The sequence below is a fragment of the Saccoglossus kowalevskii genome, chromosome 16 (assembly GCF_978046115.1).
Source record: "Saccoglossus kowalevskii chromosome 16, keSacKowa6.1, whole genome shotgun sequence".
In the NCBI taxonomy this organism is placed as follows: domain Eukaryota; kingdom Metazoa; phylum Hemichordata; class Enteropneusta; family Harrimaniidae; genus Saccoglossus; species Saccoglossus kowalevskii.
This window is the reverse complement of record NC_140656.1, coordinates 8,304,955-8,415,285: the sequence shown is the minus strand read 5'-3', so window position 1 is coordinate 8,415,285 and position 110,331 is coordinate 8,304,955. Positions and strand designations below refer to the sequence as shown.

The following is a 110,331-nucleotide window of genomic DNA, read 5'->3' as shown; positions in this document are numbered from 1 at the left end:
AAATGTTTGTCACTAGTAACAACCGGTGTCCTGTAGCGGCGTTCGAATTCTAGCTGACAACATTGCAGTGAAATTGCCCACGGGTAATTGCCATCTGTTTCAAAGAACACGGGACAACGCAGAATTCGACGACGATATATGGTATTGTAATTCTCCACTGTGAGTAAATAAATGACAGGAGATGATTAAGGTAATTTCGAAAGCTGCAGATTTTAGACGAGTGTACACCAACTACTATATATAGCGACGGCGTGTCTTTCAACTCCGCCGGAGTTGAGACAATGCATATCATGTACGGAGTTGGGACAAGGCATATCACGTACATGTCACAAAAACGATGCAAGAATCCGATCTTACACCAACAAACTTACCCCAGAACAACGTCAAAACTTGTCAGACATACTGTCACAAAATGTTGATTATACCAAGGATGGATCCAGGTCAGATATTGGGACTGAGGTCGCCGTGCATGATACACCGTGTCTCAAACTTCGGTCGAACCAAGTACCGCCGAACGCCAAATATCCACAGTTACAAGTACTATGATGAGTTTATTTTACAGCTGTACTTTCAATGGGCCAATTACAGTCCAAATTGTACAAAAATCGGAATGAAAGCGTGGAAAATCCGTTGTTTTAATGATTCAAACTGTACACGACCCTGTATTTCAAATGGCGTTGACACAGTCAGTAAAAGGTCATCTTTTGTTATGCTAATATTTGTGTTTACGCTACTCTCTTCACTGTGGATACGTTTCGTTTTCACACGGAATAAAAAAATAGTTTGTATTCAATTTGAACTGTGTTGCGTTTGTAATTGTTCATGCATTCAGTGTACAACTACATAGTATTCTTATAAATATTCATGTCAAAGGGTCATAATCATAATCTTATAGTAGATGCAAGTAAACTACTAGTCAATATACTGGTATAATATAATAGCAATAACCCCCGCCATACCGTATTCAGTAATTTAAACATTGTTCCGTAATAACATTTTTAAGTAACGTTAACTAACAAAGCGTAATATATAACAATTTCGTGATGATGGTACCCACAATATGTATCAATGTGAAATATTGCAAGTTTAGTTCATGCTGTTTTGATGTTGACTGGATGGTACAATGGTTAGCATTTGAGACCTATAGGAGGTTGTGGCTTTGAAACCTACAGTAAGCGACTTGTTAATTTCCATTGCTTGTGTATTACACCTGTTGCCTTTCAATTTGAGTGTCCACTAGACTAATACAGTATTGAATAATCTTATTATTCAGGACTGTCCGCAGATGGTTTGGAGGATTATGTAATCGTAACAGAGCAGGGAATGTGGATGCGGCAACAGTACAAGGTAACAATTTTAAGAACACATCACTCGGACAAATTATTTTGTTTGGTGTGTCTAGCGATACGCAAGACCAGCTTTGTTAACATTTAACATTGTATGTTCTATCTCTGATAGTAACTTCATGAAATGAAACGTTTGTTAAACATATTAGCACATATATCACAACACAATTTATTTATTTAATGTGTTATTACTATTTTATTTTGTAGCAAAAGCATTTGACAATGAAATGTACCGTGTAGGTGATGAAGAATTGGGACAATCATCGTAATACATATAGTACACATCAGAATGTTTTTGAGGAGTAAGTGGTTAATATGGTGTGTTGCTTAACTAACCTCTTGGAAATAAACTTGTTGGACACCGATATATGCGCTAATAGTTGTACAATATTGCTATTTAACACGTACTCGAACTTGGTTTCTCTTATGAGAGTAGTTTAAAGCGAATTTACAGAGTGACTATATGTTATGTTAATATTTAGGATTTTTATTTTGAGTTAAAAAGGGAGGTCAAGCCAAACAACATAATGCTTCCTAAATTTAGGAGAATGCAATTTACAGTTTTTGTATATCACTTTTCGTTCTCTAAATATTTGACTCTTCACCAATATTATGTAGTCAGCCATCTTGATTCATCATATCCTCTGTTTGAGAACATGCTTTCATTTATAAGGTGAGAAATACTGATGCGAATTTGTTCAAATTTTCGGTGTGCATTTGACTCATATATATCACTATAGTAATGAAAATTAGAATGTTACAAATACAAATAAAGTGAAAATATTGCCACAAACGTAAACAAAATAAAAATCATTATTTTAGTTGTTAAAATAGAATGACACAGGTTATATATCACCTATATGACCTACTCACATCGATAAATTGTATACAATATTAGGAAATTTGAGCATTTGGCAGAAAAACACAAAAAATAATGATTTCAAAACTGTTGCTATGACAACTATCTTATATGCATGTGTGGCACCGGTACAGGCATGCTACCATGTTCTAAACTTTCTGCCATTTTGAAGTTCAACTTTTAAAGTTATAATTGAAATCATTTTCTCAATTTCTGACAACAGTGGATATGATGTCATACTTTACCCTTAATCCTTTGCTGAAGAACCAAGATGGTGGACTACATAATACAGGTTGAATAAAGTTGAATATCTAGAGAATGAAATGTTATATAAACAAACTGTAAAATGCATGTTCTTACATTTGCCGAGCTCTTTCATCTAGGAGTATTATGTTGTTAGCTTTGACTTTTCCTTAAATAATTACCCTGTAAATATTGAATATCTAATATGCATATTAGAATATGATTTATGAACAATGCTCATTAATGCTGCAATATGGACACACTTTTAGATCCAGAATGTCATTTCCATGACATATTGGGATACTGTTTATTTACTGAAATGCTAACTGTCATTTATTTATTTTTTTATTCTGTTTTATACGTTTTTACCCTTTTATATACAGTTAATAATTTCTTTTAAAACTTCATTCTGTTTTTAAAGTTAAGATATAACTCGTCCACAAAGTATCTTTGAATATTCCATTGTTTAATTATTAGTGCCTTGTATATTGCAAAAGGAGCAACTGATATTATAAGATTAAATAGATCGGACTCCACGGTGTATTTAGTTTTTACAATATGGTTCAGCAATACTACAATTGAATACCAAAAATGTTTTACTATGTTACAATAAAAAAAAATGTTCACAATTGTCTGCTTCACACGTTGCTGTACTAGAGATTTTCGACTTTTGCAGGTTATGGGAATGTAGAATCTTGTTGTACATCCATATGTAATTAATTTTTTTGCATGGAATCTGTTTTACTTTTATATTCCAAGTTCTTGTACTAAATATTTCATGTTTGTCCCAGATCACAGGAGCATAGGATTTCTCTGCGTATATCACAATAAATCATTACTATTTAATTTGTGTTACTTATTTTTTTTTATTCATAATGTCAAACCATTGCAGGGGCATTGCACTTTTTAATTCACTGTATTGTGTAATCCATTCCCTTTTATTTGCAAGTGTATTTAATAGTGAATCCACTTGTATAAAGTCACCATCTTGGAATATTTCATTAATACAAATGAGTCCAGAACTGATCCACTCTTTATAAAATAACGACTCCCCCCTACTTTTTATGTATTTATTACCTCACAGTATTTGTTTGCCGGTCGTTTCAGAGCTTTGTTCTAAATGTTCATTTTTCTCCTTAAATTCATACCAACTATTAAATATTTCCCGATAAAATTCTGGTAGAGTTTGTGTTATGTAATTCAGACCCGCCCTGTCTAAATCGTATTTGAAAACCAGATTACAGCCCCCAAAGTCATGGAAATAGCACTCAGCGATAGTTGCTCACGTTTCGTTTCTCCCTTTACTAAACTTATCTATCCAGGAGCAATGCAATGCCTGTATCGCTGCCTCAACATCCACCACTTGTAGTCCCCCGTTTTCAGAATTGCTAATTACTATTTGTCTTTTTACTTTTTCTTGTTTTCCACCCCACAAGAATTCATAAAATAAATGTTGAACTTTTTTTGAAATGTGTTTGAAATGCGAAACTATCATTGGTGCAGTATATATAATTAATGGCATTATGAAACTTTTTAGCACTTTTTTATTTTACCAAAGACTGACAAGAAAGGCTTTTTCCAACAGTTCATTTTTTCTCTAGTTTTTTTTTATTATTTTCATTTTCCATACAGCCCTACGACATTACTCCTCGGCAACGAGGCCTTTGCACTTCTCTCCTTAAAATTCACTTTAATTTAATCTTACTGAAATAATTTTGTATTTTGGCCTTATCCACTTCTTTAGAAGTATATAATTCCTGGTAAAATTCCAATTCCTCTTGCAATATTTGATTTGTTATTATTTTACCATTTTTCATCAACTTGTTTAGATGCTTGTCTCTCTATATATTTTTTTCTAATCACAAAACATACTTGGTATTTCTTTCCCTTTCTTCATACCACTTCACTCTAGAACGAATTTGAACTCCACGTAATTTATTCACATACCACTTCTCCAATTTCCTTTTTTGTTCCAAATACTTCTTTTCCAGATTCCCATTGTTATCCCACTGCTTATCCAATTTTGTTTCAGTTTCTCTTAATTGATTTTCTAGATTTTCCTGCCGATTTTGCCTTTTTTTTCAATATTTTATTGAAACTTTTCGAATTTGTTTTTATATGTAACTTACTGCATCTTTTATTGTTTTATTACATCTTTATAATTGTCATCATCTAATAAGCCAGTATTTAATTTCCAATACCCCGGGCCTCTCTTAAATCTGTTCATACTAAATTTTATTGATATGCCATTTTGATCGGCTTTAATAGCGGGTCTGATGACTGTGGATTGGATGACTGACAATAAATCGATATTAACCAGACGCAATCCCCAGTGTAACCAGTCTCCACGTAAATTGTGTTTTTGTTGGGTTCAATTCCCGCCATATATCATTCAGCTTCAAGGTATTGATCAAAGTGAAAAGCTTTTTTGTTTTGACAATCCTAGAACTGGTGATTCGCCTATCTAAACTGGGGCTAGCACACAATTATCATCCCCTATAACTTTTTAGCGTAAAGTGATTAACAGGTGTTAATATATTCTCTTTATATTCCATATTTTTAAGTAACTTTCCAGCATCATTGCTACGTTTTGTGCTTATAATTTCCCTGTCTAATTTGTCGTTAATTAATATTGACACCCATCTACTATGACATGTGCCAAACGAGTGGAATATCTTTCCCTTCCATTCTCTATTAATAGTATCTACTATTTTCTCATCCCAATACGTTTCTTGGAGGTATATTACATTCGCTTTCTGGTCATTGCACCATCACAATATTTGACTTCGTTTATCTTTACCTCTTAGACCTCTACAATTCAGAGATATAATTTACGTTTCTACCTTCTACGCTGTCTCCCCTTTTTACTTCTTTTCCTTTCTCTACCTGTTGTTTTACTGGCCTTTCGTGTTCTGCTGTCTTTCTTGATGACGTCACCTCTGTCATCTGATGCAACACTTTCATTATCTGATAGATGGCTTGAGATGTCTGTTGATGTACTTATGTGTTTTCGCTTCATATCTATAGTTGGTGCTTGTTCTGTGTTATCTTTGCGAGTGCACGTGGAAGCTGGAGTAAAGTCCGTGATCTTGGGTTGGACTACGTTGGCATTGTTTATTATACTTGTATTAATACGATGTACTGCTTATGTATCAGTATATATTCTTGTTTTACGTTCTATTTCATTGTTTGTAGTTGTATAATTCTGTGTGTTTTCGCTTTCCAGTTCAGAACACGCTAGTTTTCTGGGGCACATTTTTTTAGTGCTGATTTTAGACAGTTGGTGCAGGTTGGATCGTTGTTAACCATGTTTGTATTTTGTCTTTTTTGTCTATATGGTTTCTTTTTGGGACACAGATTAGTGGGCGTGAGGATAATTGGTTTGTTGGGCTCAGCTACTACGCTCATCACATGTACTGATTGAGTGGTGATTACAAAGAAGAATTCAAAGGCAGCTGCCATGTTGGAGAATAACGCCACCGTAATTAATATATCTCGGGTTTCTCAGATTTTCCAAGACAAATTTGGTGTTACGTCCTGGGCTCCCTAGATAGGCGCAAATTGATGTTTTATTGTCCCATTTGCTGATGTTGCAATATTATGTTTGGCAGGATGTGAAGTCAGATTTGCCAGAATTGCTAACTTGGATGTTAACTGTACCAAGAAATTCATGAGTAGTGGCAGGTGCCTTTAACAATAATGGTCGGTTACATACACTTTCGGATTCACAAATGAAATTGGAATGGTGGCTGAATTACAAGCAATTTTCAATGATCTAGAAGAGGCGGTTATCTTTTCTGACTCAGAAGAGTTGTTCTAATGTGCTTTCCACTGAGCTACATGATATGTACCTTAGTTACAGGACCTGCATGTTTTGATTGACTAAATGCATTTTGGGGCATTATGCCACGTAGCAATTGGGTAAGCATGATGCATCAGGAGTGGTTACGAATTCCCACCCAAAAAATGGTGACTTTGACACATGCCCAGGCCCAGGCCCAGTAAGAGTGGTGGAACAAAATAAGAGATATTGCGGTCATGTTACACTCCAAACCAATAATGCAATTCCAACCGTATCATTTGGTTAAGGATCCCTTGATTTCAAAGTAGAATTAGGAGGTAATTAACATTCTGCTCATCTAGCTATCAAGCTTTCTGTTTTCAATTGTGGTTTGAATTCATGAAGTTCTAGTCTGGTGCAACAATGTGAATGTTGTGACATACATATCATGAAACAACTCGTAGAGAAGATGATTCTCTGGCGCAATGAGATTAAAATATGGTTAGAGAACCATCCCTCGTAGGGGCCGAGCATATTTGAAAAATAGGCAAGGCTCCCAGGGTCAAGTAAACTGCTCCTAGTAGAGCAGTTTGACCATCACATGACTAATATCGTGGGCGAATCTAGATGTGTATGCGATCACACCATTCTTGATTGTTCATGTTACAATGACTGTGGTTTCCCCTCAATACTCATGTTATTTTAATAATATATGCTACCATTTTGGTGTCATTCCTATATTGATTATTATCAGTTTCATTGAACTAATTGATTGTCTGATTGTCATAATTTCTTGTATAGGAGGGTTGCAGGTGAAGCGATTCATTGTAGGCCATTCTATTCACCTGTCTAATAATGTATGCAATTGTTTTAGACTATTACAATTGAGCTAAGTGGACATTTTTGAATTGACACTAAGCTAGGTGGTAAATTGCATTACGCATATTAGATTGCACCTTTCTGAACTAAGGTAAGTAGTTATGTGAGTTGCTGCATATATACACAGATATGTGTAACCAAACAATTGATTTCTTTTGCATACGACGTCATTATGTCAAACACAAAAACTAACGAAGGGAATGGCGCGGTATGGCATCATTTAAAAGTACTACGTTTAAATGTTATCAGAATAGACGCAAACACACATTGTAAGGTGACTTCACTTCACAAGTGTTTGTGTAACCTAGGTGATACAGTTACAAATATTTATTTACCCTTTCTGTATTTTGTAAACCTATCTCGTTGTATGTACCGCAGTCGTTCTTATCACTTCCTGTTACGTACTGTTTGTTCACATACTTGTTGCAACATGTCGGCGTGTTATTTTCATGGGTAGAACGTCCACCAAATATTATGGCAGTGACATGAGCAGTGTTTTACCTTGTCTTCTGTCAGATCGATGCACGAATCGTAGATTATTTTCGTAAACTAGACACGTGAATAAATGGGATAAAACGAGAATTATGGATTTAGATTATGTCATGTATTTCAGGTAGAGTAATTGTGTTGAATTCTAAGTGATCAATTAACTGACAACTAAACTTCAGTCATGCGTATTCCTGGAAAGAGTTTTGCATTATCGAAGACAGTGACATGGGACACGTGGTGTGGTTTAATTTACAAGGTCGTATGGTTTGCTGCATTTCTAACCTTGGTTTTGTAAGTTGCACATTGTTATTATCGAAATCTATAAATGTGTTATTATACTGTTATGTTACTTACGCAAGCAAGAAGTACGTGATACAATTAACAAAAGCTTTCCGTAGTCTTTTAAATACAAACAAATTAACGTAGTGTATGACGAATGTTTTATTCGTGGAATGTTTTATAATTGAATAAGATTCTAAAGATGCTTTATCATTAATAAGCTGTCTCCCTTGCATAAACTGTGAAACAAACAAACTAATGGCGCCGCCCATTGACCAGCATGTTATTTATAGAGCTCGCTATTATACAAACAAAAGAAATCAAACCTCAAGAAAGCATAGAGTTGTGGAATATTTTTCGTTCCTGCATTACAAACTTTATTTTGCATTTGTTCAAATAAAATGTGCATGTCAACATACTTTAGATTCGCACTGATAGCCAACAAAGCCCATCAAGCGAAAGATTATGTAGTAAGCACGACATTAACAAAGGTCAAGGGTGTATCGTATACCAACCTGTCTACTGTTGATCCGAGCAATATCGCAGTAGAGGATATATCGCCGTATAACAGAGTCTGGGACGAGGCTGACTATGTCATTCCACCACAGGTACTATATTGATTGATGATTGTATTGAAGATAGAATATGCTTTTTTGACACGCGCCATCTATTAACAATTTAGATAGATGTAAAGCCTGTAATCTATTCAAATAAGGTTAGACTATAATTAAAAAGGTACGTTCAGTTGAGTATCTGACAATCTGATTAAAATCTGATGTAGTGTACGGGCTTTAATTATTTTGGCTATAAACTTATTTTAATTTTATTTTTTATTACTTTTGTTATTAATGCCCTTTTATTTTATTTTATTTTATTTTATTTTATTTTATTATTTTACTTTGATTTTGATTTTGTGATTTTTTTAATTCCGCCCTACCTACATCTGAGCCGATGCCTATGTAACGAGATTTCAACGAGACCCACTATCTACGATTTTAGTCAACGAATCACATACCTCCTTCTATAGCGCACATGATGACGTCACCGGGCGGAGTCGGGTGGCAAACACACTCAAATAAAATGGCGGATTATACCGACGTTAGTGTAACGTTAGTGTCTCGTATACATTGCCCCTTGTATTGCAAGAGCTACGGCTCCTCCTTATGTAATGGTATGTTCCATTACGCATGCGTGGGCATTAAAGATTACTACTGTCGGGCATTGCTCGAGGTCATCCTTGTGTACAATCTTTATTCTTTTGAATACAAAGTCAAGTAGACTTTACATGGTGTCAGAAGTGGTCTTGTTGCTAAATGAATGCACAAGGAAACGTTTTGTAACCCAGAAATCCATAGCGAACTGAAATTGAATCGCCGAGTTGAGTTTTAAACTGATCAGACCAACTTTCCCTGTTCGAAGTTGAATTACACACGTGACTTTGCAATCGCCGTTACTGCTCAGTGAATGCAGACAAGTTTACCGAGTTTATACCTCATAAATTTCAAGTATGGCGGATGATCAAGCACAAGGAAATGTCCCCCATCCATCGAACTTTACATCAAATGTTCCACTGCCTCCAAAACTTGAATTGAAGGGTAATCTTGCCAAAAATTGGAAGAAATGGAAACAGATTTGGGATGCATACGAAATTGTAACCAACCTTGATAAGAAAGATGACAAGTGCAGAGTTGCTACGTTCATCACATGTATAGGACTAGACGCGTTAGAAATACATAATAGTCTGCCTTATGAAAATGAAGGTGAAAAGGAGAACATAGCTAGAATTATTGAACTGTGGACAACCTATTGCATAGGAAAAACAAATGTGATATATGAACGCTATGTGTTCAACAATCATACTCAACAGCCAGATGAAGGTATTGATGCATATGTTACAAAATTACGAACCTTGGTAACTACTTGTAACTATGGTACACTGGCAGAAGAGATGGTACGTGACAGAATTGTGTGTGGTATCCAAAGTAATACGGTTAGACGCAAACTACTACAAGAATCGAATTTAACACTGTCAAAATGTATAGACATTTGTAGAGCCTCAGAAGCTACAACGGTTCAAGTGAAAGCCATGGGTGGGACAACTGAGCAAGATCAATTAAACTTTGTGAAGAAGAGAAATAAGCCTAATAAACAAATGACTCAAAGTTCTAACATTGTCAATAACTGTAAATTCTGTGGACGAAGACACGAGAAGAATAAATACAAGTGTCCAGCATATGGAAAAGTTTGTTCAGCATGTAAAAAAAAGAATCACTTTGCCGAGAAATGTGAAGGTGACAGGTTTGAGCCAAGGAAAAACAAAAAGAAAGTACATGTAGTCAGCACAGGCAATGACTCTGAGTACAGCGACACATCTGAGTTTGATGAACAGATCTTAACTCTAGAACACAACTATGAAGTGAACGTAATAAACAAATCACCGTATGTAACCAAAATAAAGGCTACAATGGAAATAAAAGGTAAACCAGTCCAGATGCAAATTGATAGCGGAGCTACTTGCAATGTACTACCTGAGAAATATGTACCAAAAGGGACTGGAATACAGACATCCAACCATAATCTCACAATGTATAGCAAGACGAACATGCCAGTTATAGGTACATGTAAACTGAATATACGTAACCCAAAAACTGACAGGAAATATCAAATAGAGTTTGTAGTCGTCAAAGGTGACTATATACCACTGCTAGGGTCTCGTGCATCACAGCAAATAAAGCTAATCACAGTCCAGTTTGAGAATATACTCCAAATTGAAGAGACAACAAGGAATAGTGGACTAAGCAAGGATCAAATAATGGAATCCTATGGTGATGTATTTGAAGGATTAGGCAGGATGGATGGTAAATTACACTTAGAATTAGACAAGTCTATTACTCCAGTTGTAATGCCTCCTCGTCGAGTACCTATAGCCATTAAGGAAAAACTCAAAGATGAACTAAGTCTCGTCTTGAAAACCTTGGTGTCATTAGGAAAGTTACAGAGCCAACAGATTGGGTATCAAATTTAGTCATTGTCAAGAAGTCAAATGGATCGCTTCGACTTTGTGTTGACCCAGAGCATCTTAACAAAGCATTGAAAAGAAGTCACTATCCACTACCAGTGATCGAAGACATTCTCCCAGATCTAGCAAATACTAAAGTCTTCAGTAAAGCTGATCTCAAAGATGGATTCCTACAGTTAGAACTAGATGATGAGTCAAGTTTACTCACTACATTTCAGACGCCATGGGGCAGATACTGTTACTTAAGAATGCCATTCGGAATTACTCCAGCACCAGAGAACTTTGAAATGAAACTAGATCAGAACCTAGAAGATCTACCTGGTGTATATAAGATAGCCGACGACTTACTAATAACAGGACGTGGTGAAACTGCTGAGGAAGCAAACGTGGATCATGATAGAAATATGATAAACCTACTTGAAAGATGCAGAGAAAAGAACATTAAGTTAAACAAAGAGAAATTTCAACTTAAGAGTGATGAGATAACCTTTATCGGACATTCTTTGACAAAAGAAGGTTTAAAACCAGATCCAAATAAAGTAAAGGCCATACAGGAAATGGAGAAACCAACAGATGTTGCAGGAGTGCAAAGAATCATCGGTATGATTAAATACTTGACCAAATTCCTCAAAGACTTGTCAGACATCTGTGAACCAATGAGAAGACTAACACACAAAGATGTGGAGTGGAATTGGTCTCAAGAACAAGATGAAGCATTTGAGAAAATGAAGGAAACAGTCTCTACTGCTCCTGTCCTAAAGTACTTCAATTCAGATGAGCCAACGGAAGGACAAGGTGATGCATCTTCAAAAGGCCTAGGATTTGTATTAATGCAAAATGGTCAGCCAGTAACTTACGCGAGCAGAGCTTTAACCAGTACCGAGCAGAAATATTTGCAGATTGAAAAGGAACTATTAGCTCAAGTATTTGGAATGGAGCGAAACCACCAGTATGTGTATGGATGGAAAATACTTCTGTGGACTGATCATAAACCACTAGTATCCATATATAACAAACCGTTAGCTTCAGCTCCGAAGCGCTTACAAAGATTGCTTCTAAGACTTCACGCTTATGATGTAGAGATTCGTTACAGATGTGGTGGGGAAATGTACCTCGCAGACACACTCACGGGAATCACTACAGGACATAGATAGATCAGAAGTTGAAGAAGAAATTGAAAGCATTCATGTAGTTGACTTTCTTCCTATCTCAGAGCCACAGCTCAGACAGATTCAACAAGAGACTAGCAAAGATATAACTTTACAGTCATTGAAGGAAGTTATACTGAAGGGATGGCTTGATGACAAACACCATTTGCCAGCTGAACTACATGTCTACTATGACTGCCGTTCTGAATTAGCCATGCAAGATGGTGTAGTGTTCAAAGGTCTCAGATGTGTAATACCAACTAGTTTGAGACCAAAGATTAGAGAGAAACTACACAGCTCTCATAATGGAATTCAGAGTTGCCTAAGAAGAGCAAGAGAAGTCGTATATTGGCCAGGGATGAACAAAGACCTCACCGATTTCATCTCAAAGTGTGAAACATGCAATACATACCAAAATAATCAACAGAAGGAACCAATGATAAGTCATGGTATCCCAGAACGTCCTTGGGAAAAGATCGCCTCAGACATTCTAACAATCAACAAAAGAGATTATCTCATAACTGTGGATTATTACTCCAATTACTTTGAGATTGATCGCTTGTATGAGAAAACTGCATCTGAAATCATCAAGAGAACCAAACGTCATTTCTCAGTACACAGTATACCAGGTCAGTACTACAGTGATAATATACCATACAACTCTAAAGAATTTCGTGATTTCGCCAAAGACTATGAATTTGAACTTATTACCAGCTCCCCGGAATATCCACAAAGTAATGGTAAAGTAGAGAATGCCGTAAAAACAGCCAAATTGTTAATGAAGAAGTCAAAAGATGCAGAAACTGATTTTTACCTCGCACTACTTAATTGGAGAAACACACCAAGTGAAGGAATGGGAACATCTCCTATACAACGTTTATGTGGTAGACGCACAAAAACACTGCTACCAACAGCTCGTCTACTGCTAAGACCAGAAATACCTGAGAAAGTACCCTCCAAATTACATGAAAGAAAACAAGTAGAATGTCAGTACTACAATCGTGGGGTGAAAGAACTACCTAGTTTGAAGGAAGGAGAAATAGTACGTATGAGGCCAAAAGCGCATGATCGGTCTGGCCAATGGGTGAAAGCTCGTGTAGAACAACAAGTCGATGTAAGATCATATGACATTAGAACAGAAAATGGAAGAGTCTACAGACGTAATAGAAGACATCTCAGAAATTCAAGAGAACCATTTAATTCTAACCAAACAGATACAGACATGAGTGTGCCAACTCCACCTCAACCAACCGAGGTAGACATAGGAATGCCAACGAGAGCTACGAGATCACCAGTGAAAAATACTGCACCGCAGCAACAAACACCAGAGATAAGTAACCCAGCATCAACCAGTATCAACAGAGCGTCTCCGGGAACAATTGACTATCCAGTAACGCGTAGTGGTAGAACATCAAGACCACCAAAGTACCTGAGGGACTATGTTGCCACTTGATGGACTTTTACAGAAAGTTTGTGTTATAAATTTTACGTCCATATCATGTGAAAATTTATCGTTCACACTTTGTGTTACATTTGTTAGAGTTAGTTCTCGAATTAATATAAGTTTATTCGTTCATATTCGCATTTATTGATGAACACTATTTGAACTCTTTACTGAACACTTTGTTTGTCTATTAAGACCAAACACTTGAAAAAAGGAAAGGTGTAACGTTAGTGTCTCGTATACATTGCCCCTTGTATTGCAAGAGCTACGGCTCCTCCTTATGTAATGGTATGTTCCATTACGCATGCGTGGGCATTAAAGATTACTACTGTCGGGCATTGCTCGAGGTCATCCTTGTGTACAATCTTTATTCTTTTGAATACAAAGTCAAGTAGACTTTACAGTTAGTGACCGAGAATAACACGGCTTTTCGGTAAGTTTATCAGTGTCAAATGCAATGAAAGTCATTTTTATGTTAATATTGTGGCTCGAATGGTTCGACTTTAGATCGTTATTTTGCATAGTTATTCTGGGAGTGACGATTTTGTTTCCGCCAGTGTCTTTTTCCAGTCGCCTGCCCCTGGAGACGGGTGAGGTTTTGTTGAAGATCGGGCCAACATCGTCTACGGTATTGAAACCGTAGCTGTAAATATTCATCAAATTGTATCATCATTTTGTACATTATACAATAACTCTTTATTAAAGTAATTGAGCTGATTTGGACTGGAATAAAATATTTTTTATTGGAACACATCGCAATTGATCAGGAAATATTTTTTTGCTCCAATTTTCTGCGTCGATGCCGTGGGCCGGTGACAGTTATACAATTTAAAATCAGTTTGCATTGTTTACTATAGCTGTTTACAGTGTTCTAATCATTACGATTTACTTATTGTTTTTGCTTCCATTCTAGATAATTATGCTCAGTGATGTAAAATTGAAGCGATGACTGAATGAACGAACCTTGGTTGGCGAAGATGTATCTGGAAGTGTACACATTTGTTGGAAGTGAAAAATATGTTCAATGTAATGACAAAAATTGTAAAATGCTGTGGAATTTCTTTTGCAAATAAAAATATACTAGCAATTTTCTATTAATGGTTTATTCAAGTGGGCAAAATATAATGTACAGAAAGATTGCCCGTAGAGTATCGCTACACTGAAAAGTAAGCAACCGGCAGCCTGTATAAAAGGGGGGCTGTGATTGGCTGTTACTTATGCGAGATTTGAACGGGACTTACATAGGCGTCGGATCAGATGTAGGTAGGGCAGAATTAAAAAAAATCACAAAATCAAAGTAAAATAATAAAATAAAAGGGCATTAATAACAAAAGTAATACAAAATAATATTAAAATAAGTTCATAGCCACAATAATTAAAGCCCGTACACTACATCAGATTTTAATCACATTGAGTATCTGACAGATGCAGGTTTTAATAATTTAATATTTGATATGTGAATTCTCTAAAATAGTGTAATTTGTTTATAACGCATTCAAGTGATGGCAGCTTACACCCCTATGATACAAAATAGCTTCCCTGTAGTTGCTGGTTCTGTGCACTTTGTTGTGATATATAATAAAGCACGTTGTTGCTTATTGGTGAGAGCCTGATATTAGTTTGCCCATAGTAATTATAAGTGTGTTAAGCCACTATTGAGATGCTAAAATGTGGGAACATTGTTTAAGATTTTCTCGTGGACTTATACATGTGGAACATTTCATTGTAATGTTCGTTGGTGTGCAAGCCAGTTCTGTTTCTTTTTTTATTTATGTTTATATATATTGAATGTTGGTTGTATGAATTTGTTTAATACTTTATTATTTATTAACTTTGTAAGCATCTCTTAGTCGTTCATGATAAAATTGAAAATATGGGATTGCATTTAAATCAAGCAGTTTGTGTGCAGAATCAACAGACATGTATTTTCATCTCTTCATCAGATGCAAAACTCATTTTTTGTGATGACCAACATGGTAATTACAGAGGACCAGACACAGGGCGAATGCGCTGAGGTGGGTTGGTGGGTTATTCATATGTGTAAACAATGTTTATTACGTAATTACTTGATTAGAACTCAAAACATCTTTTTTGTTGTACATTCGTAAATGTTATATAATATTAAGAAGCAGAAAATACTACAGTGATTTGATTTACATCTCATTCAATGAACAACAACCTATGTATGTTTATGCATTGTTTATATAATTTGGTTGTTCATTTTCTCTAATTGACTTTCGGTTAATGATCTGTAGTTTTTGTTTTGCCACCTTATTGTTGTTACACAAATAAATATATAAGTATGTCCTGCATTGAAAGGTTTGTGATAGTTATATTTAAACAAATTTGAAATTATACTATTAATGAAATAATTTCTTTTTTAAGGACCCCAGCATTAGTTCTGCAATATGTGTGAATGACAGTGATTGTTCAATTCCATCACCTGTCAGAGGGCATGGTGAGTAATCTTAATGATGTTTCACCACAGCATGTATATATTTATGCAGTAATTGCTTATCATGTGTTATCAAACTATCATTTACACAAATATACGTGCTCAATTTGTAATCTTGATTAATTATAATGATCGTTATTGCCAGGGCCACGTACTGGTAGATGCATAGACCACCCTGGCACCACCCTGGAGTATCCTGGCAACAAAACATGTGAAGTTAGGACATGGTGTCCGGTTGAAAAGGACCAACTACCGAGGTATTGAAATGATACAGTTTGAGAATATAAGCCTATATGGGATTTCTTAACTCAATGTATTGCCAATCAGATTTCACTGAAAAGAACACATGTAGCAGAGACAATATCCTATTTCTAACTAGCTTTCTTTATTCTGTTACATTGTTTAGGACAGACAGGGCAGTATTGTACGAAGCAGCTAATTTCACCGTACTGATAAAAAACGCTATAACATTTCCTAAGTTTGATTTTAGAAAGTAAGTATTAAACTTGGATGAGCAGTGCACACGCTGAAAAATTAATGACACATTTTTTGTATTTGACCGACGAGGCCATTTACCAATACAAAGAACAATAGCAGGTAAATTAACAACAAATATGGCTATAACCATATGAGTTCATAATGACAGGCGAAAACAAGTCCAAGAACACATATTATATTATAAATCCAGGAAAAATAAAACAGTTCATCGGTAGGGGAAACACACGTATTAGTTTAAGATGAGCCCTATTCGTGTCTGTGTAACATTTTTTCTTAGTATTCGTGTGTTATTATGTGTGAAAGTCTATATAGGCTCTAGTAATCCGCTATTGCTAGTCAAAACATGGTTGTTAGATTGCATACACTCACAAGTACACATCTAATAGTGTTTATATTCCTGTAGGCGTAACATTTTGCAAACTGATAATTCCACGTTTCTGGAAAAATGCCTGTACAACGAGGAAGACGAAAGCTATTCTATGTGCCCTATATTCAGACTTGGTGATATTGTTGAGTATGCTGGCCATGATTTTGAGAAAATTGCATATACGGTAACAAGTGCACATCTCCAATAAGCCAATGAGCACTATGGTTTACTCTAAGTTATAATATTTATATTTGTGGGAATACAGTATAACCCACACGCCATCTAGAGGTCGGTTATAGATATGACGTGAAGAAATACATGACCCTGTTGGACACATCTCGTGATATCTTTCAGTGCTTGAAAAGTAGTCATTTCACATACAAGCGTTATATTTTTCTAATTTATAGGTTTCACTTAGTTTAATAAGTCATGTGCATTATGGTCACATTCATTTATTCTAATACCATTTAGGGCGGTTCGATTGGTATAGTTATAGACTGGACGTGTAATTTAGATATATCACATGACAAATGCAAACCCAAATACAAATTTCTTCGTATATATAGAGAAGACGCGAAAATCGCTCCTGGATTTAATTTCAGGTAATGTGTTGCATCAATATTTATATAAATCGAAATTACACGCACACATGAAACATAAGATTCAAACTCGCATCTCGGCAAGAGCGCTACCACTATAACCACAAGGAGACGTTATGCTACAAAGCCATTTTCTAAAACTAAGCAAAAAAAACATTTTACTATTAATAGTTGTACTAGTCTCCCTGTTTGTATCAGTTGATCATACACCCGCAGATACTATGAAATGTTAACTTGTGTTTAAAAGAACGTTAGATGTGTATTATATAATGTTTTAATTTCTGGTAATAACTCCCCAAAAGTTAATTTTATGAACAGGCTTGTGTTAAAAACACTGTTAAAGTGCTTTTTTGTCTATAAAAACACCAACAACATAATGTGCAAATGTCACAGAAATTCTATAGGGTGTATAAGTTTGAACCTCCCTGATCAACTGAAAACACGATTAACATAATTTGCATAATAATTTACCCAGTTATAATTATGAACAGCACATTTATTTATGTTTTTTATAACGTTGCGGGTAGATTCTTTCCTTGCATTTACCAATTAAATTGTACTATGTCAGAACCCCACATCCTTCCCATGGCTTTGTTTTCGTATGGAAGTTATTTTCAAGAGTGATGCGGTGTATCCTGCGGCCGTACTCTCACGAGCGAAGCGAGAATACACCACATCTGTCTGTGTTAAAATAAAATAATCATACGTCTAATCTGAATCACTGTCCGAATAATTACCCGTGGACGTTTAGTCGGGGCCACGACAAAACCAGAGCTTGAACTGGACTATGATACACAGTTTAAAAGTTCCTTCACAGAATTGTGCTTTGGCAAACATGCCGTTCAACTGCGGTACTCCACTGACAGTATGACTTTCGTCTACAGCGGTCGTCGCTGAGCTGCACGCTACAACTTCATTTGTGATGTTGCTTGCTGGTCGTGGATTGAATAAGTCTTGGTTACCGGTTAAAATGTTACTCATTTGGCGTTAATAATCTTTATTTAGAACTGAGTAACACCGCAACGTCGCCAGCAGAAACCTCCTGGTATCTCGATGTTGACGTTTACTGCTACATAGTAATCGCTGATTTTACTGCGGGTGGATATTTCGAGAGCCCTTCAAGGTTTATAGAACTCAGTTTCCTGTAATGAACATACATTCAGTTCTCCCAATCGTAGTATTCCATGTGATGTATACCTGATATGCCAAAAATGTTCAAAAACGATTTGAATCGGATAACAATGGCAGACGAAAATGTGTTTACAAAATAGAAATACTTCGGTAGCCAATGGAAATACCATGTTCATTTGCATATCAACCGTGAAAATACTGAAAACATTATTGCATGGGGGATATGCAAATTAGTTTTAGTCAAAGTGACTGCCTAAAAGTACCATTACTGTTCAAATTTCATTTCACTTTCAATACCGATTTTGATTTCAGCGACGAATCAAAATAAACTGCAGTACATATATAATAATTTATGTACAACCTTGCTAATTATGCACAACGTATTCTTTTCATAATTCAAGCATTTTCTTAGCATGTTCTTCTTGCTATGGCCCAAACGTTAATAATGTAAAGTTAAGCTTATTTATTAGTTGTGTTTCTCTATCATAGATTTTCCTACAAATATCGAAATAACGGCATTACATATCGAACCCTGACTAAAGCTTATGGTATCTTATTTGAAATAGTGGTCGAAGGTGAAGCTGGAAAATGTAGTGCAACTAAGATTTTGTTACTTATTGGTGCAACTATTGGAGCAATTAGCATAGTAAGTGACTTTGAATTTCGTTGTCAGCGCTAAGCTAACATACCTTCATTGTGATTATTAAACAATGCAACTATGCTAAAGACGGAAAATACAGTTGGTAATGGCATAATCACAAACACACTGACATACTGAATTTGGAAGCCTCAAAATCATATTATTTGTGGTTTTCTTCTTTACTTTTCTTCAGGTTTCTGGAATTTTCACATGTATTATGAGGGCATCTAACAAACAGTTCGACAATGCATCAAATGAAATATTTGAAGACAAAAAATGGTAATGCATGGGTAATGTTATGCAACTGGTGACCAGTGCCGCATTTGTAAAGAAAAATGTTGGCTTTTTACTAATTTGGTAAAAAGTGTTAGCAGGTTTTTTTTACTATGGTTTAAAGAATCCTCAGTTGTTCCATATAGCATAGTCTCTAAAATATTAGTGATCACAATATAGACGAAAGTTATTTGGAAAATTACAGCTACTGGGCATTATCGACTGATTTCTTTGTATCAGTCTTGTATCAGTAATTTGTTTTATTTACACTAGTTTCATGATAATTTGTTCGATTATGTAGGTAATTTTTTTGCAATAATTCAAGGCAATTAACATACCATGTAAGACGCAATACTGGGTTAACTGTTTCAATGAGCATTATATAATCAATACGTTAAAACAGAATATGAAAAACAAAACGACGTGCATCAAGATTTCATGTTCAATGAACGTAAAACGTTTGAATGAAATCCATCCGCGCACGACCAAGACACAGTTCAGAAATGTTTGATATTCAAGCAAATTTTTATCTATCTTGAATTAGATCATGAAACAAATGATTTTGAATATGTGTGAAGTTTGAATGTAATCGGTCAAGACATATCAGAACCCATACATCCCATTCGTTAAACCCAAATGGCCTTTATTCGGCCATTTTGAATAAAATTGGCATACATGTTCAAATCTGTTTTTTATTTACATCTTGAAAGCTATCATTAATCACTCACGCGATATATATAAATAACTAAAACTTACCATCCAAATTGGTGTTATAAAAGCCAATAAATGTAGTTACTTTAATCAGAGTAAATTTCTTCATTGAAATGATACAGTATACTAATATGGTATTAATTTAACGTATACATTCAGGTCTTGCAGAAATAGGTTTGATGAAATACGTCAATCTTTCAAAGAAGGATTTGTCAAATTGAAGTCTTGTAAATGTTTCAGCGGTGAAGCACGTGGTGATGACAGCAACAGTGGTGAAGCAAGTGGTGATGACAATAAAAGAAAAGGTAACAATTAATCGAGTATTTAAGACGCAATGTTGCCTAATATATATATAAACCGGTATTATTTGATTTTTAGGGAAATATAGTGGTTGAATTTTGGAAGAATATTGAACAAAATACTGAATTAAAAACATCTGAAAAGTTATATAACTATAATATTGTTTTTTGTTAATGGTGGGATCCAAGTTGTGAGCGTTGGTCGTTGGGTGATTGTCGTTCGCCACACAAACCTAAACCACCGTCCCTCAACACTGTGAGGTGCCTACACGAACGCCAGAACGCTATGTTCTCAGTGTTGTTACTTTGAGATGGATTGCGAACTTCCAACAAAGAAAACATGATCTTTAAGTACAAGATATAATTGAGGGATTTAATGACATAAAAATGCAAAAAACTATAAGTCACAGGCAAAAATGTATTCCACCAATAACAACCGGTGTCCGGTAGTGGCAGCTGACAAAATTGCAGTGCACCCGGGTAATTGCCATCTGTTTCAAAAAACACGGGACAACGCAGGATTCGACGACGATATATGGTATTGTAATTCTCGACTATGGGTAAATAAATTACAGGAGATGATGAAGGTAATTTCGAAAGCTGCAGATTTGTGACGAGTGTTCAACAACCACTGTATTAGAGCGACGGCGTGCAAAGTCTTTCGGCCGGAGTTGGGACAAGGCATATCATGTACGTGTCACAAAAACGATGCGAAAATCCGATCTTACACCATCAAACTTACCCCAGAACAAGACAAAACTTGTCAGTCATACTGTCACAAAAGGTATCCAGGTCAGATGTTGGAACTGAGGTCGCTGTGCCGGTCGCCGTACATGATACACCGCGTCCCGCCGCGTCTCAAATTTCGGTCGAACCAAGTACCGCTGAACGTCAAATATCCACAGTTACAAGTAGTATGATGCGTCACAAAACCGGTTTATTTCACAACTGTACTTTCAATGGGCAAATTACAGTCCAAACTGTACAAAAACCGGAATGAAAACGTGGAAAATCCGTTGTTTAAATGATCCAAACTGTACACGAAACCTGTATTTCAAATCGCGTTGTGCGTCAGTAAAAGGTCAGAAAGGTCATCCTTTGTTATGCTAATTTGTGTGTTTACGCTGCTCTATTCAACGTGGATATGTTTCTTTTTCATGTGGAATAAAAATTAGTCTGTATTCAATTTGAACTGTGTTGCGCATGTAATTTTTGTATGCATTCAGCGTACAACTACATACTATTCTTATAAATATTCATGTTCAAGGGCCATAATCATGATCTTTTAGTAGATGAAAGTAAACTCTTTTTTTACTAGTTTTATCGAATTGTCAATATACTGGTATAATATAATAGCAATAACCCCCGCCGAAGTTGGGTATACCACTTGATATTGCACAATTCATTCGATATATGCACTCGCCTGCGGCTCGTGCATATATGTCGTGAATTGTGCAATATCTCGTGGTATACCCCGCCTTCGGCGGGGGTTATTGCTTAATTGTACAATCACCGCACACTTGTATTGAAGAATTTCATTAAATGAATACGTGCTGCAAAAACAACGTATTCACGTGACAATTCAATGTATTACTTAACATACATTATCAAACAGCAATATTAAAAAACGTTATAGTACAAATAATAGTTTACTAAATCACATCATTTATTACATATTTAACTTTACAGAGTTTGGAGTGCATCCATCAACACGCTGGTTCATGTGAAATAACCCCATACATTTTCCAAATCCACATACGAATTTAGATTTGAATTGTGCATTAGAATATTATGTTATAGCATATACTGAATGCAATTATTGTCTGACAATTCTATTTTAATTTGTAGGACAAGAATTTGCTAACGCTGCATACGAACATGCATAAAGTTTGGATAATCATCGTTATGGTGTGAATGCGTTCACTAATCCCAATTCACGTGTTGTATACGTTTAAAATTGTACTTATGTATGTAATATCCAGTGTAGATGCAATTATGGCAAATCACATGTAATTATTATTGATATATTCACAAAGAAGATGGATGTCTTTTATAGCCTATAGTCAATAAAAGCTTGATCGAATGCGGTTTCATTCTTTTTTCATAACTGTAAATGAACAGTTTCTGTTTATCTTCAGTCGTCCATGTTTCAGTAGTTATATGCTATTATTTGGTGTAATAATTACAATTAAAATATATTTGACGAACAATATACATGTCAAAATCGATTTTATCAACACGAACGAAGCTGGGTTCTCACGTTCTATCTTACACTCGTTCTGAGAGCTCTCTGTATAACTCCCATCCAATGGGATATTATCAACTACCATCTTACTGGTCCGGATCTGGACCAATGATTCCATGGTGTCAAAATTTCCCCTGTAAGAAGGCTGAGGTGAATTATTTTTCAACATTATTGCCTTATTTTCAAAATTAATGTAGATTGCTGGTGAGTTGTTCTAAGTACACCTATTCAATTGTATCAAGTGATTGTGTCCTGATTTGTCTTGCAATTTTGCGAAGTCCAATTTTGAGATTATTTCTATTTTGGGGAGAGAGGAGTTTTGATTTGGAGAACCGAGTAAAAATAACCAAACAAATTTCTAATACTTTAAAGATTAATTTGATAAAGATTAAACTTAAAGATTAATTGCTGCTTCATAAAAAGAAATATGTACGGTTGCTTTTGAAGATTCTTCATACAGTTCTGTAGGAGTTTTGCAATAGTGTACAAAATGGCAAGAGTATGCCCGAATTGCTAGAGGATTGGCTGTTCAAATATACTGCTACTAATTTCCACGGGCACTCTTTGTGAGTCACTGCCACCCATCAAATCCACTACTCAAAATCGTTGAAACAAATTAATAAAATAATTTCTGATAAGTGAACATCTTTACATACTTTTACATACAAGTATTGCTATCTTTCAAATCACTGGAAGTACGTGGACCGCAAAGACTACAGTAAATTCATCCGCAAGCAAGGAAAATAGCTATACAATTGTGGACCACTTTGCGAGAACGAGAATTCATTCCAGGACAATTTTTGTTATGGCGAAGAATTTTTGAAGATATTTCACAGTAATGTTTTCAGTTCATAAGGAGTTACGGAATAATAGCGTTGATATATTAATTTCTGTTTTGTGGATTGTTATAAAACTGTTCACTTATTTCTACAATGTTTATTTCGGATTTAGCAGTTTTTCCTTTAAAAAAACGAATACGAAAAATCATGAATTGTGAATAATGTGGGGCCCTTTGTTCTGAATTATTCCCGAAATCTGGGGTTTAAAAAGTGTCACAAAATCCTTTTTTTTTAACATTGTATTCCATGTACTTGAAAATGGCGATTTTTGAAACACAATCTGAAAATACGTCACTGTAACACACAAAGAATGCTATTTCATGGTGCTATGGGATAATAGTTCCTAAACTGATTTTTACAATATTGAACTGGTGCAGATTATTTCATGAAATTCTTTGAACCGTGACTCCACAATCCCCGGTACTGTGTGTCTTGCGTTGTGTAATTTGAATGTTCCGCACATCATTTACTAGGTATAAAACATTGCTGAATATGTTAGTCTTAGCATCTTAATTACGTAATTGTAATTAACAGTAACAAATTGGAGCTAAAAAAAGTGGCGACAGTGACAGAATGTGGTCGCCATTTTAACATTTATAGACCCAGAGCTTAGTTTAAGTTGAGGAATCAATGATTCTTTACTGCAATTAAAATGCGCTTCCTTAGTGTCAGTCATGTTGATTGTTGGAACAGCCTTCCTGTATCTGGTAGATGCACCTTCCATACATTCTTTAAAAGTGGAAAATTGGATACAAGGAGTGTGGAGTATAAATATATATCCAATAAAACTTTGTACATAAATAATAAAACACATTATGACATATGTTTCCAGTTTAGATGTGCTTCTTAGTTAGTTACCAGATGTTACAGAATTTTGATAATCTGAGGTAGTCCACAGATGTGATTAGTTTAATATTTGCATAATACGCATACAAAATTTATTCCACTTGCTTTAATAAGAGTTTTCTGTTAGTTTTATATCATATATATCATATTGCTTTCACATTGTGCATATCTAAGATTGGAGCTATATTAATTGCAAAGCTTCTCCTTCTTTCCAGATGACCATATATGGTTATGTGACTCCATTATTAATGAATTATAACTGTAATATCTGGAGTACTGATACAAAAATGACATTCAGCGAAATGAATTATATAATTGAGGTATAACATATCAAATGATCATATAGGGTCATGTGATCTCATTAATCTAGAACATTATTGTAGTCATTGCAATAATAGTATAATTGAGACTAGCATCAGATGACGATATGTAAGCTCATTATTGTGCATAACTAGTACTCTTGTTACAGAGAGATATGCAACCACTGCAGCATTATATATTGAAGGTCTCAGACAAGACACACGACTAACATATCAGATGACTATTTGATCGTGTGACCTCATTAAATATGTCACCATATCAAATTCACAGAAATATGTACATGTGCAAACTGACATTATACAATATGGTATAATGTATAGCAAATACATCATATATCATTAGCGATGCAACTCAGCCATTGCTGCTATCCAGCTTCATTTAGTTGTTTAATTTACAGAAGTGAGTGTATTTTTAAGTTTTTCAATGATATGTTGATAACAAATTCAATGAAACTTGATACATTGATGTACTGGGGTATACACAATTATGATTAGATGTATTCCAGTGTTGATTATCTTTAGGCAAAAATGTACGCACATTTGATTATGTGATTTGCTTTCAGGATGTTTGTTTTTGTTTGCACAAATGCGTTGAATCTTGTACATACATACTGTGTAGTTGCATGACTGATAATTACTTGTCGCCATTTCAATCAGCTGTTTTAGCATATTATTTGTGTATCTTTGCAGAAAAATGTGAAGGAACTTTGTATAAGGCTTTATCAATGTGAATATGGGATATCAGTTTCTTCTTTTTATTTAATATTCAACATGTGTAATCAATATTATAATATTTTATTCAAGTAATTTTACAAATGCACACTGTATGTATAGTTGAATATCTGAAGCTATCTGTGAATATTAATTAACTAGTTTCATTTTGAATTCCAACAAAATGTTGGTCAAATTGAATCACAGTGTATTATTAGTTTCTTAATCATTCTGTGAAGCATCGCAAACAATAATGTGGCAGAAATGATTGCAAGTTATTGAGAAAACATCAACGATTATAACAATTTTCAGTGTTGTCTAATTTTATTCAGAATAGCCAACTGGCGGCACCAACTTGGCATTTTACCAAAAATAATATCACATGCATATCTGAGCAAATTTTATTCAATTTCAATGTAAACATATTTTGTATACTGATATGAGATTTTAATCAATTATTTAGCGAAGTGAATACTCCAGCCAATCAAGTATGTTCCATGTGTTTTTATAACCTTGCCACAGTTATTCTGAAATCAAAATGCTTACACAAATAGTCTTGAATACACCTACAAAATAACATAATGTTTACAGAAAATGTATGTCTTTTATTCACACAAATATAATGCATTCAATCACAGTCCCTCTATCCCCAGCATGGAAACGCAATGCAATTCATTCTCCCAAAAGCAGTAAACAGGCTGTTGACACCTTCTGATAGGTATTCAATAGTGTTCGAATACTGTCGTTTATGTTATATTTGTCTCTTTGTTTCCAAGTACACTTAATTAATTACGGTATTACATCAAAACATGTTCAAGACATCCTTGAGCAGAAATGAAAACAAAGTAATCTTGAACAATCGGTTGATTTTTGCTATAGCATTAAAGAGTCATGAGTCATCATGAGTCGTTTATTTACTCTTTAACGTTCGATGTATTTTAAGAATTTAAGAAGGAAATTCTCATATATGTTTCATCAATCTAATATTCCATTAAGTTATCCATATGTTACGTAATACCCATAAAATGTACGTTGTTGCCCCGGTTAGAATAAGTTAAAGTACAAAACATGTCTCTTTGATATAAATACGAATACACTATCTTTATGGAAACAATTTATTGTGATATTTTTTTATTGATAGAAATGTCGCTTTCCAAGGGTTGAGTGAAATGTATGTCATATACACCTAAACACCACGCTGATGAATTACGTTATGCTCTATGAATATTGCCAATGTTCGAAGTCATATTTTGGTTATTAAACATTGTATTGCAAATGATAAATGGTACTAACGTTATTTAAAGAGATCTGAATGGGCGTATGTTGTTTGTGGTGAAATTTAGTTACCCTACAAATATGTTTGCAAATAGCAAATGCTTTCTGTATGTCTTTACATTTCTAAAGAGAGAACACGAGCACAAATACACAAAAGAAAGAACATTATCGTCAAACATTTTGTTGGCTTTTGGGCGACAGTTACGTGGATGGGACAAAATGTACGTTACTGAATTGTGTGTTACCGAGAAATAGAGAAATTTTTGTTCAAGCTTACTGTGATTACCCAGTCTCCTGTCATTAACAAAAGCAACTAAATGAAGTAGTTTGATTTTGAAAACCGTTAATGACGCTAGTTTGGTTTGCAAAGTGGGTATAACATTATCTTACTCAATTTAAACTGCTGTGCAAGTACTGATTTATATGCCGTGTTGGTAAGAGAGTGGTAAACGCACAATCTATGTGTATGTCGTGTATTTCTTCGGGAGATGCACTTGGTTCAGCTTGAACGACAGTGAGCTAATATTAAGGTATGGTTTATTTAGTACAAACAAAACAAAGACAAAAATCTTACATTTCTTCTTCATGTGTTTTCAGCCAGTGGAAGGAAATGAACAGATTGGAGCACGTTTGAAACAACCCCAGTGCAATAGAAGCACTCGGTGGCGTCTAATAGCAAGCTTCAGAATCCAATCATGGACAAGAAACTAGTGGATTTGAGAGTTGTCTAAATTATGCACGTACATTATGCCCCTAACACAAGGTGAAAAAGCATTGTGCTTAGGTGTACATTGGCATTCCTATTCGACTGTGGGTATTTAACATGAAGCATTACCAAAGACATAATGGCTGGCAACGTTACAGTTATGCATTTATATGCCACGTTTTTTTTTTCGTCTGTTGAAATGAACCGTACCCAACAGACTAGAAAACATGACATTTACTTGTTTACTACTATTTTCAGAATAGCAATAAAGAAGTCTAACGACAAGTTTAAAGAAGAGACAAGTGCCACATTTGAACGCATCACAAAACAATGGCATAATCATCAATCATTAAAGTACAATACATGTAGAAAATAGTAGTCGTCATGCCACGCATGCGAGAGATAAATGAGTCTCAAGTAACAAGCTCAACAAACTGAGACGTTACCAAGTTTTAATTAGGTATTTTTTAGGTGATTGGAAGGTATCGAAGAAGTCATCGTCAGTAATTAGTGCAAGTCGCGCACATACTCGTTTATCAACAAAAATGACGACTGCCTTTAATAATTAGGATTCACTAACAACTATATCAAATTGATTTTGATTAGTCACATGGTTTGGCTGTAGTTTTTTTTATTTTTGACAAAACTTTGGTAATTAGTTTTTCATGAGTACTTTAACCGTATAACTTGATATTTTGCATATATCCTGTACGGCTAAAGCTTATTATGAAAAAAATAGGTAACTTTTGATCAGTCGTACAGTTTTAGCTGCCATCTTGGATTGTCATTATGAAGATGCGTTCTTGGTGAAACTGTATTGATCAACTTGGAATGATTGATTGCTTCTGTATCTAAAAGTTCTACAAAGACCATATTTTCTACAGTTACAGACAGAAGTATTGTACTTTTATACTGTTATAGAAGATGATTTGTTGCACAGGTCGGTGAAACACTTCAAGTGAAAACTAGTGATACATGTACGTACAGTTGAATAAATTAGGGGAGGGTGGTGCAGCAATTAGCATATCGGTTCTGCAAACTGAATATCGTGAGCTCAAATCCCGCACTAGCCAACTTGCAATTGTTCACTTAGTATTGATCTGATGTTATTGAGTGATGTGTGTAAACAAACAATGAACCTTTTATAAGAATTGCATGTGACCCATGTCAGTTACGATGAAACATCCAGCTATGTCAAAAGAATCATCACATGAAAACATAAAAAAGTTGATGGTGAGAATCATTTCTATGCAAAACAATCGTAACACACCAGAGTAACAAGTTTATAAAACTCCAATCAAAATCTTTAACAGGCATATACATATACATATTTAACTAAAACTGCAATTCTGCTCATCAGTGTGTTTGAGGTGTGAAACAACTATTAATCAGTCTTGTCATTTCTGCATCAGTTACAGAGATTTCTTCATACTTCTTCATAGCAGCACTCAAGTGCATGGCCAAGACATGTTTACACTAGGGAGAGATAGAGATAGGTTTGAAGACGCATTGAATTGAGAATTATAATAATGTTGTTGTTGTTATTTTATTTGCATATACATTTAGGAAATTGGTTTATGTGTGGTATTTATATGAAAGCAAGTTCACAGTTTGATCTAAATTACTATGACTTTTAGTCATATTCAGTGTAGCATTCTAATGCAAACTGTTAATCATGCACAAAAAAACGCTCAAATATTCCAGTTTGTTAAATCTACCTACACTCAACATAAAATATCCTCCACAAAATGAATACACTCATTCAGTAATATAAATAAACCACAACTCAGTTGTTGTGACTGTGAGTAACATTCAAATTTCCATCATTGTGATGCAGCTAGGGTGGGAAATTAATCACACCTATAGGCCTAACACAAAACATCGGAAAATATGCGTCCTTAAAACTATATATACAAACAATGGCACACAGTATGCAATGTAAAACTTACCATTGAAATGTCTCTTCTCTTTAAAACTATAATAAAAGAATAAATTTACCTAGCAAAGATGTTTTAATGGCTGAAACATTGTTATCTATTACAGTATTGTATTCACTGGAACTATGTTACTTGGTAAAGCTATTTCAATGACTGAAACAGGTTTATCTTTCATCCAAAGACGAAAACTCATGATTGAGCCAAACGTGCTACCCGAAAATAGACATTTACAATGGCCTGAGACATTTGGATGATCAAATTGGGGGCAATTACATATGTACATATAAATACGCCATATACTATTGGGTAGCAAAAGCAAACAACTGCCTGTCCATCTCCAGAGAATTAATTAGAGTATTAAATAATATGGTGCAAGAAAGACCTACATGAAGAGCCACTAATGTGCAAGCTACAAAACAACACAATTCATCATAGTAGTTAAAAGCTGAGATTGTAGAACAAATAATAATTACCTGAGAATGTAAATGATAAACAGGAACAATAGTTTGAAGATGGAAAACATGTGTATGGTTTACCAGAACTACCAATTACCTAAAAGTTAAACAAATATGATATAAATATATCATGTTGTTTTCACGTTGTACATCTCAAATAGCAGACGAATATTAGTTACCAAGCGTCTTATTTGAAAGGCTAATTATTTTTTAATATGTCTCTAATACTCTCAGCACATGGGAGTTCTTTCTAAGCTTTCTTTGATTTCAAACTTATACTCATTCGCACAAGTGATCTCAGAATGACAGTCGCTATGATTGATCAAATGGTTTTGGAAATTTATTAGTTTATAAATGTTATTCAAATTTTTATAAATTAATCTGTTGAACCACAACCATTGGGAATCCAAAAATAGTGTATACCGAAAATTATGAAATATTGAATCATATAACATATCAGCCAACAATTGACATTCATAGTACTATGCATCTTTCATATAAATCTGATAAGTCATACGCAAGATTCAATTAAAAAAAGAGTGATTTCTCTAGAATGGTGGGCTTTTTGAATTTAAGCTCACTTTAATACTACAGAAATGTTAAAATAGTCATTAAAAAAGTTTTGATTAAAGTTTTTCATTAAACAAGTATCTCTTCCATTAGACTTGGGTGGTGCTATATGGACTGCATTTGCATTGTATACAAAATAGACTGTCAATGGTTTGTTTCCTTATTTATTTCACTATCTGGTTAAAAAATTTGAATTTCCATTAAAGATTTGATTTAAATATAATAACACATAACATATTGTATTGTAATGAAAAATGTATTAAAACAAAAATATTATGAAAACATTAAATAATATCAATATTCAGAATTTTGTTATTTTCGTCTGACCATGCAAGTTGTTTTGAATCTGTTCACGGACATCCACTGTACAGTAGCATTTCAGTTGGGTTTACGTTTTCAACCTATGATCGGCTGCCAGTTTTATGAATTCCATATTTTCTCTTTTAATATGGCAAATTCTTTACATTTAAGCAAATTATCTATGAAGCTCTTTTTCATTTTATTGACGAATGTGTGCATAAGTATGTTGTCATCCACCAATGGCACCAATTAGTAGCCACACATTGGATGAGATATTACTAGCATCATATAACTAGGCATTCATGAGTATAATGCCATATAGATTCTGAAGTAAAACGAATCAATTCTCTCTTATACCTGACCTGAAATATAATCCTACCACTGGTACATTTCATCTTTGTGACCTCATTATGATCCAATATATCTAGAGCAGGCAGTAATGGACCTTGGAATGTAAAATGTAATCTGAAACAGAATGAAGAACTGCATGAAAGCATTTATTTTACTTTACATAGTCTGCAACTTAAAAGAAAAAAGAAAAATCTGTAGTAGAAGCTGCAACTTCTATTAAAATGTTACAATACAACAGAGGGAATGCGGCTTCTAATAGAGCATCTACACATATGAGAAATGGTTAAATTGTTGGTTCTCAATTGTTCAAAAAGGAAGGGAAGTGGCTTATATTAATAATGCAGCTTCTAATACTGATTTTACAGAAATACACAATAATTATTACACATCTGTTATTTCCATCACACATAGTGTGCAGCAAAAAGGAGGTACCTGCATCTCACCATATTAGAAACTGTGACTTCCAAATAAGCACCTATATAAACCAACTAAATATATTAGTTGATAACCTCACAGTATGTACTTGATTGGTATACAGTCAAGCCAATTCTGTTACAATTTGTCTACTCTCACTGTAACTATCTATAGACTTACTTCGGAATAACTTGACATTATGAATAATGCATATGATTGTATGTTGTAATTGAAATTCTAAGGTAAGAATCAAAGAAACACAAGAAACATTGTTGTAAGTATTGTGGGTATGTGCTAAACATTAAACTGAATTTATTAAGTGTAGGCAGAAGTTATGGCTTTTAAGTAAAATATATGCATGTAGCTGAATCAATTCATTTGATTTACAAACCACCTGTTGCTACATTTAATACATTTAATATTTTTGGAAAACTGAAGACAAATACAATTGAGAACTTACGCTGACAATAGATCATCTGACACTGCAATAAAAAAGAAAAAAACAATATATAATTCTTGTTGATATCATTAACACTATATATTTATGTATCACAATTGTCACTGCAAATCATGTTCAATATGTTTCTTATCTTATGTATACAAAACATTAATATTCACTGTTTACACATAATTTTAATGCTGGCTACACTACATTACTATTATGCACAGTAATTATATTTATCGTAGGCCAAGAGAAAAAAAAAAGTGTGTAGTTCCTATACTCAAATGTACCTTATTTTTCTAACCATATTTGCAGTCACAAAAATGTGCAACATTTTGAATGAGATTTTATGGAAATTTAAAATTTTGCAAAACTGGGTTATGTAACAACTTTAAACATGATTTAAGACACTCATATTTGTAAAAACAGTCTTTATATGCAAGGAAAACAAAATGAAACAATTATAACCAAGAACAAATATAAAGAAAAAAATGCCTACCTACCTATTTTTGAAAAGCATGATATAGGAAACACATTTTTTTTATTTGGCCTTATTAATAAGATGTGCATCTCTCAGAAGTGATGTGTTTGAGTTGTTGGAAGCTTGAATCATAATTGTTGCTGAGATGTATAGACATCTTAGCCTTTGGTGGCAAAAGTGACCTAATTTATCGAAGCCATATCTAAAATATAGTATGCCATTGCCATTGTCGCAAACAGTATGAGATATATTAATGACTGATGAGTCAAGTTCCAATATTTCAATTTCAAAAAATAAGTAATCTACACTTTTACTTTTACAGTTGCATTCCCACTTTACAAATCTGTGAATTACCATCCCCTGGCCAATGTTGATGAAATATTAATATTGTGGATTAGTAATGGGTAAATTAGCTGCAGAATATAAATTTAAGTGATTCTCTTAAATTTAGCTATATTGGTAAACATTGGACATTCACAGACTTAGAAAGCTTTGCTTGTTCTTGAAGTACATTGTAGCTATGTTTGTCTAGGGGGAATAATATCCTCCAGTACCCTCAAAATAAAACACCTAATACAGCATTATTAGACCATATATTAAGTTTTTAGCTCATTCTAAGAGTAAAATTTCACATATCTGCAAAGTGGAAATTAACGCAAATTAATTAAATTTTGGTTGAAACCCATTCAGCCAATCAACTATGATTTCAATGTCAAATAGAATATCGATAAAACATTAGCATTGTACAATCAGAAACCATATATAATTTTGATAATATCGATGGTGCACCATATTTTGGTAGGGACAATAATGGCATTCAAATAAATAAATATTAAAGGTTGACCAGTATTGTATGCATACTTACAATGCCCTTTAACTGAGTATAGACTTTTCACTTGAAGAAACAGATTACTTTGTACGTCATTTACTGCAGCCATAGTGTAGATAACTTTTAATCTAGGGGTAAATTGAAGCTTTAATTAGAATGTGGAAAGGTGGAGAAATGCTAGCCTGAGGAGGTTGCGTGAGTTGCGCCCTTCGCGGTGCTCCAACCCCAAGGTCTGAAAGACAACTTTAGTGAAGTAGCGAGATTGGGGTGCAAAAATACTCCTGCTTTGTCATGGCTTAAAATACAAACATGTCAGTTTGCTGACAGCAGATAGAAGGGAATTTTATTTTTGTGACGTTGATTGGTACACCCAGAAGCACAATATCACGTGTGTAAGTTTATGTTAGGGACTGGACATAAAGTACATGGAGGGTAGGTCAGTGTTTTTTGGAGGGGGTCACTGATTTTCATGCAAATGTTGAGGGGAGGTTACAGTAATCTGTGGAGTCATAGGGGGGAAGGGTCGCAATATTTCGTGCAATGCAAGCCTCATGACACCATAGTAAAACTAGCCAAGATTTTATGCACAGTCTGGTTGACTGTATTGCCTCAACAAACACCAAAAGCATAGTTAGTAATTTAGAGTGAGCAAATGCCTAGTATCAACAGAAATTAGATGTATTAAAGTACTCTTACAAAATCGAAATATATGGTCAGATAAACAGGATATGCATTTTTTGTATTGTTTTTAATCTGATTGTGCAAATAATTGTCATGGACATGTATCATAACATGTATAATTTAAAGAGAAAAAAAACATGTCAACAATACATTTTGAAACAAGAAGGCTGCCAGTTGGTCATTTTGGATCACGGACATGTATCTCAACATAAACAATGTTTGTATCAAATTTGAACAAAAACTGACAAATCCTGTCAAAGAAACCACTTTTTTCAAAAAACAAGATGGATGCCAGATGGCCATCTTAGATCTTATTATGGAACAAACTGGTATGAACCTGTATTCCTATATTTATGATGTATGTGCCAAACATGAATTGTCTAAAAACCTTGGTGATATAGTAGTATGGTCAAAAAAGCAAGATGGCCACCAGTCGACCGTCTTTGATCCAATTGTAAAACAATTTTTGTGGACATGTAATCTAAAACATACAATGCGTGTACCAAAAAACTGAAAAAGCATGCATAAGATACCACAAAGTGGCTGCCAGTCGGCCATCTTTGATCCAATCCTGAAACAAATCGATGTAGACATGTATCATAACATGTACAATGTACAAATTTGAACAAAAACTGACTAAGCATGCAGAAGATACCGCATTTTTAAAAAACAAAATGGCTGCCAGTCAGCCATCTTTGGTCCGATCAGAAAACAAATCATTATAGACATGTATCTTAAGATGTATAATGTATATATATGTACAAAATTTAAAGAAAAAAAAATGACAAAGGATGCATAAGATACCATATTTTCAAAAAAAACAAAATGGCTGCAAGTCAGACATATTGGATTGAATCAGTAAACCACTGCATGTGCATATGTCCCGGGTAAAGTACTAGGCACATACAAAGAATGAACAGATTTTGTCCACAAGGTTCTGAAATATGACTCTGGACAGACAGAAGTACAGAGACCCAATTATAAGTCTATATATAGGGACTAATAAAGCTGGCAGTCCATGATTGCTCAAACTTATATCTTGGTATTGTATGCATTTTTATAGGTTTATTGTTTAAGTTAGCTTTGAATCTTATATACCTTGTATTGCCCGGCCTCGTAACGCTATGAGAATCCTGATGCGCGAGCCATGCAATAATTTTTCATATCACGCCCGGGCCACGTTTACCATATTTGATAAATGCGTCTATTTCCTGAAACTACTTTCTGTTTACAAACAACGCACGTACTTTGAGTCTGCGCATCGATAACGGCTGACGATATTATTCAGTGAATGGGAAATATACCGAAAGACCAGTTGGACTCATTATTACCCTGACGAAAGCCGGCATTCCACCACAACCAATATAACTGGTCACAAAAACGTGTCAAGTTTACAGTACTACGATACTGGCAGTCAGCTGGCATCGGTGTCGCTAGATACACCCAGCGACACCGATACTAGCTGACTGTGACGATACTGTCTCCTCGGAAGATCATCGGCGCATTTCAGATATTCTTCGTTGAGATACGCCAGAATCTGGAACTGTAAACCAAACTGCTTCTTGTCAAGCAATTGTTTCTCGTTCACCGACTACAGTTTTTAGCAACTGTGAAATCAACGTGTCTCTACCTGTGGCTACAACATCAGCTCCAAGAAAACGTCCGTCGCGGACGGTCAGTTAATGACAAACTTAGCTGGACTGTAGTGTTCATTCTTAAGAAAGAAAGTTTTTAACGAGTTCATATTTACTATCGTTAAAATATTGTTATAAATTGGCGTTCATTTGCTGTTTCATTAAAACGTAATTTTGATATATTTGGTGACATTCGTTTGTCTATTGTGCGAGAGTTGTTGGCGCGTTTGCGTCGTTTAGAATCCCCCGTATAAATCGGCGCCAGTAAAACATCCCGTATCAAAACCCGGATTAAATCGAATAGGTTTTCTTTTGGGCCAGACGAGCGAAAAATAACATAACTAAAAACTTTTGTTCATATAAGGTATATGATAAAACCTTTATGGACTGGATACGGCTTTTGCTGCCCTTGATCGTACGGCTTACGCGCCCTCGCAAGATCGGGCGCTTCCGCCGCACAACCTTGGGCTGCAAAAGCCGTATCCAGTCCATAAAGAATAATATGTCTTATTTCATTCAACATCACACAGATTCAAGAGAGAAATACACTGAAGATGACAAGGTGAATATGATTCTTTTTCTCATTCACATATTTATACTGTGTGGTGGGCACGTCTTCTAACAAGCTTTGGATAATAGACTTCTAGTTACTTTTGCAATTATTGCTAGAATTCGTTAGACCAGTAAAATTTAGCTGAATCTCAGTGTTGTTATCAACAAAGTGTATATCTAGAGTATGTAATAAGAATATAGAATGGTAGTATTGAACATGTGTATCTCATAAAGAATGCACACACAACACTAATAAAGGTGCCAGTACAATTGTGTATGTATCACCCTTAAGTGGTATATCAATGAGTATGTATATATAGTTTTAATCAGAGGTACATTACTTGGGGTTTGCAACTATGGTGACATGATACCGAGATATTTTGTGCAATCAGGAATAATTTGTCCCTATGGTGACTGTAAGCTGGACATTTCATTACAAAATGTTGCTCATCCTCAACTATATTTTGGCTGCACATATCACATGTTCTTTTATCCAGCGGCACATTATTATGTCTGCCTTTCTCAATTTTAAGGTCATGGTTGCTTGTCCTGAATTTTGCAATTAACCTTCTAAGACCATGGTTGTGCATATTAATTAGGTAATTTTCAATTTTTAAATCTTGTTTGAAAAGTCTGTATGTTCTTAGTTTGTTTTTAGCCAAGGTTTGTTTTCTATTATCATTATGCATGTCTAAGATCCATTGGTTCTCAAATGATTTGTTTATTTTTTTATGAATAAATTCTAAATTTTTCTTAATTATTTTTTCACTTGAGTTTACAATGGTGACAACATCTATATCTTGCATGAGGGTTTCTACACTTGTAAACCATTAACTTTTTACATTCTTATTTACTAAGTAGGCTTCTCTTAGTAATGTGTTATCAGAGTTTGTTACCCGGTTGAAATATTTAAGTTGTTGTTTCTTGATAAAACAGTCAATGGGGTACCTTCCTAGCTCACCATAAACAGCCATTTTTGGTGTGAATTTTGAGAGACCAAGAATGAACCAACAAAATGAAAGATGGACATCCTCAATTGCAGACTTAGTTGTGCTTTCATCACCCCAAACATCACTACCATATACAATAATTGGTCTTATCAGTTTGTCAAATAAAGATAGTTGGAGGGGTATGTTTAGTGAGTTGTCATAACCGAGTTTGCATTTCAAAGCAAAGAGAGCTTTCATCCCTTTATTTTTTAAATTATTGATACTCTCTTTATGTATGATGGATTACGATAACTATATTTTCTGTACATTTCCGATGTATTACATTTTTAAACTATGAATGTGGTAATACATGTTTTATTATTTTATAACAAACTGCCTATGTCATGTCAGAAGGTCGTAGCATCAGTCTCGCTATCTACGAAAGAGACTTGAGTGGGATCTTGACATGATGTCACCGGCCTACCCCCCTGTACTTTTTGTCCAGTGCCTTACACCCCAAAACGACATGTGCGCGCATGCGAAACGCTATATCTTCGACTTCCAGGAAAGTCGTCTATGCCGTTTGGCCGGAGAGGGCGCTACTCACGCCTGCATGTCAGGCTTAAAAACTTCAGATTGTGTCAATGCACTGTTTCTGTCGGACATTATTTTTCCACACGTCGCGATTTTCGTTCGACCGTGATTGACATGTAAAATGCCCGACAGTGGTTCACTTAGTACAAGCTCAAGAAGTTGGTAATAAATTAAATAGTTACTCACTATTATTACTGCACGAAACACAACACTACATGTATTCACATGGCTGCAACTTGCGTCAAATACAATTCTGGTGTTTGTAGGTCCGCGCACAAGACGACGACGGCGGCGTCAAGTGCGTGGTGGCGCCCTTGTGTGGTCACCTAAGGTTATGACCTCATTATTTGCTTGCTGTGCAGCTCACTTCAACATGGCGGAAAGCAAAGCGGAGGAGTTTGAGAGTTTGGATCAGATACTTAATAAGCACATTCCTTCTGACGATTTACAACATGTAAACAGACTGCTTTATGGAAACATGCCGAGGTAAGGGAGTGTTTAGCAGTACAACCAGTGATGCAAACACGCAAACACAACCCTGCCATGCATTTGTGGACGATACCTACGACAGTCATGACCGGTGACATTGTCTGTGGGGCAATAAACCATTATAGTTGTCCTAGCACAGTCACAGTATTAAATGGCAACGTAATTATGTAGAATAGATCGATTCAATGAAATCAAGGCAACTTCCCGTCACAATCATTTTTTCCTCGTTACAACCACGCCATAATGTTATCGTAAATCAATGAAGATGAATGAGTGATCTTTGTTGCAGTAGAACACGCCCACTTTCTCTGTCGTGGATACGCTGCCATTTGATCTACGCGAATATATTTATGTTAATAAGCGGGTAAAAAAAATGCTGGTATCATTGCGTCCAGTGATTGGCCATTTATTGAACAGCTTCTCTTCCACATTATACTCCCCTCACAACTGATAATCAATTCCTGTCATTTTTATTACATACGTAATGATATGATCTTCTATTTTGAACAAACTCAATAAACTCCATTAAGACACAAAATACAGTGATAAAACAAGAAGAGTTTTTTTTTTTTTTTTTTTTTTTTTTTGTAACAATAACAAATCTAGGAATTGGAAAATAAAATATACCAATATGTTATGGAATACATTTTAATTAATATTCCATGAAATTTCTATGCAAAAATATTTCTATTTGTTTTCTGATTCTGAGATCATCTTGCAATTTGCATGGAGAATATTCTTTGTGTTTTAGTTTAGTACACTGAATTTCACATAAGCATGAACATTTTTTTATAAAACATTTAAGCGATGATTGAAAATAAGTCTATCAATCACAATGCTGAATTATCTAGGTGTAAGTAATAAATAAATAAATTATTTTCAGAATTGACCTGATATATTTGACTCACTTTCTGCTAATTTTATTGCACAGTAAGCTGGAAATACCAGCAGAAGCACTCAAGATAAGTCAAGAGAAAGATTTTGAAATTCAAGGTTATTGTATTTCTGCTGCCAGAGAACAATTACGTACTCCTCGAATTGTGCGCATTGGACTCGTACAGAATAAAATAGTTTTGCCGACCACAGCACCAGTGGCGGAACAGGTAATAAAGAATTATTTGAAGTTCAAGCTGAACTGAGGAGTTCATTGTCATTTATTTTATCATACTTTAATTGGTAATGGGACACCATCAATAAAAAAACAACAATTCGGGTCATCTGACATTTTTTTTGAGAAACAAGAGTCATAAATGTTATGTTAAATTTTGCATGTTTGCACTGGTTTCCATGGTAAATTTTTTTTCATATAACTTATGCTTGATGACGTAGAAAGAGAAAATCATTCATTATTATTGATATGAATCCTAATATTGCAAAAACATTTTTAAAAAAATCACATATAATTTAGTGAGTTTTCAGGGTGGTAATAGTTTTCCATTGTACAATGGGAGGTTCTCTCCCATAATGCATTGCATATATAAATATATGTATGATCAGTTGTAAAAAATTGGCACACTGATGTACTGATACTAAATTGAGCAAACACTTTATGCTTATTCAAAGTGGATATTCTATTATTGGATACTTTATTGGGGTTTTTGTTTTTAAAACTATTTTAAGTACAGCCAAACTATTCTATTTATATACATGTTCTATTCATGTTGAAACATAACAGATTGTCAGTATCATTATTGTACACTGTGGGCAAGGTAAAATAGTTTTTCTATGTTATTTACTACTGTACTTTTTTTCCCTCAGAAGTCTAGTTTTGAGTTCTGTGGTTGCCATGTTAAATAATATGTAAAATGTGTATGTATCTACTTCTAGGTAGAATCTCTTCATCGTCGTATCGGTGACATTATAGAGGCTGCAGCACTGTGTGGTGTTAATATTGTCTGTTTTCAAGAAGCGTGGAGTAGGTTTATACATAATTATTTCATAAAAAACACTGTTAAAGATTTTTATTGAATGAGGGTCAGATTTTTAAGAATTTTTTTTTTTTTCACAATACATTTCTGTACACTGGTGAGAATTTCGCCTGGCTTTGTCAAAGGTGCTAGAGAAAACTGCATTTTGAAGGTCAAATTTGATAAAATTGTCTAATGGGAATATTATTTGTCTGTGAAATTCAAGTCCTGAAATTTGAGTTTATTGCATGTTTTGCAGTGATCATGAAGTTCAATCCTCTCATATTCAACCAAATTGACAGCCATACAATTTTGCTTTATGTGCACCAGTAGTCATTTGTATACCTGACCAAAAAAACCTGGTATTTTGCCTTAATATTATGACAGGCTGTTACAAAGATATTATCGAGTAAGTTACTCAACATTATGTTGTATAGATTGTATGGGACTCACATCAGAGTTGACACAGCTTGACAACTGTGCCACTTAAGATATCAAAGATTATTTTAGTCATATCATTTGACATAGGACAAATTGCAAAATCTGGAAAAGTAATTGCTCTTTCCTCATAAAGTTGAGAGAATCAGAGTTGATGATAGAATTCTGTAAAACAATTGGTTGTCACAAAATCACATATATATATATATATATTACAACCATCTTGTATTTTTTTTAGCTATGCCATTTGCTTTTTGCACCAGAGAAAAACAGCCATGGTGTGAATTTGCTGAGTCAGCAGAAGATGGCCCCACAACAAAATTTTGCCAGGAGGTGGGTTATAAAAATATGCTGAATTTGATTCATTTCTGTCTGTGTGTCTGTTCTATATCTCAGACATGACTGTCCATATTGTGATCACTAGTACACATAAATCTCAAAAATAATTTTTGGTGTTAATTTTTGGTGTTAAAAAACAATCACAATCAATTCAAGGTGGCGGTCAGGAAGCCATTTCAGTTGGAAAAAAATTACCAAACTCAAGCTTAGGTAAGAGGTATGAAAAAAACAATCATTTCTAAACACAATCGATTCAAAGTGGCTGACTGGTGGCCATTTTTTTGGAAAAATTGACCAAACTCGAGCATTCTTAAGATTAGGAATCAACTGCATGCATGGATGGATGTTTGTTTTTTTGAAACCTAGTATGTAATTTCCTGAATCTTATTCAGCTGCTACTTGCCTGGAGTGATCATATTCCCATTACTTTGTACATATTTAGTACGCACATTTGATTGTGATAATTTTACAATGAAATCATACAAGGACTTGTGTCAATTTATGATCAGAATAAGATTATTTTATTTTTTTATCATACTGGTAGATAGCAAAGAGATACAATATGGTGGTTATTTCTCCTATATTGGAAAGAGACCTGAATCATGGCGAGATCCTTGCTAATACTGCTGGTAGGTTTTTACTTTTAATATTAGTGTCACAGGGCTTACTATGAGGTCTGGGCAATTTCTGTGAAGTCACAGGGATTACTGTGAGGTTAAAGGGATCACTGAGGTTACAGAAAGTGTTTCAAGGACATAGAGAGTAATATGAGGTCCCAGGGATTACTGTGAGGTTAAAGGGATCACTGAGGTTACAGAAAGTGTTTCAAAAATATAGGGAGTGATATGAGCGTACAGGGTGTGTTGTGAGGTAACTGGGATTACTGTGGGGTCCAGGGAACTACTGTTAAGTCACAGGGATTACTGTGTGGTTAAAGGGATTACTGTTGGGTTACAGAAAATGTTTCAAGGACATAGGGAGTAATATGAGGTCACAGGGATTACTGTGAGGTTAAAGGGATCACTGGGGTTACAGAAAATGTTTTAAGGACATAGGGAGTAATATCAGGGTACATGGTGTGTTGTGAGGTCACAGGGAGAATTGTAAAGTCACATGCAAAGATTATGTGAGGTCATATGTAATGATGGGCTGTGAGGTCATGGAGAGTTGCCAAAGTCACAGGTAGTGCTGTAAGATCACAAGAGTAAGGTCAGAGAGTTTTGTTAGGTCATAGAAAAGGTTATGCAGTCAAATTTTCCATCAATGATATAAAAAGTTATTTTGATAAAATCACCTCACTGGGTTAATAATTCCACATCAATTTTGTGTCCTGCATCTTGAATACGTAGATAATTGGTACCATAGAGTGTAATCTGTTATTTGTACTTTCACCTGACTGGTGAATTGCACATATTTTTTTCAGCTTTGAATTCCGCTGGTGTCAAAACAATCCAATTTCATCTACATAGAGTGTTGTTTTCATCACATAAATATTTGCTAGCTTATCAGAATGCTGGGGACCAGGGAAACCTGTGTGTACGATCTAGATTTCTAAATCACCCTCCCTCCATTCTGGCACAAATCTGACTGATGTTGCTGTAACTTATCTCTTATATTTCAGTTATCATATCGAATACTGGCAAAGTTCTTGGCAAGAGTAGAAAGAATCACATCCCCAGAGTTGGCGACTTTAATGAGGTACATTGTAATACATTATTCATGCTTGAATAATAACACCATTGACCATATATGGGCATTGTTTACAATCCCCCCAGTCTACAGAATGTATTGCATTATGACTGATATTTGGCTTGTGATCATATTATTTGCTGCACTTTCATCAAAGATAACAGAACAGAGCTGTTTATATATGGGATTGTTTGTCATCGTTCCCATCAGCAATTTGATTTGAGACTTCTTCTTAAAAACTATCAGTCAGATTGCTTTAATGCTTTGATTTAGGTACCCTGAGGGGCCTCTGTTTCTAAATACCAACTTATGCATATTAATCAATTCATTAACATATTAACTAACACATTCTTCTGTATAAATGTATTGTAATTTATAGTTTACTTTTTATTAGTTTGACCGTTGAATTATTTCACGTATGATCTGTTTATGTGAAGCATTTGTGGAGATAATTTATGCGTAACCACTATGAAAAGTAAGTAATGATATACATTTTGTTATATTTTTAATAGTCTACATACTATATGGAAGGTAATACTGGACATAGAGTTTTTGAAACGCAGTTTGGTAAGTGAAATACCAAGTGTTGTGTGTGTGGGGGGGGGGCAATGTTTGACAACTGTGATGAGCTGCCCATTGAGTAAGTTTATAGCAGAATTTCTGCTCTTACATGTATAACAGACTCATGGTTTTTCAGGATATGGTGTTACCCTAATTTCTCATACAGAAACGGGACTACATGGGTGATCATAAGTAGATTGTCGGATGAAACAGTTTTTGTCTTTAAATCAACTATTTTAAGTATGCTACTTGTGGTTTTTTTCAGGTAAAATTGCTATTAATATTTGCTATGGTCGTCATATACCTATTAATTGGATGATGTATGGTTTAAATGGAGCAGAGATTATTTTCTGTCCCGCAGCGACTGTTGGTGCTTTGAGGTGAATACATAGTTGAATACTTTAAAATGGTTTCAAGGGAGACATTACACCTTTCCCTGAAATAACACATGCTAGTTGCTAAAGCGCTTCTGTGATATCAAATTAGTGATGATGGATGAAACTCAGTTTAGTTGTGTAGTCATTCGTCATCATATTCTAATATATTAGTAAATTTCTAATTTTTATTAATGGATGTTCTTAGATTGAAACATTATCAGTGGTAACTACATCCCTTACTTGTGCCCATACTGTGACTGAATCATTTTGTTGCTAGGATACAACCTTATAGCAACAAATTGTATTAGAAACTCATCTCCTAAAAAATTGTATGTTCATTTTTGTGAGATTTTAAATACACTAAACTCACACTGAAGATTCATGCTAAATTTAGACCATGTTATGGTCATAATGAAAGCACATGTGCTTGAAATAGAATGTAAAGCATCACAATAAAGGCCATTTCATTCTCACAATATATCATTTTCTGTTCTATATACCTGCATGCATCGAACGTAAAAAACATGATGGTCATAGCGTTGTGGTTGCATCAAAACAACCCGTGAAATCAACAATCAACAAACAAGAAAGTAGTTTTTGAGTATTTTCAAGCTTTATAATGTGCTGTACATATTTGATGATGGTTAAGTGAGGGTATCTCAACGCTATGTTTCTCTCTGAAGGTTTGATATTTTAACATTGAACCACAAAAAATTAAATTCAAATTCAAAATCAGATTACTTAATTTCAGCGACAGACGTTTGTTTCACACATTTTGCACATTACAAAACATCTTACAGTGAATGGAAAATCCACTATTGCATTGATACTATTTCAATGCCAACATATACAGAAATATATTTGAAAAGAATACAATATGCAAAGGGAATTGTTTAAATGTATCTTATTTTACAGTGAAAAGTCATATAACAAGCTTGTAAAATAAAGCGACTTACATGTTTTTGTCTTCCATTTTTTTTTTTTTTAATTTCTTCTTTCTCACAGTGAACCAATGTGGCCGATAGAGGGTAGATGTGCAGCCATTGCAAATCATTGTTTTACAGCCTCAATCAACAGAATCGGAACTGTGAGTCAATCATACATCAATATATATTGTTTCCATCATCTGTGCTAAATTCCCACAAACATTAGACTGAGACAACACCACTAACATTTATTCAGATCAAGTTTTCTGTATATTGATCAAATTTCTTTAAAACCAGCATATATGCAATCAATCAGCTCTTTTTTTCTAAACTGAAATGTGAAATTCAAGAAATCCTATTAATTTTTGACTCCCATGTGCGAAGCACAAAATGGGAGTCTTTGCAGTTAGTGTGTCTGTATGTGTGTATGTGTGTATGTGTGTATGTGTGTGTGTGTGTATGTGTGTATGTGTGTGTGTATGTGTGTATGTGTGTCCGACTGTTCCACTGCTATCTCAAGAACCATACATCGGTTTTTGATGAAACTTGGTGCATAGATGCTCTGGGCCAATGCGCAGATTTGATTAGGTTTTGGTAAAAATCCATGCTCGTTAATTACCTAATTTGCATGATAATTAGCTAATTTTTAGCTGTTCTATGACTGTTCCACTGATATCTAAAGAACCACTCATTGGATTTTGATGAAACTTGGTGCATAGATGCTCTGAACATATGCGCAGATTTGATTAGGTTTTGGTAAAAATCCATGCTCGTTAATTACCTAATTTGCATGATAATTAGCTAATTTTTAGCTGTTCTATGACTGTTCCACTGATATCTAAAGAACCACTCATTGGATTTTGATGAAACTTGGTACATAGATGCTCTGAACATATGCGCAGATTTGATTAATTTTTGGTAAAAATTCGTGCATATTAATTACCTAATTTGCATGATAATTAGCTATTTTTTAGTGGTTCCATGACTGTTCCACTGATATCTAAACAACCACTCATTGGATTTTGATGAAACTTGGTACATAGATGCTCTGAACTAATGCTAGGTTTTGATTAGTTTTTGGTAATAATCCGTGGATACTAATTACCAAATTTGCATAATGATTAGTCAATTTTCGGTTTTTCCACTGATATCTCAAGTACTAATCATCACATTTCAATGAAACTTGGTACATAGATGTCATACGACACTGCACAGTCCTGATAGTTTTTATGGTAATATCAGTACATATTAATTACCTAATTTGCATAATTAAATAATTTTCAGCATTTGATATAAGTAGTTAGCATTACATTTCAATGAAACTTGGTACTTACATACTCAAGGATTATGCAGAGATTGATTGTTTTCGATAAATATTTGTGCATATTAATCACCTAATTTGCATAATTAGTTAATTTTCAGCTTTTCCACGGGTATCTCAAGTACTAATCATCGCATTTCAATGAAACTTGGTACATAGATCCTTTAGGACTATGCAGAGACCTGATTAGTTTTTAGGGTAAATAATTGTGCATATTAATTACCTAATTTGCATAATTAATTTTCAGCTTTTCTACTGATATCTAAAGTACTAATCATAACATTTCAATGAATCTAGAATTATGCAGTCCCAATTACTTTCCGGTAAATATTTGTGCATATTAATCACCTAATTTGCATAATTAACCAACTTTCACACTGATATCTCAGGTACTATACATCACATATCAATGAATGTACATGGATGCTGTAGGACAATAGACAGACCTGAATAATTGTGGGTTAAAATCTGTACATATTAATTACCTAATTTGCATAATTAACCAATTTTAAGCTTTCACACTGATATCTAAAGTACCGTAAAAACTCCGAAATTTCGACCGGTTTTAAATAATTGGTGTTAGAAATGTGACGTGTTTTTAGAGTCAAAATTAAGGTGCATTTTCGGACGGTCGAATTTTTCTGAATAGAAATCAGCAAATGAAAAAATGGGGATGATAGACAGTGTGCTTCATTAGTTTTTAAAAAATGCAATGTCCGTCAATTGACGTAAACTTCCTCATGTTTCACGGTAAAAGCAAAGATCGTGGCCGAGTTGTAACTCAAAATCTAAACAAAGTCATCAATCAGTATTATGACAAGCAAAACAAAACATCAAGACGCGGAGAAGAGGTCAGCACAAAACTAATAGGTCAAAAGACAAAGCTGTCTCGCACTACCTAGGAAAACTTGCGAATGTTCGAAGTACATGTACCCATTGGACAAAAGATACATGGACGTTTAGCAAACGATCTCCCCGACCCAGTGCAATGTATCCGGTTAGAATCAAAGCTCACGTGTCCCTTATTTGAGGGACCAAATTCTGCCGTAAATTCGCCCCTGGATTAAAAAATAAAATGGGATTTAAGAAAATAAAATGGGACTTTTAAGGTGTATTTTGGCGTCATTTTTCGGACATTTCAATCAATCCTGCCGGCTAAAATAGAGTCTAAGTTTTACCGTAGTCATTGACGTCTGTCTATTCAAGAGTACACGTGTATGATTTTTATCGTGACTAGCGTGAGCGGGTAAGCTTCCTTTCGAGAATGAGCTGTTATCACTGTGAACAATGTTAAATTATTCTTCAGATGACCAGTTTATTTTTTAAAAACAACTAATTTTTTTATTTAAAAAAAATCATGCCGTTTTCGCATCAAAATCCAAGCCAAAATATCGTACTACAACATCAATCTCTTCCGCATTGCGTTCAATAACATTAACATATTTAAATAAGCTATGGTAATTTGAACACGTTGGCATCATCCAGCTTTTTGATTGGTTAATTAGCGATTTGACCTATTTGACCTAAGAGAACATGGCGGATATCCTACAGCATCAAACGTTTATACGAGACCGGAATCATTCGCTTACGATGAAACTAAGTTGACTTTTATTTGTATTTCATAACCATTCAACAAATTTATTTTGTGTACATTATTATAATCACTACTGAGTACAGTAATAATCAACAATTCAGAAACGCAGCATGCCGAGATTTTTGTGTTCGTTTTTATTTGAAACTTCGTTTATTTAGAATATATTTTCGTTACCAATAAAATAAAAATCTCTCAGTCAATCAGAAACCCGGATTCATGCCTTCGAGGAAGGTCCCGTTTGAACGCTCACATCGGGTTTTTTTTCGTTTGAGGGAAAACTAAAACTGGTCGCAATTTTCGAATAAGAATGAGTCGGCAATTTTTAGTGGAGTCGAAAATTTGGAGGCAAATAAAACACCGAAACCCGGCAAATAAATAGGTGGTCGAATTTTTAGAGGGGTCGAAATTTTGGAGTTTTCACGGTGCTAATTATTCCATTTCAATGAAACTTAGTACAAAGATGCTCTAGGACAATGTACAAACCTAATTAGTTTGGGGTAAAAATCTGTTCATATTAATTCCCTAATAAGCATAATAATTCATAATTTTTTGGTTCTAATCACATTTCAATTAAACTTGGAGACATAGATTTTCTGTTACATTGCGCAGACCTCATTAGTTTTACACTCAAATCTGGTCATATTAATTTTCTGATTTGCATAATTAGTTTTCAGCTAAGTAATTTCGAATTATATTTAATGTGTCTCCAATACTCTCAGCACATGGGAGTTCTTTCTAAGCTTTCTTTGATTAAATATACAGAAAGATACAGGAAGGTTACTACTTGTCTTTGAGCTTGTATTGATGAGGAAAATGTTTGTTCAACTACTCGTTGTGTACATGATAGCATTTTATTCATTTTATTTTGTAGGAAGTATTTGCGAGTGAGTTCACCTCTGCTGATGGAAAGAAAGGTAAGAATTATATTTTCCAAAATAGTGATGAAGATGATGTTGAGGATAATGATGACAATCAATATTTGTTTTACAGTTTTTGCATTCTTATTTGAAATCCTACAACTAGTGACCTGCCTTGTAGTATCTTGCATTTAGTGCTCAAAATGAGAATGGAAAATATGTGTAATGTAATGCACTCAAAAATGTGTGTATTCTCCTGAAATTGGGCAAAGTATCCTAAAAATGGGTGTTTTCTCTTGAAATCAGTAAAGTAGCCTAAAATGGGTGTATTCTCCTGAAATCGGGCAAAGTATCCTAAAATTGGGTGTATTCTCCTGAAATTGGGTAAAGTAGCCTAAAATGGATGTATTCTCCTGAAATTGGGTAAAGTGTCCTAAAATGGGTGTATTCTCTTGAAATCAGTAAAGTAGCCTAAAATGGGTGTATTCTCCTGAAATTGGGTAAAGTAGCCTAAAATGGATGTATTCTCCTGAAATTGGGTAAAGTGTCCTAAAATGGGTGTATTCTCTTGAAATTGGGTAAAGTAGCCTAAAATGAGTGTATTCTCCTGAAATTGGGGGAAGTAGCCTAAAATGGGTGTATTCTCCTGAAATTGGGCAAAGTATCCTAAAATGGGTGTATTCTCCTGAAATTGGGTAAAGTAGCCTAAAATGAATGTATTCTCCTGAAATTGGGTGAAGTAGCCTAAAATGGGTGTATTCTCCTGAAATTGGGTGAAGTAACCTAAAATGGGTGTATTCTCCTGAAATTGGGTGAAGTAACCTAAAATGGGTGTATTCTTCTGAAATTGGGTGAAGTAGCCTAAAATGGGTGTATTCTCCTGAAATTGGGTGAAGTAGCCTAAAATGAGTGTATTCTTCTGAAATTGGGTGAAGTAGCCTAAAATGGGTGTATTCTCCTGAAATTGGGTGAAGTAGCCTAAAATGAGTGTATTCTTCTGAAATTGGGTGAAGTATCCTAAAATGGGTGTATTCTCCTGAAATTGGGTAAAGTAGCCTAAAATGGATGTATTCTCCTGAAATTGGGTAAAGTGTCCTAAAATGGGTGTATTCTCCTGAAATTGGGTGAAGTAGCCTAAAATGAGTGTATTCTTCTGAAATTGGGTGAAGTAGCCAAAAATGGGTGTATTCTCCTGAAATTGGATGAAATAACCTAAAAGGGTGTATTCTCCTGAAATTGGGCAAAGTATCCTAAAAATGGGTATATTCTCCTGAAATTGGGTAAAGTAGCCTAAAATGGATGTATTCTCCTGAAATTGGGTAAAGTGTCCTAAAATGGTTGTATTCTCTTGAAATTGGGTAAAGTGTCCTAAAATGGGTGTATTCTCTTGAAATTGGGTAAAGTAGCCTAAAATGAGTGTATTCTTCTGAAATTGGGGGAAGTAGCCTAAAATGGGTGTATTCTCCTGAAATTGGGCAAAGTATCCTAAAATGGGTGTATTCTCCTGAAATTGGGTAAAGTAGCCTAAAATGGATGTATTCTCCTGAAATTGGGTGAAGTAGCCTAAAATGGGTGTATTCTCCTGAAGTTGGGTGAAGTAACCTAAAATGGGCGTATTCTCCTGAAATTTGGTGAAGTAACCTAAAATGGGTGTATTCTTCTGAAATTGGGTGAAGTAGCCTAAAATGGGTATATTCTCCTGAAATTGGGTGAAGTAGCCTAAAATGAGTGTATTCTTCTGAAATTGGGTGAAGTAGCCTAAAATGGGTGTATTCTCCTGAAATTGGGTGAAGTAGCCTAAAATGAGTGTATTCTTCTGAAATTGGGTGAAGTAGCCTAAAATGGGTGTATTCTCCTGAAATTGGGCAAAGTATCCTAAAATGGGTGTATTCTCCTGAAATTGGGTGAAGTAGCCTAAAGTGGGTGTATTCTCCTGAAATTGGGTGAAGTAACCTAAAATGGGTGTATTCTCCTGAAATTGGGCAAAATAGCCTAAATAGGTGTATGCTCCTGAAAATGGGAAAAATATACTAAAATTTGTGTATTTTCCAGAAATTGGGCAAAGTAGCCTAAAATGGATGTATTCTTCTGAAATTGGGTAAAGCATCCTAAAATTAGTGTATTCTCTTGAAATTGGGTAAAGCATCCTAAAATGAGTGTATTCTCTTGAAATTGGGTAAAGCATCCTAAAATGAGTGTATTCTCTTGAAATTGGGTAAAGCATCCTAAAATGAGTGTATTCTCCTGAAATTGGTGTATGCTCATGGAATAAGTGTAGTCTTCTGAAATAAGTATAGTCCCTTAAAATGGGGGTAGTCTCCTGAAATTGGATAAGTTTCCTGAAATGAATGTAGTTTCCTAAAATTGTGTTGAAAACAGGTATGGTCTTCTATAATGGGGGCAGTTTCCTGAAATGGGTATACTTTTTTAACATTTGGTGTAATCTACTAAAATGGGCATAGTCTCTTGAATGGCAGTTTGGTGTCTAATGTGCATGAATTAATAGAGAACCCACAACATTGATGAGTTTCTGGCTTAGAATGCCTGAGGTGATTCTAAACCCAGAAATTTTGAGGGGAGGGAGTTCTGTAGCCTAAACCACACACACCAACCAAAGAATGGACTACTTATGTGATATTCAGCCCATCTTATTTATAACATCACAAATTGTGAAGTACATTATCGGTAGGTTTTAAGACCATTTTTATTTATCATGAGTCACTTGCTGCATTCTCTCTGTCGTGTTAGGATGGCTGAAACACGAGTCAATACTAGACAGATAACTGGACGAACAATATTTATTACAAATCGGGCGCCATATTACCAGTAACCAAACTGAGCATGCTCAAAGCAATGCCTTATGGGAAAACTATAGGGCTTACACCACACTCTCTCCAATCACCTACACAGCTCAGCAAGTAGAGCTTTGGCTGATTCAAAGCAAACAGGGTCAGTGTCCCGGGTATTTCCAATCAAAACAAATTTGAGGAGGAAGTTACACAACTTCCATCATGGGAGATACACATCACAAGTGTGGTTCACCTAAGATTCCCAACACTTGTACTTAAATTTTAGCTTAAAGCGGGAGGGTCGTCACCTGCGGATACGTCGGAATTGGGTCCCAAGCGGTGATAACAACACCCCCTAAAAACGCAAAGACTCATGGGTAGACGCTTGTTTGTAAACAATGACACGCTATGGCCATCTGACACATGCGCAGATGATGACTCCCCCGTTTAATGTGTGTAATTTATCATATATGAGAATCAAATTTAATTTGATCTTTCTGTTTCCTCTGTAGCCCATAAGGATTTTGGACATTTCTATGGTATGTGGTTTCTTTCCTCATAGTACAGACTGTACTGTATTCATTCACACTTGAGTTTTTCTCAAATTTTGTATAGATATTTAAACATGGATGGTAGTAATATTGTTGTTTTAAATGTAATTTTACAGGATCCAGTTATGTGGCTGCACCCGATGGTAGCAGGACCCCGGTATGTGTAACACTTGAACACATTGTACTACTGTAAAAGGGTTAATTATTCACTGGGTTTTAATTTGGCTTATTTCGCTGACTGGAAAATGCGCTAAATTAAAACCCAGTGAATATGTAAAATTTAGCATAAAACATATTATCTAAATGATAAAACCGTGAATTTAAGACCCACTGAATATGCCTGAAATGGTAAATCAGTGAAATTTAAACCCAGTGAAAATTAGTCATTTTACAGTATAATTATGAAAAGAACTTTATTGTTTAAAAATGAATATCTGAAGAAGTCAAAAACTGCCGTATTAGTAGTGACAATAACTTCAATCCCTGTTATCAACATAGTAGCTATTTTTGCAGGTCATGTTTTCTAAATATTTGAAAGGATAGTATAAATATATATTCAAGAATCACAGACTATACAAGGTTCCATTTGTGTCTATTTGAGATGATTTTGGCCTAAAAATTTCAAAAAATGTTAACTTGTGCTGATTTATAAAAAAACAAACATGTATGACTATCACACATGCAGTGTATTCCAGTTTGTTTTCTGAAATCTTTTTGGTTCCTGTGTCAGAAGCACATGATGAGTCTTTGCGACACCTAACTTTGAACTTCAAATATTCAGCATTTGAATACTTCCTACACTAGTTCTGATGCAGAATCTGACACTGCATTGCATGACAAGATTTTAAGGTTGTAGTAGAGATAACAAAAAATGAATTCGCTGCTGAGTAAAAATGCATAACCTGTGAATGACGTACGTGTCTACTAATTTGGATTCATGACTCGCATATGTAAAAGACTTCAACTATAAGTTAAGCAAATAACACAACTTTAAGCTAATTATAATTTTGTTATTAATTTTGAGTATTACCCATTTCTACTCGAGGAAGGGAGCTCTTTCTTAGGTTTCTTTGATTATTTCCTTGACAGTCATTGAGTCGAACTCGTGATGGATTACTAGTAACTGAGATGGATTTAAATCTTAGTCGTCAAGTTAAAGACAAGTGGTGCTTTGTGGTACGTACATGATACACGATACAACATTTTTTTTCAAATTGCTCACAATTTCTGCTCACTTTAAGCATCATTATGGTTATAGCCACCATTTTGTTTTGTTTGATAAAAATTAATGAAAGGCAAGGTGGTGGAGTTGATGCTTCCAATCTTATCATTAGTATTAATTTGACTGGTAATTATCAAATACACCACATCTTGAAAATATTTAGTGTCATGATGATACTATTTTCAGAAGTGTTTTGAATAAATTTGATGAGATCTATGTCTCATGCGAATCAGCTATGCCCAATGGAAAGACGTAGAGACTCCTTGGTAATATGCGGTTATTACGAGGATACCAAAAAGCATGCACGAAGACGGTACAGCAGAAGTATCTACTGAAAAGCAGCGGAGCTTGATGCGATGACGTACTGTCTGAGTCCATACTTCGTAATAACCTTATTATTATACATCTTTTTCTCCCAATGATACATCATGGGAATACCGAAATCCAAAAAGTTTGGAACAGAATCAGCGAAATTCTTTGTGTAGAGTCCGGTCAAACCCTTGTGGCAGCCATGTTTGTAAAAACAATTATTAGAGAACACTTACGTGCATAATTATTCCATATTTGGAATTTGCATTTCGAAATATGGTAGGATGAAAATACCCCGTAAAATACTGCAAATTTACGGCACGCTGTAACTTATGGCGCTACGGTGACAGATGTATAATAATGAGTGTTACTAATACCAATGCAAACATCTTCTCTGAACTTGAACATGAAGGTTGTCCAGGGTAAATGTTTAATAAATACTTCCACTGCTATCTGAAAAGTAATTCACTAATATGAACCTACAAACTTGTAATTGTAACTTTATTTTTTATTTTTACACAGATGAATGGTAGATTAGACATGTATGCAAAAGAGTTGTCTGACGTGACCAAAGATGATTATAAACCCCCTGTAATCAAAGAATAATAACAAATTATTATTAATTAACAAATTATTATAAATATTAATATTATCATGGGTGTATTGGAGTTTACCATTAGAATCTGCGTGATGGTTGAAAAACTCTGCATATTGCATATATGATATCGCTGTAAATTGTTTTGGGCTTTCCATATGTGAGAGGTTTTTAGTTCAAGGCATTTTCCTCAAATTTGGCCCCAATTTGCTGTAGTCAACTTTGAATAGGACAATTCCGATAACTGCATAATGACTTGAAGACGATACTAAAAGCTATTAAACCAAAACGTTGCTTGATCATATTTACTTGCATGTACTCATATCTATTGCCTATACGCAGTGACAAATAGCGACAACCAAAAAAAGTTATGTCTTCCAGTTCAGCAAACGTGTGCATTTTTTTGTATTACTGGTTCAAGTGACGATTTAGGATTTATTTTTTTAATGAAAATAGTAGTCTTGCTATTTCCTGGTAAGTGACCTCCATTTGCAGCTATTTTGAGTGACAAATTTTATGAGATACAATTTGTAAAGTGTTGAAAATATTTGCCACTATGCATGGTTTTTCAATATTTAACTATACCCACAATGCATCACTGATTGTACCCAGTAACTACTGGTGATCTGCTTTCATAGGTCATTTGACACAGCGTCCTTTATTTGTGAGTGTGAATTTGTAATTTGCTTTGTATCAATAATTAAAAAAGCTAATGTGGTGATGCAAGAAAAATTATAATAAACATAGCAATAGTTACTATGGGAACAATGTACATGAATCACATTGTGTAAGTGATAAAAATGTGTCATGGTATCTTTGGTGCTAAGTGATTATGTGAAATGTACAAGTATATCATGCAATAAATGACTATAAACCATGTGTGTTATCTTGATATTTAAATTACTATGATCATGCCTACTTCAAAATTATCATGCTTCTGTAATATTTAATTATGTGTTGTCAGGCAGATGTAGATATAAACAGGGACTTAATGTTGTTACTAAGATAAGATATAATTTGGTGCTTGTGAATAAAATAGGGTATTGTGGGACTGTAGTGCCTGGTAAAATGTAACCTTGGGGTATTGCAGGACTGTAGTGCCTGGTAAAATGTAACCTTGGGGTATTGCGGGACTGTAGTGCCTGGTAAAATGTAACCTTGGGGTATGGTGGGATTGTAGTGCCTGGTAAAATGTAACCTTGGGGTATTGCGGGACTGTAGTGCCTGGTAAAATGTATCCTTGGGGTATGGTGGGACTGTAGTGCCTGGTAAAATTAACCTTGGGGTATGGTAGGACTGTAGTGCCTGGTAAAATGTAACCTTGGGGTATGGTAGGACTGTAGTGCCTGGTAAAATGTAACCTTGGGATATGGTGGGACTGTAGTGCCTGGTAAAATGTAACCTTGGGGTATGGTGGGATTGTAGTGCCTGGTAAAATGTAACCTTGGGGTATGGTGGGATTGTAGTGCCTGGTAAAATGTAACCTTGGGATATGGTGGGATTGTAGTGCCTGGTAAAATGTAACCTTGGGGTATGGTGGGATTGTAGTGCCTGGTAAAATGTAACTTTGTGATATTGCGGGACTGTAGTGCCTGGTAAAATGTAACCTTGGGGTAAGGTGGGACTGTAGTGCCTGGTAAAATGTAACCTTGGGGTATGGTGGGATTGTAGTGCCTGGTAAAATGTAACCTTGGGGTATTGCGGGACTGTAGTGCCTGGTAAAATGTATCCTTGGGGTATGGTGGGACTGTAGTGCCTGGTAAAATTAACCTTGGGGTATGGTAGGACTGTAGTGCCTGGTAAAATGTAACCTTGGGATATGGTGGGACTGTAGTGCCTGGTAAAATGTAATCTTGAGATATTGCGGGACTGTAGTGCCTGGTAAAATGTAACCTTGGGGTATGGTGGGATTGTAGTGCTTTGTAAAATGTAACCTTGGGGTATGGTGGGATTGTAGTGCCTGTGAAATGGGACCTGGGGCTATGGTGGGACTGTAGTGCCTGGTAAAATGTAACCTTGGGGTATTGCGGGACTGTAGTGCCTGGTAAAATGTAACCTTGGGATATTGGGGGACTGTAGTGCCTGGTAAAATGTATCCTTGGGGTATGGTGGGACTGTAGTGCCTGGTAAAATTAACCTTGGGGTATGGTAGGACTGTAGTGCCTGGTAAAATGTAACCTTGGGATATGGTGGGACTGTAGTGCCTGGTAAAATTAACCTTGGGGTATGGTAGGACTGTAGTGCCTGGTAAAATGTAATCTTGGGATATTGTGGGACTGTAGTGCCTGGTAAAATGTAACCTTGGGGTATGGTGGGATTGTAGTGCTTTGTAAAATGTAACCTTGGGGTATGGTGGGATTGTAGTGCCTGGTAAAATGTAACCTTGGGGTATGGTGGGACTGTAGTGCTTGGTAAAATTAACCTTGGGGTATGGTGGGACTGTAGTGCCTGGTAAAATTAACCTTGGGGTATGGTAGGATTGTAGTGCCTGAAAAAATGTAACTTTGGGGTATGGTAGGACTGTAGTGCCTGGTAAAATGTAACCTTGGGGTATGGTGGGATTGTAGTGCCTGGTAAAATGTAACCTTGGGGTATGGTGGGATTGTAGTGCCTGGTAAAATGTAACCTTGGGATATGGTGGGATTGTAGTGCCTGGTAAAATGTAACCTTGGGGTATGGTGGGATTGTAGTGCCTGGTAAAATGTAACTTTGTGATATTGCGGGACTGTAGTGCCTGGTAAAATGTAACCTTGGGGTAAGGTGGGACTGTAGTGCCTGGTAAAATGTAACCTTGGGGTATGGTGGGATTGTAGTGCCTGGTAAAATGTAACCTTGGGGTATGGTGGGACTGTAGTGCCTGGTAAAATGTAACCTTGGGATATGGTGGGACTGTAGTGCCTGGTAAAATGTAATCTTGGGATATTGTGGGACTGTAGTGCCTGGTAAAATGTAACCTTGGGGTATGGTGGGATTGTAGTGCTTTGTAAAATGTAACCTTGGGGTATGGTGGGATTGTAGTGCCTGTGAAATGGGACCTGGGGCTATGGTGGGACTGTAGTGCCTGGTAAAATGTAACCTTGGGGTATGGTGGGACTGTACTGCCTGGTAAAATGTAACCTTGGGGTATGGTGGGACTGTAGTGCTTGGTAAAATTAACCTTGGGGTATGGTGGGACTGTAGTGCCTGGTAAAATTAACCTTGGGGTATGGTAGGATTGTAGTGCCTGAAAAAATGTAACTTTGGGGTATGGTAGGACTGTAGTGCCTGGTAAAATGTAACCTTGGGGTATGGTGGGATTGTAGTGCCTGGTAAAATGTAACCTTGGGATATGGTGGACTGTAGTGCCTTGTAAAATGTAACCTTGGAATATGGTGGGACTGTAGTTCCTGGTAAAATGTAACCTTGGGATATGGTGGAATTGTAGTGCCTGGTAAAATGTATCCTTGGGATATGATGGGACTGTAGTGCCTGGTCAAATGTAACCTTGGGATATGGTGGGACTGTATTTCCTGGTAAAATGGGACCTGGGATATGGTGGGACTGTAGTGCCTGGTAAAATGTAACCTTGGCCATATGGTGGGATTGTAGTGCCTGGTAAAATGTATCCTTGGGATATGATGGGACTGTAGTGCCTGGTAAAATGTATCCTTGGGATATGGTGGGACTGTTGTGCCTGGTAAAATGTAACCTTGGGATATGGTGGAACTGTAGTGCCTGGTAAAATGTAACCTTGGAATATGGTGGGACTGTAGTGCCTGGTAAAATGTAACCTTGGGATATGGTGGGACTGTTGTGCCTGGTAAAATGTAACCTTGGGATATGGTGAGACTGTAGTTCCTGGTAAAATGGAACCTGGGATATGGTGGGACTGTAGTGCCTGGTAAAATGTAACCTTGGGCATATGGTGGGATTGGAAAACTGGAAAACTCAACCTAGAAAACTTCAACCTAAAACCTAGAACTCAACCTAAAATTTCACCTAGCTAAGGGTCCTCAGGGTAAAAGTACTGTAAAACACGTTGAAAAAGCGACATGCAATTTTAGCGAATTGTGGTAAAATGACGTAATAGCAAAATGTTGATTTAGCGAATCTCTCTTGTCATTGTTGATTTCTTTGTTTGGCGGCCATTTTGAATAGATAATAAAGTCATTAGCGACATCTTGAATTAGCGAATCAGTTCTCTCGCTAAATTCGCGAAAAAGACATGTTTTACAGTAAGCTACTGGTAAGTGTCCTGGTAAATTCCTAAGCAACAGAAAGAATAGAAAAGAATAGAAAGTCCACTAGCGACTCACTGTGTGTGTATGTTTGTCACCCTAAATCGAACCTAGTCTGTGATAACCAATACTCTCAGGGGAGCAGACTCATGGGTTATGAGAAATGAATATACTGTGTGACTTTCAGTATACCATCAGAGCGTGAGGAACTCTGAATGCCTGAAAGTATGGAGCTCATAACTCTGTGCATCTCTTTCCAAAGCAGCCATAATAGTGTCTTCCTTTACCAATTGGCAAATGATGCATCATATTGTAGCTCATAGGAAGCTTATGAAGAATTTTTTAACACCATAATGGCATGGACCACCGTCGTGTAGCAAGCTTCAACATTGGCATTGCACATGTGCAAGACAGCCCCTTCATGGCGTGTTCGTCAATGATGTTCCAAACTGATAGACAACATGGTGTTGATTGCAGACCTGAAGTTTCCCCCCTGATATCTGTCTACAAGCTGGGGCATGGAGGAATAGAAAGGTTGTGTTTGGTGTTGTAAACACTAAGACCGATGTATACTGCTAATGGCTCAGATATAACCTGATGGTGCTATCTGATCATGGTTGACCCTCAACACCCGCTCAAAGGCATATGTTAAATGACAACGTTGATAGAGGTTCCACAAAGGACATTCCGACCACCAGGTTGATGGAAATAGTCTACCTAACTAGCACCTCCATGAACCTGACTGACAGGTAGAATTATATGTCTTAATACCAAGTTCTCTTGGAATACCTTGCCTGAGTCAAGCAGAAAGTGCTGTATTGCTCTGATGTGCAATGTGGCTCAAGGAACCAGAGGGCTCATCAATGTCATCATTGGTCCCCCAATAGTTTATGAAATGCGTTCATTGGCTGAGAAAACATATGGGCTATGTTCACTCTTTTGCAGTATTTGACTGAGGAACAGAATATACGCATAGCGCGCAGTGCTGTGATTACCTCCATCTCAGAGTACATCAAGTTTTGGATTGTTTCTAACACTGACCTGCCCATATTGACTACAAATCCCAACAATCTCAGAAATGCTAGAGTGTACTTTAAATATTCATCTATAGTCTCACTCAGATGATGGTAGAGACACTATTCGTCTATTTCTAACATCAATGATACTGAGCAGCAGCCATAAAATACTCAAAACTGGTATGCCATTATTTCTACTACAGACCTCAACAGAGGTTAACTTTGCGTTTGAGGTACTGCCTGATAGTTTATGCAGTGACCATCTTTAACGACTTTAGATCAACCGAGGAGGTCAAAGGTGACAAATCTACTACTGGTATCACCTGAAACTTTTAGTGTTAGAAACAGGTTTGTGTAAAAACCAGGCTTGTTTACCTGGCAAGGGAATATTGCCCCTTGGCTAGTATGGATGACACATCTCTCTGTATTGCCTTTGCGTCCTATGAGGGGGCATCATAGTTAAGGGTGGGGTGATCAAAGGGTCATACTTCCCACAATGCAGTGTGTTGTTTATTTACTGTCACTTCTCATCCAGCATAGCGCCGTGGGTGTAACAAACTATGTGACTGATTGTTCAGACCCCTGAAAGATTGGCATTGATTCAGAAAATGTACGGGACCTTGAGAAGGCCCACACAGATTTCATGGGTGATTCTGTACATGCAGTTGGTTTGGAAAAACAATATTTTGTAGCCCTGCTAAACAGGTGTTAACAGTTGTATTATTAACTCCCTCCACTGATGCTGACTTGCCAGGAGATTTAATGTTACTGGCATGTCTGGTGGCGAAACAGACATGTAATCAGAGGAACTTGCCTACGGTGCCAAGATCCCTGCATAGGGTTTGTGGTTGTGATAATGTCAGGTTGAAGTCCACATTTTGTGGTGGAAGCCCACAATACAGTGTTTATATCGGTGATGCCTACTGTCACCTCTCTTCCAGTATAGGGCAGAGGGTGTAGCAACATGTTTAACAAACTGTACAAACCCCGCACAGAACTGCACCAATTCCGTGTGTGATTTCCACGCCGGTATGTACTCCTTACACACTGTCTTTGAAAACATTATAAAGAGTAAGCTCCAAACTGTATGGAACATGAGCAGAGGTGAAGCACAGACAGATTACATTTTAATTCTATTGGACATAACATTACACATGTCTATTTCTGGTATATGTGTTGTCAATGGCAACGAGAATCATCTCAGGCATGTTGAGGAGGAAACTATATCCCGGCTTGACTGAGGAACCTCATGGAGTGAACACACTGTTTAACTCGTTCCTTGAGCTTACTACTTAATGCATGTAACATGTTCTATTATGGAATCATTTAGCGATTCTATTTTATAGTTGTTGTGCATGTTCTTACGTTCTACCTACAATTAAATATTAACTTCTATGCTGTCGATAAAGAGCCATTGTTCGTACGTCTAGCTATTTTTAACAGTTACTTAGAACACTGATTATCTATTGAGGTTCAAAAATACTGCTAACAACTTAGTACTTGTATATTCAGTGGATGTTGGGGAGTATGTTTTCTGATACAGCATAATACAAGCCTGCATCTACGCTAAACATGCATCAGGTTTGCTTTCTCTGTTTAACAATTTATTTTGATGTCATGTGAGAAAAAGGAAACCTACACACCAAGGCCCTGGGATGAGATTTCTCCCACTCAGTGTAAATTTTTTGTCTGCGGCTCTCGGGACACAAACAAATCCTCAACTCGTGTGAGAAATCTCATTCCAGGCCCTCGTTGGCTGTGGTTTTATATTAGCCACACCTTACCCCAGGCGGAGAGTCCACACCTCACCAAGAAGAAAACTTACCCTACCTTGCTGAATATGGTGATTCCATCTTAGCCAACAAAAGACAAAGCACCCTGGCATAATGATCATTAATATCATTACAAAGATTCATTCAGATTTCTTACAACATACATTCCAATAAAAAACTCAACTGCAGTCACCAAACAATGTATTGTCAAAAACAATATTGCCTTATACAATATATTTACAATTCAACTGAGTAATTGGAAACAAAATGAAATTATAATCATCATGATGCTAGTTTTATTTGGCAATTCCAAACATATCTCTTGTATATTCCATTTTCCACGGAAACACTAACCATAAATAAGTAGATGGTGTCATAAATACGAGTTTCTTTTAAAAAAACACTTATTTTACAATTTTGAGTATTTAAGAAATTCAATTCATTATCTCCATTTTTCCTATAAATTGGAAACAAATCGGCTGCTTTTGCGTAGAAAGCATTTTTTTCATAATTTCAAAGATTTTTTTTCTCGGAATGTCTGACCACAAGGGCATGTATTTTAACTATAATCATCAAGATCGTGTAGTACCAGATTACACTGGTTTCCACAAGATAGCAACATTGTTATCTCATAGGCCAACATTTTATGGGAAACATTTAACTTGTGAGGAGTTGAAATGGACAGTGTTGTTATTTTTGAGAATCTTAGGGTTGCTGAGAAAGTGTTCCACAGGGATGTTTGCAAATAAAAAAAGGCGAGTGATCTAATCTAAAACATACTACATTCTTGGCTTTCGCTCATCAACAAATTCAGCACCTGATTAAAGTGCACTATACAATGACTGTCTCTGTGTGAACCTGTTCCTGTATCCATGTAAAGTGACTACTTGCTTATGATCTTCAAAAAAGTAAGTTCGTCGTCATAAGACTTTGAAATTAAAACACTGAATTTTTACACACACTAGTCCCAGAGCACACTTAGTACAAATGTATAACATGAATTTTAGATCTTGTCCACTATTGTCCGGAATTCTGAAGACCTATCACAAAGACAGGAGGAAGGTCCACTCATTAATTGATACCTTGGAATAAAAAGACCTATCAAAGCAATCGAACAGACCCACTCAATCTTTGCAACTCTAGACTCAAATGACCTATCAGAGCAAGGGAATAGATCCACTTAATCCTGGCATCCCGAGACTCACACAACCTATCAGAGCAAGGGAACATATCTACTCAATCCTGGCATCCCTAGACTCAAATGACCTATCAGAGCAAGGGAACTGATCTACTCAATCCTGGCATCCCTAGACTCAAATGAACTATCGGAGAAAAGCAACAGATCTCCTAATTTATTGCAACCCTAGACTCAAATGACCTATCAGAGCAAGGGAACAGATCTACTCAATCCTGGCATCCCTCGACTCACACGACCTATCAGAGCAAGGGAACGGATCTACTCAATCCTGGAATCCCTAGACTCACATGACCTATCAGAGCAAGGGACCAGATCTACTCAATCCTGGCATCCCTCGACTCACACGACCTATCAGAGCAAGGGAACGGATCTACTCAATCCTGGAATCCCTAGACTCACATGACCTATCAGAGCAAGGGATCAGATCTACTCAATCCTGGCATCTCTAGACTCACATGACCTATCAGAGCAAGGGATCAGATCTACTCAATCCTGGCATCCCTAGACTCAAATGACCTATCAGAGCAAGGGAACAGATCTACTTAATCCTGGAATCCCGAGACTCACATGACCGATCAGAGCAAGGGAACAGATCTACTCAATCCTGGCATCCCTAGACTCACATGACCTATCAGAGCAAGGGATCAGATCTACTCAATCCTGGCATCCCTCGACTCACACGACATATCAGAGCAAGGGAACGGATCTACTCAATCCTGGAATCCCTAGACTCACATGACCTATCAGAGCAAGGGATCAGATCTACTCAATCCTGGCATCTCTAGACTCACATGACCTATCAGAGCAAGGGATCAGATCTACTCAATCCTGGCATCCCTAGACTCAAATGACCTATCAGAGCAAGGGAACAGATCTACTTAATCCTGGAATCCGGAGACTCACATGACCGATCAGAGCAAGGGAACAGATCTACTCAATCCTGGCATCTCTAGACTCACATGACCTATCAGAGCAAGGGAACAGATCTACTAATTCCTTGCAACCCTAGATTCAAAAGATTTGTTTATTGTAAAAAAACAAGAAACAGAGCAACACACATATGTGACCAGAACTGTTACTTCCAAGAGTGTACCTTTTTCAGGAATATCTTTTTAAATTATGTTAAACGAATCACAATGCAATGTATAGTAAAAGGGTCTGGTAAATGTCACAGCAACATACTTTTCATAGGGCTCCCTGGGACCATGAAAAACATCTCCAAATTCTAGTATTAAATATTAGGATGGGAAAAAGAACACCATAGAACCCATAAATGACAGCTCAAGGCATATACATACTATTTACAATAAAAGATACCTTAAATAACATACAATTGGATAGAGTAGTTGGAACATGGTTCTTAATTAGTCGCTAGTGACTGTGATATATTCTACACTGCATAGCAAGTAACGTCTGAGAATTTAGCGTTTAATATGACATGTTAAATGATCTTGATCTACAAGACCTTCGCTGTTTTTTTATAACAAGCTATTTACAGTTTGCAGTTAAACTTATACATCCCCAGCTAGGTAGAGTTTTTCGTTTCAGTCTCTAGCTAGGTAGGTAGACTTTGTGGTATCAGCCACATGTAGTTTCAATCACCAACCAGATAGACTATGTAATCTTGGTCACCAGCTCGGTAGAGTTTTTAATGTGTCACCAGCTAGGTGGACATTGCAGTTTGCACACCAGCTAGATAGACTTCATAGTCACTAGCTAGGTATACCATTTTTTTGTAATTTTCTTAAGTGGGCCTCTGTTATCATAAACATTAAGTTTGTCTTTTTTTCCCATTATGTAGCATATCCGAGGCATCAGCATGGAGGTAGAACAGATTTTGTGCGACTCTAAGCCAGGGCTTCACTTATGTTGTTGAAGACAATGCCAGAAAATTATTCAGGCATACATCCAGTATCATAAAGTTCTCTGTGACTTCTCATCACCTTTGTACACTGTTGTGTAAATGTTGCTGAAAACGAGGCACAAAAGCTGTAATCAACAGCTGGAACGTTGTATGCAAATGTTCTTTTGATCAAGTCAACAGGTATTTCCTCTCCAATTATAAAACAGACTCTGCTGATCTGGAAAGATGCAGTGGATGAGACGGACTACGTGCTAGTCGTTTCTTTGGTAACCTGAGTCGATCTAGTGCCTTCATCAACTCCCCAAATGTGGGTCTTGATTCGGGATGATACGACCAACACATCATGAGTATTTCCTGAAAGGAAGTGAAGTCCATTAATGTTTATTTATATTTCCATAATTTCGGCTAATTGTAAACAAAAGTAGAGATAGTACCTGTTTTCCCACTGCACTATTTTAATAGAACAATTCAAAATGGAGGAATGTTTTTGACACATACTGTCTGATGAAACCTCACCTTTACATCTCTTGAAGCTTGCAGATGGCCTAGTGACTGTTTGATACCCTTCCCCACCTGCCAAATAATGGACTGTGCTGGTTGGTTATTGAAGGTCCATTCACCAGCTAACAACTCGTACCATACAGTCCTAAAAAGAGGAATCAACAGATAAGTCAATGTGACTGCCTGGCGTAGAAAAGATCAAATGACTGGCTTTGTCACTGTCAACAACACTGAGATTCAGATTCAATGAAAATTACTTTTGTTATTCATAGCGGCAGTTGAATCTCGCTATTGACTTTATTTACTTATTTGTGCTGATGGTACAGTCAAAACTGTCTATAGTGACCAAAATAATAATTTTGATATCGATTAAACTCAAATAAATGTGTTTTTTGTTGCAACCATATAGTCATATTATTTCAAGGACTAATTTTATGTCAAATGTACGAATTGGCAATCCATGAAAGTGTCAAATGTACGAGTTGGCGATCAATGAAAGCGACAAATGTAAGAGTTGGTGATCCAAGAATGAGCCAAGTCTACAATTGGCGATCCATGAAAGCGTCAAATGTACGATTTGGCGATCCATGAAAGCATCAAATGTACAAGTTGGCGATCAATGAAAGCGACAAATGTACAAGTTGACGTTCAATGAAAACGACAAGTGTACGAGTGATTAATGAAAGCGTCAAATATAGGAATTGGCAATCCATGAAAGCACCAAATGTACAAGTTGGTGATCAATGAAAGCGTCAAATGTAGGAATTGGCAATCCATGAAAGCATCAAATGTACAAGTTGGTGATCAATGAACTCCTATCTACCAATCATAAGTCCAATGCCAAAACTAGTCTAATGCTTTATTATTAACAACAAGTCAATAACTACATTGTATGTCAGGTGTACTCAGTCATATGAAACAGATCTTTACTTCAAAGGTACTAAATTGAAATCACTTACCCAAACGAATAAACATCTGATGATTTTGAAAATGGTAATTCATTATCAAGGCCAAGGTTGGTGATCTTGAGGGATGTAATTAATTCTGGTGCCAAGTAGCATAGCCAACCTTCTGGTATACGAATACAGTTACCTCGCCTACAAGAAATACAAGTTGAATAACACTAAGCAATAAATATACACTTGTTGACCAATATAAATACAACTATGTATTTGTTCATACTAATTTTTAAATATTGAAGTTCAAAATAAACTGCTTTCTAACCACATTCAGTGGATGCTTTGTGGTGCAGCATAATACATGCTCTAGACATGTCAAAGTCAACTGTCTCTGAAAATACACATGTGTATGAGATGTACAAAACCTCCAAAAGTTAATACCTGTTTATAGAGATCTACTAAAAGACTGACAAAATTGACAAAACTATTTGTTGTATTTCAAGGATATCTGCGATGTAAAATACACATTATGACTTTGAGCCATGCTTCTCACATTACAGTCATAATGCATTTCAACAAACAACATAAATGATAATATGCGATGTTGGTGATGAACAATAAATACAAGAACAGGAGAATCCGTACATATTCAGAATTGATAACCTGTGTCAAAGTCAACTTTTGACACCAGCAGAAAATGCATGCATAGTGAAAACCTTTAAATAACTTACCTATCAGCTTCACATAGTTTTGTAACGCTAAACAAACCAAAATCTGTAATAACGGCTTTATCTCTGTTTTCTAAAAAGATATTCTTAGATTTCAAATCTTTATGAACTATTCCTCGTGCGTGGAGATAACCCATACCCTTGAAATAAAAACAAATCAACAGTCAGACATAATTGAGGGATGCGGGTTCAAAACATGTGATGTGATTGGCCGATAAGCGGTACAGGAATAAGAAAAGCCGATCCAAGGAACATGTGCTGACTTTCCCAGGTTTTTGGTACAATCACAAAATATTGTAGCCGTGATGATCAATTTTAGAGTTATACTCCCACTTGGCAAATCAGTTGGATACCAATTCCTGACGAATACATATACCATCATTATTAAGATGATGAATGGGTAATGAGCAAGTCACAAAATATGAAATTAAGCTAGCCTTTTAAATTAGGCTATAGTTGTAAACAATAGACACTCACTTAGTTCGGTGAGTTTACTTGCCTTGGGAGGTTAGTTACATTTAAAGTATATTTGTGTAACGGATGAGACCCTCTAGTACTCTTGAAATTAAATGCGCAGTAAAGGCAGAACAGAATATTTACATTTTACTGTGGACGTGTGAATGAAAGGAACACGTAATCACCAACATCATCTGCAAACTTGCTAATGAATCAACTGTGTTGATGTCTTTGGGCCACCTCATTCTCAAAAGGAGGCAATGGTATTTACTGAGAGGGATGCATTGTCGAGTCTCTACTTTATACTAAATTTTCATATTTTTTTTCTCGTTTTGCGCAATTTAAATGTTAAAAATTATAAAGTATGATTACAATAATGATAAAATTATTATGGAATATTCATATACCGATCATACCAGTATCTTGGCCTCCAATTAAAAATGGAATGGCCTAATCTGATAACATTTCCAGACGCCAGTTTGAATTAGCACAGGCGATTCGCAAGTTTACTGACAATGTTGGCAATTAGGTGTTCCCTTCATTCAAGCATCCACAGAAATATTATACCATATTTTTTTAGCATTTTAACACATTATGTTTTTTAGCTTGTTCAGGGAATCACATATTTCCAAAGTAGGAATGGAAATTTAAGACAGGAAGTTACAGTGACTTTTGCAAAATCTTTTGCTCAAAGATGCTTACAAATCATAACATTGCAAATATTTCTAGAGGCGAAAATTTGACTGCTTTTATTGTTTGTTTACTGCTTAAAGTCACAGATTTCAGAAAAACTCAAAACTCCTGGCATACTTAAATATCTGTTCTACAATTTTCTACATTATAGAACATAAATATGTGTTCAGACTTTAAAGCTCAGAGCATCAGAAATTAGAATCAAACTTGTTGGCAACTCTGAAATCAGTCATCCGCTCAATTTACTTCTTTCCAGCTAGACAAACCAAAACAGTGATTGGTCTTCTTGAATGTCACATTACCTCATTCTGACCAATCAGCATGGTTATATTAACCCAAGGTGGATATTATATTTACCTGTGCTATTTGTGTAGCTATAAGAACACTCTTCTGTAAATTGAATGTTTCTTTCCACACATGGATTGGTGAATATAAAGTGCTTCCTTTACATAAACTTTTGAGAAAAATAGAATATTAATCACTTGGTCTGTGTTAAACAGGAAATGAGTCTGCGTCAAACAAGCAGTCCATGTGTTAAAAAGCAATGGGTCAAAATCTTTATATCAACAAGCAACTGGTCAATCAGCCTTTGTTTTAAAAAACATCCGATCAATCAACGGTTTGCATCAATGAGCATGGTAGTGGTCAATGTTTATGTGTCAACAAACAACTGGCTCACCAGCTTGGTGTCAAAAAAACAGCTTGTCAATCAGTCTTTGTGCCAGCAATAAGTCAATCGCTCTGTGTCTACAGCCAATGGTAAATCGGTCTGTGTCCACAGCCAATGGTCAATCGGCCTGTGTCTATAGCCAATGGTCAATCGGTCTTTGTGTCAATAGGTCAATCAACCTGTGTCAACAACCAATGGTCAATCAACCTGTGTCAACAACCAACGGTCAATCGGTATGTGTCTACAGCCAATGGTCAATCGGTCTTTGTGTCAGCAATAGGTCAATCAACCTGCGTCAACAACCAATGGTCAATCAACCTGTGTCAACAACCAATGGTCAATCAACTTGTGTCAACAACCAATGGTCAATTGGTCTGTGTCAATAACCAATGGTCAATTAGTCTTTGTGTCAGCAACAGGTCAATCAACCTGTTTCAACAACCAACAGTCAATCGATCTGGGTCAACAACCAATGGTCAATCAGTCTGGGTCAACAACAAATGGTCGATCAGTCTGTGTCAACAACCAATTAATGTTATATTTCAAAAGCAATGGGTCGCTAACAAGCAATAACTACACAGTAGAATAGTAGTGTAAAATACTCACCTTGTTACAATTGCTAAATGAGGAGGATTCATACAGGCTCCCATAAATAACACAACATTTTCATGTCGTGTTTTTCTAAAAGTTTGAACCTTCAAAAAAAAAAGTTAAAAATTGATGATATGCATATTATGGTTTTAGAATCATTGTTTTGGCTAGGAATACAAGACCCTACAAGGATGTGAAGAGGTAATTGATAATAACAGTTTCCAAATAAATTTTAAAAGATCTGCTGTTGCTACCCTTGGCCGTGTTAACTGTTTGCTGACGTGATTAACCCAGATAATGACCCCCTTGGCTGTGATCACAGTCTGCTGAGGTGGTTTAACCCAGATAATGACCATCTTGACATGACAGCAAATTACTGAGGTGGTTAACCCAAATAATGATCCCTTGGTTGTGATCACAATCTGTTGAGGTAGTTAACCCAGATAATGATTTCCTTGGCATGACAGCAAATTACTGAGGTGGTTAACCCAGATAATGACCCCTTGGCTGTGATCACAGTCTGCTGAGGTGGTTTAACCCAAATAATGACCGCCTTGGCATGACAGCAAATTACTGAGGTGGTTAACCCAGATAATGACCCCCTTGGCTGTGATCACAGTCTGCTGAGGTGGTTTAACCCAAATAATGACCGCCTTGGCATGACAGAAAATTATTGAGGTGGTTAACCTAGATAATGAACTCTTGGCTGTGATCGCAGTCTGCTGAGGTAGTTAACCCAGATAATGACCGCTTTGGCATGACAGCAAATTACTGAGGTGGTTAACCTAGTGGCTGTGACAGCAGACTTACCTCTTGTTTAAAAGAATGTAATTGTAATTCATTATCTGTATCTATATTAAATTGTTTAATTGCAACATCACCATGCCAATATCCTCTAAAAAAATAAAACACATAAATTATGAGCAATAATCTTGTAATTGGATGTTTCCTAAAAATTATCATATACCTTCTAATGTGCAGCTTTGCAATGCTATGAAACAACATACTTCAGCATGAAACAATTCATTTTAATTACTGTAAAGGATTAATTATTTACTGGGTTTTAATTTTGCTTATTTCGCTGACTGCAAAATGCGCTAAAATAAAACCCAGTGAATATGTAAAATTTAGCATAGAACACATTATCTAAATGATAAAACTGTGAATTTTAAAACCCACTGAATATGCCTGAAATACTAAATCAGCGAAATTTAAACCCAGTGAATATTAGTCAATTATTATGAATATTAGTGAATATTATTTACAGTATTCTTATTCAAACCCCTCACTTTCAAAGTGACTTTCATAAAATATTTAACCTGCAAATTTACCTAAACTATGAAAACACAAACATTTGTAAAGACAAAAATGTTACAATGGACAGTAGTTTGAAGGCGATGCAAATTGTTCGCCAGTAAAGAGTTGTTAATCTTTCATTTTTCGTCAGCTATACATGGTACAACTGTTTCCATATTTTTTTCATTATTGTTAACTTGTAGCCAATGAAAAATTGTATTGAATTGTGGTCTAGAACTAACAAAGAAATTACAGAAAAAAACACAAGAATGTGAAGTCAAAATTATGGTCGAAATAATTATGGTGTTCTTAATATGTGAGGACCTGTACATGTACTTACTTAAAAACTTTTCCCAATCGTCCACGACCTATTAATTCTAGTATATGCATGTCTTCATATGGAATGTCCCACTCAGAAAAAACACTAGTTTTCTGTAATGGAAAAAAGAGCATTACAAATGACAGATGTGTTGAGTTTTTAATGAAGCAAGCAAAAACCAGTTAATATAATGAGCAATGCATTGTGGTCAGGAATCAGGTTTGAGTTCATGAAAGCTGTTAGTGTATCTTAGAAAATACTGAGATTTTAGTTACCAAATTTTCTTTTTGATAGTGTATGCAATAACGTAAATTACAAAGATGCTTCTATGGTCAAAATAAGTAACATTTGAGCACCACAGTCTCTTTTGGCACCATCAACAAAATAATTTTGTAGTCTGCTTCTCCCCACATGAAATGTTGATTAGAATTGACAAACCTAAACAAAAACTAAAAGCAATATCTGAAACAATTTTACAACATGTGAAAATATTCGCACTGAACTTTGGGCTGGAAATAATATCTGTATTTATAACAATTGTGGCTTTAAAATTAATTTCTTAAAATTTACAAAAGATCACTGTAAAGTAATGAACTTGGGGTTGAAAATGTGTTGTCTTCTTTTTCATAATTTACAAGAAGCTTTACTAACCAAGAAAAAAAATATAATAGGTCATTGTGTACTGAATCGGCCATTTTTATCTTTGTCAAAAATAACATGTTTTTGAGCAAATATAAAGATTTACATGCTATATTTACAACACCTATATAATTTTTTTTTTGATTGTATAAAAATTCGCATATCGACAATTTGAAATTAAGATTGGCCTACATATCGCGATGACAATGAGACAATTTGGCCCTGCCTTGAGACCATAAATTGCACTTTGCTAAACGGTTGTAATTCACCAGATGCCTCCTTTTGTCATAGAAATAGTATAATGCATAACTTACTACATGTTACAAAACAAGTTTTTGGTGACTCAAAATTTACTGACACTTAAGTATCAAGAACTGGAAGCATATGATTTACTTACACTTTTTCTTGACCAACTTTGGTCTAGAGGATCAAAATCAGAAGCCTGGCTGTCTATAGAGTCGACTTTACTTGGTAAAGTCCTCTCAGAATCAGTCTGGAAAGTTTAACAAGAAAACATCATAAATTTAAAACAACAGTGAACCGATTGCAGTGAGTGACTGGAGACTTTTGGATATTGTTTTATTTGGGGTGAAAAATCACTGGATTGTGTCTGGAACAGTATTGTTTAATTTATGTGGATTTTCGGGATGAAAAGTGAAAAAAAAATTAGCACTCAAATAATTAGAATATTGTTTGCTGAAAGTCCCCGCAGATAGCAGGAGCTCTGATGTGCTACAAAACGTGACTTCCCTTGACCCAAACATTTGTGAAAACTTGTCTCTCGCACATTTCACAGCAGATTTGAGGGGAGCATGCAAACAAGAAGACAATGTAATAGGTTTCAACCAAAGTGAGACCGTGGAAAACCAGTGTTCGTGTCTCTTAGCATTACAGTTCAGTGTATACTTACATCTAACTCATTTTGATCAACACATCGCGACTCTACTGGAATACTGAAATAAAAAGATAAATAGTCAGCATTTTAGTCATTGTCGAATTCTGCTTCCCGGACCCACAATATTACAGGAGGAATTTTATCTCACAACAAGAAAGAGTGCCATTTGTGACAGAATAAGAAAGACTACTGTGGAATACTTTATTTTCGCTTGGAATTAATTTTCAATATTTTCGCTGAAGGAATGATTCATATACCTTTAAAATAATATACCTTTTTTCCTATCTTTTACATTCAACTCGCCAAAAATCAGTGAAAATAAGTTCCATATAACACACCTAAAAGTCTTCTCAGTGAAAATTAATTCCAGTGAAAATAAAGTATTTTACAGTATATTTTCAGTGTTTCAATGCTTTCTTATCCACACTCACTGCGTGAAAATAATAACACGATAAAATGTATATTATTGACATTATGATCTGTCATTACCAATGGCTGATTATTGATATTTCAAATCTCCGTCCTCACAAATTTACATTCATTGATTTTTCATCAAAGCTAACAGTCCACAAGATTTGTAGGAGGTGAATAAAATCAACAAATTTGAAAACTGCTTTTTGTCTGGAAGATTGTATCACTGAAAATCTACATGTACATAAAGACGAAATAATTACTTACTGTATTGGAGTTGGTGTTAATAAAATTTCACTATCTATTGTAGTTGATGAAATTATAGTCAACTTATTATTGGGTTCTGTAAATAAAAATATAAATTTATACTAAAGATGAAAATTTGAGTTGCTTGTTAATAACCTGTTGTCATAGAAACTAATGTCTGGGAGCACATTATCTTCGCTATTCCTATTATTACATGAAACTGCAGCTTAATCAGGAATTTCTGTAATGCAGAGCACACAGAACATGCCATGTAATGATGTTATTAAGAGGTGGGGTTTGCTAAGTAGTGTGTCTTCTCTGCATATGATGTAGGAAGTGAAAATGTAAAAATACCAACAGTTTCATTTCGAATATTTCTAATATTTGTATATACACCAAATGTGACATTATTGGAATTTCTATTCAAAAGAAAATAAAAATTTGTCTTCTTGTTATCGAACATGCACAAGAGTATAAAACCTGCGCTGTTTACATCATTTTTAGTTTTCCCGGGACAAGAAGCAAAAAAATTTTTCGGGTGCCTAAATGAAACTTAATCTAACATGCATACTGAGTGTAAACGCCTTTCATAAAACAATAATGATGCCTTAAAATGGCTAGCATCATGATATTCAACTTTACACTGCAGTATTTTATCAAAACAAATCTAATAATCTTTCAACCAATTAACAGGAGATAATTTTAGTGTGTTTACACGAGCGTGGTTGAATGTAGTTCAAACTTTGGCCTATTTTGACCGAGCCAAACCAGGGGCTCGGTTCTATTAGAGTTCAATACTGAAGGTATATTGGAGCCAAACTTGGCGTGAACTGAATGCGTTTGTAATATTATTTTTGAGGGCTTGACCCTGCTCAAGCTGTTGGGCTCTGATAAAATGCTGTCATGGAAACAAGTCAATAAAAATGTGACACTCACCTGGGAAATCAAAGTGTGTTTGTCTAGTTAGAGGTGAAGGCTGCGCGGGACTTGATATACTTGACGTTGTTGAAGACGTTGCAAAATGTGCAGGACTAGAAGGAGTGGAGGATGTCGTGGATGATGGATTTGAACTGGATTCCATATGATATAAGTAGTTACCATTGTCATTAGGACTTAAACTAACTTTAACTGAAGGGTTATTGTTTATTCCGTGTCCGCTTTGAGCTGTAGCCTCTGCTGCTGCTTGCCTCATAGCTACATACAAGAAATGGAACATTTGTAAGCATTTATTGTTATATTTCTAAGTAAAACTATTTAAAATACCATGTGTTATATAATAATTAATTTTTACTGTGTAAGTGAAAGAAAAGTGACCAATCAAAAAAAATTGTTTGAAAGAATTGAAAAATTGTAGGCAATAAAATAAATAGTACTTTTTTTTTTATATAAAAATGATTGATTTTTTACATAAAATTAGGTGTAACTATTCAATAACTCAATAGTATGTTTCCAAAAAGCATTGTAATAGTTTATTATGATCTATTTATCAGTATGCATTGATCACAAATGATGATATTTATAGTTATGTATCATTTAAATTCAATATTCAAATTGTGAAGAAGTACTTGTTACAACGTTCTCCAGTAGATGGCGGTGATGAAGGAAAGCCTACGGTGCTCCAACTACGGTATTGAAAACATCCTTGCAATACCCACACAAACCCCTTCCCTTTTTCTATTTGCAGAAACTCTCAGACCACAACTCTGGCCCATTAATGTTTAAAAAAATCCAGTTTACTTAAAATGAAAGTAGACTGATGTCAGCTGAAAAAATTCCTGCTACATGTGAGAACATGTTGAAACAAAATAGTTAAATCTTGTGATTCACAGGATGCTTTAATCTAAATCTAGTAGTTTTCATGAATCCACAGCAAATCAACTGTGATCTACAGAGTAAAATAACCTCTTTACTTATTCATGTGTATTACAGAGTATAGTGCATGTGGAATGGGTTTAAATCCTTTTAAAATATCATGGCCATGTCAAGAAAGCATTGACAGGTGGATGTTTAGGCTAAAGGTTCTAATGTATAGCACAAAACAAAACAACATATTTGAGTAACAAGTACAGTAGAAAAGAAAAAAAATACCTGCTATTCTGTCTATCATTGGTGACGAATTTCCTAAATTTTAGAAAATAAAAAGAAAACAGAAAACACACAACACTTAAAACAAGACAATAAAGAGGTGTGATTGTCGATATACAATTTGGAGATGAATACAGGATATTGGGATAGATACTGTCAGCATCAGCCAAGAACGAGGGGGCATCAACAACAAAGGAATGGAGGCACAAGCGACAGCAAGCCAAAGAAATGGAAGCACCAGCGACAGCAAGCCTAAGGAATGGAGGCACTAGTGACAGCAAGCCAAAGGTATGGAGGCACCAGTGACACCATGCCAGAGAAATGGAGGCACCAGTGACACCATGCCAGAGGAATGGAGGCACCCGTGACAGCAAGCCAAAGGAATGGAGGCACCCGTGACAGCAAGCCAAAGGAATGGAGGCATCAGCGACAGCAAGCCAAAGGAATGGAGGCACCAGTGACAGCAAGCCAAAGCAATGGAGGCACCAGCGACAGCAAGACAAAAGAATGGAGGCATTAGCGACAGCAAGACAAAGGAATGGAGGCACCAGCGACAGCAAGCAAAAGTAATGGAGGCACCAGCGACAGCAAGCCAAAGGAATGGAGGCACCAGCGACAGCAAGCCAAGGCAATGGAGGCACCAGTGACAGCAAGCCAAGGCAATGGAGGCACCAGCGACAGCAAGCCAAGGCAATGGAGGCACCAGCGACAGCAAGCCAAGGCAATGGAGGCACCAGCGACAGCAAGCCAAGGCAATGGAGGCACCAGCTACAGCAAGCCAAGGCAATGGAGGCACCAGCGACAGCAAGCCAAGGCAATGGAGGCACCAGCAACAGCAAGCCAAGGCAATGGAGGCATCAGCGACAGCAAGCCAATGGAATGGAGGAACCGGCGACAGCAAGCCAAAGGAATGAAGGCACCACTGACAGTAAGCCAAAGGAATAGAGGCACCCATGACAGCAAGTCAAAGCAATGGAGGCATCAGCGACAGCAAGCCAAAGGAATGAAGGGACCACCGACAGCAAGCCAAAGGAATAGAGGCACCAGTGACAGCAATCCAAAGCAATGGAGGCACCAGTGACAGCAAGCCAAAGGAATGGAGGCACCAGCGACAGTAAGCCAAAGGAATTGCGGCACCAGCGACAGCAAGCCAACAGGATGAAGAAGAATTGGCATTAGCAACAGAAAGTCAAAGGAATGCAGGCATCGTCAACAGAAGGCAAAGGAAGATTGGTACCAGCAACAGAAGCTAAAGGAATGTATACATTAACAACAGAAGGCAGAGGACGAGTTGGCATTAGCAACAGAAAGCTTAAGGAATGCAGGCATCATCAACAGAAAGCCAAGAAAGAGTTGGCATTGGCAACAGTAAGCTAAAGGAATGCAGGCATCGTCAACAGAAGGTAAAGGGAGAGTTGGCATTAGCAACAAAAAGCCAAAAGAATGCAGGCATCATCAACAGAAGGCAAAGGAAGAGTTGGCATTAGCAACAGAAAGTGAAAGGAATGCTGGGATCATCAACAGAAAGCCAAGGAAGAGTTGGCATTGGCAACAGTAAGCTAAAGGAATGCAGGCATCAACAACAGGAGGCAAAAGAAGAATTGGCATTAGCAAAAGAAAGTCAAAGAAATGCAGGCATCGTCAACAGAAGGCAAAGGGAGAGTTGGCATTAACAACAGAAAGTAAAAGGAATGCAGGCATCAACAACAGAAAGTCAAAGAAGAGTTGGCATCTATGATAGAAAGCTAAAGGAATGCAGACATCGACAACAGGAAGTCAAGGAAGAGTTGGCATTGGCAACAGTAAGCTAAAGGAATGCAGGCATCAACAACAGAAGACAAAGGAAGAGTTGGCATTAGCAACAGAAAGTAAAAGGAATGCTGGGATCATCAACAGAAAGCCAAGGAAGAGTTGGCATTGGCAACAGTAAGCTAAAGGAATGCAGGCATCAACAACAGGAGGCAAAAGAAGAATTGGCATTAGCAAAAGAAAGTCAAAGAAATGCAGGCATCGTCAACAGAAGGCAAAGGGAGAGTTGGCATTAACAACAGAAAGTAAAAGGAATGCAGGCATCAACAACAGAAAGTCAAAGAAGAGTTGGCATCTATGATAGAAAGCTAAAGGAATGCAGACATCGACAACAGGAAGTCAAGGAAGAGTTGGCATTGGCAACAGTAAGCTAAAGGAATGCAGGCATCAACAACAGAAGACAAAGGAAGAGTTGGCATTAGCAACAGAAAGTAAAAGGAATGCTGGGATCATCAACAGAAAGCCAAGGAAGAGTTGGCATTGGCAACAGTAAGCTAAAGGAATGCAGGCATCAACAACAGGAGGCAAAAGAAGAATTGGCATTAGCAAAAGAAAGTCAAAGGAATGTAGGCATCGTCAACAGAAGGCAAAGGGAAAGTTGGCATTAACAACAGAAAGTAAAAGGAATGCAGGCATCAACAACAGAAAGTCAAAGAAAAGTTGGCATCTATGATAGAAAGCTAAAGGAATGCAGACATCGACAACAGGAAGTCAAGGAAGAGTTGGCATCAGCAAGGCAAAGGGAGAGTTAACATTAACAACAGAAAGTAAAAAGGAATGCAGGCATCAACAACAGAAAGTCAAAGAAGAGTTGGCATCTATGATAGAAAGCTAAAGGAATGCAGACATCGACAACAGGAAGTCAAGGAAGAGTTGGCATCAGCAACAGAAAGTCAAGGATGAGATGGCATCAAAAACAGAAAGCCAAGGAAAAGATGCCATCTGAAATGAAAAGCCAAAGTAATGTAGGCATCAACAACAGAAAGCCAAGTGAACAAACATCAAACTGCATACTGTAAATGTAGATGTGTCATAAGAGCTTGGGCAAAAGCACTATCTAACAGAAAACAAGACACATGCACAGGTCATATTGCAGAAGAATAATTCATGCATACAAGGCAAGAAAAAAGTTATCATTTATCCCACTGATAGTGATCAAAAGTAATGACAAGAGGATTCAGTAAAAGTGCAAACATTGTCAGTAATAATCAGGAATTACATGTTTACAGTAACGAACATCCTTAGGTTACAGACACTGGGATTGTACACACTCCATATAATATATACACTCATGTATTTATACGTTTTTTCAAAACTTGTGCAGGGTTCTCATCCAAGACTACAGTATTATGGGATATTTTACACCTGGAATTTATCACCAGAGAAGATTTTTGAATTGGTGTCTCAATCAAATAATGCTTCTTGTGGAGTTCATTAATACCGATTATATACAAATCTTTCTCATAATATTTTCAATTTTAACCATTTTTAGAGATTGATTTTTACCGTATTTGCTCAAAGTTGTTCTGTAAATATCATATATGTATGTATGAATTGCATGTGAAAGGCTGAACAACTCACAGGTTCTGGGCACGTGTGAGATCTATTTCTGACTTATTTTGAAGTTTTATAAATAAATTAATAATAAGTACCATAACCTATTAAACATTTTAACAATCACCATAGCAGTGAATGCAATTTAGATGATTAACTGATATGTAAATTTGACATAACACCAGCCATGGTCATAGTTATGGGTATGAATTAATACATGATATTTAGATTTTAACGCCACACAATAATTTTTTTCGTTAAAACAGTAAAACTTAATTCTGCATGATAGTTAGTTAAAATGCAATTGTGAATTGCTCTTGAAAATAATAAATCCTAGCCATTAATTAACTTCCAAGCAGTAATCAATATTTTAACACACATACAACACTACTAATATCTCTAGATGCACATACACTAACAACCCAACTCTTAAAACCATACCAATAACTTACCCACCTACATGTACATAAGTATGGGAATTAATAATAGAAGAATAAATAGACTAAATAGTGTTGACATACCAGGATTGGTCATTTCGTTCCTGAATTCTTTCTCAAGTTCATCCGGCAGCCCACAGGAAGGGAGCTTTCTGGCTTCAATTTCACATTTCGCATGACATACGTATCTGGGAAATGAAGAAATAAGAGCGAGATATTTTTTTGTAACTTTTTTATCAGTTTTTCATCACAATTTTGTTCATTTTCCAGGAATTCATCACCTAACTTTTAATTCTGGTAGTCTCCCATAAAGTTGAGACGAAACTGTCCCAATATCAGTTTTATTTCAAGATGAACTTTCTAGGACTCCCAAGGCATTTTTTTCTTGAATTCCATGATTTTCCAGTATTTTCCAGGAATATTACAAAATCCTGCCAGCCATTTTACTGGTGACTAATCACAAGATAATTTGCTATATTTTGTTAAGAGGTGCTTAGATTCATTCTTGGACTGTACATATATTTTTGGTTTAAAATAATATAAACAAAACAAAAAAAATATATGGTTTAAAAAAAAAACTCACTTGCACTCTTTACATCGGTATCCTTTTTTAAACATGACATTTTCACCGCAGTAATCACAGTTCTGAGGTATAAGAAAAGTCTTCTTTGTAAACCTGAAAACAAGCAAGAGGTTCCAAGATTGGCAAATTGTATAAACCATATAATAAGTTTTAACCAACAATATCAGCTACAAATCAATGAAGTTAACCTACCTGTGATTAATAGAATGTATCATACTTTTTGTAGGTGTCCTAGGGGATCTCGGTCGGCCTGGCAGTGCATCTACCGAGAAATTAAAATAAACGTTTAACCTTTCCAAAAATATCATTTTACACAGCAAAATGTTGGTACAAGAGTTTACCATATTTTTGTAAATTATTAAAAACAAACAATTTTGCCATTTTAAATCTGAAAAAAAAACATAACATGCACCTATAACACAATACATACTGACATCATACCAATATTGATTTAAAAAGAAAGCTAGTCATTTATGGAAACAGACTGGAGACACATTTGATCAAATCTTGAAAACAATTGACATGCATATATAGAACATTATTTGTTCCAAGTATGAAAATTAGTCAATCGTGTCCGAAAAATGGCTCTGAACACATTCCAAGCAGGTAGTGAACAATTTAGACCACCCAACAATTTTAAAGTCATTCAAGTGACAGTGCCCTCAGTAGTAAATTGCTGAACTTACTCTGTGATCTGGCCAGCAGATCATGTTTATCGTGAATAAAATGGTGCGGGGTTGGTGGCGTCCTTGCCGGAGAATTCTTCCTGGGAGACGACTGACCACTACTTGCTCCTGCATCAGAATCGGATTCAACCGAACGGCGCCTTTTTGACAAGACTTCGTGACTACCGCCAACAATTCCAGGCATCTTTAAGTTAGTGGGCTTCTTAAAATTTCTAGAACTAAGTTTGGGAAAAAATATAAATCTTTTCAACAAAACAAAACCATACATGATAATTCATCAAAAAAATATAGTTGTTTGTGACCACCTCTCCACAGCAACCATCTTTGACCAGTTAAAGTTAAAGGGCAGTGGTCGTCGCACTGCGCATACGCGACATTTGTGTTGATAACATTGATTTACCCACAACCCAATGCGCTCTTCTAATGGAAGTATGAGAGGTTTGACCTGGGCGCGACTTGCACCATCAGTGACTCCTTCGATACCTTCCAATCACCTAAAAAATACTTAATTTAAGCTTGGTAACATCTCAGTTTGTACTCGTTGATCTGCGCAACAGTCAAAGTTGCCGTCTTTGTTTATATGAGACCCATATATCTTGCGCATGCGTGGCGCAACGTCTACTGCCATTTAAGCGATCTGTTTAAAAGACCATGTGTAAGTATACATAAAGTGACCACCCTTTTGTAATTTACCGAGGTGTAAATAATTTATTCTAGAAAAGTATTTTTTTTTTTAAATTGAGCACTGAGCTGAACTCTCTACAATGAAACATAGATATTTTGCGTGTATTACAATCTGCTGTATTACTTGTATTATAAGTCCAATAGAAATATATGTACACTGAAATATTTTGACCATAGAAACCACTTTATGTAAGCGCAATTTATGTAAGTGCATGTACTACTGATATTGTATATTATTGTTATGTTAATAATTTTTAATATATTAATATATTAACCATTAAGCACAAAAGTCAATTTTTTTCACCATTTCAGATTAGACCAGAATAATTTTGTTTATACTATTTTTAAAATTGTAATTAAAACCTGCGGACAGTAAGAAATTATGTTTAGTTATGCTCCAAAATTATCGTCAGAATTACTAAATGTCAGCGTGAATAAATTATGGCAAACAAATGGTTAACTGTTATATTGCATTAAAAATACCGGTAAGTAAATAGGTTTGTAAAAGCTGATAGAGCAATTTATTGAATTCCGTCATAAATTATAGGATGATCCGTTCACTGCTGTTGCCAACGCATCCTTCCTCTGTTAGTTGTATACACAGGAAGCAGAAATCATAACAACAATAGCATGATTGGATTTTAGATATTCAGATAACACCTAAGTCAGTCATTTAGCGGCAAATCGGTCAGGATGTGACCGAGATAACTTGTGAATACCGCAGCTACTGTAATTTGATTTTTAATTTTTGGTGTCAGGAATTTCAATGAATTGATAATTTTATAGATTTCATGACAAAATTCTCTAAAAATATAAGATATTCCTTTTCATATGATGTGATTTTTTTTGTTGCAAATAGTGGTTCCTTGCAAAATTAAAGCAGTTTACCATATTTAATTAATGTTACAGGTTGTCAACAATATATTACTATAAGGTTATTATGAGGATACCTCAAAGTATGCATGAAGACAGTACTGACGTGGAGTCTGGTGGCAGCCATGTTTGTGTTTATTATTAGAGGACGCTTACGCACGTAATCATTCCATATTTTGATATATCATATCATTTCCTTGTATGATATGATGAAAATACCCCGTAAAATACTGCAAAATTATGGCACACTGTAACTTATGGCGTTACGATGACTGATGTATAATAATAGTATATAGTAGATATTACAATTGGGAATGAATTGATGACTTACTTTGCATCTGAGTTAACTTTATAAAGTAGCGACGTCTCATCAGATTTACTTCTTTTTAAGTTATTTTCTGGAACCACAAGTTTCTTTTTTGGTGGAGGCGTCCCTTTGCTGGGCATCTTGCCCTTTTTCACCATACTGCTCGGTGTTGGAGGTGGTGAAATTTTCCAAATTGCATTGGGATGGTTTTCGTTTGACGTAGCAGGTGGCGTGGGCGGGGGAATGAATTGTTCAAAGGGATTGAATGTAGTTGATAACCTATGTTGTTTGGGAGAGCCTGTCAAGTTCACAGGACAGCTTTCTAGATCTCCGTTCCAGTGGTCCACATGTAAATCACTCACGCTTTCACCTTCAGCTATGCCTGGAATAATAATAATAACATAGGGTGAAGCTTAAATCACGGGGAAGGCTGCCATTAAACACAATAGCATATGTGCTCTTCTTTTTCACTCCCTGAAACATACAGATTTTTTTTATTTAGCAGGATAGTGTTCCTGTAAAAAAAAAATGTTCTTGCCTGTATCAAATTTGTGCATTTTTTTGCCTTACATGTATAAATAACATTGTTATTTACTGTCATTTTTCATGTGGAATTCTTTTTCAAATTTCATTGTGTTAAGATTTGGTTTTCTAAATCCACCATCTCTTCCTCTCTGAAGTTTCCAATGGCCAATTCCTTAGTTTGGTCATCTACCACATAAACTAACAAGCAGCCTATCGGCTGAGATAGCTCCGCTGTTAGCAATGCACATTTCAATTAAAGAACTGAAGACATCATTAGAAAATGAACAATATGAATAGTATCAAAGCAATCGGACTTACAGTTTTTAACAAGAAGTCGAAAATATCACTTTTTACCAAAAATTACAAAAATATTCACCAAAATAAATAGAGAATTGAAGATATCATCACAAAACAAACAAATCTGAGAGAGGTCCACATGTAGTACCTATATATGTAATATCAAAGCAATCGGACTTACAGTTTTCAACAAGAAGTCGAAAATATCACTTTTTACCAAAAATGACAAAAATATTCACCAAAATTAGAGAACTGAAGATATCATCACAAAATGAACAAATCTGAGAAAGGTCTACATGTAGTATCTATATATGTAATATCAAAGCAATTGAACTTTTGGTTTTTAACAAGAAGTCGAAAATATCACTTTTTACCAAAAATGACAAAAATATTCACCAAAATTAGAGAATTGAAGATATCAACATGAAATGAACAAACCTAAGAGAGGTCTACCCAAGGTACATATACACCAAGTATCAAAGCATTCAGGCTTGTAGTTTTCAAGAAGAAGTCGAAAAAGTAAAACATTGACACGGACGACGACGGACAATCACTCATATGATAAGCTCCGCTCGACAAAGTCGACAGCGGAGCTAAAAATGCAAATGGAAGAACTGGGCTGAGCAATGAGTAGTGTTACCATGAATACAGATGGGTAAAAGGAATGTTATTGGGACTGACAACTAGAACTGCATAACATCTGTTGATGTCAGACTTAATTTAGAAAAATAATACACAGTTTGCAAACTGTTGTCTGTCATGATAAACAACATGCACATGTCAAATCGAGCAGTAGAATTGTTTGCAATCACATACAATGTTCGAAAAAATGGATGTTAACTTTCAAAACAGAAATAAATTATGGAATCAGCGAAAATAAAAACTTACCAGAAATAGCTTTTTTAAGTAATTTTCGTGCATTAACAAGACGACGGGCTTCCCTTTCTGCAGCTCCATATTGACTTAATAATTTATTAATATCTGTGTCAGGTAAATCTATTAAACTTTCTAATTTTTTAAGACGACTACAAACATCCTGTAATAGATAGAAAAATATTATTGATTACGAGATCTGGTCAAATCACAACCTTATTAATTCACGATCTAGACAAATCATGATCTAGAGAAATCCATCAAGTCAAATCACAATCTGGTCAAATCACAATCTGGTCAAATCACAATTTGGTCAGATCACAATCTGGTCAGATCACAATCTAGTCAAAACACAATCTGGTCAAATCACAATCTGGTCAAATCACAATCTGGTCAGATCACAATCTAGTCAGATCACAATCTGGTCAGATCACAATCTAGTCAGATCACAATCTAGTCAAATCACAATCTAGTCAAATCACAATCTAGTCAAATCACAATCTAGTGAAATCATGATCTGGTCAAATCACAATCTGGTCAAATCACAATCTGGTCAGATCACAATCTAGTCAGATCACAATCTGGTCAGATCACAATCTAGTCAGATCACAATCTAGTCAAATCACAATCTAGTCAAATCACAATCTAGTGAAATCATGATCTGGACCAATCAGTCAGGTAAAATAATGACCTGGTCAAATCACCATCAGGTCAAAATACAATCAATTAAATAAAACTACAAGCTAGTTAAATTATGATCTAGAAAAATTCTGATGATCACCAATGTTTGTGAGAAATTGAGCTGGATGTATGAGATTTTAAAATATGTCTTTGAGTGCACGAGACTGGCGCCTGGTACACAAGAACTGGGAAGCATAAATAAAACCAACATGGAATTATAAGCCATATGGCTGAGTGCATGTACCAGGGAAGCCTCCCTGGAGAGTCATGGCATAAATTAATACAACATATGATATACACATACACAGGTGCTTTCTCAAATAATATTTGATGTCACCAGTGAAAGAATAATTTAATTTCAGTCAATCAATTAAATGCATTAATTTATCACCACAGAGTGACATACATTGCAAGACAATGCAAATCAAAAACCCATATCACCCCAGTGTGACGCAAAACAGGGCAGATCAAAAACTCATATCACCACAGTATGACGCAAGACAGGGTAGATCAAAAACCCTTATCACCCCAGTATGACGCAAGACAGGGCAGATCAAAAACCCATATCACCCCAGTATGACGCAAGACAGGGCAGATCAAAAACCCATATCACCCCAGTATAACGCAAGACAGGGCAGATCAAAAACCCATATCACCCCAGTATGACGCAAGACAGGGCAGATCAAAAACCCATATCACCCCAGTATGACGCAAGACAGGGTAGATCAAAAACCCTTATCACCCCAGTGTGGGGCAAGACAGGGCAAATCAAAAACCCATATCACCCCAGTATAACGCAAGACAGGGCAGATCAAAAACCCATATCACCCCAGTATGACGCAAGACAGGGTAGATCAAAAACCCTTATCACCCCAGTGTGGGGCAAGACAGGGCAAATCAAAAACCCATATCACCCCAGTGTGAAGCAAGACAGGGTAGATCAGAAACCCTTATCAACCCAGTGTGGCACAAGACACGGCAAATCAAAAACCCATATCATCCCAGTATGACCCAAGACAGGGTAGATCAAAAACCCATATCACCCCAGTGTGATGCAAAACAGGGTAGATCAGAAACCCATATCACCCCAGTGTGGGGCAAGACAGAGCAGATCAAAAACCCATATCACCCCAGTGTGGCACAAGACAGGGCAAATTAAAAACCCATATCATCACAGTGTGATGCAAGACAGGGGAGATCAAAAACCCATATCACCCAAGTGTGGCACAAGACAGGGCAGATAAAAAATCCTTTATAACCCCAGTGTGAAGCAAAACAGGAAGGATCAAAAACCCATATCATCCCAGTAACATGCCACACACTGGCAAACTTTTTTTATTGTATACGATGCCTGAACATTGTTCTGAGCTTCTGGTGCTATATATGCGCCGTAAACTACAGATGTTGTCAAGTTCACATGTGTGTTTTCGGAATTATTATTCAGTCCCTCTCAAAAAAAAAACGGTTGAAATTTAAAAACGAATTTGAGGAAATACCACAAACGAACAGAATCCTGTGTAAGCCAGACGCTTGTGTGAAATAGAACACTGTGAAATCAACAAAATTAGCATACAGGGTGTGCGCTATGATATATTTGTATTCGGTGTTGTTTCAGCAATAGTTCCAATGTCAACACTCTGTCATCTTACTATGTTGCACTATGGAAATATGCATGTGATGAATATATAATCCAATGATATTTTTTTGTTGGCTGATATCAGCAGACACTCATCACTCATGATTACCACCAGAGTCACATCAATCTTGCTAGTGGCTCAGATTGATACAAACCTCTGGCAGTAATCACTCATGTCTGCTGAAGTCATGGGAATATATATAAATATCATCTCAAGCTAAGGCGAACAAGACTGTATTTATTATGCCACCTTTATGACAGTAGACAGACATAGTTACCTTGGCTGTAGTTTTATTGATATCTACTACTTCAAGCCACTGTTCCAATTTGGGATAACTCTCCAGGGCTCGTATATCTGCACTCGGAACGCCATTGTGCTGCGCTTCCGTCTTGATTGCCAGCTGCTTACAAAACAATGACAACAGCTTGCTCTGCAATAAATGGAAAAATAAATTGTTTTTATTTATTTGCATTATGTCACAAAGTGAATACATATGGAACGTAAATCACCCCTTACAAGGCAAGGGTCTTCGTTGTCAATTTTTGAAAATTACGCTGGTATCAATTTGTCCATACACCTGTGATATTCATTCTGGTTCAAAGGTCACAACGAAATAACAGAAAATACATCTAAATGTTTCACAACAAATGGCGGGAAAATGTATAGCATTGAAATGATTAATTACTGCAAACTGAGGTGTGGAGGGGGAGGGGGTTTGTCCCTGTATTATTATAGAGAGGGGGAGAGCTTAATTATCAATATAGACACAATATAGGTGATTAACATATTTTATTGGTATGTAAATTAGTAAATATGTGATGCTATTTTTTGGGGGGGAGAACACTGAGACGACATTGTACAATGATACACATACATATACATGTATACACATGTCACACTTATTTTATTGTATTGACAGTAGGTATATGTACATGTATCTAACAACAAATACTGTAAAATACTTTATTTTCGCTATTTTCGCTGAAGGAATGATTCATTGAAAATAAAATCCAGCGAATATATACCCTTTTTACTATATTTTACATTCAACCTGTCAAAAATCAGTGAAAATAAATTCCATACAAAACACCAAAAAAGTTTTTTCAGCGAAAATTAATTCCAGCTAAAAAAATGTTTTATAGTGGTTGGTTTGAAATTCTTTTCGTTACTTTATGGTAGCCAAATCTAAATTAACGTTCTAATTTTGTCAACATTTATTTCGCCACATAAACGTTCGATAGCTCATCAGAACACCGGGAAGCAAAGAAACCATCGAACAAAATGTGCGAGCTAATAATCAAACCTCCATTCTCGCACAGAAACCAATCAGTGGTGCTACGACTCAAAACTCATCTATTGATCATTGGTGACAGCCGAGGAATTAGCGAAAACCCAACAAACACTTTCACATTATAAAATATATTACAGCAATAATACCACAAAAAAACAGAAGTTAGAAAATTCATGACTGTGTCGTACATGTCTGATGCATTATAATTAATGATGCAAAATATTACTTGACAGCCGCATTACATAAAAACACACAGCTAGGGAGCCATAAATCAAGAATTTCTCCTTCACTAGTGTTTTCATTCATATCCAATATTAAATGATGCCGCAATATAGAAAACTCAAAAGAGAATTGTACAGGTACTCTCATGAGGGAATACTACGTTGAAATAATCACTGGCCTTACAAAATATTCTGATCTCCAATTTGTGGAGTAAATACAAATTCAATCGAAGGTATATACTAAACAAGTATCTACATTGTACTCTAGTAGAAATGCACCAAATATTGCATTTATTTTCAGGGTTCTGCCCAGCCTGATTTGAGTGCCGGTCGCTAATTAATATTCATGAGTTCATTAATATTTATGAGCTAATTAATATCCATTTTTCCATTCTACTAGCTACGATTTAACTACTTTAATTATTTTAACTTTTATTTTAAATATTTCAATGTAAAATTAATCTGCTTTGATAAAAGTGAAAAAATATATACACTTTATTTTCGCATCACGTCTAAAATACGTATTTTGAGACATTGACCTCTGACCTGGCAGCCATTTTTTTTGGCAAAGCATGTCGTTCATTTGTTACGGCCAAAGTGGAAACAAGAATTTAATTGTTTTCTTTCCCAATGGAATTCTGGTAAATCACATTAATAGTGAGAAATAAGTATTCCTTGTATCGCTGACTGAATATAGCTTATGAATTTAATTTTATGAACGAGTCATGAAGCCAAAAACATCAATGAAGTTTCCTACACTCGAGTGCAAGTGCAGATTAAACGAATGACAGCCTGACGCATCGCTGCCAGTGAAGTGAGCAAGTTATTGTTCAACTCGACAAATCCTACACACGACTAAACTTGTAATGGTAATCCTTCCTTCTGTTTATTTATCGTTGTCTCCCCTTCCATTATCTTGATGTACGACTTATTCCAATCTGGTTCGTTTGTTAAAACTAACAGAATGTCAATCGGAGAAGGTTAAAACAAAAACACATTAGGCCGATGTCACACGTGTACGTTGATTTTGAACAGCGGTGTCTTCTTTCATTAAAGTTTTGTTGTGTGTTAATTTTTTGCATTGTGTTGTTGTGTGTTAAAACCAACAAGGACAATAGAACAATGATCCAGTGGCCGACATCCTGTGTGTATCATAAACGAATAGAATAGTGCCGGTCGCCAACTTTTTGTCCTGGTCGGAAATTCTGAGTGCCGGTCGCTAGCGACCGGCGCCGACCAGCGTGGGCAGATCCCTGTATTTTTATACATAATCATTAAAATATGACTTATTTTACGGAATTTATGTGCCCTACTAATAGAGTAAATATGGTACATCTGTATCTCATATCTTTCAGGCGATTTATTATATACATTGTATGATCATATCAAACAAAAATTGAAAATGAGAATGCAGTTTTAAATTTAATGTCAAAATACATCACCAGCAGCAATCCTGAAATGTACATTTGCCTAAATAAATTTTATGGTATGTGGAATTATTATACTGAGCTTGAAATAGTTGCTGAAATGACTTGAACCTGTAACACAGTATGTACGATCATGATACAAAGTTTGGATGAAATCGCTCTGTTCATCTCTGAGAAACAGTTTTGGCCTTTTATAAAAACTGTGGTTTTAGGTTTTCAGACAAAATGGCCATCAATTTGACGAATTTAATAAAATCACAAAATAACACAAAGTAAGCTAATTTCAACTGAATCCAGGAATATATTAGTGAAGAATTTGCATGCACATGAATAAAAACAAAATGGCCGCCAGTCGGCAATTTGTGTTTGAATCTTGAAAAAAATATGATATGTACATGTAAATGTAACCCAATATGGAAGATCAAGCATAATTCATCTCTGGGGAGCAGTCTCAGACGTGTTTAAGCATCAGAATTTAGCAATTTTGAAGACCAAAATGGCCATCAATCAGCCATACTTTATGGTGATGGTGATGAAAACTTAAGTCATCATACATGGTATGTGTATTAAGTTTGAATGTGATCGGTCAAAGAATGGCTAATTGTCATAACAATAAACAAAAATGATTAACATATTTTATTATTATGTAAATTGGATGATGACAATGCTGTTTATCAAATTCCACAGAATATTTTCACAATGTTACAAGAGTACAACTACAGAAGCCCTCAAAGTTTTTTTCCCTAGTAGTCATTGGCAACCAAATTAAAATGGATGGTAGCCAACTGAACAGTAAAAATTTAGTAACCAAGTACAAATCTGTTGGTTGGCAGAATTTATTATGCTTACAAATATACCATAAACTACACAGAAACAGCAATTAAAATTTAGATGCGACTTGTATTATTATTGGCCGACACTGATTCACTGATGAGATCTACTTTTTACCGCAAACATTGTGGTTTATTACCTGAACTTACAAAGCTATTGTTTTACATCACTTCATTACAATAATTAAATATGGCAAGTACAAGTGCGCCACCAAGAGTTGACAAGCTGTATAATCTATGTAATGTCACAGAGAAATTGTCGCTAGTCAAATTTTGTTTAGATCCCAATCAGTGACCTAAATATTTACTTTGATTCAGTTGCCATGGCGACCAAATGGTCACAATCTAGAGGCCTGTAGAGTTGTATTTATTAGAAGGAGTCTTCATTTCTAAGCAAGAGGTCACCCCAAAAAAATATAGACAGCTGACACTGAAACTCTATACTTGTGGATAGACAATGGAGCTTAATTGCCATAACAATGAATTACAACACAGGTGATCAATACAATCCATTGTTATATAAATTACCCACAGGCTCAATTCTATGCTAACATACAGAGAGTCCAACCTGTTACAATATAAATCATGACTACAATTTCACATGCACTCGGTATTATGTTTTATCAAGGTTTATAACTTAAAGGCCGGTGGTCGACGTGCCGCGTCCTGTTCGATATGGGACTCATAGCAACGTATACAACACGTGTAAAATACATTGTTTGTTTACATGAAATTTGTACATGCACTGTGCAGCGACTACCGCCCTTTAAGCACAGTGATGTACAATGATATATGCTGAAGATCTCATGAGAAACGAACTTTCACACTTTGCGAGTATTGAAAGCAATTTCTGTCCATGCACATCAATAGAACGCATCACAGAACGCAGAAGATGCTTAGAATAGTTTGATTGCACAAACCGAAACAAGCGAGTTGAATGTCGCATTCAAAAATGAAAACGCACGCACTCCAGATTCCACTATTTTGGCTTCACTAATCAGTTTTTTTCACAGACTTACAAATTTGCATTAGTATTTCCAGAAAATGTTTGTCTTGCAATAATATGATTATCTCACAATATGAGTGACTTGTTCAACTCACGCGAGATCTTCGTCGCATATCACACCCTCCTTGCCTACCCTTATCTTATACATCCTTGATTTTATATAATATGCGGTAACAATTATGTCTGATCACTGGTATCATTGTGGTTGTTGCAACAGATACTTGATCAATCAATCAGAGTTCAAATCACACCTAGGGCTGGGTGAGCTGGCCACAAACCGAAGGGGATAGAAGACAGCAACTGGTAGAGAATCTCATCCCCCACATGCTTGAATTGTTCTTGTTGCCACCAGGATATCACATTAAATTAACACCATCATTATAGGAAGGTCACACAGACCTGTCATATCAAACCAAATATGTGCATTTTGCCATAGAATTCATATCATACGCTTTGTCATTGCTGCTCCCCAAATAGAAATACTAGTAAATTAAAAAAAATGCCAATGTGAAAATATCATTATAATGTTTTCTTCATACAATGTATGTTTTGCATCTATGGAATGATTGATATGACAACAAACACACAAATACAGTACATGTATATGAGTACATCAGTAGAAAGTAGGTCATATATCCAGGGAAGTATGCTACGTGGTACAATATGGTTCAAGTGTTATTTAACATTTACCTAGTTTAGCTTGCTTTCAAAACTACCACATACTTAAATTGCACAGAGTAATCTGCTAAAATATGTCTCAAATTAGTAAGAAAAAACCATGAATGAATAAGTTGAAATTTTTGAGGACAATAATATTCGCTTTAATAGCTGTAAGTTTCAATGAAAAAGCAAAGCGAGCAGATACATGTAGCCAGGTTGGACGTTATAATACGCATGGACTATACTATTAATATTAAGTTATTGTCAATTTTTTGGGCTGGGTGCATATGAACTATATTTTTTTTTAGGAAATATACAATGACAGGTGTGTGTTTTCTGTGTGAGAGGTAGGGAGTATGACACCTAAAATGTAATCAGTCATGAAAAAAATAATTTGTACTACTGGTATCAAGGGTACTGCAAGTAATGGCCACCCAGCTGGAAAGATTCATTGACGTCCATGTACCATAGAGCTAAATGAATGTACAAGGGTGCAATATTGGACACTAAACAAGACTGTACAATAATAGAAACACAACCTTCCCCCTTCAAGAAGGTCACCTGTAATCCTATTAGCTTTGGCACCAGCAGACAATAACTGGAGCCCTTTTATAGTGTGAAGTGTTTTACATATCAACAGTAGGTGTGAATTCCCCTGGGAAAATCATTGCTTCAATGACAACTTGCACCAAGGAGGTGTGAAAAACTCCCTAGTTCAATGAAGGTCTCATGTGCCAGGGATGAAGTGAGTGAAAAACTCTCTAGCTTAATGATGATCATGCAACTAGAGATCAAAAGTGTTCGAGAAACTCTCTAGTTTAATGAAGATTATACAATCAGACTTGAAATGTGTGTGAACAAATCTCTAGTTTAAAGAAGACCCTGTGGGACCAGAGATGAATTGTGTGTGAAAAATCTCCCTTGATTAATGAAAATGACCAAGAAGGAACCCTGTGTAAAAAAAGAAAAACTCCCTAGTTTAATGAACATCAAACAACCCAATGTGACCATGGTTAAATTGTGTAAAAATTAAAAATACTCCCTAGTTTAATGATAATCAAGTGCCCAGAGAACAGTTGTCTGAAAATTTCCTATTTTAATTAACAGAGATAAATGATATAGTATAGAAGCTTTATGTTCCCATATCATTTAAGTTCAGAATAAATTTTAGCAAATATTGGGACTTCAAATGCAATTTGTTGAGTCGTGATACAACATCCATGTAGGTGGTTGTCTAGGTAACTTCAAACTCTATGTAAAAATACAACTTACATAAAATTGTTAGGCAAGGTTACCTGTTCAGCTGACAATCCACAAAAGTTAATAGGTGTCTATAAATGAAATCTGAATCTAAACTCCCCAAGGACATCTTTACAAATCATATAACTGTCCTGTTTACAATGAAAGTGCATTCAACCTGTGAAGAAATAACTTTGTGTCTTCTTCACACTATTTGCACCATCAGATCACCACCGATAATTCAACTGCGTGTGATGTTTGCAAACACATGCATGTTTTTGAATCTATTTTCGATTTATTGATCTGACACAACATACCATATTTAAAGCAGAGGGACTGATCCAGTGTTTAAATTAAACATTTTGATGCATTTCTGATGGCAGGTACGTTGTAGGGAATTTTAACGTGCACTGATTAAAAGGGCAGATAAAGGAAGTATGGGTCAGTTGTGAAATTACATTGACGTATTAATCACCGTATCACGCAAATAACCAGGAAGGTGGGCGGCTTGTTTGTTTGAATGAAAACGTAAGGGGAAGCCCCGAAAAAATAATAACACTGGAAGTGGGGCAAAATATTATAATCCGGAAATTTGACTGAATAAGGCCATAAAAGATACAGTGAAAATATTTCAATACATATGATTAAGCGAATTCACAACTTGACAATAATATATTTATTCACAGATGAGCAGCCGCTGACGCAGTATGTGCGATATCCGGAACGCCATAATGTCTGCCATTCCGACAACGGACAGGATATTATACAATATAGAGACCAAATCAAGTAACTAGAACCCCGCGTTATTTGTGCCGGTGAGAAGTACGTTAAAAAAATAAACCGTGCATAAAATTCAACAGAATAATTACGCTGTTACGAGGTGGATTTTACAGCAAACCCCTCGATGACAATGGAGTGATGACGAGGGACTTGCGTCGGCATGCATTGATCGTGCTGTTGCATCGCATTGAAGGTCACTGGTTTTGATCGATGGATAGTTGGCCACACCATCACCTATCTGGAGGTTATAAAACATATTTACTTACCTCGGCTTGTCTAATTTCCTTCTGAATTGTCAAACTTGAGTTATGGCATTGCGTTCGCAGGCCAGCCAGTAAGGATAGTTGACTATTGATCACTGTCTGTATAGTGAGACACTCAAACCAGGCGCCTTTCGGTGTAGGATCTCCCCCTGACATAGCTTTACCTATTTCCTTACAAACTCCAAAACGATGAAGGTTGGCTCGTAGGAGGGAGACAGTCGCTGTAAAAATGTCATTACGAGTGTATACATTTGGGCTGCGAAATCATAACATTTCCACCAAGAGCCATCTTGGAATAGGTAATTGATCACGTGATCATATAACGTACGCATGCGTAGTTAGATGGCGCCAATTTCCAAGATGGCGGAAGAACATGATAACAGAAATCTTCCCTGGTAAGTCTATCTTCTCGCTAAATATATAAATTTAATAATTCGCATTACTTTGTTTAAATAATATTTTTAATTATCACGGCCTGCATCAACAGAAAACGGATACAGACACCAAGTCAATGTAAATGTACAGGTTATACAAGTATCTGCTTTCACTGTGCAATAGTGGTGTGGGATATGGGGTAAGGGGTGGGGTAGCCACCGGCCCCAGGAGTGTATCTACGACGCACTCAAGTCAGCTATATTTACAATTGGCAGCCGACGACCTGGGGCAAGCCATTTTTACATATATACGATTGTAATTTTATTGAGTTTAATTAAATTGCATATGTATATAATATTGCAAATTAGTTCAAAAAAGCAATTCATGGTTTAGTGGTGCCCCCACCTACACACATAGTAATTTGAGGGCTGAATATACAAGTGCAGTCAAACCTGCATATAATGACCACCTGTCTATAATGACCACCTCTATAAAAAGACCATCTGCCAATAATGGTCACCTCCATATTATATACAGACCACCTGTCTATAATGACCACTTCTTTATAAAGACCATCTTCCTATAAAAAAAAACACCTGGCTACAATGACCACCTCTATATAATGACTGCCTGTCTACAATGACCACCTCTATATAAAGACTGCCTGTCTATAATGACCACCTCTATATAAAGACAGCTTGCCTAGAATGACCACCTCTATAAAATGACCATCTGCCAATAATGGCCACCTCCATATTATATACAGACCACCTGTCTATAATGGCCACCTCCATATTATATAAGGACCACCTGCCTATAATGACCACCGCTATAAAAAGACCATCTGCCAATAATGGCCACCTCCATATTATATAAAGACCACCTGTCTATAATGACCACCTCCAGTGTTCTCCCCAGGAATTTAAACCAATGTGGTGGACTAATTTGCATACAATTTACATAATAATAGAGATTGACCAAAGCACATTTACACCCACACAACAAACAACATATTTTCAAAAACAAAGTGGCACATATTTATTTGCTTCATACAGTATTATAAACACTATTCTTTTGTGCGCTTTTGTAATATTAATGAGCTCCGTCACACTGACACAGTGCAAATATTGTTTTTATTGGAGTCAAAATATTACGTTTCACACTTCAGAAGAGTTTGAATTTAAAAATGAAACATTCTCGATTCGAAATGCAAATGCTGCAGACTATTAAAAACAAACTAACAAACAAATAAATTCTAAAAGGTTAAATGAAACGCATTTGAAACATTTCAGCTAGGAATATGTTTTCGACTTCCATGATCTTATTTGCTACAAAAACATTCTCCTTCAAAAAATTTTTCATTATACGTACCATCAGCTTCTACAACGTTCACATTTACAGTAATGAATGAACAAATAAAACTTCCAAACGATCATCAAAGTTACGACGTGACCAGGGAGGAGCTGTAATGATTACAGCTCCCTGACATGACATATCTAACTTAGCGATGTTATACACCGGTTATACCAATAATTCCTCTTACTCAGTCATGCCATGCAAAAAATGTTACTTTTTTTTTTATATGAAATAAACGTAAAATTTGACTTAGTTTTATCGGGAGCAATTATTTTTGATCACTCGATCGCTTCAAGACCGCCATGATAATTGTGACTTATTAGTTGACTTGCATGTGTCCTTTGACCTGATGGGTCAAAAACGCCATTAACCAATCAGAATGCCCCATGGTAATGCCGACAGAACCCGAAGTTTTCCGAATGGTAGTGATCATAAAAATTACATTGCCGAAGTAAAGCGATGTCGTAGCACGATGTGTTGGTATGGATTTCAGATGAAAACTGCATGATGGTTTTCGAAATAGGTGATTAGCAATTTTTAAAAGGTAAAAGAAGTCTTGAAAGAAGAGTTTTTACATGATTCGCAATGATAAAAGTTCAAATGTATTTTACCCAATCACGCAATGAACACATTGTTTTTTTCTTGAGTAGCGTAAACTCATCGTGAACTCCGCTTTGCCCATGTTATATCGGGGTGGAATTGATTTTGAAAGAATTTTAGCTTTCAATCTAAAGACTGTGTTGATTGTCAAAGTATTTACTTACGAACAAAGAGGTGCTAATTTTGCAAAATTGACTTGTATTGTTTATAAGCCACTACCACATCTTGCGACTATGTCTATTGTTTACCAATTATAATCCACGACTGGCAGGATGCGTTTCCGTGGTGGTCGCGTGGCAAGATCCCTGATAGCTACGCATTTTTCTTTATTTATTTTCGTAATACAGTTCACAGGATGAACAATGAAAAAAGCACTGTGGCGGTCTTACTAATCACCGTGGCGGCTCGAGACCAAGGTGGCGGGCAGGGAAAGCAGCATGGCGGCCCCGCACACAAATTCAATGCTGGGGAGAACACTCACCTCTATATAAAGACCATCTGCCTATAAAAATCACCTGGCTACAATGGCCACCTCTATATAAAGACTGCCTGTCTATAATGACCACCTCTGTAATGACCAGCTCTATATAAAGACCACCTTTATATAAAGACCACATGCCTATAATGACCACCTCTATATAAAGACCACATGCCTATAATGACCACCTCTATATAATAAAGACCATCTGCCTATAAAAAAAAAACTGGCTACAATGACCACCTCTATATAATGACCACCTCTATATAAAGACTGCCTGTCTATAATGACCACCTATGTAAAGACCACCTCTATATAATGACCACCTCTATATAAAGACTGCCTGTCTATAATGACCACCTATGTAAAGACCACCTCTATATAAAGACCACATGCCAATAATGACCACCTCTATATAATATAAAGACCACCTGTCTACATTGCCTCCTTTTAGGCAGTCCCAAGGCATAAAATATGAGCAACCTGTGTATAAAGACTACCACTTTTATGTGACCACCCTTTCAACCATATTTTTGCTGATTTGCTATGTTTCATTATCATAACTCAAGTTTCATGTAATTTATCTTGTTCTAGGGTAGAGAAATATCGGCCAAATAAATTGGAGGAGTTGATTTCACATGCGGATATCCTTTCAACAAGTATTTATTTAATATCATTATCAATTATCATTATCATTTTAATATCATTGTTATTTATCACATATGATTATGATGCATATCATTCACATCATTGATATTCAGTGTGAAATATCACTGCTGATATAATGATATGGTAAATGTTATTCATGTAACATGTAATTATAATTACGTCAAAACAGTGGTACATTACCATTTTTTATTTCAGTGATGTAAGGGTTTAGGGATTTGGTTCAAGATGGCAGACTGGCAGCCTTTTTTTTTTTTTAAATGTGGTATTTTGGATATACTTTGTCAGTTTTTGTACAAATATTATACATATGATACATGTTCACATGTTCATGACGATTTGTTTTGCAATCAGGTCAAAGATGGCTGACTGGCAGCCATTTTGGTCTTTGAAAGTGGTTTCCTAGACGTGCTTTATCAGTTTTTATTCAAATTTGGTACATAACCTTATAGCATAAATGCTTCGATTTAAGACTTAATACATAATTTTCACTGTTTAATTTAATTATTTTGATAATTGATCAAATCCACTAGGTTTTAATTTCATTTGATTCACCAGATAACCAATGCGTTTTATTGTTTTTAGCTCCACTGTCATAGAAAACAACAAGTGGTTAGTATAGGTGATTGTCAACTATTCCTTCAAATAACTTTTTGAGTTCTGCTAACTCTCTTGCTCTTATATTTAATACATATACCCCTTAGGTGGGCCTTTGAGAGATTTGATCATGATCAATTTTTAATGAATATTTTTGTAATTTTTGGTCAAAATGCTATTTTTTTACAAAACATATACTCCGATTTATTAAATAATTGGTAAGTACCTTGGGTGAACCTCTGTAAGATTTAAAAATTCTGTGAAGATATTTTGAATTTTCTAATTTTAGTGAATATTTTTGTTGTTTTTGGTGAAAATGCTATTTTTGTCGTCAGGCCGAGCTGTTAGTGTAAGTGAGTGTTCATCATCGTTCTGGGCATCCCACTAACTTTTTCTTTAATTGACTTCTTCTTGAAAACTGCTAACACTATTCCTTGGACGTCTATGAGATTTAATCATTTTGTGACGATATCATTGAATGTCTACACACCTGTATTAAAGTGAAAATAAAACCATGTGATTAATTGACTCGTTTATTGCATCATATTTGTTATAGTTGCTTGCAGTAATTGCACATAATGACAAATTGTTTGTTTTCATGGAATATTCCGGAGCTATCATATGGTTTATTTAAACACTAATAATTTTATTATTATAGTGTACTTACTCTAAAATGCATGGTGGAATCTATTCGAGCAGGAAGTACCGGTAACAAAAACAAAACAGTTTTTCAGTTTTATTCATACTAATACATTACATAAATGTATGTATGCATGCATGTACCAGCTGTTACTTCCATATGTTAATACATAGTCAGGTTTGGGGGAAAAGTCATAGCTTGGGTCAAAATTAAAAAAAAATACTTAGTGGGATAGCCACTGTGAAAAAATAGTTTTTCATGTGAACATGTAGATTAACTTTTATTTCTTAAAATAAACCAACAAATTGTTTGCCTCTACATCAGTCAAAATAAGCTACCCCTTTCAAGATCCAGAAGGGAATCATCACTTTCCCAATCCATGCAATCTCCCTAATCACTCGTGTGTTCAAGAGAGTCATTTTTAGCTCCCAGGACATTTTCAAAATCCTAAGTCTGATGTTAGGATCTGGTTTTTCAAACAACTTCTAAAATAAATATTAAAAACTAGTTTTGTCATAAAAAATGTATGTACCGTTAAATCTCTATTAGAAGTCGCACCCTTTCTTTTTGAACAATTGAGAATAAAAATTCATTATTTCTCATATGTGTAGATGCTCTAATAGAAGCCGCATTCCCTCTGTTGTATTGTATCATTTTAATGGAAGCCATGGCTTCTAATACAGATTTTACCGTAGTACTGGTATTTTAGTTAATATTATATTGTATGGTTAAAGTTTGATTTCCGTATTTATTTTCATGGTTATCCACAAATGTGGTTGTTTAATTGATCATTTTTCATATTTCTTTCTGTAGTTGATAGATTTATTAAAGAAGATCGTTTACCACACCTTCTGTTTTATGGCCCACCTGGTACAGGTAAAACATCAACAATCTTAGCCGTGGCTAAACAGTTATATTCGCCAAAGGAATTCAATTCAATGGTTTTAGAGGTAACTGTCTTAATATTTCTTGTACCACACTGCTATACTGTGTTGACTTTTCAATGCCACAGTTACACTAAATGCATCAATTGTTCCCAGGCACTTAGTACAGTTGAGAATGAAGTGGTAACTATGTACTAGGATCCATAGGGAGTCATAACTAATCGTTTTAAAATTTGGTGTGTGGGATCAGGGATTGAAATACCCTGGTGCACACTGCACTATGCACATAGATTATTAGCTTGTGCAAGTAAACTCAAAATATAATGTGCACGCTGTGCATGTAGATTTTAGCACAACATTTTCTCATTATATTCACTAAGCCTAAATTAAGTTCAACCAACATTGTGAGACAACTAAAAAAAAATCAAATTCTTTTGTGATTGCATCAATCGAGAACCAGTAAATTTGATTTAAACTTTAAAAATGGTGCATTTCACAACAAGCAAGTGCAGGTAAATTTCAAATTCAACATGCACACTATGCATGCAGGGAAAAAATTCTATTTCAATCCCTGGTGATTTTCATGAAATTCTGGTGGAAACATGTGAATATACCATTCGTATGAATCACGCCCTCTAGTTACAAATTGCTTCTATGACGTAAATCGATGAAACAAAGGCATTATATCGTTTCTATCTAGTCATCCGTCAATGCAGATTATGTTTTTGAGAGATTTCACTATATGATGACACTACACAACCAAACTGTAGTTGTTTTGAACAACATTTGCTTTCACTCATATACGAAGACATCTATGCTAATCGCTTAATCATCAAATTTTCTACCAGTAAAAATTGTACTATTTTTAAAACCCATAATTACAGTGAGTGACATTTGTGTTATTTCGTCCTTGTGAGCACTGTTCTCCCTAAACATTTCATGGCCTGCAACACTTGGGTCACAAGCTGTTGTGCTTTGTTTATTACATAGCAACGCTCTAAAGTGTCTTCACTCAATGGTTTGATTGACAGTAGTTTATGCACATGTCAATCAAACTTTAGTGTAAAGTTGGGTAAATGTTGTCTAAATGATCTAAGTGATTTAACAACATAGACTTCTCAGAAATACTGTGAATACATACTTCTAGTGAAATCATAGACCTTAAAAAAGTTCTATGATGAAATGAGAGGTGCTACTGCTTTACAAACAGATGTGGCATTATTTTACTTGTATTTTCAGTTGAATGCATCGGATGACAGGGGCATTGGTATCGTCAGAGGTCCTGTTTTAAGTTTTGCCAGTACAAGAACCATTTTCAAATCAGGATTTAAAATTGTAATTTTGGATGAAGCAGATGCTATGACAAACGATGCTCAGAATGCATTGCGAAGAGGTGAGTCGTAGTAGTATTCTTTAATGTCGCCCTCTGGAGCTCAGTATGTAGAATGTTTTACTGTGGATTCAAGTGTATGTAATCATTGTGCGTACAACTTGTACAGTGATTAACCTTGATTTTTCTGGGGAAAATTTTGAAATTAAGCCAAACTTTTATGGTATAGGCATTTATTTTCATATCCTTCTTTTCACTAGTCATAGAAAAATTTACAGAGAATACTCGTTTCTGTTTAATCTGTAACTACTTGTCAAAGATTATACCTGCTATCCAGTCAAGGTGTACAAGATTTCGATTTGGACCACTAGATAACCAACAGATGGTGCCTAGGTTAGAACACGTCATACAACAAGAAAGGTAATTCCACTTTCAATACTTTGAATTTTATGAATATAACATTTTCATCGTATTTTTCTATATTTTTTTATGATAATTTTAGATTAGATGGACCTAATTTTCATATTGGTTACAGATCATGATAACAAAATTTGAAAAATGTGAAATTTTATTTTATTTTCTAAAAGGTGAAAAAAGTAGATTTTTGTGCTCAAAAGGTTTACTCACCACTGATTGTACATATATTTGTTATCAGAGTGGATGTCACAGAAGATGGTATGAATGCTCTGGTCACACTGGCCAATGGTGATATGAGAAAGTCTTTAAATATCTTACAAGTGAGTTTCATGTAGCAGTAGCATTAAAAATATCACAAACTAAATTTCACAACCTCATTTATATGTGACTTCTCTAAGAAATAGACTACTTTCCATTTACTACGAGATCCCACGTTATACATGAATATAAATGTAAAAACAGGATGAACAAAGGTCATTAGCATTGTAGTTGCGTCAAAACGTTTATTTTTAGTCCCCGCCAGACATCCGTCAGTCGTCATTTCTCAGAGACACCTGGACAGATTTTCTTCAAAGCTGGTACAAAGACAAGTCATAATGGGAGACATGTGCATATCGATTTATTTTTGATTTGGTTGACCTTTGACAACTGGCGTCCATTTTTGATGCACATAATTTTTTCGTGATTCAATTCAAAATGGTGGCCTGGTTGCTGTTCTGCTCATTTTCAGAGATGATTGCACAGATTTGGGTTAAATTTTGTACAAAGGCAAGATATAATGGGTTAAATGTTGTTTTCAGTTATTTTTCGTTTTCATTGAAATTTAGCCGAATGGCAGCCATTTTCGTCAATAACAAATAAAATCACAAAATTCAAACATGTTATCAACCTTTTCTTGAACATGCCTTGACCAATTTCATTAAAACTTGGCACTGACACCAGTCATGGTGGGTTGCTGATGCATTGAAAAATGTGTTGCCATGCCTATAAAATATTAGTATGGCTAGATACATTCAAATAACACTACTAACAATTGTGACAGGTGACTGATTATTCTTCTGGGCGTTCAATTCGACCAAACAAATAAACAATAATAAACATATGAAAATTTGTGCTTACAACTCTTTCTAGGGGATTTGGATTATAACACGATTTAAATCCAACGTAAAGCCTATAAACGTTTCATTGTTTTAAGTGCCAAACCCCTTTGTTAAGTACAACAACAAATATTTCGTTGGTGTTTGTGAGCTCTTGTGTGATTGGTCAATGCATGGACAGCTCTTCCACTTCTGTGTTTTACTCCCTATCAATTTGGGCCCTGTTTAACTCTGGGGTTACTTCCAAACGCCACCCTCTATAAAGCTTTGTTGTTGAGGTGTACGATGAACAACATATGTTTTTAACATCACTTCACCTATTAACAATTCACCCCTAGACATGATAATTTCATTTCAATAGTAAAGATCTGTTCTCAAAATCCAAATAATCACAACCTCATCGAAATCCATTTTCTATTTTTACCCACAAGCCACACCCAGACCATTCATCAAAACGAGTGGTCTGGGGTATACTTGTACTCTGACCCATGCCGAGGACTTCTTGTTTTTAATGCTATATGATAAATCAGATTAAGTATCACGTGAAACCAAATGAAAATCATTCTAAAAAAAATGTACTTATACCCAATCTTCAGCAGAACGTACATGTAGCCGTTGAAACTTGCAAAACGAGTCTGTTTTGATCGATCATCGCTTAAGCAGCATACAGTTTTTGATTTGTTTTGGCTCATTTAAAAAATACGAACGGTGTCAATATTCAAAGCTGCATTTTGTCTGTCTCTGGCGTGCTTCAGAATGATAGATCTTGGCCGATCGTATTTTTTACAAAGGACCTGAATGTACAGCACTAATTTCACCCAACCTCCTGCTTGCTTCTGCTTTTCGGTCTTTTTTTTACTCGCTTTTCCATTCGCTTGTTGAATAATTACCACTTTATTTTTCAACTGTGCAAACCCAGAATATCGCCCGTCTACTCGCTTGCATTTTAAATTCATGGCCGTGGCATTTTTGCTTTTGTTTTTTTTGGAAAACACATCAATATGTTTCTGGTTTCTCTGCTCTCTGCCAGGGTGATTTTTCGTCACTTTTTAAAGTTGTATTTTTTTAATATTTTGGTGTAATTTTTCGGACATTTCAATTTTTCCTGACGCCTAAAATAGTCTATTAAGTCTTTATTCAAGAGTATGGTTATTGTGACTAGCGTGAATAGGTTAGCTTCGTTTCGACAATGAGCTATTATCGCTGTAAACAATGCTAAATTATTCTTCTAATGCTCAGTTTATCTTTTGAAAACAACTATTTTTTGATTTGAAAAAAAATCATGCCATTTTTCCATCAGAACCCAAGCCAAAATATCGTACTACAACATCGGCAAATCTCTTCGGGTAATGTGAACACATTGGGCATCATCCAGCATTTTGATTTGTTAATCATTGATTTGACCTAATAGGTCAACTATGCAAGAGAAAGGACATGGCAGATACTCTACAGTATCGAGCGTTTATATGCGACCGGAATCATTTGCTTACAATGAAACTAAGTTGAATTTTATTTGCATTTCATAACAATTCAACGAATTTGTTTTTTGTGCGTTATTATAATCACTACTGACTAATAATCAACAATTGTGAAACGCACGATTGTACAACTGAGTTTTAAAAAAAAATGACTAAATAAACCAAAAAGCTTGCGTTTAGAGACTTACCTATGCAGAAGTTGGTTTGCCAGTACTTAATCCATTTTTAACACCTAGGCTACTCTATTGACATTGGTTGTTTATTTCATGGATTTGGCACTTGAGGTAGCTGATAAGCCGTGTCCAAACGTGCACAAAACGACCATTTTGTGCACGTTTTCGACACAGATTAAAAACCAGTTGTAAGCACAAATTTTCATATGTAAGCATAACTAATTTTCATCCAACAACAATTATTATTTTCTTCATTGTTTTTTTTTTTTTTAGAGTACGTCTATGGCATATGATGTTGTGAATGAAGTCAATGTTTATACATGTGTTGGCCATCCATTAAAGGAGGATATCAGTAATATTGTCAACTGGATGCTGAATGAAGATTTTACAACCGCTTATAATAGTATCCTTGTTTGATATATTGTCATTGAATACAATGATTAAATAGCAAAGTGTGTAGACCGCATCGGCTATATATCCAATTGTGGTTTTGGAATACATGATAAAAATGAATTTTAAATGTAAATTTTTAAGTTCTTTTTGTTGGTGTGTCTTTGTTGTAACTGTTCGTGTGTGCGGGATGGAGCTTACAAAAATGTGATATTTATATTGCAACCACGTTTAAGCTCTGCTTTCATCATAGATGACAGAGCAGAGCTGTTCATATAAGTGATTGTCTGTCATCGTCTGTCAACAACTACCAGCTCAATAGCTTTGATACTTGATATTTTGTGACGATATCGTCAATTGTCTATTTTTGGCATATATTCTTGATATTTTCGATGACTTCTTGAAAACTACCAGTTCAATTGCTTTGATACTTGGTATCAAATTGAGCTGGCAGTTTCTAAAAAGAGGTCTTATGGGTGTGCATTGCTCGACTTGCCTTACCATTATGTTCTTGTAGGACAGCGGAGCCATTTCGAGCATCTGGTCGCTTGTTAAAAGCTGGCATAAGTCTAGTACAGGTAAGCGAAGAAATGCAGAAATTGTTTTGTACTTTGTCGTAATTGAAAGCTGTTTATCATGGTTTATATATGCATCAGCAATTTTATGTGTATGTTAGATAATTTGCTAATCAATCTTTTAAATGTTATGAAATCTTAACATAATATTGTAGATATACTTGATTTAAAGACTTTAAAGGGTCTTGCATTGCAGGATATTCTAACTGAAGTACATAAATTCATACACAAAGGTAAATACGACTTTCAATGCATCAGTGTGTTGTACGACAGGCCAGTTCAAAATATTTATAACATTGAAGCATCACACCACAGTATGGGCCCACACATACAGCATGTGTAAAATGCATTGTTTACACAAAATTGTACCTCATATGATGGCTCTGCACTTTGTTTGGGGGGTAAATGAAATTCTTTTCATTATATCATTTTTCTGGCCATTGCACATGTCAGTTAAAATTGTATGCATTTTTTTTTTCATTTTTGTCAGAATTGTAGAAAAGGTAAAGAAAATTTCAATTTTCATGATAATTAAAATAATAAAAAGAACATGCATAAATTGATTTTGGGTATCAAATTGCTCAGAAACTGTTTTGTTAGTCTATTAAGAATAAAAAATGTTAAAAAAAGAGTAATATTTATTAATTGTCTTGTTGCATTCGTAAAATGCACTTGAGATGTAGTTTGAAACTTACTGGGTAATCGTCTGTGCTGAACAGTTTAATCATATATGGGTTTTTGAATGTGTGAGAAAATCCTGGGAAAAATAGTTGATATACATGTATGTTTCCAAGTTTTGAAAATGTGCTTTGGGAGTAAAATATTTTGATTAATATTTTTGGTAAAAGTGATATTTTTGACTTTTGATAAAAACGGCAAGTCTAATTGCTTTGATATTATGCATATAGGCACTGCAGGTAAACCTCTCTCAGATTTGTTCATTTTGGGATATCTTCAATTCTTTAATTGAAATGTGCATTGCTTAACAGTGGAGCTATCTCGGCCGAAAGACTGCTTGTTTACTATTACCATGGTATACTCAAATGACTGTATAAATTGTTTTTCAGTTGAGCTTCCTACCAAAGTAAGAATTAAATTATTAGATAAAATGGCTGAAATAGAGTAAGTGTATTTTATATTAATTCATTTTAATATTTCTGGTATATGATCACAGTCAGTGATTTAACCAAAACAAACACATTGTCGGCATAGAAAATTATGTTAACCCGCCATGTCTCTTAATGATGCAATACGTGCAAAGGACAACAGCAGTTTCATAAGCAATACTCAAAACACATTAATTATTCACTGGGTTTTAATTTCACTACTTTGGCTGATAAGTAAAATTCGCTAAATTGAATTCATGTGAACATGTGAAATAACAATAGCACTAATTGTTTCTTAGCAAAATTTCGCAAAGCAGTGAAAATAAATGGTTTTGAAGTAAATCGGGATGTTACAAAATATACTTAAGCGGTACAATAGTAATTATTTATGGAGATAGTGAAAACCTTGTGCCAAAACATTCTGATTATAAAAATCTTTCAGAATTTCATTTTCATGCGTATTCATCTCGGATTGTGTCCAAACCATTCCAGGTATAACCTTACAGCCGGTACAAATGAAAAGATTCAACTTGGATCACTGATTGCTGCCTTCCAGGTTACCCGAGACATGATTGTTATGGAAGCATCCTAAGCATTGATATAAGATTTTTATAATTTAACAACTCCTGTCAAATATTATAAAAACTTTTTTTTTGTACTTTTTTTACCTGCTCTTTGATATCATAACCTGTCTTGTATATGTTCACATGTACTCGTAATTCATTGAGATACCAATGTTTTACCAAATGTCTGTGTATGAGTTTATATAATGCTATAAATGTACTATATACTTGGTATGCAGATGTCACATAGAAAAATATGCAAGTCATTTATGAAATATATACTATATTCTACATTAAAGAAAAGAAACTGAATGTGCTTTATTTCTTGGATGCACAAACAAGATTGTACGAGGAGTTGGCAAACTCCCTGTGGAAACTGCAATATGGCAAGGGACTTTTTTATTGATGCTATCAAATGATCTATGATTATTATGAAAGTGTTCTGCTACATTTTGTTACAATCTCATTGCACCACTTGATTTTGGACAATTTAATTTTTGACTCCCATGTGCGAAGCACAAAATGGGAGTCTTTGCAGTTAGTGTGTCTGTATGTGTGTGTGTGTGTGTATGTGTGTATGTGTGTATGTGTGTGTGTGTGTGTGTGTGTGTATGTGTGTCCGACTGTTCCACTGCTATCTCAAGAACCATACATCGGTTTTTGATGAAACTTGGTGCATAGATGCTCTGGGCCAATGCGCAGATTTGATTAGGTTTTGGTAAAAATCCATGCTCGTTAATTACCTAATTTGCATGATAATTAGCTAATTTTTAGCTGTTCTATGACTGTTCCACTGATATCTAAAGAACCACTCATTGGATTTTGATGAAACTTGGTACATAGATGCTCTGAACATATGCGCAGATTTGATTAATTTTTGGTAAAAATCCGTGCATATTAATTACCTAATTTGCATGATAATTAGCTATTTTTTAGTGGTTCCATGACTGTTCCACTGATATCTAAACAACCACTCATTGGATTTTGATGAAACTTGGTACATAGATGCTCTGAACTAATGCTAGGTTTTGATTAGTTTTTGGTAATAATCCGTGGACACTAATTACCTAATTTGCATAATGATTAGTCAATTTTCGGTTTTTCCACTGATATCTCAAGTACTAATCATCACATTTCAATGAAACTTGGTACATAGATGTCATACGACACTGCACAGACCTGATAGTTTTTATGGTAATATCAGTACATATTAATTACCTAATTTGCATAATTAATTAATTTTCAGCATTTGATATAAGTAGTTAGCATTACATTTCAATGAAACTTGGTACTTACATACTCAAGAACTATGCAGAGATTGATTGTTTTCGATAAATATTTGTGCATATTAATCACCTAATTTGCATAATTAGTTAATTTTCAGCTTTTCCACGGGTATCTCAAGTACTAATCATCGCATTTCAATGAAACTTGGTACATAAATCCTTTAGGACTATGCAGAGACCTGATTAGTTTTAGGGTAAATAATTGTGCATATTAATTACCTAATTTGCATAATTAATTTTCAGCTTTTCTACTGATATCTAAAGTACTAATCATCACATTTCAATGAATCTAGAATTATGCAGACCCAATTAGTTTCCGGTAAATATTTGTGCATATTAATCACCTAATTTGCATAATTAACCAACTTTCACACTGATATCTCAGGTACTATACATCACATATCAATGAATGTACATGGATGCTGTAGGACAATAGACAGACCTGAATAATTGTGGGTTAAAATCTGTACATATTAATTACCTAATTTGCATAATTAACCAATTTTAAGCTTTCACACTGATATCTAAAGTACCGTAAAAACTCCAAAATTTCGACCGGTTTTAAATAATTGGTGTTAGATATGTGACGTGTTTTTAGAGTCAAAATTAAGGTGCATTTTCGGACGGTTGAATTTTTCAGAATAGAAATCAGCAAATGAAAAAATGGGGATGATAGACAGTGTGCTTCATTAGTTTTTAAAAAATGCAATGTCCGTCAATTGACGTAAACTTCCTCATGTTTCACGGTAAAAGCAAAGGTCGTGGCCGAGTTGTAACTCAAAATCTAAACAAAGTCATCAATCGGTGAGTATTATGACAAGCAAAACAAAACTAATAGGTCAAAAGACAAAGCTGTCTCGCACTACCTAGAAAAACTTGCGAATGTTCGAAGTACAGGTACCCATTGGACAAAAGATGCATGGAAGTTTAGCAAACTATCTCCCCGACCCAGTGCAATGTATCCGGTTAGAATCAAAGCTCACGTGTCCCTTATTTGAGGGACCAAATTCTGCCGTAAATTCGCCCTTGGATTAAAAAATAAAATGGGATTTAAGAAAATAAAATGGGACTTTTAAGGTGTATTTTGGCGTCATTTTTCGGACATTTCAATCAATCCTGCCGGCTAAAATAGAGTCTAAGTTTTACCGTAGTCATTGACGTTTGTCTATTCAAGAGTACACGTGTATGATTTTTATCGTGACTAGCGTGAGCGGGTAAGCTTCCTTTCGAGAATGAGCTGTTATCACTGTGAACAATGTTAAATTATTCTTCAGATGACCAGTTTATTTTTTAAAAACAACAAATTTTTTTATTTAAAAAAAATCATGCCGTTTTCGCATCAAAATCCAAGCCAAAACATCGTACTACAACACCAATCTCTTCCGCATTGCGTTCAATAACATTAACATATTTAAATAAGCTATGGTAATTTGAACACGTTGGCATCATCCAGCTTTTTGATTGGTTAATTAGCGATTTGACCTATTTGACCTAAGAGAACATGGCGGATATCCTACAGCATCAAACGTTTATACGAGACCGGAATCATTCGCTTACGATGAAACTAAGTTGACTTTTATTTGTATTTCATAACCATTCAACAAATTTATTTTGTGTACATTATTATAATCACTACTGAGTACAGTAATAATCAACAATTCAGAAACGCAGCATGCCGAGATTTTTGTGTTCGTTTTTATTTCAAACTTCGTTTATTTAGAATATATTTTCGTTACCAATAAAATAAAAATCTCTCAGTCAATCAGAAACCCGGATTCATGCCTTCGAGGAAGGTCCCGTTTGAACGCTCACATCGTTTTTTTTTCGTTTGTGGGAAAACTAAAACTGGTCGCAATTTTCGAATAAGAATGAGTCGGCAATTTTTAGTGGAATCGAAAATTTGGAGGTAAATAAAACACCGAAACCCGGCAAATAAATAGGCGATCGAATTTTTAGAGGGGTCGAAATTTTGGAGTTTTCACGGTACTAATTATTCCATTTCAATGAAACTTAGTATAAAGATGCTCTAGGACAATGTACAAACCTAATTAGTTTGGGGTAAAAATCTGTTCATATTAATTCCCTAATAAGCATAATAATTCATAATTTTTTGGTTCTAATCACACTTAATTAAACTTGGAGACATAGATTTTCTGTTACATTGCGCAGACCTCATTAGTTTTACACTCAAATCTGGTCATATTAATTTTCTGATTTGCATAATTAGTTTTCAGCTAAGTAATTTCGAATTATATTTAATGTGTCTCCAATACTCTCAGCACATGGGAGTTCTTTCTAAGCTTTCTTTGATTTGTCTATGTGCATACTATGGCAAAATTGTCTTTCCATATTTCCGCATTGTTGTGAATATACAAATGAAATAGGGGATTTTCCGTACAATTGCGAGATCTCGCGAGATGTATGAAAAACGCGCGTTGAACGTCTGCCGCAAAAATCGAACGATTTGATTTTGAACTAGAATTTCTTTATTTCGTAACTCACATCGACCGGCCGATCTTCGACAGAGGAATATTGCTTCCGAATACCCTTACTTAATCAAAATTGCCTATCATCAAATGTGTACAGCACATTATTAAGCATGGAAATGTCCCCAAAAATACTTCGCGTTTGTCGAATCCCACGCGATGTTTGACGCCACTACGACGCTATGACCTTTGTTTGTCCTGTTTTTACGTTCGATTTCACGCATAACGCGTGATTCTCGCAGTGTACGGAAAATGGTCTATTGCAAATTATCTGTACAAATCTTATTTGAAGTCACTTAATGCAGTCTGAGGATGTGAAGTGGATGTGGTTATTCAAACATTGATGAGGGATGTTGCAAGTTGCCCTTATGAATGTTGAATGCTCTGGTAACCGAGGATTGGATCTTGTGTATGCTTGTATCTCAGTTTGGTCTACATCATACAGCCACATACTAACTACAGGTTTTCTCTGAAACCATATTAATCTTGTCACAAAGATGCAACAGATGTACTACAGTACAATTAATCTTTGATGATATAGGCAGAAATATATTCCTCCAATAAATCCACCTGAAAAATAAATGCAGGAGTGATCGTGGGCATCCCAATCAACAGATGGTCGGGGTCTGCCAGTTAGGCCCTCTCAAAAATCGTCTATTAATATGCTGGGGTTTTATAGAAAGTTGCCCTGTGGAAATTGCTTGCTGTAGAACACTTGTGTGTCCAATGTAAGGTGGTGTCTGACCATATTGGATGTGAACATCCCCACTGAAATCGTCAGATTGCACAGAATCAATGATGTCTGTGACGGTTTTCATGGCATTTCTCTGACAGATTACTGCTGCATTTGGTTTCCCAACTACCAGACATTTGGTTGATTACAGGAGAAGGGAAGAAACTGAAATACTATCCTTTTGCCAAATGACTTGATGCATTAGGATTAGATATGTATGTAAGCATGCTGAAGGTTTAAAAGTGCAAACAATTTGAACAGATTCACTGCCTTATGAGCCAAGACGTGTACCATCTTGAATAAATCTAGCTTTACATGCCTGTTGAGTCAATGCTGGTTGAAGACTTGTTCTTTGATTGGTAACCAGAACAGGGTACTTCAAAAACAGGCATCTGGTTCCATGTGAA

General features: G+C 35.6%; 5 protein-coding genes across 12 annotated transcripts; 3 read left to right on the top strand and 2 right to left on the bottom strand.

Moving 5' to 3' along the window:
* The first annotated feature begins 7,139 nt into the window (after window positions 1-7,139).
* LOC102802163 (P2X purinoceptor 4-like) lies at window positions 7,140-22,670 on the top strand. Of its 6 annotated transcripts, XM_085491720.1 has the most exons (13): window positions 7,140-7,199; window positions 7,722-7,888; window positions 8,301-8,484; window positions 15,431-15,502; window positions 15,873-15,945; window positions 16,088-16,199; window positions 16,349-16,435; window positions 16,844-16,991; window positions 17,279-17,409; window positions 19,027-19,183; window positions 19,371-19,456; window positions 20,321-20,466; window positions 22,309-22,670. In XM_085491720.1, exons 2-13 carry the CDS (start codon window positions 7,779-7,781, stop codon window positions 22,344-22,346), a joined length of 1,344 nt encoding a protein of 447 aa, XP_085347846.1. In that variant the 5' UTR covers window positions 7,140-7,199; window positions 7,722-7,778; the 3' UTR covers window positions 22,347-22,670. The 6 variants fall into 6 exon arrangements, with proteins under 6 accessions (XP_085347846.1, XP_085347847.1, XP_006821899.3 ...); XM_085491721.1 differs by lacking the exon at window positions 8,301-8,484; XM_006821836.3 differs by lacking the exon at window positions 7,140-7,199 and having other exon boundaries at window positions 7,513-7,888.
* Window positions 22,671-28,629: 5,959 nt separating this feature from the next.
* On the bottom strand, window positions 28,630-37,898 carry LOC102801097 (zinc finger SWIM domain-containing protein 7-like). Its single transcript, XM_006821831.3, has 7 exons — window positions 37,758-37,898; window positions 33,218-33,309; window positions 31,890-31,911; window positions 31,027-31,129; window positions 29,813-29,891; window positions 29,352-29,377; window positions 28,630-28,878 (listed from the first exon to the last, which is right to left on the bottom strand). Exons 2-7 carry the CDS (start codon window positions 33,288-33,290, stop codon window positions 28,759-28,761), a joined length of 423 nt encoding a protein of 140 aa, XP_006821894.3. The 5' UTR covers window positions 33,291-33,309; window positions 37,758-37,898; the 3' UTR covers window positions 28,630-28,758.
* Window positions 37,899-37,902: 4 nt separating this feature from the next.
* LOC100374438 (beta-ureidopropionase-like) lies at window positions 37,903-54,412 on the top strand. The gene is made up of 14 exons (XM_085491719.1): window positions 37,903-38,057; window positions 38,992-39,163; window positions 39,888-39,975; window positions 40,644-40,738; window positions 41,289-41,373; window positions 42,366-42,442; window positions 42,946-43,000; window positions 43,260-43,374; window positions 44,377-44,458; window positions 48,084-48,126; window positions 51,371-51,397; window positions 51,526-51,566; window positions 52,499-52,585; window positions 53,463-54,412. Exons 1-14 carry the CDS (start codon window positions 37,906-37,908, stop codon window positions 53,544-53,546), a joined length of 1,203 nt encoding a protein of 400 aa, XP_085347845.1. The 5' UTR covers window positions 37,903-37,905; the 3' UTR covers window positions 53,547-54,412.
* Window positions 54,413-60,652: 6,240 nt separating this feature from the next.
* LOC100374592 (kinase suppressor of Ras 2-like) lies at window positions 60,653-92,987 on the bottom strand. 2 transcript variants are annotated; one of them, XM_085491716.1, is made up of 21 exons: window positions 92,698-92,987; window positions 85,255-85,407; window positions 82,675-82,822; window positions 80,989-81,346; window positions 79,101-79,318; window positions 78,607-78,676; window positions 78,415-78,507; window positions 77,916-78,019; window positions 74,035-74,067; window positions 72,883-73,140; window positions 71,968-72,043; window positions 71,305-71,347; window positions 70,792-70,887; window positions 69,777-69,868; window positions 68,951-69,035; window positions 68,156-68,244; window positions 67,237-67,333; window positions 65,734-65,870; window positions 65,063-65,200; window positions 64,119-64,248; window positions 60,653-63,956 (listed from the first exon to the last, which is right to left on the bottom strand). In XM_085491716.1, the coding sequence occupies exons 1-21, from the start codon at window positions 92,848-92,850 to the stop codon at window positions 63,798-63,800; spliced, it is 2,730 nt and encodes a 909-aa protein (XP_085347842.1). In that variant the 5' UTR covers window positions 92,851-92,987; the 3' UTR covers window positions 60,653-63,797. The 2 variants fall into 2 exon arrangements, with proteins under 2 accessions (XP_085347842.1, XP_006821895.1); XM_006821832.3 differs by lacking the exon at window positions 74,035-74,067.
* Window positions 92,898-105,731, top strand: LOC100373830 (replication factor C subunit 5-like). 2 transcript variants are annotated; one of them, XM_085491718.1, is made up of 10 exons: window positions 92,898-93,089; window positions 96,098-96,162; window positions 98,220-98,356; window positions 99,530-99,683; window positions 99,887-100,040; window positions 100,276-100,357; window positions 103,059-103,188; window positions 103,906-103,983; window positions 104,818-104,872; window positions 105,349-105,731. In XM_085491718.1, the coding sequence occupies exons 1-10, from the start codon at window positions 93,037-93,039 to the stop codon at window positions 105,446-105,448; spliced, it is 1,008 nt and encodes a 335-aa protein (XP_085347844.1). In that variant the 5' UTR covers window positions 92,898-93,036; the 3' UTR covers window positions 105,449-105,731. The 2 variants fall into 2 exon arrangements, with proteins under 2 accessions (XP_085347844.1, XP_002739068.2); XM_002739022.4 differs by having other exon boundaries at window positions 92,900-93,089; window positions 99,881-100,040.
* The last annotated feature ends 4,600 nt before the right edge of the window (window positions 105,732-110,331 follow it).

Excerpts from the sequence above, each read along its gene's own strand:
- LOC100374438 (XM_085491719.1), top strand. The coding sequence starts at position 37,906 with ATGACCTCATTATTTGCTTGCTGTGCAGCTCACTTCAACATGGCGGAA. Across the intron at positions 41,374-42,365 it reads GATCCTTGCTAATACTGCTG|TTATCATATCGAATACTGGC; the intron begins GTAGGTTTTTAC and ends CTTATATTTCAG. Across the intron at positions 52,586-53,462 it reads AAGACAAGTGGTGCTTTGTG|ATGAATGGTAGATTAGACAT; the intron begins GTACGTACATGA and ends ATTTTTACACAG.
- LOC100374592 (XM_085491716.1), bottom strand. The coding sequence starts at position 92,850 with ATGTCAGGGGGAGATCCTACACCGAAAGGCGCCTGGTTTGAGTGTCTC. Across the intron at positions 78,508-78,606 it reads ATACATTCTATTAATCACAG|GTTTACAAAGAAGACTTTTC; the intron begins GTAGGTTAACTT and ends GCTTGTTTTCAG. Across the intron at positions 69,869-70,791 it reads AAAGTTGGTCAAGAAAAAGT|AAAACTAGTGTTTTTTCTGA; the intron begins GTAAGTAAATCA and ends TTTCCATTACAG.
- LOC102801097 (XM_006821831.3), bottom strand. The coding sequence starts at position 33,290 with ATGGCTGCAGTAAATGACGTACAAAGTAATCTGTTTCTTCAAGTGAAA. Across the intron at positions 31,912-33,217 it reads ATACTCAGTTAAAGGGCATT|TGTCAGATGATCTATTGTCA; the intron begins GTAAGTATGCAT and ends TTTTTATTGCAG. Across the intron at positions 29,892-31,026 it reads GTGGTAGGATTATATTTCAG|GTAATTGGTAGTTCTGGTAA; the intron begins GTCAGGTATAAG and ends TTTAACTTTTAG.
- LOC102802163 (XM_085491720.1), top strand. The coding sequence starts at position 7,779 with ATGCGTATTCCTGGAAAGAGTTTTGCATTATCGAAGACAGTGACATGG. Across the intron at positions 16,200-16,348 it reads GAAAAGGACCAACTACCGAG|GACAGACAGGGCAGTATTGT; the intron begins GTATTGAAATGA and ends TACATTGTTTAG. Across the intron at positions 20,467-22,308 it reads TGATGACAATAAAAGAAAAG|GACAAGAATTTGCTAACGCT; the intron begins GTAACAATTAAT and ends TTTAATTTGTAG.
- LOC100373830 (XM_002739022.4), top strand. The coding sequence starts at position 93,037 with ATGGCGCCAATTTCCAAGATGGCGGAAGAACATGATAACAGAAATCTT. Across the intron at positions 100,041-100,275 it reads CACGTCATACAACAAGAAAG|AGTGGATGTCACAGAAGATG; the intron begins GTAATTCCACTT and ends ATTTGTTATCAG. Across the intron at positions 103,984-104,817 it reads ACATAAATTCATACACAAAG|TTGAGCTTCCTACCAAAGTA; the intron begins GTAAATACGACT and ends ATTGTTTTTCAG.